Source organism: Heloderma suspectum, chromosome 2, assembly GCF_057233095.1.
Source record: "Heloderma suspectum isolate Gila_16-S chromosome 2, 16-S_ref, whole genome shotgun sequence".
Taxonomy (NCBI): Eukaryota; Metazoa; Chordata; class Lepidosauria; order Squamata; family Helodermatidae; genus Heloderma; species Heloderma suspectum.
Genome location: NC_139459.1, coordinates 232,427,413 through 232,552,979, shown reverse-complemented (window position 1 = coordinate 232,552,979; position 125,567 = coordinate 232,427,413). Strand labels below are relative to the sequence as shown.

Here is a 125,567-nt window from a genome sequence, read left to right as displayed (position 1 = left end):
TTTGAGGGTGTATCATTGGTGCTCTCACAAACTGGCTGCCATGATGCACCTCACCAAATTGAGATTTTCTCTCATTCTCAAGGAAGCAGGAAGCACTCAAGGAAGAGGTATAATAAAATGTGGGAAAATCAGACCAATCCTGTGCTTTTTTTTTCCTTAGAAGAAGCTATTTTACAGTGCTATTATTAAAGCATGTATTGCTACAACATGTGATATTAAATAAGATTAACAGTGCAATTGTATATATGTCAGATGTAAGTCCCATTGAGTGCAAAGGATCTTATTCCAAGACAAGCGTGTATAGAATTGCAGCCTTATGCTGCAATCCTATATGCACAAACCTGTGATTAAGCCCCACTGCGCACAGTTGGACTAACACTGGAGTGAACACACATATGATTTCTCTGCACCAATCACATGTGATGGAAACCACTCTTTAAGGAGCCTGGACTGTTGCACTCGTGGAAACCACTCTTTAAGGGTGCTGTTGCACTTGTGTCCTGCTTGTGGGTTCCTGGCCATCAGCTGGTTGGCCACTGTGTGAACGGAATGCTGGACTAGATGGACCCTTGGTCTGATCCAGCAGGGCTCTTCTGATCTTCTTATGACTGTCAGCCATACATTAAGGAAAGTGGCAGCCAGCCTGGGAGAAGTGATCTTTTGAGTGCAATCCTATACATGTCTGCTCAGAAGTAAATGCCATTGGATTTAATGTGGTGTACCTGCAAGTAAGTGGATATAGGATTGCAGCCTTAATCCAGCAGAGGGCAGGAGAACAAGAAGTAGTAGCTCAGGATTAGAGTCTCTCTGGAACCTTTCCAATGAGTAATCAGATCTCAGGATATGACCAGCAGGATTATGAACCACTGGGATGGGCTTCTCAGTTCAGAGCGGACCCAAGAAGAAACAAACTACACTGAACACATGAGTGAACGTGATCTAGCAATGACTTCAGGGCATTTCTGATCTGAGCTGGAGGGGGGACCAGAGGTTCATGGCCCTTTGTACTTGACAGCAGGGATGTGGCACCTCTTGCAGCCCGAGGGCTGAATTCAGTTTCTGAGAAGTTCCCAGAGGCCACATGCCAGTGGTAGGCGAGGCCAAAAGGAAAAGGGGGTGGGGCAAAAATGCCACCCTATTGTAGCTTAAAGGTCTTGCGGCCAGTAACTAAGTCTTAGAAGAAAGAGGCATTTGGACCCTTTAGAATGGGGGAAACCACACGAAAGTGGGGAAACCACCACATGACCAGCAGTGGAGGGAGAGGGGAAGGGGGTGTGGCCAGCTGGGGAACCCTGGAGGGGCGGACTGGGAGCCCAGGCACGCTGGATTTGGCCCACGGGCCTGAGGTTCAACACCCCTGAGAAGGCTGATTCAGAGTAACAACTGTGGTGAGAATTCTGGGCTCTTAGATCTTCAAAGCACAGTCAGATTTGGTTAGAACCAGGCAATCCATGTAAGGGCTTTCTTCACACGGATTATCCGGCAATTGAGATTGCTCCTTCATGGAAATTTGTGGGCTCTTTACCTGAAGCCACAACCCTCCAGGGCGTCTCCTGCACTAAATGCCCTTTGTTCTGTTTTTAAATAGATCACAGATAATGAGCTATCAACTTACCCCGCTTGAGTTCCCTCATGAAAAGAGAAAAAGTGGCAAGAAGAGGAGCGAGATCAGTGAAAGACAATGGAAGACTCAGATATGGGGAGAAGGAGGGGGAAGGGGAGGGGGGAAAGGAATCAGGCGTAAAGGGAGTCCATTGTGATCCTGCATTTAAAATGGAAGCAGAAAGCCCCGTTTTAAATGCAGGATGTTAGGCTGATGTAGAGATGCCTATGGAGAAAATGGGAATTTTAGAAAGACAACAGGACACAGAGTTTCAAGCATCATAAAGGATCCCATGCCCCAGATCCAAATACCTACGGAGCCAGCTGATAAGAACATAAGAAGAGCCCTGCTGGATCAGGCCAAGGGACCATCTAATCCAGCATTCTGTTCACACAGTGGCCATCCAGCTGCCCATGGGAAACCCACAAACAGGACATGAGTGCAACAGCACCCTCCCACCCATGTCCCCCAGCAATTGGTGGACATAGGCATACTGCCTCTGGCACTGGAGGTAGCATCAAGCCATCAGGTCTAGTGGCCATCAATAGCCCATCCTCAATACATTTGTCCAACCCCCTTTTAAAGCCATCCAAATTGGTGGCCATCACTACTTCCTGTGGTAGTGAGTTCCATAGTTTAACTATGTGCTGTGTGAAGAAGTGCTTCCTTTTATCTATCCTGAATCTCCCATCAATCAGCTTCATGGGATGACCCATGTCATGTATTCAGGTTTCAGGTATTATGAGAGAGGGAGCTACTGTGCAGACTGCAGTTGCCAAAGCAGAGGCTGAACCACAGGTTGACCCTGTGTGTGATGCTGAATGCCAGATTGCTATCATAGACAGCATGTATAGGCTTATGGCATACATGGGCCAGAAGAGGAAGTGACCCTGATGTTCCTCCCAGTGACAGCAGTGACACAATGCCATGAGCTCCACGCTCGTTATTTCCAAAGCATACTCCTCTTTCCTCATGGAAAGATGGAGCAGCAGCTGGCATGTGAAAGAGAACTGCACAGCTTCCTCCAGTGACTGCCACATTTGCAGCATTTACTGAACATGTGGGGCTTTCACGGGCTCATGTAGCAAACTCTGAGTTTTATATACTAACAGGGTTCCAAGGGATTGGGTGATGGGTGGATGAATGGGCACTGAGTATGGTTTTCAGTGTACTGTCATAATGTTGCACTGTCACACTTTATAAGTAAAAGTTTATTAATGGTAATGTAAAAACCATTCTTACAAACAGCTATGTAAGCTCTGTGTGAAGGACGGCAGCTGCACGGTCAGGGCTGCCATTGTCAAAGGTCACCCTCACCCACGTTCAGTATGTATAAACACCACTGTTAGGTCACACCAGCAAAGCAAAGCAAACTGGGGTACTACAGCACAGCACGGAATTGTTCATTAGTACATTGCAGTATGCGCTAGTTCAGTAATGCCTCATCACTGTGGGCTGAATCTTAGCCTGGGTTTCACAGTGACCCTGAATGTGGGAGCAAAAAGGTGGGGTATAAATAAATATAATAATAATAATCGCTTTGTCGGAGCTGCGCGGTACCTGTGCTGCAGATGCCCAACTAGCTTGATATACGGGGCAAGTTACTGCGGAGTTTTGCTGCGAGAAACTCCACATGGCCACGACACATCACAGTTGCTGCGATGCGAACTCTGAGATCCATGCTGGTCCTCCTACTTATGTGGGTCCATTCCATTTATAGATGGACAGACACACAGCTGCGCAGCTAGAGGAGTATGGAATCTTTGCTGTATTGATAGTTTCTGCTCATTATTTCCATATTTCACGTCTAAACACATTTTCCTTCAACATCTCTGGCAGGATGTGGGTAGTCAGCTTTGGCGTCTCCATGACAACTGCTTGCACACAAGCAGACCCACAGTCTGGAAGCCAGGTACTCTCGTGATGCTTTGCACCTGTGAAGTCTCGCCCACATGAGTGCTCGGAGTCTGCTCCTCAATTCAAAATGGATCCCTCCCAGCTTCAGGTGTACCTTTCTATGATCTTGACTGTCTTTGGGAACATTGTAAGTCTTTGCAAAGTATTTCTGGACCTTGAGGCACGAGATGCTAGGTGGAGGAGGGCAAAGGCATTTCTGTGCTGAAGGAGGTAGCGTTCATCTTTTCTGGCCACCATCAGGTACAAGCAGATAGTGTCATGTCTCAGCCCCCAAGCCACAGGATTCTGTCCACGGAAAGCGCAGTGGTGGTGGTGGTGCTTTCCAAAGAGTCGAGATTGGCGGGAGAATTTTGTCCTGAAAGAGTGGGATGATGAACAGTGGATCTTACATTTCCCACTGTCCCGGGGACTTTATTCCAGATTGCGGACCACCTGCAACCAATATTGGAGCGACAAAGCACTAACGTAACGTGCGAGAGCCCATCCCAGTCGTGAAAAGAGCGGTACTCTGCATTTGGCGCCTGGCCAATGTGTCTGCCTATCACTCTGTGGCAAGACAGTTTGGGGTAGGCAGAACACCCACTGCTGTGATTGTGGTGGAAGTCTGCCTTGCCATGGAGCATGTGCTGCTGTTCCGAACAGTGAAACTCGGTGACGTGCCCACAGTAAGTGCCTACTTTTCTCTGTCTGGGACATGCCCTATTTGTTCTTTCCTGTTGCTTTTGGCTAAGAACACCTCTCTCTTCTAAATACTTTCAGTAACTCTTGATGTTCCCTCCCTCCCTCCAGTGCAATATCCATGCCACGGTGTCCATTCCATTCCATCCCCCAAATAAATATTTGGAGAAGGTTGCAAAAGCTTTTTGTCACACAAGGACACCTGAGCTGGCCATACCCTATCCCAACAGTATTTGCTGCCTAAGGCACTATGTGGGGAAAAACTGGAGAGACAGAGGAGCCTTACACCACCCAAATGATTTCTGCCAAGAACACATGGAGCAGTTCTTTCATTTCTTCTCTCCTTGCTCCTTGCTCTCACAAACTACTCCCACAGTCAGAGATTAGCTGTGGTCCACCCAAGTACACGATGAAGAATTCAGTAAGAGCACCCTGGCACAGTGATGTCCTGATTCAGATAATATGTGCTCTTGGCCACTGCTACACAAGTCTCTTCTCACTGAGCACTTGCCACAGAATGATCCCACCGCTCTCCAGTCCTCAAGGTACACATGCACCTCCTACCATATTAACCCTCAACATGTCTTTCAGGCAATGGCAGATTTTGGGAGACTTGGATTTGGGTATTGTGTGGGCGCCATGGACGGCACGCATCTCGCCATTGTTTCTCTGCCCAGGCGGGGGGACGATTTCATCAACAGAAAGAGATACTACTCCATGCTGCTCCAGGGAACCACCGGTCACACCAGCCGATTCATAGACGTTGAGGTTGGCTGGAGTGGAAAAAAACATGACGCATGTGTCTTCCGTAACTTGGCACTGTGCGAGGCCATGGACGCTGGAGCATTTGTGCCTGGAAACTCTACAATAACAGTAAATGGGGTGCAGGTGCTAGTGCTTATAGTTGCTGATGGGGCCCACCCTACACGCAAGTGGTAGATGAAGCCTTATGGGGGACACCTGAACTCTCACAAGGCGCACTTCAACCGCTCCCTCAGCAGGGCACGCAACATTGTGGAGTGCGCCTTTGGCCATCTCAAAAGCTGCTGGCGCTGCTTGACAGCATGGCTTAAGGTTGCGGAGGAGAATGTTATATCACTTATTACCGCCTGTGTAATAGTACACAACATATGTGAAAGCAAGGGCCACGCAGTCTCTGAGGGCATGGAAGCAGTTGCGCCTATAGAACTAGCAACCCTTTGGGCACCCCGAGTGAATGAGGACCAGAATCATAAAGAAGAGGGGGAGAAAGTTCAAAATGCACTCTCAGAGCTGCTGTGGTCTTCCTGTGGGCGTGTCTAGGGTGTGGGTGCACAGATGTGGCACAGATGTATGGTTGCGTATCCACACTCCTGCTGACATAAAGCATCACTCATTGTACCTAGACTTGCCTGGCTTGCATCCTTTCAATTTCAAATTACATTGGATTGTGAGGGCTAAGGCAGCATGAACTTTCCCCCCAATGAAGCAGTCCCAGCACCATGTATGCAGCCAACACCTCAGAGCGCAGCATGCACTTCCTTGGGCAGAGCCAATTCTGCAGTTCTCCGGCAAACAAACTGCTGGGAGAAGAGGGACTATTTCCATCAACAAACACTCCAGCGGGGCCTGTGAAGAGTTCCGTCCAATGTTGACTAGGATGGCCCACTGTCCCAGAGCACCACAGTCATCTCCTACCAAAATGAGGCCGGAACGGCTACAGTGACATTGTCTGTGAGGACACAGCTCCAAGCACAGTGTCCCCCTGGTGGGCCAACCAGTATATTGCTGGTTAGGGAACACAGCTGCTGGGTGTCACACAGCGGCTGGGTCATCCCTACAATGGCACTCAGAACAGCCCTCAAAGTGTCCCACCGCTCTATGTGCAGGGTAGGGAAGAAATCCAAGGGTATCAACAGATCACGCTGATCAAAACTCTTGCCAGGGAAGCGCAAAACCTCTCCCTTCTCCAGAACTTTCTGTTGCTCGATTGCTGGAATGAGCAACGTACCCCCCCTTTTCCAACTGCTGCAGTACAGGATGTGTTGCTAGTGCTGTCAGTGATTGGTTCCACTCTGTCAAAAATAACACATACATTTATTTCCTTTCTTGTGGCTGCCTGCAGTTCAAAAAACATGGAAAAGGGCAGTGAGCAGAGCTTTGGCTGCTGAACATTCGTTTTCTTTGCTGTCCAACAAACACCCCCAAAATCTTATACACACACAAGCCAAAATGCAGCTACCAGTCCTAGCTGCGAACTCTATTCTTAGATCTAGCCTAGCTATCCTAATTTGGTCCCAGTCTGTTTTCCTCTCCAGACAGCCATTTCTACACTCGGTGGAAGAAGCCCTTGCAGACATCTTGTTACAGCAGGAAGAAAAGCTCCAATTCTAACCGTGCACCCAGGGAGCTGCGCAGTTCCGTGGCGGTAACCCCGCTTTTTGCAGGAAACCTTCACGAAGAAGTGGTTGCCACAGAGCTGCGGAGCTCCCACTCCAAAGCACCACCCGATACAAGAAACTGCGCAGATCCAGAGGGCTTCCGTAGCATTGATCCTGCCTGCACATTCAACCACAGCTCTCCCTGTCCCTGAAAGTGGCGCCCCGAGGTGGAGCTTACTGGCAGGACGAGGAGCTGGCAAGGCTCCTGCGACTGCTCCTGGAAAGTGGGTGTGTTGAGTGGCTGGTGCGGAGTTCCAGCCTGCCAACCACCCAGGTTTTCAGGAGGGTTGCCTGGGTGTTTCCTGAGGAGGGGTACCCCAGCGGGCCTGTCCAGCGCAGGACAACATTCAAGGCCATAAAGGCCACATTTTTTAGGGCTCTGGAAGTACACGGTGAGCACCCCCCACAGGCTCATAGGCCACAGTACTCTCCCAAATGAGGCAGCTATGGGAGCGAGCAGGCCGGCCCAGGCCAGGTGAGTGCAGGGCGGCAGGTGAGTGAGTTCTCTCAGCATCACCCACATGTTTCAACCATGCACTCAGTGATCACTGGGTTCCCCCGCCCACTTCAGTGCTGTGCATTATGCCACCTGTTCTCTCAACCCAGACATGCATGAGAGTATTATTATGTACCCCAACCCAGCAACCCACATGTCACAATTACAAGGATAGTTAAGCACCACAAACTGACAGTTATGCTCCATGACATGGGAATGAACATTCCCGTGGTGCTCCACCCCCAGAAAAAGCCCTCTGTCTTGCAAGGCTTCCAAGCCAGCACAAAGAAGCACTTTGCCTGCACATGCACGGCTAACATGCTCAAGAAAGGCCATGCACTAAAGTAGTCTGCGATGAATTAGAATTGACAAGTTTTTCCATCAAGAACCAATCTGTGCAGAGTAACAACTGTGGTGAGAATTCTGGGCTCTTAGATCTTCAAAGCACAGTCAGATTTGGTTAGAACCAGGCAATCCATGTAAGGGCTTTCTTCACACGGATTATCCAGCAATTGAGATTGCTCCTTCATGGAAATTTGTGGGCTCTTTACCTGATGCCACAACCCTCCAGGGCATCTCCTGCACTAAATGCCCTTTGTTCTGTTTTTAAATAGATCACAGATAATGAGCTATCAACTTACCCCGCTTGAGTTCCCTCATGAAAAGAGAAAAAGTGGCAAGAAGAGGAGCGAGATCAGTGAAAGACAATGGAAGACTCAGATATGGGGAGAAGGAGGGGGAAGGGGAGGGGGGAAAGGAATCACGCGTAAAGGGAGTCCATTGTGATCCTGCATTTAAAATGGAAGCAGAAAGCCCCGTTTTAAATGCAGGATGTTAGGCTGATGTAGAGATGCCTATGGAGAAAATGGGAATTTTAGAAAGACAACAGGACACAGAGTTTCAAGCATCATAAAGGATCCCATGCCCCAGATCCAAATACCTACGGAGCCAGCTGATAAGAACATAAGAAGAGCCCTGCTGGATCAGGCCAAGGGACCATCTAATCCAGCATTCTGTTCACACAGTGGCCATCCAGCTGCCCATGGGAAACCCACAAACAGGACATGAGTGCAACAGCACCCTCCCACCCATGTCCCCCAGCAATTGGTGGACATAGGCATACTGCCTCTGGCACTGGAGGTAGCATCAAGCCATCAGGTCTAGTGGCCATCAATAGCCCATCCTCAATACATTTGTCCAACCCCCTTTTAAAGCCATCCAAATTGGTGGCCATCACTACTTCCTGTGGTAGTGAGTTCCATAGTTTAACTATGTGCTGTGTGAAGAAGTGCTTCCTTTTATCTATCCTGAATCTCCCATCAATCAGCTTCATGGGATGACCCATGTCATGTATTCAGGTTTCAGGTATTATGAGAGAGGGAGCTACTGTGCAGACTGCAGTTGCCAAAGCAGAGGCTGAACCACAGGTTGACCCTGTGTGTGATGCTGAATGCCAGATTGCTATCATAGACAGCATGTATAGGCTTATGGCATACATGGGCCAGAAGAGGAAGTGACCCTGATGTTCCTCCCAGTGACAGCAGTGACACAATGCCATGAGCTCCACGCTCGTTATTTCCAAAGCATACTCCTCTTTCCTCATGGAAAGATGGAGCAGCAGCTGGCATGTGAAAGAGAACTGCACAGCTTCCTCCAGTGACTGCCACATTTGTAGCATTTACTGAACATGTGGGGCTTTCACGGGCTCATGTAGCAAACTCTGAGTTTTATATACTAACAGGGTTCCAAGGGATTGGGTGATGGGTGGATGAATGGGCACTGAGTGTTGTTTTCAGTGTACTGTCATAATGTGCTTGCTTATTTTGAGGGCAGGCCTTTTCCTGCCCTCAAAATAAGGGCACATGCTTCCTTTGAGGGCAGGCCTTTTCCTGCACTCAGAAATGGTGTTCAGGGCTGAGCATACACATGATATCAGGGTGGGATAGCTAATACCTCGGAAGACAGAAACAAAATTCAAAGTGATCTTGATAGGCTGGAGCACTGGGCTGAAAACAGCAGAATGAAATTGAATAGGGATAAATGCCAAGTTCTGCCCCTAGGAAAAAGAAACCAAATGCACAGTTACAAGATGGGGGATACGTGGCTCAACAACACTACAAGCGAGAAGGATCTTGGAATTGTTGTAGGTCACAAGCTGAAGATGAGTCAACAATGTGATGTGGCTGCAAAAAAGGCAAATGCTATTTTGGGCTGCGTTAATAGAAGTATAGCTTCCAAATCCCGAGAAGTACTAGTTCCCCTCTACTCAGCACTGGTTAGGCCTCATCTGGAGTACTGTGTCCAGTTCTGGGCACCGCACTTTAAGAAGGATGCAGACAAGCTGGAGGGAGTTCAGAGGAGGACAACAAAGATGGTCAGGGGATTGGAAACAAAGCCCTACAAAGAGAGACTGAAAGAACTGGGCATGTTTAGCCTTGAGAAGTCTGAGGGGAGATATGATAGCGCTCTTCAAGTACTTGAAAGGTTGTCACAGAGAGGAATGCCAGGATCTCTTCTCAATCATCCCAGAATGCAGGACACGGAATAATGGGCTCAAGTGACAGGAAGCCAGATTCTGGCTGAACATCAGGAAAGGAATGAGACAATGGAACCAATTACCTGGGGAGGTGGTGGGCTCTCCCACACTGGAGGCATTCAAGATGAGGCTGGACAGCCATCTGTCAGGGGTGCTCTGACTTGGATTCCTGCACTGAGCAGGAGGTTGGACTCGATGGCCTTGTAGGTCCCTTCCAACCCTACTATTCTATGGTTCTATGATTCTATGAATTCTCCGGAATGACAGAGAATGGGCCACTGTGTACGGATTCCAGATTCGGAAGAGAAAGTTAATAGCACTAGGATGAAAAAATGCTTGCGAGTGTGTGCAACAAGTTAGTATGCAGCCAGTATATATTTTTTTTGAGATGGGCTATGGCACAGGAATGCAGCAGCCATCCTTGCTGTGAATTCTGCAGGAAATTTTCTCAGAAAACCATGTACCAATCCCTCTCTTGCACAGCACTACGGGGATCTCTTCCCGATGATGCCACAGAGGTGTGTGAGAAGGGAGGGAACCCTGGACCTGCAATCAGCAGGTGATCAGCGTTGTTTGGTGTTGACTCTATGCAAGTGCTGCCAATGCAGCAGTTGCTGTGAGAGGCCACAGCAAAGGGAAAGCTGCTGTCCGACTTCTCTGGGAACAAGAGCAGACAGACCTTTGGCCTACAGCAGGTTCGTGAGGGCGCGTTCATCTCACCCACATATAGCAGAAGAGGACTGTGGAGAGCATGCGGGGGAAGGTCGGCCACCTGCTGCTGATCGTGGAAGGGAAGAGGTGCTGCTGGTCCACCCAGGGGTGCCTGAATGGTGGTCTCCACAGACCTGGCAGAGGCCTTCTGCTCCCTTCACGATGCAGTCCATGTATCATGTAAGTGCTCCTGCTGGCGCTGTGTATTATCAGAGTGTGTATTGGAAGCTTTGATTTTACCCACTTGAAATGCCATCAGCAGTGCCAAGTGGGCCCAAACACCCACCCCCGAGAACAGCCACTGACGCACCTTTGAGGACATCCCGTTCTCTGACAACTCAGACAGAGCATAAACATGCTTCGCAGCCCCACTGCATTGTAGCACATAGGTAGCCCATCGCGGTAACTTGGGCAACCTGCACCTGTGTCTGGATTAACATCGCTGTACTTTGGTCACCCTTGTTTCTGAGGATGACTGGAAGCCGCATCAGACCCCCGCCCTCCCACACTACCCCTGCACAGTCCACACCATGCGTTTCTCAGTCTGCGGGATACGCTTACTGTCCCAGCACTTGGGGGGCACTCTGAAGCCATGCACGCCAACATGCGATCTCTGGCTTACCCTGACACTTTCCCTTGCAGTGGCAGCACTCAACCCACGCGTAGGGGGCGAAGAGGACATGCTGCAGTGCCGAAGGAGGGGTGCGGAAGGCAGGAGGAAGCGCCGGCGAGGCAACCGCCACAGCTGTAGCACGGGTGGATCACACTCAGGGGCCTCAAAACTTTTGTTTTTGTAAGTACTGCATTGTATTATTATTGAGTATTAAAGTTTTTCTACTGAACAATTGTTTGCATAGTTCTGCTTTCCTGGCGGCAGTTGCTTGCTCTCAGGGGGGAAATTTCTGAGGCCTGTGTACTGGGCATTGGTGCCTCCTGTGTCCACTACCCGCGTGAGCAGGTGGGGATGTACAGAGAGTCAGGACGTTTTCAGAGCAAGCGTCTGGATCTAGGGGTGGCGTTGTCATCTGGCTAGGAGGTGTGGATGGCCTGGCGGTAGTGTGTTGAGGGTTGTGTAGAGGTCAGGTGTTTTGGGGTTGTGGCTCTTGTGGGGGGCTGTTGGTTGGAGTAATACTATGCTCATCTCCGTGGTGGTGTCCCTCCCCGCCACCCACAACTTTTCCCACAAGTGCCTGCAGCCACAGGCAGTGCCTGTCCAAGGATGCTACCACAGCTTCTCAGTGCCGGCATGCATGAAGGTCGTCCTCCACCATGTGTCTCATGTAGTGGTCAAAGGAGTCGGCATCCCGATCCATCTTATGAAGCAGGCGGCCTGTCTCCATTGATGCAAGGTAGAGTACCCGTTCTGTGGCAGGATTGGCAGGCCTGTTCAGTCTCCTGTAGGGATGTACGAAAGGCTTACCTGGCTCCGTGCCGGGGCATCCAGGGTGGGGGGGAGCTGCCGGGCTGCTGCAGCCGCCGTTTGCATCCTTGCAGGCAGCCGTGATAGGCTACGTAAGGTATTTACATAGCCTATCATGGCAAACAGCAGGGACGCAAATGGCGGCCGCTATGCCATTTGCACCCTGCCCTTTGCCGTGATAGGCTATGTAACTATTTACGTAGCCTATCACAGTAAAGGCAGCCACGCAAATTACGTAGCCTATCACAGTAAAGGCAGCCACGCAAACATCCACTACTGGGGAGTTTGGCAAGGAAGGGCACTGCACCGGGACGGCACACCTGCGCAGTTCGGGTGACGCAGGACAAGGACCTTTGCTGTTGCCTAGTCCACCATGACAGCAAGCCAAATTTTCCCGCTACTGGCTTTCCATACTGCCTTTAGCACGCCTGGGGATGCTGGAAAAATGGCGGCATGCTTAGGAGAGCAATGAGGGCAGGGGGATGGGAAAACACAGAAGAGAATGGTGCCACACACCCATACATCCATGAGCAGCAACGCAATATCAATCTCTCATCGGAGATACAGCCACGCGAGTTTGTATAGCTGAATATGCGCAGCTCTGTGTTTACAGTGGAAGAACAACTAATGTTGGGCTGGCTCCGCTTCCACTGCCTCCCCGTCAGCCACCTCCCGGTCTTCCTCTGTAAAAAGAATTCCTAAGCATCAAATCCCCATCCCCATTTCAGTGAGACAAAAGGGGAGGAAAGCATGTGCAGAAACATACCTACTGGTAGTCCGGTTTGGTTCATGTAGCAATCTACACCTATGTCCTCAGATCATGGGTAAACAGCTCCTCTGATCCCTCTGGTACGGGGCAAACTGGAGTATCCACAGGCACCCTCTGAATTGAGATGCTACGGCTCAACCACTTCGGCTGAATTGTAGCATCCCCTCAGAAATCCCACTTCTGTTTTGGGTGTTGTTCATGGCCACACCTGATTGAAGACGTACTTACCAAAATGGTCCAAATGGTCTTCCTCAATCACTTGGTTTCCTGCAGGTCTCATGTCATCATCACTCCATCTGCAGTAATGAAGAAAAAGAATCAATGAGTTTGGCAATGCATTAATACTGAATCTAGTTCGGGATCTGCCCATCTGTGAGGCCCAGAAGTTGCATCATTTGCAGCCCTGTAGCCAACTTGAGGTATAAGATTAAGACATCAGCTATATGAAGGCAAACAGGGCTTGATCCTCTTCCCAGGCCTCCCCAACAGTTTTGTGCCAGTAGGCACATCAGGAAGTTTGCAAGTATGCCATCGGTGCTCACAAATGATGGCTGGCGTGGGTGGCTGAGAGGGGTTGAAATGAACGATGTATTTATTCCATTATTTTTCTGCAAGGACCACATAGGATCTTTGGTCGCTGCCTTGCACTGAAGAAGGACTTTGGGCCCATCCAAGACAGCGTTTACTGCTCTGACTGGAAGCAGCCCTGCAAAAAAGGAATGGCCAAGCAAAACCCACACCGCACCGCCTGCCCACCCCCAAATCACGCAACGCACACACGCAGCAGAATTACAGCCTACTATGTTCATTCTTATTCTGTGAAAATCTCAGTATAAAGAAACCGTAAAAATCTAAACAAATAAAAACCATAAGGAAGAAGGGAAAGTAGCCTGGCTGGGACAGGCCAAGGCAGGGCACAGTCCCTCTGCAAACCCTTATAACAGGGGTGTGGAACCCCTTTCAGATGAGGACTCAATTTCTTTTCAGAGAAGCTCTCAGGGGCTGCATTCCTGTGGTGGGTGGGGCTGAAGTCAAATGCGGTGGAGCCAAAGGCAAAAGGGGTGGGGCCAAAAATACAAACAGAACCCAGCACATTTCAGTTTCAAAGCTCTTACCGCCAGTAAGTACGCCTGAGGAGAGGCATTTCAACCTTTTAGAATTGGTGGGCGGAGTGCAAAAAAGTTGGGAAACCAACAAACCATCAGCGCTTGGGGGAAAGGAGGCAAAGAAAGGGGAAGGGGACATGGACATCTGGGGCACTCCGGAGGTCTGGATTTGGACCCCAGGAGGGCTGGATTTAGCCCCTGGGCACAAGGTTCCCACACCTGTCTTACAAGGAAGTCCCCGGCTGCTTTCCAAAGATATGAATGTGCTCTCTGCATCCACTCCCTTGTCTGCCATGTTCTCATTGGCACCTGGGTCAGCCACTGCTGGTACTTCTGAAGCTAACAAAGGAAACAGGAAGGTTTCATGGAAAGAAATGGTTTCATGGAAACCGCATATGCTGCATGGAACACAGTAGGTGGAGGAGCACATGGCGCCCCACCAGGGGTGTCGTTAAACGAGGGCTGTCCGAATTGCCTTTTTTCTTTTTCTTTTTTTACATTTTCCCATTGACTTGCACTGGAAAACAGAAACCGCCATAACGTGTTTAGTTTGTATGATACATACATGAAATTTGGTAGCCCCCACGGAGCTGATTGAACTTGCCAGATTTCAGGCAGTTAGGTCCAGTGGCTTTTGTGCTAGTCACAGGTAAAATTTGCTATTTTCAAGCAAAGAGCTATGATTCTTTTGTGCTTCCACATAAGTGCATAGAGTTAGGGGGCCTTGCAGCCCCTATAGAGCTGACAGAATCTGCCAAATTTCAGAAAGTTCGGTCCAGCGGCTTTTGTGCTAGCCATGTGTAAAGCTTCCTTTTCTCAAAGGCTAAAGCAAAAAGTAGGGGTGTACAAAACCCCGCTTACCTGGCTCCGCTGGGGTCCGCAGGTGGGGGGAGGCGATCTGTTCCTCCCCCCCAGAATCCTGCCCAGCCGGCTCAGCTCCGCAGCCAGTCCGTGGAGCCGCCGGCCAGGCCAACCTGCAGTGGGGCCTCCAGCCGCTGCTGGGCTGCTGCAGACGCAAATGGCGTCCTGCTTAGGGGACGCCATTTGCATCCCTATACTGGCCCGTGATAGGCTACGTATATATTTTATTTGCATCCCTGCTTTAGCCGTGATAGGCTACGTATATATATTGGTAGCCTATCACAGGCTGGCGTAGGGATGCAAATGGCGGCCGCCACGACGGCCGCCATTTGCGGCTGCAGCAGCCCAGCAGTGGCTGGAGCCGCCGCCGCTTCATCCACCGCCGGAGCTGCCACCGCCACAGCCAGGTAGGCTCCTTTTCGCGGGGCTTTCGCGGGGTGGTGGGGCGGGTTGCTCCGTTCCGCCACGGATTCCAGGGGGCCAAATTCACTGGAATTCGGCCTCCCTGGGATCCGTGGTGGAATTCTCTAACATCCCTAAGAAAAAGTAAAAACTGTCAAGCCACACAGGGGATTAGAAATCCTAATGAGAAGGTGTTTAAGATTACCATTAGGAGGTCACTATCCCTAATCTCTGGTGTAGGTTTTTAAAACCTCTCTCCCCCTACTTTTCTACTCTTACATGCCCAGCTTCTCAAACTGGGGAGACGTAATGAGTGGGGTACCGCAGGACTCAGTCCTGGGCCCAGTGCTCTTCAACATGTTTATTAATGACTTGGAGGAGGAGGTGCAGGGAATGCTGATCAAATTTGCAGATGACACAAAATTGGGCAGGATGGCTAATACCTTGGAAGACAAAAACAAAATTCAAAGTGACCTTCATAGACTGGAGCGCTGGGCTGAAAACAACAGAATGAAATTGAATAGGGATAAATGCCAAGTTCTGCCCCTAGGAAAAAGAAACTAAATGCACAGTTACAAGACGGGAGATACTTGGATCAATAATACCACAAGCGAGAAGGATCTTGGAATTGTTGTCGATCACAAGCTGAATATGAGCCAACAATGTGATGTGGCTGCAAAAAAGGCAAATGCTATTTTGGGCTGCATTCATAGAAGTATAGCTGCCAAATCCCGGGAAGTACTAGTTCCCCTCTACTCAGCACTGGTTAGGCCTCATCTGGAGTACTGTGTCCAGTTCTGGGCACCACACTTTAAGAAGGATGCAGACAAGCTGGAGAGGGTTCAGAGGAAGCCAATGAAGATGATCAGGGGACTGGAAACAAAGCCCTATGAAGAGAGACTGAAAGAACTGGGCATGTTTAGCCTTGGGAAGAGGAGAGATATGATAGCACTCTTCAAGTACCTGAAAGGCTGTCACAGAGAGGAAGGCCATGATCTCATCTTGATCATCCCAGAGTGCAGGACACGGAATAATGGGCTCAAGTTACAGAAAGCCAGATTCCGGCTGAACATCAGGAAAAACTTCCTGACTGTTAGAGGAATACAACAATGGAACCAATTATCTAGGGATGTAGTGGGCTTTCCCACACTGGAGGCATTCAAGATGAAGCTGGACAGCCATCTGTCAGGGATGCTCTGACTTGGATTCCTGCATTGAGCAGGAGGTTGGACTTGATGGTCTTATAGGCCCCTTCCAGCGCTACTATTCTATGATTCTATGATTCTACTCAGAAGTCCAATTATGTTTAATGAAGCTTACCTTCAGGAAATTGTATAGGATTCCAGCACAAGTTGCTTTCCCAGGGAGGTTTGCACCTTGATGTTTTGCCTGTTTACTCAGAAATAAGTCCTGAGTTGTGAGCATGGTACTGCAGGCTTAATACAGTGCAATTCCATCTAATGAATTTACTACCCTTTCAGCTCAGTCCTATGCATGTTTTTTCATTTGTGTGTGTGTTGGGTGTGTGTGTGCATGAACTCTAGCTTCAATGGTGTGGGAAAAGCACTTAGTACATGCTAAGTTATGGAGTTTCTCCGTAACTTAGCCCTAGTTTTGAAAACAGACTCATTGACTGAATCCTGGTGAAGTCTTGGCATAAATGAAGTTATGAGGAGGAAGATGCAGTGAGAGCTTGTGTATAACAAGGAGGAGGTAGAGGAGAGTTGCAGAAAACAAGACATCTGTTTTTATGAAAAGTTGCTGGAGGATGGTAGGATGAGGAGGGATGGTTGCATGGAAGATAATAGAATTGGTAGGGAGAGAATGTAAGTACTCAGTGGTGAAAGAAGTGCATTCTGCTCATGCTCAGAGGCACTCTCTACTTCAGAACATAAGAAGAGCTGTGCTGCATCAGACCAAGGTCCATGTAGTCCAGCATTCTGTTCACACAGTGGCCAACCAGATGCCCATGGGAAACTCACAAGCAGGTCATGAGTGCAATAGCACCTTCCCACCCATGTTCCCCTGCTGCTATCACTGGTGAAATGTAAATAAATTCAAGTAATTCTAAATGTGCATGCATGTATATCCTTCAGCAACTTTGCAGGTTTCTTGCCCAAGGGACATCTCTAATGACATGTGCATTTTCATACAAACTAACCCAAAAACTATTGGGGAAGGGGTGAAGGGAAGGGAAAGCAAATCACTCCCTCCCCCAAACTGGAGAACTCCCCTTCCACATGAACTGCTGCACATATCCTTCTGAAACTTTGCTGGTTTCTTACTTAGGGACAACTCTAGGCTGTCTGTAATTTTCAGAACAAAGGTCCACAAGGAAAATAGGGAGATAAGTATATCCTCTTTGGAGATCTCAAAATATCAAGGCTACCCTTGCACAAAAACCCTTGTGGCTATCATTCTGAAATTTGGCAGACATGATCTCCTCTGATGGGGCAATGAATCCTGAAATTTTTATCCAATTCTTCCAAGTAATAAAAATGTTATTGGCAGTTCCCTTTAAAAGAAAATCAAAACATAAACACTGCACCTATTTTTCCTGACATTTCTGACCCCCTTCTAGGGGACAACTATGCCTGAAATTATCATCCAGTTCTGACGAAGAGAAAAAAGTTACAGGTTTTTTTTTTCTAATTTCCCATGGTAGTCAGCAGGAAGCATAAAGACCCATGTTTCCAAACCTTGACCCAGGTTTGGTGCTGAGCTGAAGTGGTCTGACTACAAATTGGCCCGAGCAGAAACGGGATGTTTTCCAAAACGGGGTCTGAGTTGAAGTGGGGTGGGGTGGTCAATGCACACTTATGTATGTATGTAAGTAATCTATACACACATGCAAGCACACCACATGCACACACCACACACACACAATATGAGGTGCACTTAGACTCAGATATATATATATATATGCGCAAATTTGTGTTACGGGCCTGTACCCCGGATCTTTTAAGAACCTAGCAATGCCCCTGCACCCCACCATGACAAAGCCATTTTCCTATTAGCTCTGCAGTAGCAAAGGGGGGGTGGGAGACTGGGGGGGTGGAGTATGGTAATGCACCTAATACATGTGTCCATCCAGTTCCAGACTGTACTTGCATAGCTTGGTCATAAACAGAAATAGATATAATCAGAAATGGCAAGAATGCTGTGGGTTCCAGTTTGTCAATAATAAGAACTTTTGAAATACTGCACTTTGAGGTTAATTTAAAGGAAGAGCGCGCACAGATGAGCACAGCTCAGCTATGCACATGCCCAGAAATTCCCCAGAAGCTGTAAACAACTGTGAGTAGGGAATGACGAGCATATGATAGCCATCAGCAAAACGAAAGTAAAGGTACTTCCAACAAAGGGAACAAGGAAACCTGTAACTTTTTTCTCTTCGTCAGAACTGGATGATAATTTCAGGCATAGTTGTCCCCTAGAAGGGGGTCAGAAATGTCAGGAAAAATAGGTGCAGTGTTTATGTTTTGATTTTCTTTTAAAGGGAACTGCCAATAACATTTTTATTACTTGGAAGAATTGGATAAAAATTTCAGGATTCATTGCCCCATCAGAGGAGATCATGTCTGCCAAATTTCAGAATGATAGCCTTTTGTAGAAAAGCCCATTAAGTGTGGCCAGCTCATGAGGAAACAGCTCTTCAGAATATGGATTTGGTGGCAAGTGATGACGATCCAGACTTCTAGAGACGTATTTGGTGGTACGCTAGCATCACCACAAAGAATATGGTGAAGGTATTCTTAGTAAGGGCAGGTATTTCTATCACAGACCAATTAGGAGTCGCAAGACACAACCTGCCTGTACCCCAATCTCATCCCCTATATTTTAGACTGGCACTTCAATGCCATTTGTCAGTACCCATGAGCTGCCATCTCACAAGCTACATTTTCAGACATAACAATGTTCTGTTGGCTTATGCATTGCTGCTCTTGTATCTTCTGCTTGTCCCAAAGGTCCAACAAATCCAGTGTTTCCTTACTCCTCCAGGAACCACCATGGCCATTTCAGGAACTGCTTACTCCTGCCTTGCTGGTTGCAGCCATCAGCAAAACGAAAGTAAAGGTACTTCCAACAAAGGGAACAAGGAAACATAACACGTGTGGTCACCTGAGGAGTAAGGGGTAGTGAAGAGCTGTGATGTCTGGCCACAGCATATGTCACAAAACCTGTCCACCGCATTCATGGGAAGGTAGCGCCACGGAGCATCCACACACAGCATTTGTGGGATTGATGTGGTGTTTTTCTTCTTAACGGATTGTCCACATGCAGACCCCCCCCCCCCCAGAAAACCTTGATTTCATCTGTGCTAGTCAGGAGATGAACACGATGTCATGGGATGATGCAGAATATCAAGGTGAACAAGCCATGCTGATCCTACAATGATTAGCCATCTGGAAACACCCTTAATTTAAATAGATTGGTGGGAAAACATGAGTGGGTTATAAAGGGAAGATGACATCATCTGGACCCAACCAATGAAATTCCATGAATGAGGCAGGGTGATTTAGTCTTTAAACTTTGTTACTCACTTGGAAGCCATTGGCTCCCAGTTAATTAATGAGCAAAGGGCTGGATGCACCTGATACTGTCTGATCTCAGAAGCTAAGCAGTCAGCCCTGGTTAGTACTTGGATGGGAGACTGCCTGGGAATCAGGCTTGAAGCAGGGGGGTAGACTCAATGGACTGGATAGGCCTTCCACCCCTATGATACTTATAGCTGATCAATACACTTCAAACAAAGTGTACACCAAGAATTGTTTTAGGTGGATTCAATTTTGGTTTTGTACTAGCAAGAATTAGTAAAGGGAAATCTTTTTGCTCTACTTGTAGCATCACATTAGAATATACTGTGCATATAAAACCATTTTTGTTGTTAGATAATTGCTAAAGATCCTTAGATCTTAACAGCTTAAAAAGAAGAGATCTCATTTTAAGTACCAACTTCTCTATTCAATACTGAATATGGGGCTGTCTTCACAAGCGATTTCGTGCCAAGTTAGAGCAGTTTGAGTTCCTTTGCAACAGATGGCGTCATCATCAATCCGCTGCCAACCAGCCGCTTCCCTCTTGAAAAGCTGCATTTTCTATAACTCCTTTTACTCCAAGTTTTTTACTGAAGCAGCTCCCTGGCAGCTTTACCACAGTGTGCCATGTCACCCCCTGCATTGAATCCTGGGCGTGCCTCTGTGACCTGGCAGTGGTCAAGGGGGTGAGACGCCCCATGCCCTCTTGTTTCCCCAACAGAATTAGTTTTTCCCATTGAGAAAATCCCTAGGAGTGCAGCAGCAACTCCACACGTTGCAGCAGTAGTGGGGACACTCATTCACCTCAGCTAGCCTGCTTCTAATCTTTTAACATATTCCCAATTCTGTGCACGTTTACTCAGAAGTGAGAAATAAATTTCGCTCCCCTGCCGTGAAAGGGTTAAAGGCTAACTTTAGTAACTTGCCCTAAAGTGCTCTTTCCTTTCTCTATTGCTCTCTTAAATCACTATTGCGGTGTTGTGCTTCTTTGATGTTCTGTAGTTTCTCTTTCTCCATTGTTATGTAAAGTCCCCTCTCTGCTTTATCGCAGTAATGATCTTTTGGGTTTATGGGAGCTTCTCATTGCGAGCAAGGAGGAGAAAGGGTGGGGTTGGAAACAATAGTCAAAAGTGCACACATAGGGAAAAATGGGGTGGAAGCAATAACTCAGTGGCAGATTGCTGGAATGCGGCAAAATTGGGGTGGGGGAAAGTTCTCAGGAGGAGCCTTCAGATGCTGCACTGGAGAACTGGGGATTTTGGCTTCTTCAGGGAAATCTGCACACATGGGAAAAATGAGTTGCTCTCCATTCATAATAATGTAGTAGCAGGGGAGAGTCTGGACAGGGATGGGAAACAAGCCTCTCTCATTGGTTGAGCAGTCCCTGCCAGTTCGATGACATTCAGTTCTACTCCCCTCACCCCACCCAGAAGTATGTTCCTTTCAAGCGTTGTGTGACCCCTGAAAACCGGATTTTTTAAAGGTATGCTATAGTCAGCTTATCTTGCTTCGTGTGTCCCTGATGGATCAAAGCCAATTCCATGAAAATCCAGGTAATACGCCAACGTGCTTCTCATTCCGTTGTCGTGAAGATCCCCCTAGGCTGTTCAACTGACAGGTACACAAGCCTGGAGACTTCTAATAAGATGACTTACTGGATAAAGTAGCAGTTACAGGAACTCTGGGAGAAAGTGACCATGTTATACTTGAGTTCTTGGTTCTAAAAGAAGCAAAAGCCGAGTGTAGCCAAACGCGGATCCTGGGTTTTAGGAAAGCTGATTTTAATAAACTCAGAACAATGTTAAGTAAGGTCCCATGGCAAGCGAATCTAACAAGAAAAGGAGTCTGGAGTTTTTAAAAAAGGAAATTCTAAAGGCACAATTACAAACAATTCCAACAAGAAAAAAAGGTGGAAGTCAACAGAAGAAGCCAATGTGGCTTCACAAAAAGCTTAGAGATGACCTGAAAACAAAAAAGCACACATACAGGAAGTGGAAGGAAGGACAAGCAACAAAGGAAGAGTACAGGTAGCACAGAATTGCAGGGATGGCGTCAGGAAGGCTAAAGCTGAGAACGAGCTGAGGTTAGCGAGGGATGCTAAAAACAACAAAAAGGCTTTCTTCAGCTACGTGCATAGTAAAAGGCAGAGGAAAGAAGTGGTGGTTCAACTATTAAATAAGGATGGCAAAACGATAACAGATGACAAAGAAAAGGCAGAAGTGCTCAGTTCCTACTTTGGTCTTCTCCCAGAAGAGGGTCTATGACCCCCCTGGCAAAGGCCAAGTACAGGGTGAAGGGGCAGGATTGCAGCTTGAGATTGATAGGCATATGGTCAAGGAACACCTCGTTACTTTGAATGAGTTCAAATCTCCAGGGCCAGATGAACTGCATCCTAGAGTAATAAAGGAACTGGCAGAAGAACTCCCAGAACCACTCCGTTATCTTTGAGAAATCATGGAGGACAGGTGAAGTGCCAGATGACTGGAGGAGGGCTAATGCCCCTATCTTCAAAAAGGGTAAAAAGGAAGAACTTGGGAACTACAGAACAGTCAGTCTGACATCAGTCCCTGGGAACATTCTGGAGCAGATGATACAGCAATCTGTCTGTAAGCACCTTGAAAACAATGCAGTGATTACTCGAAGCCAACATGGGTTTGTCAAGAACAAATCCTGCCAGACGAATTTGATCAGGTAAGCTCCCTTGTGGACTGTGGGAATGCTGTGGACATAACCCTGATGAGCAAACTAACTCAAAGTGGGCTAGATGAAACAACTATCAGGTAGATCCACAGCTGGCTACAGAATCCGACTCAAAAAGTGCTTATCAATGGGATCTTCTCAACCTGGGGAGAGGTAACAAGCGGGGTACGGCAAGGCTCAGTCCTGGGCCCAGTGCTCTTCAACATGTTTATTAATGACTTGGAGCAGGAGGTGCGGGGAATGCTGATCAAAACTGCAGATGATACAAAATTGGACAGATAGCTAATACCTTGGAAGACAGAAACAAAATTCAAAGTGATCTTGATAGACTGGAGCGCTGGGCTGAAAACAACAGAATGACATTTAATAGGGATATATGCCAAGTTCTGCCCCTAGGAAAAACAAACCAAATGCACAGTTACAAGATGGGGGATACATGGCTCAACAACACTACAAGTGAGAAGGATCTTGGAACTGTTGTCCATCACAAGCTGAATATGAGCCAACAAGGTGATATGGCTGCAAAAAAGGCAAATGCTATTTTGGGCTGCCTTAATAGAAGCATAGCTTCCAAATCCCAGGAAGTACTAGTTCCCCTCTACTCAGCACTAGTTACGCCTCATCTGGAGTACTGTGTCAAGTTCTGGGCACTACACTTTAAGAAGGATGCAGACAAACTGGAAGGGTTCAGAGGAGGGCAACAAAGATGATCAGGGAACTGGAAACAAAGCTCTATGAAGACAGACGGAAAGAACTGGGCATGTTTAGCCCTGAGAAGAGAAGACTGAGGGGAGATATGATAGCGCTCTTCAAGTACTTGAAAGGTGGTCACAGAGAGGAAGGCCGGGATCTCTTCTTGATCATCCCAGAACGCAGGACATGGAATAATGGGCTCAAGTGACAGGAAGCCAGATTCTGGCTGAACATCAGGAAAGCAATACGACAATGGAACCAATTCCCTAGGGAGGTGGTGGGCCCTGCCACACTGGAGGCATTCAAGATGAGGCTGGACAGCCATCAGTCAGGGATGCTCTGACTTGGATTCCTGCATTGAGCAGGGGGGTGGACTTGATGGTCTTATAGGCCCCTTCCAACCCTACTATTCTATGATTCTAAGCCCCTACATTCTAGAATCAGCATTTATTAATACTTTTTTGTGCAGAAGTTACTTCATAGCTAATATTATCTACTGTCCCATAAACTAGGGCTCACAGTCTTAATTATTTCATTGTTATTAAACATTCCTAACAAATTGGAAAATACAAAAAAGGCTTATCCATATACCTTTCAGGCTCAATAAGATCAATTTTGAATTATACCTTTGAGAAGATAACTCCTTACTCAAAATTTACCAATTAAACTTAAGTCTATAAATTTTTCTAGACATCTGTATATCAAGCCTTTCGATGTGTATACCTTACACAATATTTTTTTGCTCATTAATTGTTAAGCAAAAACTTTAAGTGCACTTTTGACATGGAATAATATTACTCAAATAACTTTTTGGCCCAAGTCATGGGGCTTTAACTCAATATTTTCTCTTCGGATACCATCCAGGTCAACTTGACCATTATTTCTTATGCCAGTTGCCCAGAATTCATTTGAACTTGCTTGCAAATCTATATTACCTATTTAATACAATTACTACTTTTTATTTATTTACATTTTCAAATTCATCATTATTCATCATTAATAGTCAGCATTTACATTTTATAATAAGACACCTTATATTCTTATAAGACAGGTGAATTAGCATTTTTAATTTTAATTTTCCCAGCAAGTCTAATAAAGCAAAATCAACTATTTCCTAAAATCCAGGACCTACCTACGTATTTATCTATCTATTGGGGGGAGTAATCCTGTGGCTGCTAGTCAGCGGCTAGACGGCCATAGGATATCTGGTTTTCTAGGAACTGACCTCAGAGCCTGCGTTCCAAGGTCAGTTCCCGGAGAACCAACCTTACCCCCTTTCTGTGCAGCCTCCCAGGCAGCGCGGAACAGCCCCACGCTCTGCAGAGGAGTGCGGAGCGGCCAAAACGGGGCGTTCCAGGGGGCATTCTGGGGCGAGGAAGGCAGAAATGCCAGTACGACACATCCTATGTCATCCGGCAGCCTCCTCCCCCACTCCGCCTTCCTGCGGCTAGACAGCCAAAATCGGCTGTCTAGCCACAAATGCAGGGCAGGAGAAGTGTGGAGGGAACAATCCCCTCTGTGTTTCTCCTGTCCTGCCTTGGATAGGCAGTCGCCTCCGAGTTCGGAGGTGGCCGCCTATCCCCATAGGGTTGCGCCCTAAAAGGAGAGATATAGCATGTATTTGGTGTGATCTATTTCTGGCTGTCCCAACCAGTGTTGCCAGCCACTTCATTTAATGGCTTCCATTACTACTTTCATCCCATGCCTCCAAGCCCAGCACCGAAATTGCTCATTTAACTTTGTAGCTTGCTTTGCATTCTGCTGTGTGTGTGTGTGTGCGCGCGCGCAAGCGCAAGCAATTCTGCTGAAACAGAACTGTGCAAGAACTGTTTAAAAAAATTAAAGATTTGTCAGAGACAGCTTAGCAGTCGTTGGGGTGGGGCAGTGCGGAGTTTTCTATTTGGTTGTTTTTTAAAAAAACAAATACAGGGAATCCCCCTCTCCTGAGCTTTCTCAAACACTTGTAGCTGCAAAGCAGTATGAGAGAGTGTTGCTTGCTGATTGGGAGGGGATCTGCTCAATGTACTTTTTAAATTTTAAAAAGATGTATTGCCTGAGGCTCAAGGGGGAGCTGCTCCACCTTTCCTTGAGGAGGAAAATAGAAAATACTGTTGGGGAAGGCAAAGTACGTGAGAGTCTCCTTGTAGTTGCAGGAAGCCTGCATGCTTGGTTTAAAACAAGAAAAAAAAACATGGCCATTTTAAGCTGCAGTTGCCAGAGCTGGGCAGAGAGAAATCAGCAGTTCAAAGCACTGAGCAAAGCAAGAAAAGGTGGGAGAAAGAGGCAACATAAAATGTAGGACATCCCCCCCGCCCCATCCCCACTCTAAAGGCTTTTTAAATTCTTTTTTAAGTAGTGGAATGTCTCTGAAGAGCCTACAGCTCAATAGACAAAACAGGCTGCAGAAGGAGGAAGAATGGTCCTTTCCCCACCCACACAGCCATATCCAGTCCGATTGGTGTGGAAGAAACATATCAAATGCAACACAGAAGTGCTAAGGCGTGGCAAGTCCATTGCAATTCCGATTGTAGCTCCTCTTACATCAGAAATGCAATGATTTGGTAGTGCTAGGAGCCTTCCATCTGGAAGCACCCTAGGATTGAATAGCAAGGAACAAGAGTCAACATTTCCTGGACCTGGACATGTTGTAGGAACATAGGATGCTGTCTTATACCAGGCCATACCGTTTGTCCATCTACCGCACTGTTGGCTACTCTGTCTACTGTGCTCCAGGATCTCAGGCAAACCTCCTTCCTATCACCTGCTACCTGATCCTTTTAACTGGAGATACCTGGGACTGAACCTGGGACCTTCTACACGGAAAGCACCTGCTCTGCTACCAAGCTGTGGACCCTTCTCATTACTATAGATGTGACCTACCTTCCTACTGACTCTCCTTATGTTCCTTGCTAGGAGCGGCATTATGAAAGTCTAACTGCCATGGAGACTGGGGATGGGGGGAGGAAGCAATCCTAGGCAGAGTTTACACTAAAGCCCTTTTAGTTTCCAGTACACTGTTGTGCTTTTATCTTTTAAACACACAATTGCTCCTCTGTGACATGGTTACATGTTAATGAGTATAGTGCAGTATCCAATCATTTTATAAGATAATCAAGTGTCACACACCAGTGCATAATGTTCTAATTGCACGAGCTATCAGAGGAATTTGAAAGGTTAATGTGTGCTTTATCATTTGTGTTTACAGCATGCCACAAGCCACCATATAGTGCTACAACTGCATAAGTGGGAGATCATGCTGCCATTTTAGGTTCCTTTTTTTTTTTTAAGCACAGTAAATGCATCCGCACCAGCACAGCCATGCAGGAATGCAGCTGCACAATAAAAAGATTTTGTGGTTATTCACAGCTGCACAGTTCTGTAGGTGTGCACTGAAAATTAGCCTCCAAAAATCATAATGGCTGACCAACTACCCTTGCCATTGAAGGAGAGGAATGGAGGACAACCATGGATTTCCTGCCCACAAATCCCTTCCTCCTGCCTGAGGTTAAAGGTGAAGGTGGGGGAAATTGTTGCAAACCAGGTTCTACAGTTTAGAAGCTACTCTCACAAGTAGTCAGGGGGACCCAGAATATTAAGGGAGAAAAAGCACCAGGCCAATAGGTTAGGGAGCATGTTGTGTACCATGTGAGTGACCCAGAGTGTTTATTGCAGTACTAATAACCTCCTCCCATATGTGCCTGCCCAGACCTTAAGATCATTGTCAGCGGCCCTTCTCCGTGAGCCCCTGCCAAAGGAAGTGAGGCGGGTGGCTACTAGGAGGAGGGCTTTTTCTGCTGTGGCACCCCGACTCTGGAATGAGCTCCCTAGTGAGGTTTGCTTGGCATCTACATTGTATTCCTTTCGGCGCCAGGTGAAGATCTTTTTATTTTCCCAGGCATTTTAGGATTTTAGCTTTCTAAATTTTTATCTTTGCTGTTTTAAATCTGTATTTTAAACTCCTGCACTGCTGCTAGATTTTATTGTGGTTGTATTGTTACATTGTGGTTTTAATGTTCTATATATTTTAAATTGTTTTATTGTGTGTTGTTTGGTTTTAATTTTTGTGAACCGTCCAGAGAGCTTCGGCTATTGGGCGGTATAGAAATGAAATGAAATAAATAAATAAGTAATAAACACAACTAGTGTAATTTGGATCCCATTTAGCGAAACCCGTCCCTGACAAACCATTGCCCCAGATCTATTTTGTACATTCTGAGGGTGTCTCCTTTCCCACAGTCTAGCCCAAGCCTGTTGGCTCACCCCAGGTATGAGAACCAAGACAGGGAGTTCATTTTTCTTGGTCAGGTGTAAGGGATTTTAAAATAATTTTAAAATTCTGTATGTTTGCATCAGGGAGAGGCAGCCTAATTAGGAGACAGGGACAGTCATTTCCTTCAGATCTCTTTTGTTACATCTCCAAGTGTTCCCTCATGAGCACAGAGACACAGGTGAAACAGCTGGAGATTTTTTTGAACAGCATCAGTGGTAAAGCAAGTTCAGCACTGCAAAGGAATGGAGTTGCCAGTATTTATAGTCCTGCAGGGCATCTGTGCTGGAGAAAGCTGCATGACAAAAGAACAGTGAGCGGTGCAGCCCTCCCCATCGCTGCATCTTCATGTTGGGTGCAGCACTATGGGGTAGCAATCCCATAGGAATGGCTGGCTTCCCGCAAAGCTGCCGCAAACCTCACATGGTCTGCCAAGCACTGGGGCTGCGGTACATCCTTGCCTCTGTGCATGTTGAATGAAGGATAAGACTATCAATGGCTACTAGTCAGAGTCAATATGCCTCTCAGACCCAAACAACATGTTACAGGATCCTAACATGATGGGGGGCTGTAACCCTTTCTCCCCTGCTGTAGTCCCAATCCACGCCTGCAATTTACAGCACAAAAGTGATCCGTTAATCAAATGGGCCACTATTTGGTAATATAAATTGCAGTTGTGGGGACCTCCAATCTGGACTGGGCCCACAGTGGGACAAAATGGTTAAAGCTCCCTTCCCCCAGTGTTAGGATACTGATCAGGCTCCCTGCACTTACTTTAGAGTAAAAAAAGAAAAGAGAGAAGTCTTCCCATCACCTGCTACCTGCTCCTTTTAACCAGAAATGTCACCGACTCTACCTGAGACCTTCTGCATACAAACCAAGTGCTCTACCACTGAGCTGTGGTCTGTCCCCAAGGTCCCACATTCATTCTGTTCCATTCTATGTGCCCTGACTCTTTTCCTGCAAAGAAAAATGATTCCTGTGTGTTTGTCCAGCATGAATGCTTGGCCTGTCTTTCGGGCAACACGAAGAAGAGTATTAGGTATACGCCAGCAACGGTGGCTGTGTTCCTTATTTCACAGAATCATAGAATCACAGAATGGTAGGGTTGGAAGGGGCCTACAAGGCCATTGAGTCCAACCCCCTGTCAGAGCATCCCTGACAGATGGCTGTCCTTGTTTTCATTAGATCAGATGCACATTGGAATGAGAATCCAAGCTGAAATGCCGTCAAGTCACTCCACTGGCTTCAGTGGCATAAGCATTTGGATCAGCATCCCAATACCCATCCATGGCTGTTTATTTTTATGTATTTATTGATAATATTTATATACCACTAATATACCAATAAAGTCTCTAAACGGCCTCATTGTCTTCACCAATGCACAACGGGAGCCTACTTGAGTTAGAGGGGTTATGGCCAACGCCCCCCTCTCTGCAGGGTATACTGCTACACCATCTGCATCCCAATTCTCTGAGTAGTGAGAACTTCAGGAGTGCGAGCACAACTCAGGGTTCCGTTTCCTTGGAATAAGGTCACTGGAGACTGATGATATTTTGTTTTGCATGGTTTATTTACACATAAATACAGGTTGAGCATGAGACTCACAGCTTAGACCTCCTCCAACAGATAGTGCTCCTCCATTAGGTTTCAGGGTGGGGTTGTGTGCCAGGGCAGTAAGATTCTTGCAGAAAGCAACCCAGCTCTCTGTGTGTCTCCTCCAGAACTGCAACTGCTGATTCAAGCTGCTTGTTTTGTTCACACACATCGCTTGAATTCTCACGTACCTTAGGGGAGGGGAGAGAATGCATCCCTTCAGATGTCTACTGGCTATTGAGAGCCATTGAACACATAGTGGGGATCTGCCAGGCTAAACTTGTTCAATCAGTTTTGGCCTCCCACTAATCCAGAATCTTTAAAAGTCAGTCAGCATGCTGGCTGGGAATTATCAGAGTTACGGTCCAACATATCTGGATGCCACCAAGTCAGGGAAAGCTGCGCTAGGCTGTATGGGATCTCTGAACAGTCATTTAGACCAACTCCAAATTTCATGACAATATTTAACCTGTGTGGGAGACAGACCCTGCTGCAACATGCTGAATCATGGAAGACTGTTAAGCCAGCACACAGTTTCCCCTCACTGTGGGAACTGGGGAGGGAGAGATGCTCCGTCGCCAGGGGTGACTCAGCACAACCAGCTCTTTTCCTCTGTGATGGAAGTTGTGCAGCAGTCTTGATCTGAGGCTTGGTCTTTCTTTCCAGGCAAGACTATCCGGCCTTACCTGAGTGTGATGCGTGGGTAGTTGCAGCAGCGGCAACAGAGTTGAGATTCCTGGTTTGTATCTGTTTTCAGAGATTGGAGGGAGCATACCTGTAACAGGGTTGGAAAAGACCATTGTTATCAATCTGCCCCATATCGTGTTACTGTTCTCCCTGGTTGTTGGGTATCTGCTGTTTGTGAAGAGTGTTCCACTTGTGCTAGGCACTCCCTTTCACCAGTGTCCTTGTTTGTGTGCTCCTATTCTAAAGGCACGGGTGCGGTGTGATGTAGCCCCATAGGAACATCTTGATAAGGGGTAAAGGACATGGAGATTAGGAAGCCAATAGTTGTCTTGGGCTCTCCATTGACTCCAGCGACTGTGTATTTATTTGTGACAGCTATTTTGCTGTCCTAATTTCTCTTTCTACATAATTGCTCTTTCAATTATTCCATAGGGTGAAGCTCTTCCTCTGCTTTTCCTCTCCCTGTTGGAGATCAGCTATTCCCTCCCTACAAACTGTTCCTGAGCGAACCAATCAAATCCCATGGCTTTCCATACAGCATACATGCTCATGACCCCCAGCTCTTCGTCTCTACCCCAGAACTTTCTCCCTCCCTCCAATCCTGTATCTCCGACTGCCTATCTAATATTTCCACTTGGATGCTCCATTATCATCTCAAACTCAACATATCCAAGACCTCATTCTTTCCTCTCAAGCCTTTTGCTCCCTGTACATGACCCACAGTCATTGTCTACATTACCATCCATCCTCTTGAACAAGTATGAAGCCTTGGCTTTATCTTTTACTTCCCCTAGTCCTTTGCTCCCCATATGCAGCCCATCGCTAAGTCACATCACTTCTCCCTTTACAACCCTGGAAATATATGGCCCTTCCCCTCTGCACAGCCCCCTTAGCAAAAACTCTGGTTCACACAACTCTGGTCATCTCTTGCCTTGACACCTGCAAACTTCTCCTTTCTGGTCTTCCTTTGTCTCATCTCGGTCCCCTCACCTTATCCAGAACTCTGCTGCCAATCACCTCTCTTTTGCTCTGACCATGTGACACTTCTCCTAAAATCGTTACACTGGTTTCCTGTGAGCTTCCAGATCCAGTAAAAGCTCCTCGCCCTTACTTTCAAAGCTGGTGGCTCCAATCTCAGCGGGGCTGTGAATCCATTCTGGGTTTCAGTCAGAACCAGCCAGAACTCTAAAGGAGCTATCCAAGGTGCTGGACACTATCCCCCAAAGGACAGTATTAAAAGGAGGTATTTAAGCAGATGGCCATCCAGCCTCTGCTTAAATACCTCCTGCAAAAGGGGAACCCACCATCTCCCGAGGCCATCTCTTCCACTGCTGAACAGCTCTCACTGTTAGGAAATTTCTCCTAATGTTAAGTCAAAATCTGCTTCCCTGCAATTTCCACCCATTGGTTCTAATCCTGCCTTTGGTTTGGAAGCAAGAGAACAAATCTGCTCCATCTGCTGCATGGCAACCTTTCAGATATTTAAAGACTGCTATCACATCTCCCCTTAATCTTCTCTTCTCCAGGCTAAATATACCTAGCTCTTTCAACTATTCCTCATAGAACCTAGTTTCCAGACCCCTCACCATCCTGGTTGCTCTTCTCTGGATGTGTTCCAGCTTGTCAATGTCCTTCCTAAAATGAGGAGCCCGGAGCTGGACACAATACTCCAAATGTGGCCTGACTGACATAGAATAAAGCAGAACGATTACTTCCCATGATCTGGATGCTATGGTTCTGTTAATGCAGCCCAAGATTGCATTAGCTTTCTTAGCTGCCATATTGCACTGCTAGCTCATATTCAGCTTATGATTTAGCAAGCAATCTTATCTTTGTTCACCAACCTAACTTGCACCATTAAAGCACACCATCAGCTTTAAGCCTCTTGCACTATTTATGTGAACATTGTCTCATTATTGCTAATGCAGAAATAAAAGCAGAGAAGCATGTCATTTAAATGAGCATGCTTGCCAAAATCAATTTTACATTTGCATTACAAATCTACTGAAGCTTCATGTGCAAAAATGCCCTTAGAGAAGGGTTGAACATGGATAATTCCAACAGGCTTTCCCAACAGGTAGTTCCTCGCACTAACAGGCACACGCATGGAGATAGGCAGTTTATTCCATCATGGTGCTATTTTTTTTTAGTGGCATGGTATCTCTGTGTAGAAAAGAAAGGCAACGTGTTGCACACACGTACTTCTATGTATAGAGGGAAGCAGTGCACACAGAAAAACTTCACCGTGTAAAGTATGGTAGGTTCATATGCAAAATTACCCTTCCTTTGCTCCACTTCTGGTTTGAAAGGAGGAGGAAAGGTGAACATCCAGCGCTTTCAGATGCAGCTTTTATCAAGCCATCACCTTGCCTCATTCATGGAATTTTATCAGGGTCCAGACGTTGTCCTCTTCCACTTGTATTGCTCCTGTGTTTTCCCACTTCTTCCATCTTTCTTCTTACCACAAAAAAAATCTGTTAGGGAAGAAAAGACAGAATAGCTGCACCATGTCTTTTGACTGGTAGTGCTAGGAGCCTTCCATCCGGAAGCACCCTCCTTGGTAAGAAGGAAGACGGACAAAGTGGTGGGGAAAAAACGAGAGGGTTAAGAGTGGAAGATGTCATCATCTGGGCCCTGTGTAAAATTCTCTGAGGCAGTGAGACTGCAGGATAAAAGCCTCATCTGGGAGCACCCTTAGAGCATTTCGTATTTTACAGGCAACCCAAATATTCTAATGTTGCACGTGTTTGTGCCTGAAAACTCATCAAGGGCGCAATCCTAAGTGTGTTGAGAGAGAAAAAAAACCTCTGGCTGGGGAATGCTGGGAGTTGTATGCCCTAAAAAAAAAATCTAAACATGCATAAACACACGTTAAGTGTGAAGGGGAAATGTACCTCCATTACCACTACCAGGCACACCACAGAAGTATGGAAGGCAGCCCTTATTGGCCACAGCTCCCCGGCACACATCCACCCCGTGCAATTAGTGATACACATACACGTGTCCCCAGCAGGGGTGTAGTGCCAGGTCCCAGCCAGGTCCCGCCCGCTCCCAGCCTACCGCTGTGGGCCAGGCTCTTCCAGCCGTCTCTCCCCTTCCCTGCCCTCGAGACAGGGTGAAGCTTCCATAGAGTATCATATTTTGAAAACCTAAAATGTTTGTGTTTGAGTGAGGGAAAAAGATTTTAACGCCCCTGCCTTTTTTCTCAGACGTCCAGTTGAAATGCCCCTGCCTTGCTCTCAGCTGCACTGCTTTCGGATCCCAGCTGAAGGCTGTATATCGCGCAAGGTTGTTCAATCTTAGAAGGGGCGTGGCTGTGACTGACACGAGGGGGCCCCGCGCGTCTGGATTTGCCACTACGCCACTGGTCCCCAGCACGTCCCGTGTTTACAATCTGGAGCCGAGGCACAGTGATTCTTTCTCCCGAGACCGCGTGCTCAGCCAGGAGTGCTGCCCCACCCGCTGCATTGTGTTGAAGTTCAGTGGAACTTACTTCCAAGTAGACTTGGGGCCCAAAAGCCTTGAACTCGGCCGGACAGACTTACTGTGCGGAACCAAACAGGCGCGGAGCGGAGCGGCGCCTCGCTAGAGCGCCAGCCCTGGGGAGGCCGGCCGGCGTCTCCTTCTCGGAAGGGGGTGTGTCCCGCGGGCGAGAGGAGAAGGGGCGAGTCCTGAGGTCGGCTCCGCCCGCGTTCAGACGCGGAAGTGGCGGCCTCCGGGGCAGCAGGAGCCGACGCGGGACTCGGGGGGTCATGGCCGGACTGAAGGCGGTGGTGGGCGAGAGTGAGTGTGAACGAACGCGCGGGCGGGCCGGTGGGCAGGAGGGAGGACGCCTTGCTGGGGGCACATCCACGTATGTGGTCCGGGGGGCGGGCGGGGGGAGAAGCGTGGCTTTCGCGGCCGACAGGGGCGATGCGGTGTCGTTGCTTCCATTTCACACGGTCGCAGAGAGCGAATGTGCCCCGTGAGAGAGGAACGTGCCTGTTTTTCATTGTGGAGTCTCTGGTTACCCCAAAAGTTTGGGGTAACCAGAAGTGAATTTTTGTATGGAAGGACTGTGAACTCCATTCAGTTCTGATACTCGAAATAAATTCCTGGGCTCAGAATTCTTGAATTCTATGAGTTTCTACATGAGGCAATTATTGTGCTCTTGTCATTCCTTATTCACGTTGTTTATGAGTTCTTTAGACCAGGGGTCCCCAACCCCTGGGCCACAGACCGGTAGCAGTCCATGGCCTGTTGGGACCCAGGCCGTACAGCAGGAGGTGAGCGTAGGGGTGTGTGAAACCCCCTTACCTTGGGTCCGCGGGCAGGGGGAGGCGATCCGTCAAAATATGCTGGAGCATTCTAGACACTAACTGGGTTATTGTGATATGAGTTTTTAATTGGTAGCAGCAGCCTGTTGTGTCTGATTCATGAAGTGAAGGTGTTAAGTATAGATCAGGGGTGGTAAACTTGTGGCCCTCCCGATATTTTGCCCTACAACTCCCATCATCCCTCACCATTGGCTATGCTGGGTAGGGCTAATTGAAGTTGTAGGCCAAAACATCCAGAGAGCTACAATTTCCCCAGCCCTGGTATAGATATATGCATAGGATGGACTGCCTCTTCCATCTGTGTCTTGAATCCAATCAAGACATCTATGAAGGCTTTGCCATAAGAAACCAGTTAATTTTAAAGAAGCCATGGCATCTTTGGGTCTTATTACTTTGCAGGCAAGCTTCATGGCTCCCCTGGGAAGAAAATCCCAGATGGCCGAAAGGTTGCATGCCTCCCCAGAACATCCCCAGCACGTCTAAGTTCTACATGGGTATCTTGTTCAGATCCCTCAGGAGCAAAACAATATAGAGGGGACTGCAAGAAAAACTAGGCAGCGAAACTGTGCCAGTTCCCAGTGGTAGCAGTCGCAAAAAAGTCTGACTCACTTTAAAAGGCTCTCATGTTAATCTGTGATGCAGTTATTTAATAGGTCGAAATGCATCATCTAATGTATAAATGATTTCAGCCCTATTTCTAGCCATTTCCAGCTGTGGTTCTCTATAAAATGGTTTGTTTTGTTCCCAATTTACCATTTTATTTCTCTGTTCCTTTTCATAGAAAATGGGTAAAAATAGCCTAAAAAATAACTATTTGGGGGTGGTTATCTCCCTCCCACGTACTGCATTTGCCCAAGCTGCTCATCATAATCTCCCCTCCCCCTCCCATCATCATCCTGATGTTACTGCAAAACATCTTTCCAGGTCTGAGCCGAGCAGTGGGAATAAGGTTATGAATGGAACCTTCCTAGAGTTGCATTCATCTGACTTGAGAGCCACTATAGTAACTGCATGCTGGGCACAATCCCTGGCCACCTGTAGGCAATTTTTGCTTGATACAGGGGACCAAATCTGATGTTAAACCAGCTTGTATTTTTAAAGCAGGCTTGTAATTAATTTACCAAAGGAGCATTTTGCTTTCCTGTCCTGATACTATATGCTTTTTAATGTTCACTGTGGGAGTAGGACCTCCTTGTAAAACAATACTACAGCTAGAAAAATGAACAAGCTGTAGCTGGTAGACTATGCTAGCATTTATTAAATAAGGAAGCCTACAACTCTCATGCTACTTTGGTACCAGTGCACTGGATGCAGTCCAAGGAATCTTTGTTTGTTAGTCATGTTTGCTATATTCCTTGAAGTTTCAGTAATTTAGAAAGATTGTTGCTAAGTTTCTGCTCTTATCTAGTTTCTTTTAGAACTGTTGTTTGATTCCAGACCACAGAAGGGAAGCGTGGAACATAAAACACCCACAGTTTGAAGAAAGCTTTCCATTCAAATCCATGATTTGCTTGAAATTAGTTGATTTGTCCTCCGTTGTGATAGAAGACTTGTTTAGGGGTTGTACTCCTTCTTTCCAGATCCAGTTAAGATGCGAACGTTTCAGAGAAGGACAGCTATGAATGGAAAGGCTTTATATTGGATTTCTGTGACTGAAAGCTGTGGAAAAAATGACTGTTTTGGCAGCCACGCTTGTTGACTTTGAGTGCATTGCAATGGGCTATAATGGTCCTGTGCTAGATAACATCACATTTTAGATTCAGCATAGATCAACACTGGGCAACCATTCACAGCTGCTTGAAAGTCTGAGATTATGATCAGATATCCAGTGTCGATCTGTGTGGAGATCAGCATGCGTTATCAGAATGCACTGAACTGGCTCAGCCCATGGCAGCATGGCTGGAAATCAGCACAAGCCAACTGAAAATTGTAGATGTTTTCAGCCCAGGAACTGTATATAGCCTGGAAAAATATAGAGTGGGGAGCAGCATGGCAGCAGCTAGAGAGGAGTGAGCTTGGGTTCATAACATTTTGAAGTAAAGCCAATGTTGTTGTAGGTCAAAACACATCTTCTCAAAGACTCCACATTTCTCAAGAACGTTCCCTCTCGCTGGGATAAAAATCAATGAGAGTTATCCCTCTACTGATGAACAAGCTTTCTATGTGGCCAGGCTGGGAGGCGGATAACAGAAAATGACAAGGAGAAATGGGCTGCATTCAGATGTAAAAATAAACTATGGTTTACTGTTACAGGAACCAGCTGCAGTGAGCCTTATCCACTACTACCCCCATCTCCTCTTCTGCCATGGCTGGAAGGAGGAGAACAGAAGCGTTCACTTCCATTTTTTATTAACCACAGATTGTTATGTACAAACCCAGACAAAATGTGGTTAATCTTAAATATGGTTTACTGAAATGAGCCAGCCTCAAATCTGTTGTTTTGGAGGTGGCTTATTTCAACTAACCATGGTTAAGATTAACAACATTTACAGTGCAGACTGCAATTAATCAAAAATAGATATCACAGTTTCTGGTCTCCTCACTGCCATGCCTGAGGAGGAGATGGGAGGGGGGAGCACATGAACCAGAGGCTCTCTGCACTTCATTCTCTTAACAATAAACCATACCTGTTATATTGGAACATAGGTGTGGACAGCTTGTATTTTTAGACTAATGAAGAAAGATCCTTCTTGATCCACTTGATAACATTCACAGTCACTCAAGACTCTGGTGGAGGACACTTGGGCCTGGTAGGTTCCTGGATAAGAGTTTATTTATAGTGCTGCATTGTGATAACCATAATCCAGCCTCAGGCAGCAGGCTGTCAATATGCTATCCTGATGTTGGGAAGGAGTTACCTTCCTCTCATGACATGCATTCAAGCTATGCTCCCCATGAAATTATCCAAGTTAACATAGAGAAAGAGTAGAGCAGGGGTTCCCAGCACAGTGCCCACTGGCACCTTGATGCCCACGGGTCCCCAAAATGGTGCCTGTGGGCACCCGGAAGATTTTTTAAAATTTTAATCATTTTTTAAAAATAAACATACATGGATTTGTATGAAACGCATACAAATTTCTAGCAGTTATACTCAGGCAAAAGTGGACCAAATATCCAAATATATATTCATTTGAAGGTGACATCTATATGCCACCCTTTCAAATATTGAAACTGTTGTAAGGTTCTCAGTCCATTAAAACATTGAGAATTGTTGTAATTCCAATGTTGTAATATTAGTCTTCTAGCTGTCAAAAGGGTGCAGAGAAGCTGTTTACGCTGACCATTTGTTAATTTCCATGAAGCAGGTAAATAATTTAAAAGAGCGTGTACATCAGTGAATATTAAAGACTGTTGCAATACAATATTTTTCTGTGTAATAACCTCCCTGCAAAAACAAGCAACTACCGGACCCTGCCAAAACGTACGTTTAAAAGAAGCATTAGCTGTATTGCACTGCCAACAATTAATTGAACTTGATAATCCCTTATTAAAGAGATGTTGTGAACCCACTGATTAGGCATTTTGTGGTGGTGCCCACAGCAGTATCTCAAATTCCCAAATGTGCCCATGGGTCCAGCATGTTTGAGGAACCCTGGAGTAGAGGATTGGAGGTCTCTAAAGACAAGGGGTAATAATCCTCAGATTTTATCTAGGAATCGAAGCCTTGCCAGGCCAATGGCTTATTAGTTGTTCTTTGGGGATTGTCTGGTGTCAGGAGCAGAACCCAGATCTTTAGAAATTTCAGAACTTGGACCAGAATAAAAATGGGCAGCACCAAAAAGAGGAGAAAAATGGGGGTGAGGAGGACAGGAGGATCTGTCAACAGCTGCTAGGAAAAGAGTTTATGGCAAGCCCAGTATGTTTCATGTATGAAACTCATCTTCAAGGGCAATTTCTTCTTTATGGGTTGGACTCAGACTTGGCCATACTTAGAGTAGACCAAATGAAATTGATGGATCATAAGTTAACTAACAAGTCCTACCGATTTCAGTGGGTCTACTGTACATATGACTAAATCTGGATCCAGCCCTCTATTTCATAGTGATGCCTGTGATAAGGAATACAATAAAATGTTCTCCTAACATCTGCTGAGTGGTCCTCCCCTCACTAAACTAAGGTGAGGAAGACTGGCTGCAATTTGGCACTTATAACATGTATTAGGTACTCAAAGTAATAGAACTATAATCAGGATTGTGCTCTTTAAACAGTGAGTTCTCTTCCAATAAATGCTGTAGCTTGGATAAAACAGGTAAATTTACCAGTTTTTTTAAAAAAAAATGTATTTTAGATTCTGCTGTTTGTTTATCATGTTTGTTTCTCACCCTTCCTTCAAGGAATTCAATGTGGCTAAGATGAGGTTACATTTTTTATGCTCACAATATGTTGTGTTTTTAATTGTGTTTTAATTTATTTGTTTTTATGTTATATTTCAATTAAAATTGCATTTTTAATCTGGATTTTATTGTTAGCTGTCTCGAGCCACCATTTTTTTGGCAGAAAGGTGATAAATAAAGTAAACAAACAACTCTAGGCAGTTAATTAGGCTAAGAGATGGTGGCTCTCCCAAGACCACCCTGTACCTCAGGAGTAGCCAACTTTGGCCTAATTTCAAAAACTCTCCACACAATCAGATCAGATCTTGACAAGAATGATTTAACCCTCCCCCAGTAGCCTGCTTGGGAGGGGGAGAGAGAGAGAGAGAGGATAGGACAATAAGAGAAAATGGGTGATCCTGGCCACTTTTGGCTCTAGCCTTGCTCACAGTTGGCTTTGGCTCTGCTCACTACCAGCGTGCAGACTCTGTCAGATTATCCTTGAGGGAATGCAGCCCTTGAAAGAAAAGTGGTTTCGCATCCCTGCTGTACAACAATGTTTGAGTGGGGATCACAAACCTGGATCTCCCCAGATCACATCCAGTTTTCAACTCACTACATATGTTGACTCTCAAGTGCTACACCTGGGGAAAGGCATGGAGAGTGCAAGATGCTGAAACATACTCTCTTACTGGAAATTTGTTCTCTCCCCTCCTATCCCCTGGGGTTTCAGAGGCTGTTTTTTTTTTTTTTAACTAGGCATGCATTATCCACATTGTTTCAGGCCTAACTTCACAGAACATGGAACTGGTTTTCTTGTCAGTGTTAGATTGGGACTTCTGCAGGGCAACCCTGGAGACTACAATGCAGAGAGAGCCACGTGTTCAAATACAGTTATATACCCTCATTGGCAATCTACATTGTCTGGCTTGTTAGTTTTTTGAATCTCTCTTGATGAGCGTACAAACCTCCATGATCCGTGAATATACCACGAAGGGAACCTTTCCGGCAGCAGTTCAGTCTAGCGCTTCCCACCCACTTACCCCTGCCAGTTACCGCCAGACGGAAAGTCTTCTGAACACTAATAAAAAATGAAAGTGTTCTTCAAGCTCTCTGTTGCAGCCCCACAATAGTGCCTTTTGTGGTCCATGCTTGCTTGAAAATAAAATGCTCCTGCCAGGCTAATAACTCTCCAGAGAGGATACTAGGTTCAGCATCTGTATTTGTATTTATTTGTTTGTTTTATGAAATGTATTACCCACTTTTCATTATAAAACAGTCCTAAAACAGGTTGCAACCAATGCAACACAATAAAATCATGCAACATCAATGGAACGTCCATGTAAATAGGCTTTTATTTTTAAATCAAAATGGATAAGTACTAGTGGCCTATTCTTGTTAACTCAACAGCAAGAATGGAAAATTCTAGTTAAGGTGCTGAGCATCTAAACTGGGAGGCCATTTACTACTTGGAGTTCTACTGATCAGTGTGGAAGCTTGACCTGATTCACCTTGCCTGCCTGGTAACTAATGCTCAGAGCTGAGTTTAAAATTGCCTCTTCAAAATCCCTTAACTGGACATGTATGAAGATTAAATGCAGTGGCTTCTCTCAATGGTGCTTGGCAAGGAAACTGTTCCAGAGGGGTGGCCTTGAATGGGTAAGGTGGGAATGATTTCTGAGAAGGGCCCTTCTTAAGGACAAAAGCAAAAGATGAGAGCAGTTCAGTTCTGGAATAACTTGCTCTAGCTAGTTATTACTCTGTTCTGACAAGTCTTACTGGAGAACTCCATGGGAGTGGGCTACTCTCAGGCAGAGCTAGGAGAAAGTGTGCTTTCACTATTAGCTTAACTAAGATGAGAACTGATTTTAAATCCCCCAGGAAAATCTAAACGAGTTAGCCGTTTCCCATTTGTTCTGTTTTGATCTTCCCTCAAAAAGTGCACAGTGCAACCATTAAGTCATATTGATTATTATACATAGTTTTATTTGGATTCCTACTGTTTTGCTGGTTTTAACAAATCACTTTAATTGTGTTTTAATATAGATTTGTGTCCCTTTTCTTTCTTTTCTTTTCTTTTCTTTTCTTTTCTTTCTTCTGCTTCCCCTATCCACTTGTATGTTTGTTAATGCCAACATAACAGATTTTAAAAGATGCAGCATGAAAATAGACGGAAATAGAAATGGTTAAATGGAGAGCAATACAAAAAGGGAATACCATGCGTTTAAAAGCTCTGCAGCAAGCAGTGGCCCCTGGTCAAAACGGGCAGCGCTGGTTTACAATGGATTTCCTTTTCACTGTGAGCACTTGCTTTGTGAGGATTAAGCTAATGCTTACTCTTTCATAGCCCAGTCTATATCCAATGAATTCACTGGGGTTACTGATAGTGTATGCCACTGTGCATGATATCTGAAGGGGAAAACCCGCAGGCCCCAGACCTGCAGAAGAAACAAAACTTTAAGTTACATGCTAAATTGTTCTGTGAAATAACTCTACAGTTAATCACTCATATAAGAGCCTCGTGTGGCGCAGAGTGGTAGGCGGCAGTATTGCAACCGAAACTCTCCCCTTGATTCCAGTGGAAGCTGGGTCCCAAGTAGCCAGCTCAGGTTGACTCAGCCTTCCATCCTTCCAAGGCCGGTAAAATGAGTACCCAGCTTGCTGGGGGAAAGGTGGTCACAACTGGGGAAGGCAATGGCAAACCACCCCGCTACAGTCTGCCATGAAAACACCAGCGAAAGCAGTGTCCCTCTAGGAGTCAGCAATGACTCGGTGCTTGCACAGGAGGAACCTTTCCTAATCACTCATATAGCCAGTTAACAATTCCCTCCAGGCAAGTAGCTTACCAAACATGATGCCCAAGTATCCTCCTAATATATTAAGCAGCAGTAGGCAGGCTGGTCATTTGTTTGAAGGGCGGGGGTTAGAAAATCTTAATACATATTTGTGAACCTGCTTCGATGCCACAGATGTGAGGCTGTAAATTAAGCTTTATATAGAAGGCCTAACCATGAATTTTAGCAGTGTTTTCTTCCTCTCCTGTTCTCCTAGGTAGAGCATTCTGTTCAGTGTACACACTGACTGAATGTAGGTTTCTTGGCTGAGTGTGTTTGACTGGCCTCTTTATAATACAAGTATTGTGTGTTAAGGCAGTAAATGGTATAAATAAAGCTGTTAAGAGAGCCTTATTCAGGCATTCTAATCCCTCACACAGTTAGAATCACGTGATGGAGGGGGGTGAGTGTGTCAGCTCCACCCCCTCCGTGGAAGATTAGAATGTCCAAATCAGGGTCAGCATCAGGGTTGGCTTTTCCATGAGGCAAAGTGAGGCAGCCACCTCAGGCAGCTGATGTTGGGGGGCAGGAAGTGGTGGTGAGATGTTGGGAGGGCAGACCTATGTGTGCTACATGGCCTGCCCCACACCCCCTAAGCAAGCCTGCTGCCCTTAGATGCAGTGGAAGATACTCACCAGTCTCAAAGTAAGAGTCACTTGTCAGTTTGGTTAGCTTCTATACATGGAGTGGGAAGGCCCGCCATCTTGTCCACCTCAAGCACCAAAAAGTGTTGGGCTGGCCCTGATCAGCATGATTGTAGTAGAGTTTATCCTGAGGTATGAGGAAAGCAGGTGTAAGGTGTAGCCACTGGGCCACACTAGCCTATTTCTCCACAATGATTCACTTTTAGACATTTTACTGCTGTCATACACCTGGCATGTGAGCTGACCCTGTGTTTCTCAATTCGCTGAGATCATTTATGAGTGTGCCTTGGATATTCTCATGATGGATAATGTTCAGCATTTACCAGGGTGTCACTACATGACTGCAGATGTTATATGGGGTAAAGGGCAATACTGAGTGCTGTATTTGCAGATTGACTCTTGGGATTGGATTGGTCCTTTGTTGTTTGGTAAGACACAGGGCAGACATGCACACTCTTGCTTTGGAAGAGGCTCTGTTTATAGAACCATGAGTTTTGGAAATGGTTTGCAGGATCAACTAGTGATCCCCAAACTTGAGACAACTCTAAAGCCTGCTCACTATTTTGTTACATTTTGGTTGGTCCTAATAGAAGTATTGTCTGACTGAATTTTGCAACTTGAGACAGAGCATCCCATTCCTAAAACATAGTTAACAGATGCCTGCCCAGCCTTTTTTGACAACATCCAAGGAGGTTATATTGCCTCTCTAGGCAACTGTGTTTAGAATTTCCACTGATGTTTAGCTTAGATTGGCTTCCCTCTGGCTGAGAAACAGCTATGTCTTGTCATATCCTCAAATGTATAGGTCAAACAGTTGCCCTATATCAACTATGGAAACCCTTTTGAATTATATTTCAAGTACCATTGAAGGTAAAAGTTGGAAGGAATGAAAATTGCAGCTGCACTGTAATTGATCTCCATTGAAGCGAGCTGTGAATCACAAGGTCTTAAATTTCCTCCTACACCCTAGAGCAAGGTAGATAACTTGGTGTTATCCAGATGTTTTAGACTATAACTCCCATAATGGTTGACCATTGGGTATGCTGACTGGGGCGTGTGGGTGTTGTAATCTAAAACATCTAGAGGGCATCAGGTTGCCTATCCCTAAGCTTGTCAGCCCTGTGTTGAGCTGTGATGCTAATAGCTGCACTTCTAGATTAATAGTTTCAAATCTTTGTCACCAATTGATATGAATAGGTGTGATTGCAGGTTGTTTCCTGGTAGATTACACAGGGCTAGTGGCTGATCCCCTGACATTGCTCTCTGCCAAAGCTGTTACTTCATTATGAACATCTCTGATTAGTCCACAATGCGTGTGCAGTGACACTGGTATGATATGGTGTTGATGCCTGGTGTCTCTCATATGCCAGGCATTTTTACAATGTAATCCTATGCATGCCTACTTAGATGTAAATCCGGTTGAGTTTAGTGGGTCCTACTTCCAGGTAGGTACGTGTAGATTGCAGCCTAAGCCACTTTTTGCATCTTTTTCTTTGGGGTGGCACTTTCTCTCACTAGGCCTAGGTTTTGTTGTTCAGTCGTTCAGTCGTGTCCGACTCTTCGTGACCCCATGGACCAAAGCACACCAGGCCTTCCTGTCCTCCGCTCTCTCCTGGATTGTGCTCAAGTTCATATTCATTGCATCGGTGATGCTATCTAGCCATCTCATCCTCTGCCGTCCCCTTCTCCTTTTGCCTTCAGTCTTTCCCAGCATCAGGGTCTTTTCCAGAGAGTTTTCTCTTCGCATTAGGTGGCCAAAATATTTGAGCTTCAGCTTCAGTATCTGTCCTTCCAATGAGCACTTAGGGTTGATTTCCTTTAGGATGGACTGATTTGACCTCCTTGCAGTCCAGGGGACTCGTAAGAGTCTTCTCCAGCATCACAGTTCGAAAGCATCAATTCTTTGGATACCACCCTAATGGCAGAAAGCAAAGAGGATCTAAAGAGCCTCTTGTTGAGGGTGAAAGTGAAGAGTGCAAAAGCTGGTTTGAAACTCAACATTAAAAAAACGAAGATCATGGCATCTGGCCCCATCACTTCCTGGCATATGGAAGGGAAAGAAATGGAAGCAGTGACAGATTTTATTTTCTTGGGCTCCAAGATCACCGCAGACGGTGACTGCACCCATGAAATTAAAAGACGCTTGCTCCTTGGGAAGAAAGCTATGGCAAACCTAGACAGCATAGTAAGAAGCAGAGACATCACCTTGCTGACAAAGATTCATATAATCAAAGCTATGGTTTTCCCAGTAGCAACATATGGCTGTGAGAGCTGGACTATATGGAAGGCTGAGCGCCGAAGAATCAATGCTTTCGAACTGTGGTGCTGGAGAAGACTCTTACGAGTCCCCTGGACTGCAAGGAGATCAAATCAGTCAATCCTAAAGGAAATCAACCCTGACTGCTCATTGGAAGGACAGATACTGAAGCTGAAGCTCAAAAATATTTTGGCCACCTAATGCAAAGAGAAAACTCCCTGGAAAAGACCCTGATGCTGGGAAAGATTGAAGGCAAAAGGAGAAGGGGCCAGCATATTCATGAATATGAACTTGAGCACCCTCCAGGAGAGAGCAGAGGACAGGAAGGCCTGGTGTGCTATGGTCCATGGGGTCACGAAGAGTCGGACACGACTTAATGACTGAACAACAACAACAACATTTGGGTGCTGCCTCTTTCCCAGAGATGGCTGGTCTTCCAAGATACTAGACGGAATTTCTTTTATCAACAGTTCTTGGGTCTTTCTGGCTAAAAGGCAAGATAAATTAATGTAATCTTTATTGAAAGAAACCTGGGTCCTGTATGTATTCAAGACTTCTTTTTAATTGTGGTAAGGGCCTGAGAGATTGTCTGGAGAAGGTCACTTTCTGTTACAACATTACAAGGTCAGGTCTTGATTGAAGAGGAAGGATCTGTATATGCTGCCTTTACACTGGCTTCAATATATGTTCTTTTTCAAGCACGATTGGCAGTCAGTCCACCACTTTCATCAGGTTGTGATAGCTTTCTTTGTGCTACCTTAAGTCCCCATTCCCTGTTTGGGCATGGGGACAGTTAGTTGGCTTCAGTAGCTACTTCTACTATTATCTAACACTTAGGGTCAAGCATATCAGACACTGAACAGAACAGACTTGCAATTAGGTGGTCACCTGCTGCAAGTTGAAATAATCTCAAAGGGAATAGATGAGTCAAGCTTTCTAATATGCCACACCATAGAGCCATGTGGTTCTTCTTTGTCTGTCTTCTAACCTCAAAGAGCCAGTAACTCTCTTCTTCTCTTTGCAATCTTGCCTCCCCCCCCAAGCCCTGCCCAGTCTGTTGCTGTTTTATTGAGTTGCTGTTTGAGGGACAGATTAGTTTGTTAGATTCTCTTCTGTTTAATAACCATTCTCTGACATCTGATGAACTTGAGCACACTCCGGGAGAGAGCGGAGGACAGGAAGGCCTGGCGTGCGATGGTCCATGGGGTCACGAAGAGTCGGACACGACTTAACGACTGAACAACAACAACTCTGACATCTGGCTTCCTAGAACTCTGTTCCTGTTGGCCTGCTTTCTGATGCTGATGCCTGCTGTGTGTTATTGTGCCACCTGAAAGCATTTGCTCTTCAACAAACATGGAACATCTTCTTAATTAATTCAGAGTAATTGTTGTGGAACATTAGGCTACAGATCTAAGCATACTTCCTAGAGAGTAAGTGCGTCCCACTTAATTTGGAGGAACTTCTGAGTATGGTTGCACTGTAAATGTAATAACTGCACTGAGCAAATAAAATCACAGCTCTACTGGTAGCCCTTTCAGATAAAATCAGTTCAGAGACATTCTGTTCCAGTGCAATGATTTTGGTTTTGCAATATCTGAAAATGTGCTTGGAAGACACTAGTGCAGCTCCATACCTGATTAGCTATATAGACAGTGCCCATTCTGTTGCACTGAACTTGTCCTATGAAAGCTCTGCATTGTAGGAATAGCAAGTTAAGCCAGAGTCTTGAGCTCTGATGGACATAATTCATTTTTATTTTTATTTCCATACATTTCTCTCCTGCCTTTCTTCCATTATGTAACATGGGATTCCCAGGAAGTCTGACCTAGTACTGATCAGATCCAGACCAGCTTAACTTCACCAAGGTGGCTGTGTTACGTGCCCTCAGAACATGCCTTAGTATTAGGCTTGGAGCAGGTGAATAGCTGAAGCTGATTATACAAGAATGGGAGTATCCCAGTCTGCATTCCCAGTCTGTATCCAGTAGGTCCAGTGTACCTGTTGTGTTCCACACATCAAATTTTTGTGTAGCCATCTTTGCATAAGCACCACAATGCTAGTTCTCAAACGTTAGGAAGTGGGTTTAATAGGAACCTTCCCTATTTTCTCACAAAACAGGTGCAGAGTATTACTGCCAAGCAGCATTGCTGAGCAAATTCAGATTAAAGCTGAGGTTCGGCACTTTTAAACCCTTCCCTGGACTCAGTTTGCCTTGATGTCATGGGGACATAAAATATGCTATTTGCAAATACGTTGCAGTTCCTCCTCCGAGATATTTCAGATATTAAACAATCAAATATAGAATCTAAGCAAATTCTGAGAGACCTAATAGGTCTGGGTTTAGATGCTTCTCTTAAGTTACTCTGGGCTTTGGGTTCTGTCCCGCAAAAGTGTGATATTGGTAGGAAAAGTTGTGTTCAAGCCAGCACACAAACTGATCCCCTAGAAGCTCCAACAGGGACCCAAGCAAGGGCTGATATAACGACGGAGCCCACAGTACTGGGAGCTAAAGAAACAATTCCTAGCCCTTCTAGCAATGCCAAGAGAAAAATTGGGAGAAGACCCAAGAGAGAAGCCCTGACTCAGAAAAATTCCCGCAGGGGCGGTAAACCTAACAAGGGGAAAAAGAAGCTAGCATCCTGCTACAGTACTTCTAATAGTCATTTTAATTTTAAGAGATCGTTTAGACTCATGGACAACAAAGTTCAGGGAAAAAATGATAGCCCTAACAAGGTAAAGATGGCTCAGAGCTCTTGGAGGAAGAAAAACTATTTGTTGCATCTTCCTGCTCTACCCCCAGTAGTTGAGGACCCTGACCCTAGGGATGTACGAAAGTGACTTACCTGTTCGCGGATTATTTTGATGGTGGGGGGAGAGGCGTTCCGTCCCTCCCCCCGGAATCCTCGCCGGGGGGGGAGGCACTCCATTCCTCCCCCCAGAATCCTCGAACGGCCGGCTGTGCTCCGCGGCAGCTCTGCGGAGCAACTGGACAGGCCCGGACAGGCCAGAGCCGTCCGCAGCCGGATTTCCGGCCGCGGAGGTCTCTGGGTAAAAAAACAAAAAACCGCTAACACAAATGGCGGTGGCTATGGCCACCGCCATTTGCATTCCTTCTTTTTGGCCATCTTAATCTACGTAAATATTTACATAGACTGTGACGGCGAAAATAAAGGGGGACGCAAATAGCATAGCGGGTGCTATTTGCGTCCCTTTTTCATTCACCGTTTTAGCCTATGTAAATCTTTACGTAGGCTAAAACGGCGAATCAAAAGGGTATGCAAATAGCGCCCGCTACGCTATTTGCGTTCCCCTTTATTTTTGCCGTCGTAGTCTACGTAAATATTTATGTAGATTAAGACGGTAAAAAGAAGGAACACAAATGGCGGCGGCCGTAGCTGCTGCCATTTGCGTACGCGGTTGTTGTTGTTTTTAATCCACCCAACCATGATAGGCTACGTAAAGATTTACATAGCCTATCACGTCATTTTTTTTTTTAAAAACCTAGCCATGATAGGCTACGTAAATCTTTACATAGCCTATCATGCCTTTTTTTTTTTACACAAGCCTGGAAATGGCGGCAGCTGGTCAGAAGACCAGCTGCCGCCGGAGCCAGAGCCACTGCTGCCTGGAAGATCCTCCCCAGGTGAGTCTCGTCCCAGGGGGGATCCGCGGGGGGATGGGGGGTGGCAGGCCGTTCCACCACAGAGCTCGGGGGGCCGAATGCACTGGCATTCGGCCTCACCGAGATCCGTGGCGGAATTCTCTGACATCCCTACCTGACCCACAGGCAGCAATTACCGACCTTTTGTCACTCAACCCAGCTGATGTAAAATTACTACCTAATGATTCTCCCCCACCCGGGGGCCTAGGTATAGATGGAATTATCTGCATGACTAAATTGCCTTTGGCAGCAAACCCATCTATAACACTTCTAAAATACCAGCTGGTCTTCTGTAATTTTCCAAGGCCAAGCAGCGAATTGTCTGAAACTGAAAAGTATTTTTTACAAATCCTTAGTGACATAGGACTACGTTTTCTGTCAATATTTGACATAGAGGATGTTGAAGATCTGTCCTTTGACTACCCTAATTTTGGGATAAAAACAACCTTCACTAAAACCTCCACTGTGCACTCTATCCTCACATATAGGGGGATACAGGTGAAAAGACATTTTTTAAACACCTGGACCCAACCTTTGATTGAAGGATTGTCTGTGAAATTTCAGGATACTGACACCTATAGACAAGAGACCCTCCTGACTCTGACCCCCTTTGTCAAAAAACAGTCAACTCTGATAAACTTTGACTCTAACAATTTAATAAATCTAGATCATAATGATAATGAGATTAGAGTCGAAGAGTTAGATTTTACCAGGCATACGAATAAGAACCCTCTCTGTATGGCCCACTGGACTGAGAGCCACTATGATATAGACTCTGGTGAAGAATTCTCTCCAATTGAATAACCATTTACTTCTGTGATACTTGAAGAAGAAGCTTTAATTGATACATTCTATGACCTGCCAGTAATGGAACAACAGTCCATTACCAGGCTCCATGCACTGTTGAAAAGATAAGCCGAAGGCCACCCTGCTTTGGACCCTTTGCAAAAGCCTCTTCAGGTTCCAGCTCTACAATCAGATGATATCAGCTACACAGGATTACTGAAACCATCTAATTTAAACTCCTTGGAGAAAAAGGCTGCAGATGAGCAAATTGCAATACAGCCGCAGCACTGCCTGACACCATCCTCCTTGCCACTTTCTGCTATGAGCTTCTCAAGTTCACCTCTTTAGGAAAATCAAATTTAACTGAGCTGGAATTCTTTCAAACCAGACTTCAGAAAGTTACAGCAGAAATAAATTTACCACCCCACCTTCCTGCACAGCCTCTGGAAAAAAGGGCCACTGTCCCGCCCCACCTTCAAACACCTTCAAACCATGCAGCACAGAACTGTATAGCTGACGGACACTTCATCGGGCTAGAATTCGCATGCGAACAGTTGTCAACTCCACCCTCTCAGACCCCAGCAATAGACAGGCCATGTGGAGATAGGGATAGAGGAATTATATCTGAAGCAACAGGACTCCACAAACAAGCTGCTGTCAGCATTAAGAGGGCTGGTCCATGCTGACTATCTTCCTCTCCACAGGTTGGCACTGCTATTTCTATTAGATGACTCTCTTGGAATGTTTCAGGATGGGCCTCCAAGCTGGTAGATGAGAATTTAAAAAAAATTTGCACTCAGTTTGAAGTTCTTTTTATTCAAGAAACCGGGGCTACCACTACGACTGTTCCCACTTTTCCAGGATTCCTTGTGTATACCCAACCAGCTAGCAAATCAGATAGTAGAGGCCGTGCCCGGGGTGGTCTAGTGACTATGGTTTCAGTGGATAATAACCCAAATATTTTACAGCTTGATGTAAGCGATAGTAGTAACATCTGAATTCTTCAGGTGGATTGGCCTTCAGGTCTGACCTTTTTTTTAGTAAATGTATATTCTCCCCCGCAGAATTCAAAGTATGAAGATACCTCCATATGGAATGAACTTGATCGGGTCCTCTCCACCCTATTTGAAATACAGGCTGACCCCAAAATCTTGATAGCAGGTGATATGAATGCTAGAATAGGACAAAACTGTAAAATCGGTGAGAAAATGAGACTTACTCCAGACGATCTAGCTTCTCTCCCTAGTAGAAATTCTAAGGATTTGGGGCTTAATAAAGCTGGTCGATTCCTCTTTGCTCTTGTTGTTAATTTTCTCTTAGATATATGTAATGGGACAGATATAGACCCAGATTCGAACTTATATACATATATTGGCCCAAGGGGCAGGAGTGTTTTTATGATCCTCTCACAATCGGCTCTATTCTTTTTCAACAATTTCAAAGTCCTTACTAGACCAGAGAGTGATCACATGCCAATTCAGATGTGTCTTTCATTACCAACTGTAAAAGTTCCCCTCGTTTTCGCTTCTGCAAATAATTTAATAACCCAGGGAGAAAAAAGACTGTGTTGGAATGGGAAGCTGCAAGAAGAAATAAATGTATTTCTAGCAACCCCCAAGATGTTATCTTTGAGAGAGGAATTGTTTACCTCCCTAGATCCCCTGGGAACTTATGGGAAAATAGTGAAAGAACTTAGACCATTTGTGGTCACTACTAAAGCTCCTTTTCCAGGCCTGCACACTAGTCAGGGCTGGTTTGATAAACCGTGTACTGCCCAGAAACGTAGGCTGGCAGGAGCAATCAGGAGATTGAAGCAAGAAGACGCCTTAGAAAATTTTACTGTGTACATCAGCTTGTGCAAAGAGTATAAAAATCTCCTGTGACAGAAAAAGAACGAGTATGTACGACAATCCTGGATGGAGCTAGGGCTGGCAATTCTAGAAAGAGGTTCAACTAGATTCTGGATGTTAGTGACAAAAGGGACAAGGAGGCGTCATGGCTCTATTGATAATCAAATTACTTCCTCACAGTGGCAAGCTCACTTTTCAGCCTTGTTTAGACAATCTTTTGTTGGGACCCCATCTGATCCCCTTCACGGCAGGGATTTTTTGTCTTTCTCTTCCTGCCCTGATTGGGAACCAGTAACTCCGGATGAAGTGCATGATTTGATTGCCTCCCTGCCTCCTAAAAAGGCCCCTGGAGAGGATGTGCTTCCTGGTGAATTGTTTAGATCTAATTCTACTTGGTGGTGCCCAATTCTTGCTAAAATATTTACTTATATAAACCAGCATGGAAAAATCCCCCAGGGCTGGGAAGTGAGCATTGTTGTTCCTATTCACAAGAGAGGCTCTAAAGCAGATCCAAATAATTTTAGACCAATCAGTCTGCTTAATGTTGTTTCAAAATTATATACTAAATATCTTTTACACAAATTAGAGTCATGGGCAGCTGAAAACTTGATCTTAGCTGAAGAACAGGCCGGGTTTGCAAAGGGGAAATCTACAATAGACCAGTGTTTTGTTCTCCATCACCTAATACAGAAATATTCTCAGCAGGATATAAAAAAGTTATTTGTTACTTTTGTGGATTTTGGTTCAGCCTCTGACTTTGTAGATAGAGATCGTTTGTGGCAAAAGCTATCTGCCACAAACATTGATAGAAGGCTGTTTCTTTTAATCCAAATGCTTCACTCTGACACTACTCTTAGAGTTAGGCTGCGGGTGAATGGATTGTTATCAGAAACAATGGATTGTTATCAGAAAGCATCCCAACTGATAAAGGAGTGCATCAGGGATGTTTATTGGCCCCTTTTCTTTTTAATTTTTATATTAATAGCATTGTACAAGAACTGAGTGATTTGGAATGCTTCCCAGCTTCTATTCAGGATGTTAAACTCTCAGTCCTCCTATATGTGGATGATATCGCAATGATTTCCACTACATTAATTGGTATGCGAAGGCTCTTGAGAAAGTTGAGTACATTTTGCACAAGAGAGCATTTGTCAATTAACTATGCTAAGACTAAAACTGTAGTATTTGGGAAGAAAAGGAAAACACATGTGGAAGTTGGACAATGAATCCATTGAACAAATGAACAACTTTAGATATTTGGGCCTTAATTTCAAAGCCCGACTTTCGTGGAGACAGCATCTAGATGTAATTAAGCTGAAATCATCCCAGTCTATTCAATCTCTCCTTCAGTTCTCTCGATCACAAGGGGGAAGTTTGGTTGCCCCTGCAGTTGAGATATTTCAGAAGAAGGTAGTTTCACAACTGACGTATGGGGCTGAGGTATGGGGATACACGAATGCCTCTATTTTTTAGGTGGTTCAGAACTCTTTTATGAGATCTCTCTTAACTGGCCCCCAGAGTACACCTGGGGCCCTTCTAAGGGCAGAAGTAGGATTGATTTCAGTTAAAACATCTATTTACGCTGCTCTCGTTTTGTATTGGCTCAAGCTGACCCATATGAGCGATTCCCGCCTTCCAAAAAAATGTTTTCAAGAGCAACTTCAGACCCCATCCCAAAAATCTTGGGTAAACCTGACCAAACCTATGTTGCAAGCTTATGGAATTGATACCGAGTCCTTTCCTTCTTTCCCTTCTGATAGAGTAAAGCAGAGGCTTAAAGAAAAAAATTATCTTTATTCTAAGTGGATGGATTTGGTTACAATCTCACAAATGCCTTACTCTTGCTGGTACCCATTATATAAGACGTCATTTGGTCTGGAGAGTTATGTTACAACTCTGACTGTGGCTCACTTACGGAAATCATTTACAGCATTGCGTCTACAATGCATGCCTTCTGCCTTCTTGGAGGGAAGATTTGACAATACCCCAGTCCATCAGAGACTCTGTATCTGTGGGTCTGGGGAGGTTGAGGATCTCTCTCATTACTTATAAGATGCCCTCTCTATGGCCATCCTAGGCAAAAATTTCTTGCCGTTATTTCTCAGAGCCTCCTAAATAGAACACCTTTAGAACAGATATGTGTCCTTCTTTCTGGCACTGATGCTTTCACCACTGCCCAGGTAGCCAAATTTGCCTTGGCAGCAAGGAAAATACATGCCAAAGCCCAAACAGCCTACTAGGGATGAGTCTGATGGATGTATGAATTTATGTATATACAAATATGTGACTGTACTGTTCTCTCTCTCTCTCTCTCTCTCTCTCTCTCTCCCTCCCTCCCTCCCTCCCTCCCTCTCCCTCCCTCTCTCTCTCTTTAATGTACATTGTGGTGGCCTATGGCTTTAAGCAATAAAGTATCGTATCATAGCTGAGGTTCAACTTGGTTAATAGGAGAACAGATAACTATTTAGTCATTGCAAGCTAAATGGCATGGATAGTTTTCCATCACCTCAAGTTGTTAAAACAGGTCTGCCGCAAGGACTGAGCTCCGGCTTAGGAGCAAGATACACATTACATGCAAATGCACTCATAACAGGCCCTGTGATTGCTTTTCCTGAAGCGTCTTTGGGAGGAACCCATTTTAAACAGCAAATTGGAGGTTTGGGAGGCAGATGTAATTTTCTATCCAAACTTCCCAGCTGATTCTCTCCCCCCCCACCCTGCCCCCAAAGTTCCAATCATGTCTTTGGATCCCAGATGAGGGGAAACTGCTGGTGATTTACGGGGGCGGGGGGCGGGGAGGATGGTTGGGGGAAAATGGTTAAGCCTCCTACCCATCAGTTCTTTGCCAGGAATGCTTTTCTTTAGAAATGTGTATGTGTGTGTTTAATGTGCAGTTTGTCTCTTAAACAGAAACTACTTGCCGCCTTCTATCAAGCTTTTACAGGGGAGTTTCTCTCTGACCTGTCCAACTTGTTTACCATAAGGGCTTGCTTTGGCCTTGATTGCAGCTAGTATTATCTGTTCAGGGATGGACTCCCAAGTAGTAAGAGAGGCATGTGAAGGAGGTAAAAATTAAGAGCAGAGATGTAAGATAGATTAAGAAGATGATGAAAAAAGTGCTGGAGGGAACCTTCCTCTGTGCTTTCCCAGCCTGTGTCTGATCTGTGCTGTCTTTAATTAGCTCATGTTTTGATAGCGGCAGATTTCTGATGTTCAGAGGGCCATCCGATGTCTGATATTGCAATGTGATAAATGGCACTTCCGTGCCAAGCCCTCCTCATATATGATGCAAAGGGTTGGGGCTCCTGGCCTCATCTGTGAGCACCAGTGCTCCTGAATCTTTTAGAAGCAGAACCCCACATTTAGGAGTTCTGTTCTGTTTGGGGACCTTATTTTGCAGATCATGGAGGAGATATCAGAATCAGTTGCAGGTTTCCTTGGTGTCAAGGCCTGAAAGAGGTTTATCTTGCTGGCCTAGCTTCTCGTGAGGGGAAAGGCAGAGGCAACAGTAGCTTCATGTCAGGGAAGGGATAGCAGTGAACAAATGAGATCAAATTATTATCTAACAAGCCTAAACTGCATAGTACTAAGGGTATTTCTCAACAAATTATAATTAGTAACAAATATCAATTGTATTAAATGACTGCTCCTATAACCTACTACTTAATATTCAGTATAGATGAGATGGATAAACAGATAATTTTATTGCAAGTGAAGTTACCAAGCCATAAAGTTGACCAAGGTCAGTTCTGTATCCTTATTTAAGCCACAGTGGGTTGGAGCGTGTACTGGTGGCCATTACGATTATTTAGGCTGTGGCGAGTGGGCACTGCAGCTTATCATGACTTGTGAATCCAGCGAGAGTGCATTGTTGCCGTGGTTAACAAACCATCCACAACCCATAGGCTTTGAGTTGGGGGTCACTTGTTAACCATGGCAACAACCCATCCTTGAATATTCACAATGGCCACCAGCATGTGCCACAACCTACCATGGCTTAAATAAGCCATGGTGGGTTGTGAGAATCATGCAAACCATCCCCTACCATTCTCCCTCTCTCTCCTAGTCATGTCTGTCTTCCCTGTTGCTCTTACCTTCTGCAGAAGCACCCCCACTCACATCTTTAAATGCCATGGCATTATCCTGCTCAGAACATGCAGCTCAGAACCAGCATTCTAATAGAGCCTTGGCTTTTGCCCAGACCTCAATGTGCTACGGAGCTCCAGTTGCACATGGCCCTGACATAACTCTGCATGGTTATAGGGGCTGAGGAGCTTACCCCTGCTACTCTGGCTGCAGGGTCATATTCCTCAGACCTGTAAGCTGTAGCTCATGCTATCTACTAAAGGCCTCAGCGAGTCCCGACTCTTCAAGTTAAGGACATAGCTTGTACGAGTGCCTGAATGTTATGTGAACCACTTTGAACACTCTAGCTTAGTAAACCTTACTCACCTACCTTACAGGGTTATTGTATTGTTATCCCCATATTGTAGTGGGGGAAAGGGTGAGATTGTAAATTCATAATTAGTGGCTTATTTAAGGCTATCTAATAAGCTCATGACTGAGGTGTTACTTGAAGACTTCCTTGTTCCAGGCTCAGTGGCTTATCCAGTGTACTAAGGGTTTGCTATATAAATTATTTCTGGAGCAGAACTGCCCAGTTTTATTCATCTCTACCTCAGAGCCAGTTGCTTTGCAGTTTCCATGGTAATGTGGCAGGCGGCATACTTATGGCTATCCAGGGTCTGTCTGACTTCAACCTGGAGTCGTTCCCACTGCTGTTCTCTGTCAGAGCTCTGGTGTTGTCAGCTGGATTCCTCCAAAGATTTTCACTTTGTCACAGCTGCTGGTTTTACAGCTTGTTTTACATTCTCTAGTTATAGTCTCAAACAAGTATTACCAGTTCTTTTTAATTCTCCCTGTCCAGTTATCATGTGCCTGTATGTGTGTGTGTGTACTTTTGGGCTGGGTATTTGGGGCATTTAAAGCACTATGGGTCTCTAGTAGTTACAAAGAATTTAGGACTCTTAATTAATGTGTGACGGTAGTTCACATAAAACCAAGAAACAAGTACTGTGGTGTTAGCCTCCTTCAACATGAGCTGTCCTCCATCAAACTGCTTTCTGCTGGTGAGTCAGTTTCCATCTTGGATTCAGAGCCCCAGATGAACTCTTTTCTTAATATCAAGATTATCAATAAGGAAGGACACTTTATCTCATACTCATAAAATAATTCAATATTCCGTGTGGATTTTAAATGAGTCATCAATTATCTGGGCATTATAGCTCAAGAGATTGGTTCGAGCTGGCATGTAGTTACTGCCACAGGAGGGGCTTTCTGTTAATCCATGGGAAACTTCCGCCGCTTGTTCATTATTAGAGAGCAGAGTGAGTTTAGGAAATGGGACTCTTGACTCTTCTCCCCATCCCAGGGAAAGACTAGTGTGCTCCATGGAGCCAAATGGAGTTGGAAACTGGGATTCTTGGTTTCTGATCTTGGCTCTGGTCATTTGGGAGAGTTCTGTATTGGGGTATTGAAGCTTATTTTCTTGTGAAAGAAGCAAAGCTCAAATCTTGTTTTCTGTCATTTTGTGCAAGCTACTTCCCCACTCAGTACCTCACTTTCTTATGCCAGAGAGACATTTACCCCCCAGCCCTGGTTTGTCAGAGGCCTTTGTTGCACAGAGGTTGATAGAGCACTTCAACCATTTTGTTTTAACCTCCCTTTTGTTTTTAATCATCATGTCCCTTCCTCAGCCCTCCCCAACCTGGTGCCCTCCAGATGTGTTGGACTATAACTCCCACCATCCCCAGTCAGCATGGCCATTGGCCATGCTGGCTGGTGCAACAGTAATATATGGATTAGCCTTTGGTGTAGGGCTGGAGTGCAATCAAAGATGTATCAGCACTGCAGTTCTGGGCATTGTTGACTCTCCATTGACTTTGCCAGTCCTCCCTGGAAAGTAATGAGCTTCCTGATTCGTGATCATTGTTGCCAGTAAACAGTATCTGCAGTTTCTCTCCCACCTCCATCCGCAAAGCACTGTTTTTGGAGAAGCAAACAGCACCAGCTGTTCTTGGGTTGTTGCCAAGGATCATTGTGGTTTTAATAGGTTTTTGAGTTACTGACTAAAGTGAATGGAAAGAGTGGAGAACGTATGTCGTGCTCTGATTAAAGAATAGAGTCTATCTCATTCCAGAATAGCTGATGTGCTTAACTTCTGCTCCATCCATAAAATGGTAATGTCATATTAGGGGAATCAGCCTATAAATTTAAACACACTTCCATCCCACCTTTCAATAAAATATTTTCTAGGTAGCTCACAATGTACCCTTAAAAACAAACAGTTTAAAGAAATCAGTTTAAAATAGCATTTTGTAACAGCAGTGATCTCCTCATAATCAGCTGAAAGCCAATCTAAAAACCAGTGCTTAAACCATGTGAAATAGGACATGACTAGATGAGGGAGGAGAGTTCCATATCTGAGGGACCAATACTGAAAAGGCCCTATCCCTGGGCAGCTATCCACTTTCCTCCAAACAGTGCTGGTTGGGGGTGGGGGGGCATCCAGCATCAGGCCTCTGGTTATTTCTTTATTTACATCATTTGTATGTTGCCCATTAATATAAAAGTCCTCTGGGTGGTTCACAGTAAAATTTAAAAACATAAAATATGAAATACTACATCTAAAATCAGAATAAAGCCAAGATAAGACACAGCAGAGGCTATCAAAAGTGCAAGAGTTTGAAAGCACTAAAGCACTTTCACCTAAACATCTAGATTCTAAAGATTAAAAGGCTTGTGAAAATAAAAAGATCTCTACCTGATGCTGAAAAAAACTACAGTGTAGGCACCAGGTGAAGGTCTATGGGGAGGGCATTCCACAACCAGGGTGCCACCACTGGAAAGGCCCTCTTCATAGTAGTCACCTGCCTCACTTCATTTGGCAGAGGCACCTGGAGAGGGACCTCTGAAGAAGATCTTGAAGTCCAGGTAGGCGTATATGGGAGGCAACGATATCCAGTCAGGTCGATATGGGAATAGGTAGTATTTCGAATAACCTGGTCTCAGGCAGTCTGATACTGTAGCAGGGCCTGAACACTCCACATCTTCCTTCTGCACCTCAAAACCTCCAGGACCAATTGCGGCACCAGAATAGCGATTCAGTTCTCCTGCTCCAGTGCCGAAAGGGCAATGGCTATAAAGTATTAGCAGGACAGGGCATGTGAAATACAGCAGACACGTTCACTTTTTGCCTTTTGTGAACGGTAAAGATAGATCTTGCTTATTGGAACCTACTACGGGGGGCGGGGGGGAGCATTGTTTACCTGGCACAGGAATCAACCACTTATTCTAACTGCAGCAGAAGGTGCCTCACTGCTAATGGGAGCTGTCCTTCACCTTTTAGAGATCCTGAATGATGTCATACGCAGCATGAAGAAGGAAGGAGAATGGAAGGTAAGAGGCATGGCTGTGCGTGTGTGTGTGTGTGCACGCGCACAATGAGCTGTATGTAGTCCACAGATTTCATATTGCCCACTAATAAAAGTTATCTGTGTCTTCACTGAACTCTGTTATGCATTCAGATAATCTGTCCACAGCTTATTTGGGATAGAGCAAGTGTGCAGTTGTTATGTAGGGCATGTGTTCGCTAGACCTTTTGCATCGCTCACTGTGGCAGTTAAGGTTCGGAGAGCTTCCCATAATATTTGCTGAAATTAGGAGGGTATGTACAAGGTCAGCCGTGAAATTACTGGCTACAGACAGACCAGAGAGTCTTTGGAATTAGCTTTGCTCCATTGGTTCTACAAGGGCTTACTGTGGCTTATATAAGGTTGACTCCTGTGTCTTTTCTGATTCTTTCCCCCAAAAGTCGAAAATGTCATCTTGGAGCATTCTGTACATTGTTGTTTTTCTCAGATGCACCTGTGAGATGTTGGGGTGTGTGTGTGTGTGTGTGTGAGAGAGAGAGAGAGAGAGAGAGAGAGAGAGATGCTCCTTTGCTATGGCTATATGTGTGGGTAATAGCTGAAAAAGTAGATTAGATTAAGAAGCAGACCTGGGTGTTCCCTTCCCCCCACATCAGGGAGCTGAGTTATGAGAGTCAGTACAGCCTGAATCGATAAGTTCTATAGAGCTCTCTGCAGTGCAAGTGAGAAGGTTTTAAGCTCCTGAAACATCCTCTGTTGAGCTCCCATAACCCTGAAGTTATAAAATATAACACAACGACAAGAATTTACAACATTCCTATATTTGGAATCTTGTACATTCTAACCAATGTATCTTTTTTACAAGCAAAATTTATCTTCCAGCAGTTCATAGTGGTTGGTTTGGGGAAGGAGGTTGGAGCCTAGACCTAAACACCTCCATATTAGCTATTCTTGGGGTTTGAGCCTTGGGACATAAAATAGGTGAGGTAAGAAACGAACATGGAGCAGAGTTCTCTGTGCTCAGTTCTGGAAAGAATGTGGTGTCTCATGGGTTGCAGTTGAACTGGGGAGTAGGACAAGCTATTTAGCTTTATAATTAATAGCTTATTAATTATAATTATAATTCTAACGCACACAAAGAACTGGGATAGGGAAAGAGTAAACATGTTGATTCTTCCATGTTGCCTTTTAGTGATGTGACCATTCTTTTAAACTCCTGCGTTCTCCTGAGTTAAAAATGGTTGCTTCTTGGACCACCAGAACTTCTTTGTGTCCATCCTTATTTCTGTCTCCATTCCTGCAGGTACTCATTATGGATCATCCCAGCACACGCATTCTCTCATCCTGTTTTAAGATGTCAGATCTTTTGGCTGAAGGAATCACAAGTGAGTGGCTTGAGCAAAATCCTCGTGTGCTCTGTTTAATCTTGTGAGCAGAAGCTCTCACCACAATGAGAAATGCTTCCACTGTCTCTCTTGGCAGTAACTCCTCCCTTCTGTCCCCATGAATGATATGTTGATCCAAACTAAGATGGATCTGCAGGTTGCTGTATAGTGACAACCTGACTGATTTGCAAACTGCTTCTCTTCACATCTTCATGTTCTTGGTCTGTATTATGCCCCTGTTTTTTCCCTTCCATCATCCAAATGAAGCCCAGGGCAGCCCCTAGGGATTACCCAGCTCCATTCTTTCCCCAGCCCAAATACAGACATCTGATACACATTTACTTTCTTCAGTTATCGAAGACATTAACAAACGCCGAGAGCCCCTCCCCAGCCTGGAAGCGATCTATTTGATCAGCCCCATTGAGACGGTAGGTTCTTGACTGCTGCATCCTCGGACAGACACTGAATTGCTGAGAACCTCCAAATAGCACTTAATGACAGAGGGAAAATCCAGTGGTTCCTCCCTAATTTCCCATGCCAGTGTGTGGTCCCTTTGAGGCTAGGGCTTATCCCTGGGGTAGCTCTCTGTTAGCTCCTTGGGAAGGAGGAAATTGGTGGCAAGGGCTGTGGGGAGGAGGGGTGAATGCCATTGGCTGCCTGTCACTGTTTCCTGAAGCCCCTGCAGGCTCCATATAATTCCCATAGAGGAGCCTGTTATCATACAGAGGTCTGTATGATGGATTCCTAGTATGACTGGAGTGTGAACTTGCTGTGAAGCCACGGGGAAGGAAACTAGAGGCAGAAGCTCAGGTACTGGCAGAAGTTCTGGAATGGATATTAGCTGCTGCTAACAAACCCTTTTCCCTCTGCAGTCAGTGCACGCTCTGATAAACGACTTCAAAGGCTCTCCCACCTTCACGTACAAGGCTGCCCACGTTTTCTTTACTGACAGTAAGTTCAAGGATGCCTCCCGTGCAAGCAGGACGACAGGGCGTGTGTGGCTCGTGCTACGGCAGGGGTGGGCAGCTTGTGGCCCTTTCGATGATTTGGCCTTTAACTTTCATCATCCCTCATCATTGGCTTTACTGGCTAGTGCTGATGGGAGCTGTAGACCAAAATATCTAGAAGGCAGCAAGTTGTCCACCCCTGCTCTAGGAAGTAAGGGGAGCTGATGCTGAGATACCAGGGCACTCCAGTCCTGCTGAGAGATCTGGCATGGGTACCATGGTGTTTCCTGTCATGGAGGTAGATACTTAGCCAATCTGAAAGCCATCCTGCCATAAATGGCATTCTGTCCCCAGGTCTTGGCCATGGGTCCAAGGACATAATGTGCCTTTATACAGTTGCTCGAGATACTAACTGCAGGGCAATGTGGGTGTTGGCCCCAGTGAGAGATCCTTGGAAGATGCCAGATCTGGCCTGAGCTTCCAGTGTAGCTTGATGAGAAGCTGATGTTCCTGCCTGAAGAGCTGGAGGTTGGATTGCTCAGTCCCTCTCAGTATTCTCTTTGTGAGCTTCCTACAGCTGCTCATCGGTTGTCCAGACAGGATTGGAAAGCAGGAAAGGAAGATCCTGACCAGGAGTGCTTGGTGTGACCTTCAGTTGTGAGACGACATGTCAAGCTGGATTCCTTTGTTTCCCATCTTGGTAGCTGTCAGGGTGGGCCTGTTACCTTAAGGAGCTTACTGTGCAATAGGGTGGGTAAGGGGTGGTGGTAATCACCTGTGAGGGAAAACCAGCATAACACCTGCCTCGTCTCCTTGACTTTCAGCTTGCCCCGAGCACCTCTTTAATGAGCTCGGCAAATCCAGAATCACCAAAGCCATCAAGACACTCAAGGAAGTCAATGTGGCCTTCCTTCCCTATGAGTCGCAGGTAAGGAGAAGGCTGAGCAGAGGGTGGAGGCTGTGAATAGGGGCTTCCTGTGTTTCCTTGCACAGACTCTGCAGGTGGTGGGGGTGAGTGAGTGGGCTGTCTTAGCACAATTTTGCACAAAGGGGTTTCCCATTGCTAGAAACATGCTGAGCCACAGTCCACCACTGCAGAAGTCCTTGTGAGAGAAAAAGAACCAGGGGATTTCAGTAATGACTACAAAATTTGAGCAGGAGGCCTGTGTCCATCTTGTAAACCATTATGGAGTTTGTCATGTCAGAGAGAGAGAGAGAGAGTTGTTGTTGTTCAGTCATTCAGTCGTGTCCGACTCTTCGTGACCCCATGGACCATAGCATGCCAGGCCTTCCTGTCCTGCGCTATCTCCCGGAATGTGCTCAAGTTCATATTCATTGCATCGGTGATGCTATCTAGCCATCTCATCCCCTGCCATTCCCTTCTCCTTTTGCCTTCAGTCTTTCCCAGCATCAGGGTCTTTTCCAGAGAGAGAGTAGTGGGAGGTATATGTCCCACAGCCCTCCCTGGGGTTCTTCTACTTTGGCCATATCCAATAACTTATGACTGAATTCATGCTCTGACTTCCCCTCAACTGAGCCTGCTCTGATAACGTAAGCTTAGCTACCAGGCAATCACCAAGAAAGTATGAGGAAGCTTTGCTCACCTCTCTGACAATTGCTGCTAGTATCCAGGTCAGCTAGAGCAGGGATGGGCAATATGTGGCCTTCTGGGTGTTTTGGGACTCCAGCTCACATCTGCCCCAGCCAGCATGGCTAATGGTCAGTGATGTTCAGTCCAGCAACATCTGGAAGGCCACAGGTTCCTCACCTGTGAGCTAGAGAGCTCAGGTTTGAGTTCCTCTGCTAAAGTATTGACAACATCTTGCTCATATGGTTAGTCAAACATGCCCTTGATAGTCACTTCTGCTGTAAGTGAAGTAACTCATAGTTTATTCTCAAGTACTTAACTGCTTATCTGATACTTGACTGCTTGACTCCATCCCAAAGAAAAAGAAATGCAAGAAAGCCAAGTGGCTGTCTGATGAGGCTTTACAAGTAGCTGAGGAAAGAAGGGAAGCGAAAAGCAAGGGAGAAAGGGGAAGATATATCCAACTGAATGCAGAGTTCCAGAGAATAGCAAGGAGAGACAAGAAGGCCTTCTTAAATGAACAATGCAAAGAAATCGAGGACAACAACAGAATGGGAAAGACTAGAGATCTCTTCAAGAAAATCGGAGATCTCAAGGGAACGTTTTGTGCAAAGACTGGCATGATCAAGGACAAAGAAGGCAGGGACCTAACAGAAGCAGATGAGATTAAGAAGAGGTGGAAAGAATACACAGAAGAACTATACAGGAAAGATCTGAATGTCCCTGATAGCCATGATAGTGCGGTCACTGAACTTGAGCCGGACATCCTAGAAAGTGAAGTCAAGTGGGCCTTAGGAAGCATTACTAACAACAAAGCTAGCGGAGATGACAGTATTCCAGCTGAGCTATTTAAAATCCTAAAAGATGATGCTGTTAAAGTGCTGCATTCAATATGCCAACAAATTTGGAACACTCAACAATGGCCGCAAGACTGGAAAAGGTCAGTTTACATTCCAATTCCAAAGAAGGGCAACGCCAAAGAGTGTTCAAACTACCGCACAATTGCGCTCATTTCACATGCCAGCAAGGTGATGCTCAAAATCCTACAAGCTACGCTTCAGCAGTATGTGAAGCGAGAACTACCGGAAGTACAAGCTGGGTTTCGAAGAGGCAGAGGAACTAGAGATCAAATCGCCAACATTTGCTGCATCATGGAGAAAGCAAGAGAATTCCAGAAAAACGTCTATTTCTGCTTCATTGACTACGCTAAAGCCTTTGATTGTGTGGATCACAACAAACTGTGGCAAATTCTTAAAGTGATGGGAGTACCAGACCACCTTACCTGTCTCCTGAGAAACCTGTACGAGGGTCAAGAAGCAACAGTAAGAACCAGAGATGGAACAACCGATTGGTTCAAAATTGGGAAAGGAGTACGACAAGGCTGCATATTGTCGCCCTGCTTATTTAACTTATATGCAGAGTACATCATGAGAAATGCCGGGTTGGATGAATCAGAGGTCGGAATTAAGATTGCCGGGAGAATTATCAACAACCTCCGATATGCAGACGATACCACCCTAATGGCAGAAAGCGAAGAGGATCTCAAGAGCCTTTTGTTGAGGGTGAAAGAGGAGAGTGCAAAAGCTGGTTTGAAACTCAACATTAAAAAAACTAAGATCATGTCATCTGGCCCTATCACTTCCTGGCATATAGAAGGGGAAGAAATGGAAGCAGTGACAGATTTTACTTTCTTGGGCTCCAAGATCACCGCAGATGGTGACTGTAGCCATGAAATTAAAAGACGCTTGCTCCTTGGGAGGAAAGCTGTGGCCAACCTAGACAGCATAGTAAGAAGCAGAGACATCACCTTGCCGACAAAGGTCCGCCTAATCAAAGCTATGGTTTTCCCAGTAGTAATGTATGGCTGTGAGGGCTGGACTATAAGGAAGGCTGAGCGCCGAAGAATTGATGCTTTCGAACTGTGGTGCTGGAGAAGACTCTTACGAGTCCCCTGGACTGCAAAGAGGTCAAATCAGTCCATCCTAAAGGAAATCAACCCTGAGTGCTCATTGGAAGGACAGATAATGAAGCTGAAGCTCCAATATTTTGGCCACCTAATGCGAAGAGAAAACTCCCTGGAAAAGACCCTGATGCTGGGAAAGTCTGAAGGCAAAAGGAGAAGGGGACGGCAGAGGATGAGATGGCTAGATAGCATCACGGATGCAATGAATATGAACTTGAGCACGCTCCGGGAAAGAGCGCAGGACAGGAAGGCCTGGCATGCTATGGTCCATGGGGTCACGAAGAGTCGGACACGACTGAACGACTGAACAACAACAACATATTCACAGTTCACAAATAATCATTAGCTCTTGCCCCAGTGAAGGTGGTGTGATGCCCTGCAGGAAGAGGCTGTTGTCAGGTTGATTGAATATACAGTACCTAGAGAGTAACCTCTTGGGTTAGCACCCATTGACACCTAGTGGAGCGGTGGGTATTCATTTGGGGAGAGTGGCCTGGAGGAAGCTATCTTGAGAAACATGGTTGTTACGAAAGAGCATTGCTGGAGCTCTGTGTGACTGGCATGCATTCCTCACTTTTTTCCTTTTCTTTCCCTTTGTCTGTCTCTCTCCCTCTGTCTAGGTGTACTCCTTGGACAAGCCACAGAGCTTCCACAATCTCTTTAGCCCATACTGCAGGGAAGATAAGAACAATCACCTAGAGAGGATGGCAGAGCAGATTGCGACATTATGCGACACCCTCAAGGAGTACCCCTCAATTCGCTATAGGAAGTTAGTGCTGTGATCCCACCATACACCAAGGAGAGGGAGGGTTGGATGGGGCTGGCAATGTGCTATGTGGAGAAGATGTGGCATGAACAAGGGCAATGAGCCATAATATTGTGCAGAGAAGTTGTGAGAGATGCATATATTGACGTCACAATGAGAGATTTCTTATCTGTCCAATATGGCACGAGGAGGTGTCCTATTAACACGTATTGTTGGAATAGGACCATCTGCTTAGGATGGGGGGTTCACTGCACCTTAGGGATGAGGATGAGGACCAGGGTGCTTGCCTATGAATGAGGCAGCTGGGCCAGGTTCTTTAGGAGGGGAGCCACCCCTTGCCATGCCAAGCCACCTGTTTAGCCTTCTTCCCATACCCAGCACTGGAAGCGCTGCTCCTAAATAGCCTCCTGTTTCTTTATCATAGTGGCTCTGAAGACTGCTGCTTGATGGCCCACGCAGTGTTGGCGAAGCTGAATGCCTTCAAAGCAGACAACCCCACCATGGGAGAGGTGAGCAGCCCTGGAGCTTCACTAGAGTGCAGTGGGGCAGGCCATTGGGGTCAGCCCTGGTTAGTACTTGGATGGGAGACCGCCTGGGAATCAGGCTTCCTGCACTGAGCGGGGGTTGGACCCGATGGTCTTGTAGGCCCCTTCCAACCCTATGATTCTATGTCTATGTCTATGTCCTTGTAAACCAGCTTATTCCATTTAACTGAATGCCAGGATGTCCTGCCAAACATCACAAGATGTGCTTTTTACAGAGGCCGTCATGGGAGAGGCTCTGCAGAGGCTGTATAGTGATCTCTGAGTCAAGGTCAGACATGCACTAAGGACCAAGCCAGATGGTGCAGGGGGATGATGCATGAATAGTCTCCCAGTGTTGTTTTTAAAATCTGAAATGCCGCCATGGGCACACACAAATGTGTGTGCTTCAGCACTTTCCCTGTGAGCCTTTCTACTCATCAGAATTGCTTTCCCCAAACTGCTTTTTCCTTGTGGGTGGGCAAGAAGCTAGGGAGGCAGATGTTGCTCAGAAAAATGCGCTTCAGGGAATGGCTTAGCCCACATGCATTTGAGCACACACGCCAGTTCTCTGATCACATTCATAGCCTCCCACTGCTACATTTCAGTCTTAAAATTAGAACAAAACAAAATGGGTTGATCATCAGTCTCCCATGCATCATCTCGTTTGCAAGTCAAATATTACAATTTTCTGATCTTTGCTGTCGGAAGACCAAAATATTCTATCTAAGATCACTTCCAGACAAGGCACTTTCCTTTGGCTGTTACTCAAGTTTCTGACAGTGCTTTCTGACAGTAGCTTTTGGAGCAATATTCCAGTCCCCAGGGAATGAAAGGTGGCAGGCCAAGGCTGGCCTTGCTGCTGGAAAAAGGGGCTTCCCCTTCCCCTCCAAAAGGAAGTCAAAGAACATGTGTTAACAGGGGTGAGGGCTAACATGGTAATTTTAAGGGGATTCCAACATTGGGGCAGGAGGAGAGGGACCTGTGCCCAACCTCCAGCTGAGGTCGCAGACACCAGCGTGTTCCCATGATGCTAGCAGAGCCACTTTCTCCACCCAAAGGATGTGCTCTATCAGCCTGCCGCAATCTGGCACCCCCCAGATGCTTTGGACTACAACTCCCATCACAATGACCATCAGCTGGCTGGGACTGATGGGAGTTGCAGTCCAAGACTTCTGGAGGACCCTAGTTGGGGAAGGCTGTTCTCTAGAAATGCTTCTTGCAGGCAAGGTTTTCTTTAAAGCAGCTCTGCTAGTAAACAGGGTTTCCCTCTCACGGGGCAGGGAAAGAGAGTTGGCCTCCATGGCCAGCTATGGTATCCCCTCTCGTGGGAAGACCATGAGACTAGCACTGCTGTTGGAATGTGTATAGCTAGTTTACAGGTAGGAAGAGGAGCCATAGCACCAGCAGCACCATCACCCTCCTCCTCAGTAACACTTTGTTTGACTCAAACCTGCTTAACCAGCCATTTCAGGACACCAGCGCCATGGGACACACCTGTACTTGCAGCCCGTGGGTGTATTTTCCGTGAGCTTATCAAATAGACAGTGTGGCTTCTGAACAGTGCTTTCCGCCTGGCCACCCTGAAGGCATCCCAAGTGCCCCTGTCTCTGCAGCGCTCCTGGATTCACCCAAGAAGAGCAGCCATCATGTCCGCAGGACATGGCTGCATGTTTGCACTCCCACCTGCTGGCTTAAGGATGCACTGCACCATTCACTTGCAGGAATGTCTGAAGGGGCATTTTGGGGCGCATTCTGACCAGCTTTGAGCACTACTAAGAAATGAGGCTTAGTGCTCATTGTTATCACGTGAGCTATAAATTTGGGGGAATAGTCTCTTCCATTCCTGAGCTGCTGCTGTTGCATTCATAGAACAGAAGGTTTCATGCTGACACATGTTGAACGCTGACACCTGCTGGCACTATGCCTCAGTAGTCGAAATTGTGTTCTCCCGATCACAACTGGCATCCCATAGTTTCCCATCGTCAAAGCAGCGTAGGTTTGGTTTGCTCTGGCTACTCTCCCAACTGCCACCTTGGCTTCATCCAGGCTGGCTGCTAGTGGGTCTCTGTAAAAGTTTGCAGGTTGTCCCTCTCGTCCAAGCAAATCCTAAAGGGCTTTTGTCAAACGGCATCGGAGGCAGCATCTCCACTGCAGAGAATAGGTGGCCTGTGACCCATAGCGCCCAGCTCTTTTCCTTTGCACAGCCCAATATGTTTGGGTCAGTGAGTCATCTCTCCTAATGGGATTGTCACTGTCAATTGGGAAGGGATTTTGTACATTTTAATGATTGCATTTCTGGCCATGCCCCATCCGTGAGCATGTTGGAGCGGCTGCATACAGCTGGTAGCTAATGCAGCAGACCAGTTTGCTGGGGGCGGGGAGGAGAGAGGCCCTGGGGAGCTCAAGTATGCTCCTCCCCTTCCACTGTGTTTCTTGGTGCCTACAGCAGTGCTGGCCTTAAATAATTAACAGTGCAGTCCCACGGAGTTCAATGAGGCCCTCTCCCAGATAAGTATGTATAGCAGGGTTGCAGAACCTCAGGCCTGGGGGTCAAATCCGGGGTTCCAATTCTGCTGTCCGGGATTCCCCTGACTCCACCCCCTTTCCCCTGACCACTGATCATTTGGTGCTTTCCAGGCTTTTGTGCAATTTTCTCCCCATTCTAAAAGGTTGAAATGCCTCTTCTAAGGGTTAGTTACTGGAAGTAGGAGCTGCAAGCTAAAATATGCTGGCATTCTGGCCCCGCCCCCTTTGCCTTCAGCCCCACCCACCACTGAAATGCAGCCCCTGAGGGCTTCTTTGAAATGGAATTTGATGCTCGGGCTGAAAGAGATTCAACATGCCCGACATACAGGATTGCAGCCCAGATCAGTTGTGTGATGGATCATGTGGGTTTCTTAAACCTGCAAAGAATATGGTGTGACAAGTTGCAGAGGGGCTACTTAGCCTGGGAGAGCAGCAACAGCACCACCAATGTGCAAGGTTCACAAAACTAAGGAAATGACTAATCTCCCCTCTCCCCTCCTTGTCTCCCCTCTTCCACTACTCTCAGGGCCCTGACAAATCTCGCTCTCAGCTTCTGATTGTAGACCGGAGCTATGACCTGGTGTCCCCACTTCTGCATGAGCTCACCTTCCAGGCCATGGCCTATGACCTGCTCAACATTGAGAATGACACTTACCGGTGAGGGCTGTGGGGGGTGCAGTGGGGGGAGGGCAAAGGCAAAAGTCTGTGCAAGAAGAGGGTGCTGCCTCCTCTAAGTAAGGCCCCAGGCTAGTAAGCAAGCTTAACAGTAGTTGAGAGAGGTTTAGAAATCCATAATGCTCTCTGCTTTGGTTCCTTATTATGTGCAATTTCCTTGCAAGTGGTCTCCTTGGCTTGTAAGATGAGTCAAAGGTCAATATGACTGCCTCAGCACATTCCATGCTAATGAGCTCTGGTACTGTTTATCTTATCAGGGCCTAGGATGAGCCTGAGAAGTGAAGCTCTGTTGATCTTAAAGCTACAGGTGTCTGTGCGGGGAATATTTTGATAGTCTTGCTTCTGCCAGATATGTTGCCAAGCACTGTTAGGCTATGCTGGGAAAGTTGTAGATGCACTCTAATTAACGCTTGCTTCTGTCATGCTGCCTCACTGCTGACATGTATGGTATAAAACCCATCTTGCCCCATGGCTCTGGGTTCAGAGAAGCTGTCTGATCCAACCATTGGGTATGCCTGTGCGCTGTAAGTACTCAATAAAGTCTCCTTGTAAGCAAACCTGGATCTGGCTTATCGTTATCTCAGCACCTCTAAATTCTGGAAGCCCGCTGCAGGGGCACACAGAAGGCAGCGTGTGGGTCTTCACAAACCCTTTTCTCTTGCCTCTTCTCAACTCCTCCAGGTATGAATCCACAGGCATCAGTGACTCAAAGGAAAAAATGGTACTCTTGGATGAGGACGATGACCTGTGGGTGCTGCTGCGCCATATGCACATTGCTGATGTGTCCAAGTGAGAACCTGTCCTTCTTTGTACGTGTGTGTGTGTGTGTGTGTGTTTACGCATGCGCACACACCTACCTCTCCACTCACCAAATGTGACCCATCCATGATTTGTTCGAACCGGTGGCTTCGGTAGCTGTAGCCCCACTTCCTAGGCCCACCTGGGTTGCCGTTTCTGTCCATAGCTCAACCCAGTCAGATGGTAACAGGAAAAACAGCCACCCTCCAGTGGCAACACCCTTTCAGCTGCAGGGAGCCCTGGCCTTTGCAGGCTGCCCAGAGCACTGTTGTTCATTGCAGGGGCTGGGAGTTTCAGGTCTGGGGAGCCGAGTGCCGTCTGTTTGGCTCTGGCCTGTGCAGAGCCGACTCCAGAGCAGACCCTGAATATGACTCCCTTCCACAGGAAAGTGACTGAGCTCCTGCGTACCTTCTGTGAGAGCAAGAGGCTCACCACAGACAAGGTGAGACCACTGGGTCAAGACCTGTTCATTGCACTTCTGTCCATTCTTCCTCTGGGGAGCTCGGGGAGGCTTCCATATGGTTCCCCGGCAGTGTCGCATCCAGCAGCTTACAGAGCCAGACCTGCTTAGCACAAGCAGTACGACTGTACTCTGTCCCTTCCAGCCATTCTTTGGCTCTTCTAGGTGTGGGAATTTGCCTTCTCAGAGTGGCACTTCTTTGGCACGGGGACAAGGATACTGGAGCAGCCTGGCATAGGGGAAACAGTGGGGGGGGGATTAACAAGGAAGGCCTTACCCTGCAAGGGAGGAACAGTTGTGAGGCTAGTGCATCTAAATACATAAAAATGGAGAGCCTCTGGACTACAGCTCCTCCCAGCATCCCTGACCATTGGCCATGCTAGCTTGGGCTGATGGGGTTGGAGTCTGATAACATCTGGAGGGGCACAGGTCTTGCCCCTGCTATAGGCAGTGCAGCAAACATTCTTTTCCACAGAGAAAGCCTTAAGTCAGAGGAGTTGGGCAGGGTAGAGTGGAGTCATCCATGAGAATAGGGGGCAGAGGTTTCCACCTTCAGTTCCATGGAGCATCTTGAGCGTTGCTGGCTGCTCCAGGTATTTTGGACTTCGACTGAGTTGGAATCTGCCAGCCTATAGGTCTTTAGGGTAAGAAAGATTGGAAAGTAGTTGCTTTTGTTCTCCGTCTCTGATGCCGCCTAGTCTTGGCCTTGCATTTTGAATTTCCCTTTCTAGGCCAACATTAAGGACCTCTCTCAGATCCTGAAGAAGATGCCCCAGTACCAGAAAGAACTTCACAAGGTAAAGGAATCCAGGTTCCCATTCAGTTTTGTTTAATATCTGTACCCCCCACACTTCTCACCCCATTTACATGGCCCTCAAGGCAGCTACAACTCATGTAAAATAACAGTAACAACCATCACAGAAATGTAAAATACCAGAGGAATCAGAGCAGTTTTTTCATGGGCACCTAATTCTGTATCCTGAGAATTCAGTCTGTCTTTCAGCAGGCAGGTTTCTAGCCCTTTGGGCTGTGAAGATAGGATTGAGAGCGATGGGGCAATATCTGATGAACTCTCCAAAGCTATAAACTACAAAGGATGCTGGGGGGGGGGGGGGTTTCCAGGGCTGGAACCAATGCCCTGACCAGTAGAAGCAGAATAAATTATGCAAAATAAACGGAGAGGCAGATTTGCTTAATTTCCATAACTACTTCTGATCACAGAATTTCGTTAATTATTGCAGAATACGCATGGCCCTGACTTAGAACTCTGTCTCTTCTGTGGGATCTCCTCAGATTCTACCTTGCCACTGGCTGTTTGCCCAGGGTGATGGCGTTGTTGTACTGTGAGGGAGGGAGAAGGAATAGCCTAAGACTGCCTGATGAGTCTGTTGTCCATTTCCTACCCTCCTCGTTGCAGTATTCCACCCATCTGCACTTGGCGGAAGACTGTATGAATTCCTTCAAGGGCACAGTGGAGAACCTGTGCAGCGTGGAGCAGGTAAGTATGCTGGGGATCGCTGGGAGACAGGAGCCGTAGAGATGGGCTGGGCAGCCATAGGCCCTGGTTCAGGCCACGCATACGCATAGCATTCTACTCTTGGTTGGTTGGTTGGTTGGTTGGTTAAAGCTTGGCTGTCATCTTGGGAGAGCAGCCAGACAGAAGGGACTGTCCGGTTGTCATTGTTTTCCTCCCAGGACCTAGCCACAGGGGCAGATGTTGAAGGGGAGAAAATAAAAAACCCGATGAAGTCTATTGTGCCGATAGTCCTGGATACCAGCGTGGAGGCATTCGATAAGATTCGCATCATCCTGCTTTGCATCCTCCTCCAGAATGGTACTCCTTATCCACTTCCAACACCTGCAGGGGCTGGGGCAAAGGTTCTGCCTGAGGAGGAGAGGAAGGGCAGATTTAATGTGGCCTGATGCCTCCTTTTCCCCTCTACCCAGCCACTTTCCCTCAAGACTCCCACCTCGTTTGAGCCTCCCTGTTATTGTCTTGAGCAGAGCTGAGGCTTGCTTATCTTGGACTCATGGGACTAGTTATTGTCTTGTCTCATTCATTGGAGAGTATGATTCCTTCTCGACACTTGTATGGGTGGTGGATTGATGTGTACAGCTGTTTAGGGGAGACGCTCTGGAGACCTGGGGCCAGGTGTGCAAGCTGTTCACACGTGACAACAGATGGGCTGTCGGGGATGTGCAGCCACGCTGCCTGCAGCACAGCCACCTCTTCTGCTTACCTCCACTCAGCAGTTAACCCAACAACAAGCCGTGGGTTAACTGCTGGGTTGTTTAGCCCCTAAACCACTAGTGGTCTGGGTTTGGACGTAACGCTCAGCAGGAGTTGATTGTGGGTTGCTGAGTAAAAGCAGAAGAGGCGGTCCTGCTCTCTCCCAGTCATGGTTGACAGTCCATCCATTTTTAAACTGGTGGGTTCTCATTACGTGCAAACAAGGTCCTAGAGCCCGGGAGTACTGATTTCTGAGCTGCTGTATTCCTTCTGCGTAGGCATCAATGAGGAGAACCTCACCAAGCTTATCCAGCATGCCAACATACAGCAGAAGCGGGACACCCTCTACAACATGCACTGCCTGGGTGCCACCATCATGCCAGAGGTACTTCATCCCTATGCCTGCCTTGTCACACCCACCAGGCAGGCAGTGTAGGCCTGGGCTGCTACAGCTGGGTCAACTTGTATTGACCATCAACGATGCAGTTTGAGAGCTGGCTCTGTGTGGTGTGGTTAGAGCGTTGGACCAGGACTGGGGAGGCCTGGGTTCAAATCCCCACTCAGCCACAAAGCTCACCGGGTGACTTTGGGCTAGTCACTGTGTGGGTAAAATGGAGACGGGGGAGGATCATGTACGCGCCTTGGGCTCCCTGCAAGAGGAAAAAAGGCAGGATATAAATGGAATGAATGAATGACCCTTCTTGGCAGGGTGTGAGGGAGTAACTTCTGAATTTCCTGTTGATTAAGGTGACTCCCCTGAGGGAGGGATACACCAGCTCTTCTGTCTGTGTCTGTATTTGTGTGTGACTCTCTCTCACATGCACTTTGCTCAACCTGCTGTCTGTTCTTTTCCTCTTGCCTATCTGTTTGGCCAGACCAGCTGGAGCCTATTGGGTAAGCCACTCTATCTCTCCCCAGACTTCTCACATTCCTGAACCTCTTTCCTCTCTTTCCCTCCTTCCCCCACCTCCCCCCACACCTCCTCCAGTGCTCCTGTCTGTTTTATTTACTGATTTCTCTCCTCACAGGACACCGGTGGACATGTGAAACCTGTGAGGAAAGTGCGTTTGGAGCCTACCTACCAGCTCTCCCGATGGATTCCCATTCTTAAGGATGTCATGGAGGTATGCAGAAGGAGTTTAGGGAGGGAGAGGTTAACTCTGTGCCACCTGCCACAGAGAGCATCTCGGTCACTCGTGGTAGTCACTTGAGTTTGACCTCTGCTAGGTGCTTACTCTCTCTACTCATTCCCAGCCTCCAAGCACTGGTCTGAGATTGTGGCTAGTCTGTCACTCTTGGGGCCCCCCTATGTGACTTTTCTAGGTATGATGGTGGGTGGGGTTGTATTCTTTCTTATGGGCCAGGCTGCCCTTGTCAGAGTAACAGGATCCATGCTGGCAGCATGGATCCTGTTACTCTTGATACTGCCCTCCTTGAGGCTTTTGGAATAGGCCATTGACTTTGGAATAGGCCCAGCTTCAGTCCGATAGTTAATCCAGTCAAACGAGCCGTTCACCCACCGCCCCACTCCAGCCAACTCCCCTGTAGCTTTGAGAGCTGGGCTGCACAAAACATTACACTCCCACTGTAAAAAGTCAACAAAGGATTAACCTGAAAGTCCCTATTATGAAGCATTACCATGTTATCATGTAGCCCAGGCCTGTTGTACAGCAAGCCTGCGTGCCACTGAGCTGCTAGTTGTACAGCAGTCTGTCTTGCAGCAGGGGAGGGGGGTACGATTTAGTTGTGAGTAATGCTTGGAGGCTGAGGGGTTCTGATAGGACTTTCACCTCAGGGGAGAGATCTGAGAGTAACAAGTGAGTTTGGCATGTCCCTGCATCTGGAAGCAGAGGGTGAATCAACTATAATGGTTCAGCATGTCTTTTATATGATCTGCCCCATGTCCCTTTCTGTTCTCTTAGGTCAGCCTTTCCATACTGTGGGAACCAGCTGGTAGAATCCAGCCTTACCTTTTCCTCAGGACTGCTGAATTGTTCACCTTTTCTTCCTTGGACTGTTTTTTGTTATGTTTTTAAGAATCAAATTGGACTGTATCATGAGCCAGGCAGCTTATTTATTTCTAGCGGAACAAGAAGGAAGGAAGCTGACCCACCTTTCTCCCTGTGTTCATGTTTACACAGGATGCCATTGAGGACAAGCTGGATAAGAAATTGTGGCCTTATGTGTCTTGCCCAGCCCCAGGCCCCTGCTCACAAGCTGCTGTGAGGTGAGTAAAGGTGGCAGCATTTGGGGTGCCTACTTCCCCACAGCCCCACCCCCATACACGAAGTCCAGGACTTGCATCTACATTCCAGTGTTTTGCCTTCAGTCTCATCTTTTGCGGGGAGGGTGGGATGTGTACAGAATAGAAGAATCTGCATTTTCTAACATACAGGGCAATTTCGAAGCAAGGCCAGAAATATATCTAAATCAATTAAGGAACGGTCATGAGGAAACCTATTTTTGTGTGAAGACACTTGCTTCTCCTCCTGAGCCTTATCGGTGAACACTGTCATATCTGTTCCTGCTTAAAAGCATGTTCACCACAACGTGGTAGCCTCACCTTGAGCTGCTGCAGAGTATAAGGTGGGGACAACCTTTCTCCAGGCACTGGAGAAGGAGGAGTGATGGCACCCAAATACATTTGGGGGAATTGCGTGGAGGAGTAAGAGAGGCAGATAAAATCCATGAACATTAGTGTTTGCAGCGGAATCGGTAATGGTTGCAACTTGAAAGAGCAAACTGCTCTTAAGGCGCTATTTTATGGATTCTGTCAGGTCAAACCTCATAGCTGAATAATGCCCAGATACGACACTGGACTAATACAACATGAAAAAACAATAGAGCTGCACCTGGAACTGTGAGCAATGAACCCCTTTGTGTGTGTTGTATATTCTGGCTTTCATTTTTTCATATTTGTTTTCTTTGTGGATGTCCTTTCTAAGCTTTCCTTTTTTCTCTCCCTCTTCTATACACAAACACAAGCTGGGGCAATGTGTTGCTCAGGGCCAGCCCTGTATTATGCAGAGTGAGGCGGTTTCTTTAGCAGTGGTTGCACTGGGTGCAGAGTGGTGGCAAGGTGTTGGAGGGACAGAGCGGTGCGTGCCACACATCCTGCCCTGTACGCCCCTGAGCTGGCCTACTGCCTTCGGGTGCTGTCCAGGACGCTGAATTTTTCACGAGGGTTGCAGTCGATTCAGTTTCTGTACATGGAAAGGGGAGGGGGGCACCATCTTGCCCTCCACCTCAGGCTCCAAAATGTCTTGGCCCTGGAGTTGCTTGTTCCTGAGGATGAGGTTGCGTGAGAGGGAGCCAGTCTTGCTGGGAGCAACATGCCCAGCATGGAGGGAAATCCTTCTGGATTGCTTGTCCTTGGCCCCCTTCTTGCAGCTGGTCCCCCCCTGCCCACGTCTCTCTCTCTCTCTCCAGCAGTGCCCGTTTTGGCCATTGGCACAAGACCAAGACAGCAGCTGAGTACCGGACAGGACCACGCCTCATCCTGTATGTGCTGGGGGGAGTTACCATGTCAGAGATGCGCTGTGCCTATGAAGTTACAGAGGCCACTGATGGGAAGTGGGAGGTGCTGATTGGTAAGTGTGCTGGTGCAGCCCAGGCAGAGCCAGCTCTTTAGGATGGAAACCATTTAGACGAGTACAGGCGCAATCCAATGCATGTTTAGACAGAAGAAAGTCCTTCTGGGAGTTGTAGGACTTCCTTCTGTCTAAACATGCATAGGATTGCCCCCTAAATGATTTAGGAACCGCACATCAAAGTGGATGTTGCTATACATATCCAAGCAGATGGGCTACTTGATAGCCCATCTTGATGAAAAGGATGACCGCTTGGGTCAGGGACCCAAACTGCATACTGCTACCAGCAGAAAGCAAGTTCAGATGAGTTTTCTAAGAGCAGATGATGCACCCTTCTGGTCATGGGTGCTTAGGGTTGAAAAGTGGTATGCAAATAAGCGATGGTGATGGGTGAGTCTAGACAGAGGGTTTGTAGCACTAGCGATCAGGAGGCACTGTCTAGCTCTTCTGTCGTTTTTCCCTCCTAAATGTATTTTGTGCATTAAGAAAAGGGATGGGAGAAGTGGTGGGAAAACACAGGAGGGCCATGAGTAGAAAACAACGATGACATCTGAATGCCCCTGTACTTTTCCATGAATGAGGCAGGGCAATGGCATCATCAAAGCCCTGTCTGGAAGCACTTGAGGATGTCTGCAGTGGGGATTGTGTGACCCTTCTACAAAATTAAGAGTTGTTCCTGGTTGAAGCAGTGCTTTTGCTGTAGAGGAGAGTGAGGGCTGGCTGGTACTTGCTTCTGGCCCCAAATTTTTGATGCGGACCTATAGTTTATCGACTTTCTGGACAAGCTCTTGGGAGTCAAATCAGCTCCAAACTAAGTTGGGGTTGACCTGAGAAGTGTCCCTCCCAAAGCCTTAGCTGTAGGTACCAGTTGTCCTAGATAGACATTTTGAGAGGTACCAACATTCCTTGCCAGAGGTCCAGTAAGTGGGAGGCAGCCAATGATGATGATGACTTAGATGCTGGGGGTGTGGGGTGCAGTGTCTTACCTGTGGTGCTCTGACTGCCCTGTCTGTGTGACCAGTGTGACCTGCTGCAAAAATTGCAGAGCCGCCAAGGTTTTGCTTGTGACTGCCCATGGATGAACAGTGCTCCCTCGTACATGGGCTGTGATGCGCTCCGACAGTAACGTTGCCAACCTCTGTTCTCCGCTACAGGCTCATCCCACATCCTGACTCCCAAGCAGTTCCTGGAAGATGTGCGCAATCTGACTGAGCAGACTCCACTGAAGACCTAAGACCATCCCTGACCCCCAAGAGACTTGCTGACAGCAGATCTGTTTATCGGCCCCAATTCCCAACAAGATGTTGTCTCTCACATACCTGCCTTTGCTTCTGTCGTTTTAAGACTTGCCCTCGGCCCGGCCCCTTCTTCAGCCAGCTATCATGAAATGAGCCTGACATTGGAGGACCATATCTAATGTCTAGGCCGAAGACAACGGGCCAGCTGTCCTGTTACGGGTCCCTTATCTCTCACTGTGGTGAGGTTTCTGGTTGCACTTTATTTTCTGTTCCCCTCCTCCCTCCCCAGCCCCACCCTCTTAAACGTTGGGGAGGAGTGGCAGCTGCGTACCTGATGAATAAGCATCTCCTGCAATGCCATTAGTTGCTCCTTTAAGGGGGATTTCCAGCAAATGAGCTGTGATGGTGCTTACATGCATGCCCTTGCAGCTGCCTGGGCTCCACCCATTCTTTATTTCTTGCAAAGGTAATTGAACACTGGAAGATGATTTTTGGTTGTTGGTTTGAAAAAAAGTTTTCTGGACCATCCGCCTCCCAATTCTGTGCAGGGAAAATATGAAACATCAGAAGCAGGAGCCATTCCTGGATGCCCAGCGCAGCAACACCTGGTATGAGATGAGGGTAGTTGCTGTTTTTAAAAGATCAATGAAGATGTGTATACAGCAGGTGGTGTGTACTGTTTGCATGGTGCGAATCGTACGGGTCTGCTAAAGAACCCCAGAGTCTTTAAAATAAATGTGAAATTAAAATTGTCTCCATAATCTATTCTGTAAATCAGATTCAAGCTGTGATACTTGGGCAGTACTACTTATTTATTTAAAATATTTCTTGGCCGTCTTTCAGGGCAGAAGCCCTCCCAAGGCAGCTTACAACAATAAAATACATAAAAACAATTAAAATATTAAAAGTGATAAAAATATAAAAACAACAATAAAAGCCAACAATAAACCCAACAACGATGTTAAAAGCAGCAACAGCGATGTTAGCAGCAGCAATATCAATAGAAGGCCAAGGTAAAATAATACGTTTTCAAGGCCTTCTTCAAAGTCTGGAATGACGGAGCATGGCAGACTTCTGATGGCAGCTTGTTCCAAAGGTGTGGGGCCACTGCAGAGAAGGTCTACTACAAACCCAAGATGGTCTCTTGAGGCAACACTTAGCTCTCTCTTTTTCCCCCTCAAGCACATGTGTGTGCACGCGCACACACACACACACACATTAAACATGTCACAGGCTTATGTGGCAGTGTGCTCTTCTCTTTGTCACCCTGCCCCTTCATGTAGCATGACCAGTTCAGATTTACTGCTATCCCGTGGTTTACTGTTACAGACTGTTCCCCTACCCAGATTAATTTAAAAATGGAAGCTTCCAGGTTCCCTGCCATGTCTAAACATGGTGGATTCCAGTAGTTTAAACAATGGTTAGTGAACAAAACAGGATCATAAAACAACAGTTTGATCCTGGGTTATTAGAACAAACCATAGTTTAATGAGATGTGGATGTAAACTAACAAAACATAGTTTAAACTAACCTAGGCTGTAATAGGTAACTCTGGTTCATTTAAAAGTGGGAGTAGATACTTTTGATATCCTTGCATTGTGCTAGAGGAGGAGAGGGGACAAGGTAACATGCTTGTTCATGTAGTGCCAAGCCGTGGATTAGCTTAGGTCTAAAAAGGCCCAATAGAGAGTTAACCAAGTTATCTCATTTTTCATCATTGGAGATGGAGAGGCTCTCTGGAATAAAGTTCCAGAGGTGCTTGAGAGTACCTCCACACTTCATGCAGCAAACACGATATAGGTATGTCATCTACATTCTGCATTGTGTTTGCCCCAACGTAACACTGTTCTGCCTGCAGGCATTGTGTTTGCTGCATAAAGTATAGAGCCAACACAGGAGCAAAATTTTGGAGATTTTTTTAAAGCGTCTGTTTCTCATGTTAGGTTTTGTGTGTATGCTTAAATGTTAGGCATGAATGTTACAAACAGGTGTCTCATATTCATGACAGCACCAATGAGCCAGGATTGAATCACAGACTCATAGGATAGTAGGGTTGGAAGGGGCCTGTAAGACCATCAAGTCCAACCCCCTGCTTAATGCAGGAATCCAAGTCAGAGCATCCCTGACAGATGGCTGTCCAGCCCCATCTTGAATGCCTTCAGTGTGGGAGAGCCTGCTACCTCCCTAGGGAATTGGTTCCATTGTTGTATTGCTCTAACAGTCAGGACGTTTTTCCTGATGTTCACCCGGAATCTGGCTTCCTGTAACTTGAGCCCACTATTCCGTGTCCTGCATTCTGGGATGATCGAAAAGAGATCCTAGCCTTCCTCTCTGTGACAACCTTTCAAAGACTTGAAGAGTGCTATCCTATTTCCCTCAGTCTTCTCTTCTCCAGGCTAAACATGCCCAGTTCTTTCCGTCTCTCTTCATAAGGCTTTGTTTCCAGTCCCCTGATCATCTTTGTTGCCCTCCTCTGAACCCTCTCCAGCTTGTCTGCATCCTTCTTAAAGTGTGGTGCCCAGAACTGGACACAGTACTCCAGGTGAGGCCTAACTAGTGCTGAGTAGAGGGGAACTAGTACTTCCCAGGATTTGGAAGCTATGCATCTATTAATGCAGCCCAAAATAGCATTTGCCTTTTTTGCAGCCACATCACCTTGTTGGCTCATATTCAGCTTGTGATCGACAACAGTTCCAAGATCCTTCTCGCTTGTAGTCTTGTTGAGCCACGTATCTCCCATCTTGTAACTGTGCATTTGGTTTCTCTTTCCTAGGTGCAGAACTTGGCATTTATCCTGGTTAAATTTCATTCTGTTTTCTGCCCAGCACCCCAGTCTATCAAGATCACTTTGAATTTTGTTTCTGTCTTTCAAGGTATTAGCTGTCCTGCCCAATTTTGTGTCATCTGCAAATTTGATCAGCATTCCCTGCATCTCCTCCTCCAAGTCATTAATAAACATGTTGAAGAGCACTGGGCCCAGGACTGAGTCCTGCGGTACCCCGCTCGTTACCTCTCCCCAGTTTGAGAAGATCCCATTGATAAGCACTCTTTAAGTCCGATTCTGTAGCCAACTGTGGATCCACCTGATAGTTGTTTCATCTAGCCCACTTTGACCTAGTTTGCTCATCAGGATATCATGGGGCACTTTGTCGAAAGCTTTGCTGAAGCTGAGGTATATTATGTCGACAGCATTCCCACAGTCCACAAGGGAGGTTACCTGATCAAAAAATGAGATCAGATTAGTCTGGCAGGATTTGTTCTTGACAAATCCATGTTGGCTTCGAGTAATCACAGAATTGTTTTCAAGGTGCTTCCAGATGGATTGCTTTATCATCTGCTCCAGAATTTTCCCAGGGACTGATGTCGGACTGACTGGTCTGTAGTTCCCAGGTTCCTCCTTTTTACCCTTTTTGAAGATAGGGACAATATTAGCGCTCCTCCAGTCATCTGGCACTTCACCCGTCCTCCATGATTTCTCAAAGATAATAGACAGTGGTTCTGGGAGCTCTTCTGCCAGTATCTTCATTACTCTAGGATGCAGGTCATCTGGCCCTGGAGATTTGAACTCATTCAAAGTAATTAGGTGTTCCTTGACCATATATGTATCGATCTCAAGCTGCAGTCCTGCCCCTTCAGCCTGTACTTTGCCTTTGCCAGGGGGGTCATAGACCCTCTTTGGGTAGAAGACTGAGCCGAAGTAGGAATTGAGCACCTCTGCCTTTTCTTTGTCATCTAGCCTTCATGATGCCATCCCTGCAATTCTGTGCTACCTGCCTGTACTCTTTCTTTGTTGCTTATCCTTCCTTCCACTTTCCATATGTGTGCTTTTTTGTTTTCAGGTAATCTCTAAGCTTGTTGTGAAGCCACATTGGCTTCTTCTGTTGTCTTCCACCTTTTTTTCTTGTTGTAATTGTTTGTAATTGTGCCTTGAAAATTTCCTTTTTAAAAAACTCCCACCCATCTAGGACTCCTTTTCTCATTAGAGTCGCTTGCCATGGGACCTTACTTATCATTGTTTTGAGTTTGTTAAAATCGGTTTTCCTAAAACCCAGGGTCCGTGTTTGGCTACAGCCGGCTTTTGCTTCCCTTAGAACCAAGAACTCAAGTATAACATGGTCGTTTTCCCCCAGAGTTCCTGTAACTGCTACTTTATCCACTAAGTCATCTCTGTTGGTTAGAGATCAAGTCAAGGATAGCCGATTCTCTAGTTCCTTCCTCTACTTTCTGTAGGAGGAAGTTATCTGCAACACAAGTCAGGAATTTCTTGGAGGGTCCATGTTTTGCAGAATTTGTCTCCCAACAAATATCGGGGAAATTGAAGTCCCCCATTACTACTACATCATGCTTTCTTGAAACATTGGCTATTTGCTTTTCAAAAGTTTCATCCTCGTCTTCTCCTTGATTGGGTGGCTGGTAGTAGACTCCAACCGCCATGTTCCTTTTATTCTTTGCTCCATTTATTTTAGCATTTAGATGCTGTCTATGGCGCTACCAAGCTCATCCTCCTGTATTTCTGTGCAGAGATATGTATTTTTTACATATAGTGCAACCCCACCTCCCTTTCTGTTCCTCCTGTTCTTTTTGAACAAGTTTTATCCTTCAATTGCTGTATTCCAGTCATGAGAGTCATCCCACCAAGTCTCAGTTACACCTATCAAGTCATAATTTCCCTCCTGTATTAAGAGTTCAAGTTCGTTCTCTTTGTTTCCCATACTCTAGGCTTAGTATATAGACATCGAAGACCATGTGCTTCATAGTCTGGCTTTCTTCCTACATGTTTCTGAAGACTATTATTGGGAGCTATTAGAGCTCTCGTTGTGTCCGCTGTGGTGCATGAGCTTTCATCCATTGTTACCCCCAGCTTTACGTCTCCCTGCCCCAGGAGGGAGGGAGGGAGGATTCAGTTTAAAGCCCTTCTGATTAAATTTTTCATGCTGATTGTAACAGCCTGTGGCGTGGGCACCCACTGTTGAAGGTGGTTTGGCTGCCATGTGAATTGGTCTTTGTTCATGCCTGCTGGATTCCACCTTCCTCCTAGCTCTTGGGGACCAGCTTCCTTCTTAGAAATCTGAGCTAAGTAATGGTTGCTTGCCTGCTGCCTGGCTGCTGTCTACCAGTTGTACGATGAAAGGGGTCGAGACCCCAGTAGCCTAGTAAGGCATGTTTACATTATGTCCTGCTGCATATCTGCCTTGGACACCCCCAGCCTAATCTGCTGTGTATGGAGCTTTTAGTCCTGATCCCTGCTTGGGAATTATCATCTGCAATTAATATCCATTTGGATAATTGCTGTACAGCAGCTGCCATATGGGTGGATTGTGGGGTGATGAAGTAGTACCGATGTTTGCTTGAGAGTCTCTGGATGGGTTTCAGCCTAATCGTGAGGAGGGGGCTGCATAAGCCAATAAAATACTTACTGATTGGAGCTTGCTCTTCTAAACTAACCTTCCCCAACCTGGTGCCCTCCAGATGACTTGGACTACAACTTCCAGTATTCTTGACCATTGCCTATGCTGGCTGGGACTGATGGGAATTTAAGTCTGAAACATCTGGAGGGCACCAGGTCAGGGGAGGCTGTTCTAAACTCATGCAGCAACAGGTCTGCAGAGCAGGAGCTAAGCGAGTTCCTTGCAATCCTCCCCATTGAGACTATAGGGGTTCTGGCTCTTGAGATACGGACAACCTCTGTGCTGGACTAGCTACAGGCACTTGACATGGTGGCTTGAACAACCAAAACCTGGGCTGAGGTTGTTTAGGAGGGCTTGATATGGGTCTACTGACAAGTTGGATGACAAGTTGTCTCCCATATTCTGCTCAAAGCACTTGGAACACATTATCCAAGAAATCCATACAGCAACCTTGTTAGGCAAGGTATGGTTTGCAGTGATGGTTTGTATAAGCCACAAGTTGCATGCAGCTCTGGCAAAGGGCTTCTCTAGGGAAACACAGCAGCAAAGCCATAAGCCCAGAAGTGAATAAATAAGAAAGCCATCTCATTCTGCCTTGGGGAGTGTTTCTTCCTTTCTCTCTTGATATCTTCCAATGAAAATGGAAGTCTTCAGACTGTGTGACTTCTGCCTCCTGCAACATTTTTGTAGGGATCCTCAACGAAGTTGAAACTCAGCACCTCCTGCAACGCAGGTAGCCCATGCCTCCCGAAGGTGGGGATGGGAAGTAGTTTTTGCTGTTTTAACAGTTATGCAATCGGCCCCTAACGCTGTTTAAAGCCTTGCCAGCAACCACTACCCAAAGCTGTTTAAAGAGTGACTTTAGAGTTGTTCCATTGCTTGAATTTAAACCTAATTTCCTAATTACTGGACGGGCTCCAGCAACACCTCCTGGACCCATCTGTTCTGTGCAAGCTTGCCTGTGCTGGGGAAAAGCAGGGACGCCAGTGATTACATGATATGTGCATTCACTTTTTGGAGGTAGTAGCACATGGGGACTGCTTCTTTCAAACCACAGCAGGTCCCTGGATAAATCCAAATCCAGTTCATCAAGGCAGGTATACCTGTCCATAGTTCCAGGACCCTCCGTTTGATCTCTCTTGCCCATTCTCGCTCTTTGAAGAGGAAGCTGTTGGCCATGAAGAGAGAAGGGGTCAGGAAGACCACTCAGTCCTTTAAAGCAGGCCACTGTTTGTCTCTTATATCTAACGCTTATTTTGTAAAATGTCATAAAATCAGTTGTTACTGCTCTCACAGCAATCCTGCAGGGTGAGTCACATTTCCATTTTACAGATGAGGATCCTGATAGCTATTTGAGGAGAGCCGCGCCTCGCGTCTATGGCAGAGCTGGGACTTTTGAAGCCAGACCCAGGATTTAACCCAGCTTGCCATCCACTGGGCCACATGGTGATACTCAGGAAAACAGCGCTCCCTTTCTTTTCAGGGCACATAGTACTTGAATGTGTGAAGCAGCCCTTAGACTTTGAGGCTGTAACCCTTTTCATCTCACAATCACACAGATACCGAATGTGTGAAGAGGGAAGCGTGATTGCGCCTGCTGTCCCTGCTCCCACCCCTGATGTGTAGAGGAACGTAGGAAGCTGCCTTTTGCTGAGGCAGACCGTTGGTCCCTCTAGCCCAGAACTATAGGCAGTGACTGACAGCAGCTCTCCAGGGGTTCAGGCAGGCATTTTTCCAGCCCTCCCTGGAGATGCTGGGGTCTGAACTTCTGCATGCAAAGCACATGCTCCACCACTGAGCTGTGGCCCCTCAGATGAAGGTCTCAGCAGAGCCTGCAGCTGTACGACTTGTACGCATGTTGGTGCTATTCACAGCTTCAGCTGAACATATGGAGGTCAAGATTCCATGTGTTCGCTGAAAACGTAGAAAAGGCTTCTATCTTTGCAGGATGTGGGATTTTTAATCCTTGAATGGCTTAATTGTTATAAGTACATCAGAAGAGCCGTGCGGGATCAGATTATAGATCTATCTAGTCCAGCATCCTGTTTCTCACAGAGGTCAACAAGATGCATCTGGAAAGGCCACAAGCAGCTCATGAGTGCAACAGCACCACCCACCACCCCAGCACCTGCTGCCTGAGGCAGCTGCCTCCCTCTGCCTAATGATCGGGCCAGCCCTGCCCTCCATAAGGGTTGTCTTGCCTGTGCTTTCGGGAGGCAATGCCATTTGCATATCGCTTCTCATTGAGCAGGACTAGGACAGCAGCTACTTGGGGGAGACTGTTATCATGCAGTTCAGTGCCATGCTGGTGAAAGGCAAAGCCAGGGCCAGGTTTCATACTGACAAAACTTGGTACAGCCTGTTGAGAGTACCACAGCCCTGCAAGTTCTTGCTCCAGATCCATGAGGAAGACGGCTGGCCCATGCCCCTTGGAAGACCGCTCGCATGGGAATGAGCACCGGGCCTGCATCTGTGGACTTCCCTACAGCATGCTGCCCTTGGATCATAAGAAACCTTTCTCCTCCTCCTCCTCAGGCAGGACTGCTCTGCCACTTTGCAAGACAACCTGGAGTGGCTCTTCCACATTTCTGTAGGATGTTAAAACTTTTGCGCTGGGCCCTGCACTTTTCTTGGACCTATGCTAGCAGACACAGCTAATTCAGCAACAACTGTTGCCTTGTTAGCTGCTGTTCTAACTAACACTCCCTCATTTCACAGTCACTCTCCCTCAGCTGAACAAAGATGTTTAACTCACTTGAAGGTTGCTGTCATTCTAAAGCAGCCTTCCCCAGCCTGGTGGCCTCCAGACGTGTTGGGCTGCAGCTCCTATCATCCCCAGTCAGCACAGTCTTGCACAAACACATGCATAACACCTGAATGAGCACATTCCCACCCTTTCCTTCTGGCTGATGCTGTCCTCTTTCAGTGTAAACCAAGTATTTTTACACTTTGTTGTTCTGTGTTGCACAGTGCAGAAACAGGGGAGTTCTTTATCCTTCATGCCTCCCTTTTAAAAGCCAAGGAAGAACAGAGAAAGCGACTGAGCTCTTGCCCTTAAGACCAGCTATGCTTTCCATATCTCTCCAGTCCATCTCCCTTTCTTATCACCCCGCCCTAGGGAAGCCAGCTGCCATAGAAACTTGCTTTAGATAGACTGGCTAAATGCAATGATTGCTGATGCTAACAAGGCTCCAGGGGCCACAAAACTCCATAGGCCCTGGGTTTGATAAAGAACTGGAGATCAGACAACATAGCAGAGAGAGAGAGAGAAGAAGGGCCCTCCATAGGCAGGGGTTGAGAGCAGCATCTCAGGTAAGGGAGGAGAACAGGTGGACTGGAGATACTGGTATTGGAGTTTCTATCTCTTTGGTTTAGGAAGAATGTTAGCTCTGATGTGCCTTTTTCCAGTCATAAAGTAATAATTGCAAAGGAACAGAAAGACCAAAGCTTTAGCTATCTGTGGCAAAATGGGCCCTCTTTCTAAGGATGGCATGACCATAGCTCAGTGGTAGAACCCTTGCTTTGCATGAGGAGGGTCCCTGGTTCAGTCCCTGGCATCTCCCATTGTAGGGAGCAGGTGCAGGGAAAGACCCTTCTTTGTTTGAGACCCTGCAGAGCCACTACGTGTCAAAAGTGAACTTACTGGGTTAGACAGACAAATTGTCTGACCTAGAATAAGGCAGCTTCCTATATTCCTAAGGGAGAGATGGGATATTGGTTGAAATGCAATGTTGCATTCACAAGTTTGCTTGGACACCACAATAACTTAGTGCAGCCTTCCCCAACCTGGTCCCCTCTAGATGTTTTGGACTTCAACTCCCATCAGCCCCAGTCAGCATGGGCAATAGTCAGGGATGGTGGAAGTTGCAGTCCAAAACATCTGGAGGGCACCAGGTTGGGGAAGGCTGACTTAGGGAGCAATCCTACGGCCCCTAGACAGAGTCTGGGGGACATAGGATAATGCAGATTTGACCTTGGAGAGGGGGTAAAGGGGGTGTGCCAGTGAGAGGGGAGGGGACTGGTGAAGCTGGGATACAATGTGTCCCAAGGCCTTCCCAGCCTCCTTCCCTCCCGCTCCAATGTGCCCCACCTAGATGGGCAAAAAAGCCTATCTAGCCAAAATGCAGAGCAGGAGGCACACAGAGGTGAGGATCTCCACCACCACTCCTGCTGCTGCGTGGGATGCCCACAAGCATCCAAGTTCAGAGGCTTACAGGCATCACCATAGGTTTGCGCCCTTAGTGTGTTATTACTTGGTGCTCCTAGGTCCAGCGTCTTCATTTCGCATGACCTCCTGTCTTTACCTGTTCTATATCATTTCCACATTCTACCATTCCCATATCCTGGTTATTTTCTGTGTGTTTCCATGCCTCCCTCCCCAACCTTCCCCAGCAGTTATATTTCCAATATAATACCAGAAGTGTGTGCATGTGCGTATTCTCTTAAATGCTCAAAAACCCCTATGGTTGTAACATATTGGATCCATGCTTTCTTACATATACAAAGATCCTTGCACAGCAATGTTATTTCACTTATAAGGTGGTAGGAAATTATCTGCAAAAATATGTTATTTACATGTAGTAAGTGGTCTTATATGTTACAGCTGTTAATGGGGCTTACAGATGGAGGGCTCCTACTGCTACCATTCAGAAGGCATTGTGCAGCAATTCCATCTCTTTTTCTTTAAAGGGTTTTCTGTGGAAGTGGTGGAAAAACATGGGAGGGTTATGGGTGGAAGACAACAATGTCTGAACCCTCCCTAAAATTTTGTGATTGAGGCAGAGCGATGGGGCAATAAAGCCCTCATCTGGAAGCACCCTAAATTTGTATTCCGGGAGATATCTTGCTTAGTGTGATATGCTTTGATTGGGTTCTGTTCAGGCAGATTGTCATAGGGGGTTAAACCTTTAGAAAGCAATCCTATGGTCCCTGGGAGAGTGCCCCAGGGACCATAGGATTGCTTGAACCCCCCCCCCCCGAGGCTGGAGACAGCGCTCCAGCCTCGGAAGGGGGAGTCAGAGATGTGACCCCCTCCCCCTCACAGCTGACGTGGAAAGAACCATGCTGGCTGCCTCTCCAAGGTCATAAAAGCAACCTCAGAGGAGGAGGGGGAAAGCCGGGGGGGGGGGGCTGAAAAGCCCATCTAGCAAAAATCAAGCACGGAGGACGAGGAGATGAAGATCACCTCCACTACTTCTCCCGCCCCATCAGGGCATAGGGATCTCAGAAGCTTCCAAAGATGGAGGCTTCCAAGCAGCAAGGGCATAATCAATAGGATATCAGTTGCCCCCTTACTGTGGAAGGAGGGGATAAAGCAAGGGTGGGCAACTTTGGGGGACCAGGGGCCACTTTCCACCCTCTGGACCACCCCTGCGGGCCACACTCCTGCTGCTGCAGCCACACACACAAATATTGGCGCTGTTTTCCAGTTAGTTCAGCTTGTTTTCAAGCTAAATTTTCCCCTTTTAAGCCTCCATTGCAATTTGCTGCCAAAATTCATTGGCAAACCAGCACGTTTTTTGCCAACACACTGTACTATATTATTATAAAAACTACATTCCACCAAAACGTCCCACTGTTTCGACCTGACCTAACTGACAAAGACACAATCTCAATTCAAGTGGATTAAAAAAAAATGCTGCTGATAGAAGACAATTAAAGCAACCTGCTTTATGAAGTTTCAGCTATAGCTAAAACCTGCAAGTAGTGTCATCAGGACAGTGGCACCTTACCAAATATTCACACTGTCTCCACCAGCAGTCCCATATACATCTTGATCAGGTGTGGAATCCCAGAGGAGAGATCCAACAGGACAACGAGCAATGAATGGTTATCACCCTCGGGACCAGGTGGTCACACAACTGGTGGATCAACTGACAAACACCAGCTTGGTCTTGCAGTCATCACCAAAACTGCATGAAAGCCACCAATAGATCTAAAAGGATCAGCAACAGGCCATTTCTCTCCAGAAGCAAGCCACTGACTAGGATCACCAGGGCCAACGGCTTTGGCACAGTCAGATTGGAAGCCAGGCTGATGGCAGTCCAGGAATTCAGCATTGTTGTCAGGACTGGCATCAAGGTTAGGCATGGTCATGCACTTGTTGAGGGCCCAGCAGGGGCCCACTGTCAAGATCCCCCTGGAGTTGCTTCTCACCTTTGCGATCCTCATGTTCACCTGCCTGTAGCTCTGGTTCAGACAACGATGCTGGTGAGAAAGAGGAGCAGCTGATGCCATGGCCTCCTTGCTCCCTGGTTCTCTGCCTGGTAAGCAAGCAAGTGGCAGCAATGATGAGAAAGAGGAGGAGGAGCAAGAACAGCTGGGGACAATAGCAGTAAGAACATAGCCTCACTGAGGGAAGGGGCACGTTGAGGGTGTCTTGCCCACAGGCCCTCAAAAACCTGGAGCCGACACTGATAGTTGTTCAGATATATTATTTCTAAAATGGTAGGCAGGTGCCTTAAACTATGTTTGTATTTCCAATTACATGTGCTATAATTCTTCATGTTCTCTATTAGCCATTCTCTTTATTAATTATTGTCCAAGTTGTTTGTTTTTGCCTGCTTATCTTGTTACTGATATTGCATTTGGTTTGCACTGTCCTTTCAAGAAATTAATGGTTTGCAGCATTGGTCTATCTTTATTGCTCATGACAAGGCTGTTATGTTATATTCCTTTATTACCTCAACATCTGTCACTAGAGTTTCTAGATCATCACAGAGGTCTCCTTACCTTGTTTTCTCTTGCACTCTGTCTCTGTCTCTCTCTCACATGCATGCACACACACACCCATCACCATCACCCTGAAGTGTTGGACCCAGTGACATCTCTTTTCAAAACCCTGTGCCAAATTTGATGGCTATGGTTCTATATTTTTGCCTGATAGATACATAAGAAAAAGTGTGTTGGAACATATGACATCAATAGCTGGAAAAAAAAGAAAAAAAAAAAGATCAGATGTTACCCCTTGTTTTTTGTTCTTGACATATTTGTGAATGAACATTTTTATAATGTGTAAAGATGTAGTGTCTGGCTTTTATTCATGTTGTGTAGAGGGAACATCTGGACTAGAGTGAGAAGTGTGCATGCTGTTCTCTGAGGCAGAGAACAGGGACTGCCACAAGAAGGGGAGATAGAATGCTGATGGATATACACTGTGCCTAGTAAAACGTCTTTTGGGAAGACTCAAACAATTAGGCTTTTCAATATGGTGCTGTAATTTATATCATTCTCTTACTGAAGATATTAACAGAATTGTGTGCAAAAAATGTAGGCCTGTAAAATCGTAGGGCTGCAGCCTGAAATTCATGCAGTCCAACCTGCTTTCTTTAATTCAATACAACATATTGGGACAATGTATTTTTTCTCTGTACAAAACTCCAGTCAGGGACAGGCAGAATCCAGTCCACTAGTTCCTGTTTTGCAGCAGTCTCTATTTTGTGAGCAGAAATCTTGTATCTTGTGAGCAGGAATCTAGAAATCCTGCTCACAGGATCTAGGAACCCTGTTCACAGGATCAACTCTGGAAAAATTATCTGACTGGCTCTTGCTCAGGGCCAGTTGTACCATGGATACTTGGGGATGGCAAGTTGCAGCAAAATGTCTTGGGGTTTCCCAGCTAATGCAACACTGCACCAAGTATGGATTCACAGGAGTTCAAAAAGTCCTTGTCCCACTCCAGCAATGGAAATCTTTGTGTCCATCTGATGTGGATGCAGATATTAATCCCCATCTTCATCTCAATGCTCACCTGGTTCCTACTGATTTAGCTGGATCTCGGACTACTCAATAAAATGGCAAAAATTAGTATCAAATTGTATTTGGGCAGGGGGGAAAAGGCTAGAGTTAATGCTTGAGTGTTATATCATCCAATAAATTCAAGAAGTTTAGCACTACCTTGCATTAAATGGTACTATATCGCTGCTATACTGGCTATGTTGAAATCATGGTTCATATCAGATCAAGCATCAAGGATAGAACAATATGACTTAACAACTAGTATTAAGAATACACTTTGGTTCTTCAATAAGAAAGATATAGAGATGATAAAGACAAACCCCTGTATTAATAATTTATAGAAAATATGGAAATTATCTAAGAATAAGCTGAGCCTGGAAAAAAATAGGCAAAGAAAGAAAAACACAACCGATCTAAGGTTGCCAGCTCAGTGTTTCAAATATATTAGATGTTAGAGTGGTGGTACCTGTACAGCTGTGGTGTTCTGAAATGTAACATAATTAAGATTGATAGGGCTATATCGATCAGGAATAACTCTTTACATCTCAAAAAATAAAATACAAAAATACATCTGGCTACTTCCAGAGAGTATGACACAGGCTCTTCTGTTTTTTTCCCTGAGATATAACCTGGCAATGGGAGGATGGCGCTGGAAAAGCAGGGGACATTAATATGAAAGCAGTGGTTTTGTGGGGGTTCATCCTGCTACTTACACTATGCATTGATGTTTGCCTCTCAGCAGACCTGATCCCGAGCCATCAGTGCAACACCATATTGTCTCTGGCAAAGTGGAAACATGTCTGCCCAGGTAGGTAGTATAGTAGCAATGTAGAGGGTCAGACTAAGTAGGCATGAGGCTTTTTGGCACTTTAGAAGTTATTCCGGCCATAAAGCCCGCGCGGTAAATAAAGAAAAACTCTTTTTCCTTCACTCCGTGGTCTCTCTGACTCTGATTTCTGCAACAGTAGCTTTTTGAATAAGAGGTTAGCCGAGGGCTACTGGCCCTGGGATATATTCTGAGGAAATGCTTACAACCGGCCTCGGTGCCTTGTCAGGGAGCAGAAAGCAGGAGCTTTGAGAAGCCCAGTCTGGGCCACCTGTGACAGCCACGGAGAGTTACATGGGAGCACTGGGATGGTTGAGGGAGAAAATGGAGAGGGTGAGGAGCACCAGCTGGGGAAGGAGCAGGCAGGCACAGTGCGGGTGCGGAGGGGGGGGAGGTGGGATAAGGAAACTAGAGTATCAGTTCCCCCCCACATCCATTCCCCCCCACATCTATTCCCCAGATGATCCATTGGCTTTTATATTTTCTTAGGTGATGAAGAAGAAGAGTCTTGGAAGTGCTAAGCGTCCACGGAAGTTGTTCCTGTGCTCACTCAGGGCCCTGTCCATGCCTGGCCGCCAGTACCAGGCCCTGCCCAGTGTCTTTCTTGGTGACTGTGACACCAGCACCCGCTACACCAGCACCAGGACCACCAAGATGCCTCTTTCAGTGAGTGAGTGACATGACGCCCCAAGGCTCTCCTGTGCCCCTCCATCATGCCTGTTGGACTGCATTGTAATCTAACCCTGCTCTCCCTCCATTAGGGATTTGCCATTAGGGGCCATTCTTCTCCTCTCCTCCCCTTACTGGGCCCTGCTGCTGATGTTTGCTGGGCACATTGCCTGGTGTAGCATTATGTCTCTGTCTTAATCTAGGGCCAGGGGTTGGTGCCACAGCTGAGCTTGCAATGAGATGGCTAGATAGCATCACCGATGTAATGAATATGAACTTGAGCACGCTCCGGGAGAGAGCGCAGGACAGGAAGGCCTGGCGTGCTATGGTCCATGGGGTCACGAAGAGTCGGACACGACTGAACGACTGAACAACAACTAATCCACTGGCATCCCTGTGCCCCCAGAAGTTTCACTTGGTTGTCACCTGGTGGCTTCCACAGCCAGCCAACTGCACCAGCTGGCCCAGGCCAACATTTGACCCACTTCCTCATACTATGGCACCAAAAGTCTTATGCTCAGTGGTTCGGCCCTGCCTGCCTGTCCTCTCCCCCAGTCCTTATCTGTGAATAGTTCCCTACTAATAACTTCCTTTGCCTTTTCACCATAGACCTTCCCTAACTACCAAAGGCCATCTTTTCCCACAAGCACTTTAGAAGCCACTGAAGTTTGTTGTTGACAATCCCTGCCCCCTATCATCCTTCCAACTTTAACTGAAATGGTTCCCCAGAATTTTTAAAACCCCAGCAACACCTAGAATGTAGATGCCTCATACAGTGAGCGTCCAGCGCACAGGACTCTTGACCCCCACTGATACCTTCCAGCTTTTATCCCTTGGGCCTGAAATCCAGTGGCCTCGGCATGCAGGTAAGCCCACAAACCTCCCCTGCCTGGTTCACTTATCCCCAGATCCCACCACATGAAAGGAAAGTATAGATGAAGGGCAGGATCAAAAGATCCTGCTACTTAAGAGAACATTGGTTGTGTTTGCCATGATGATTATTCCCTTATTTCTGGTATGGGGCTAAATATAAAAGAGAGATGGGGACTCCAGGAAGGAGGAAGTGACCCGCTCATGCTCAGATAACTCAGAAATTAGACCAGTCCATTTGATCGCCACCTTTCCAGTCCCGTTCAATGACTTTCTCCCTGTTGTTATTGTACCAAGCATTTATTAGCATGGAAATTAGCAGTGTCATCTTACGCCCTTAGGAAAGATGGTAATCTTATGTTCACACACAGTACAGGTAGCACGAGCATCCCACGTGCCAGAACAAGCCAAAGGGTTGTGAGTCAGCTTGATAGTCAGAATTCACTGCTACTGGCCAAGCACTGGTGTCCAGAGGAGACTCAGCAACCAGGCCCAAGACTGAATGGTGCAGTATGATGTGAAAGGTGTCATATCTGACCAGAAGTGCAGCCTGGCAATGTTTGGGCCTCACTAGAATTCTGCATGCTGCTGGGTTAGGGCAGGAGAAGCAAGGCCTGTTAGGCTCTGTTAGCAGCCCAGATGACGCCAACTCGAAACAGCCACACAACGGAAGGACGGCTGCTCACTAATGAAGTGTGTGTTGGCTCTTCTGATACAATTATCCAGGATAATCTTTATGCAGATTACGGGGACCTGATGGACAGAGCAGATTGGATGCCTGTGTTTATTAAAATATGGATTTTGATCCCTGTGTGGAGAGTGAGACCATGCGGGGGAGGGGTGGCGCTGAGCCCGGCAGGGGGCGGGGGGGCTTAGTGTGGCAGTTCTGTATAAATCACTAAGAGCAGCATCAGGGTATCAGGGCTGTCATAGTGACCAGAGGGCGGGCAAAGTGCATAGCGCTGAGAGGTCCTGTACAACCCACTCAGGGAGATAGAGTTTTGTTGCTGGGGGAAGGAAGGAACCTGTTTGGAGCAGTGTGCGCAGAAGGGGTGTCTCACAATGACAACAGTGGAAGCCAAGGCAGAAGAGGGGGAGGAAAAGGAGCCAGAGGCAGCTCCAGAGACAGAGACAGAGACTGCACCAGCACCCAACCCATCAAGCGGGGTAAGGTTGACCCAGGCCATGGCAGGATGGACTGCTGGTAGAGGTTTCCAAGTATTGGATCCAATTTTCCCATTGCTGTGGGGCTTGGGGCTGGTCTCTAGCAACCGTGGAGGATAAAAAGTGACATTTATCCTATAACAGAGTTGGTTGGTTGGTTGGATTCACTATGGGGACAGGTGGGATTCAGGATTGTTTGGGTCCTATTGAAAAGAAAGGACATCCCTCACTCTCTGCTGGCAGCACTCTAACTTATCCAGCTTAACTGGCTCTCATTCATTCCTCTAATTTAGTGCTCAGCTGCCATTTTCCTGACCTTTATTAATTCTCTCTGTTTGTTCCACCTTTTCACTCCCTGCCCCATAGCCATTCTTGGTTGGCTCCAGCACTCCTACCATGTCCTGTGGGGCACTTCCTTCTGGTACTGTTTTTCAGTCGTGTGTGTGTGTGTGTGTGTGTGTGTGAGAGAGAGAGAGAGAGAGAGAGAGAACATTGCCAGTGTCTATTAGTTCATAACCCTGGTGTATTAGTCATCAATGCCCATATTTTCTGGTGTGCGTATGATTCACACATGCATATACAGTATTCAAAGTCCCTTTCCTTCAGTGGAATCACTTTGATTGATTTTTGATTGATTGATTGTTGATTGATTTTAAACACATCAAAAATGAATGTGAGAACTAGTGATAAAGTGAACATAATAGGAAGAGACCAGGATATGAATTCTACAGGTATTCATCAGAGATTTGTTATTTCTCCTGCCCACCCAGTGTTCTCACTTTTCATTGTTAAGCTTTATGTAAATGTTAAAGAAAAATTTCGACAAAGTGACATCCAGATTGGTGGGGCAGCAGTTTTGCACACAGAGATCTAGATTCCTCCGTCCTCTGGAGCCTTTCCAGTCACATATGTCTAAAAAACCAAGGACCTACTTTGGGGGAAAGCAGCCCAGGAAGCCCCAACTGAGCAGGAAACTGTTTTGTGGAAAGCAAGGATTTTGAAAAATGTTCAAGGGCTGTAGCAGAAACACCAGTTCTGTTTTGGACCATCCAGGGCAACACTGTAGCAGTGCTGGGCAAATGCAGTCTCTGGGTCGGATCCAAACAATGTTATTTGCACTTCCCACTAAAATCAACAGAACTTGACTTAGTCATGTTTTTACATTGATTTCAGTGGGGTCTAAGTGTGACTTACTTAGTGTGGATCAAACCCTCTGGACCAGCCTTCACCAACTTGGTGCCCTCCAGATGTGTTGGAGTACAACTCCCAGCATGCTCCTGCCAGGGTGCAGGAGTGGGATGGGATGGAGTTAGGGTGGGGAGATCTTTCTCTTAAAGGCAAATGCCAGATCCAGTCCAGCCCCCAGTTCCATAGATGGCTTTACCTGCCATCTGTCCCCTAGGCCTGAAATGCAATATTCATTTTTTGTTATATAGTCTTGGCAGCGATGGGAACTGTCATGATGACATGTCTCCTGCACTTCTAGACCACTGGAGATGCCATTGACTTGGTGAGAAAGGCCATCGGTCAGTGGTAGAGCACATGCTTTGCATGCAGAAGGTCTCAGGTTAAATCCTTTCCAGATAGGACTGGGAAACCCTGGAGATCCACTGCCTGTCAGACCGGACAATATGGAGCTAGATGGGCCAATGGTCTGACTCCGTTTAGGACAGCTTCCTATGATTCCCCATCATGAAGAGAGCTTCAGCTATTGGGCGGTATAGAAATGTAATAAATAACATCATCACTTTAATCCCTATGTATCTATCCCACCCCTTTCATCTCTTCCACAACTGTCTCCCTCCATCTATCTCTATGTTTTGCCTTGACCTTGTTTCGTACTGAGGCCCGCTTTCTCCAAGCAAATCTCCTGCTGCACCAAAACCCTATCCCAGTAGTAGTTCCTCCTTATTTCACCTTTCACTCAGTTCTCTCTAACCTCCACACACCACCACCACCACCCTTTTCCTCAGTCAGTGCTAGAAACTTACTGAGGACATGGAAGACAGGGACTGGAAAGATCCCAGAATACCTGAGCTTCATATTAAGCCTATTTCTTATCCTTTCATATTCATGCATTCAAAACACTTTACTCTGGCTTACATACAAAAAAATAAAACAAGACAGTTCCTGTCCACAGGATTTCAATCTAAAGGATACAACACAAAAGGAAAAAGGGATGGGGAGGGAAGAGGAAAAAAGCAAACTCCGGCATCAATTCTTGAAGTCAAATAGTAATGACCAGCTGGTCCTGTGTTCCATATGCTTCTGCCTATGGTGGTATCTTTTTCTGAAGTTAGGGCTAATAGGTGGGGAAGACCAAATCCCTAAACCAGTCTATATTGTGGAGCCGGGCAAGCCATTACTGCTACTACACAGCCTTACCCCTGTATATGTGATGCCCCATGTAGTAAGAAAAGCAAGAAAAGCTGATAGTTTACAATTATCATCATTTTTATATATTCTGATGGCTGAAATCAGCTGGACATATATGCAAGTCACTTCCCCATTTTGTTTGGTCACCAAAATGAATAACCCTTCATGATGCAGACAAGTCAGACGTATCTTTTGGAGCAGAGCCTGCTAATCTACCACTCAGTGACTCTGAAACTTATCTGTGGGGTTATGTTTGTCTAGAGAATCTCCTGGCACACTTAACTGTGAACTGGGAAATACTTCTGCAGTTTACAGTGCAGAGACTACTTAAATTATTTTGGAGAACCAAGGAAGAATATGGTGATCTCAACTGCTGTTTCTTAAGATCAGGAAGAGTAAAGTTGGATTCACTGTTGTGAGGATAAAAATAGGCTGCAGTGCAATAGAAGAGCAGGTGGGGAGGGGGCACTTTAAAGTGGAGAGGTGAAGAATGTTACACAGCCACCAAGAGGGCTCCAGCGTTTGTGGTAATGATTTATAAAAAGCAATGGAGGTTAACTTCCACAAACGTCTGGAGACAGTTAATTCTTGTCTACCTGCAGTTAATTCCCATCTACCAGCTTCTCTGTATGAGTGTACAATGCGATGGAAAAAATTACAGTTGCTACAATGGGGAGACAGAGGAATATAAATAGGGCACAATGGGAAAGTCAAATGGCAATGAACTTTGAATCAGTGCAACCAAAAGAATTCCTTACAGATACCCATAATTTAGATACAGGTGTGATGCTGCCAGCTCTAGAAATAAAGATGGGATCCAAACTTACCCCTTTCAATATTTATATGTTGCCAGACATTATGCCATGACTTAGAAGAGTGAATGCAATTGCCTGGTTCACTGACTAACAGCAGACTCTGCATATAGGACTCATGATGATAGCTTTATGTTTTTAGTTCTCATTTTTGTTGTTGTTCAGTCGTGTCCGACTCTTCGTGACCCCATGGACCATAGCACGCCAGGCCTTCCTGTCCTGCGCTCTCTCCCGGAGCGTGCTCAAGTCTATATTCATTGCATCGGTGATGCTATCTACCCATCTCATCCTCTGCCGTCCCCTTCTCCTTTTGCCTTCAGTCTTTCCCAGCATCAGGGTCTTTTCCAGGGAGTTTTCTCTTCTCATTAGGTGGCCAAAATATTTGAGCTTCAGCTTCAGTATCTGTCCTTCCAATGAGCGCTCAGGGTTGATTTCCTTTAGGATTGACTGATTTGACCTCCTTGCAGTCCAGGGGACTCGTAAGAGTCTTCTCCTGCACCAGTTCTCATTTTAGGGCAGTGTTTTATTTTTGGGGTGTGTGTGTGTAGCCAACATGGTTTTATTCATGTTTATTTGATGTGCCTAAATCTAGCGTCAAACTCTAACAAATCAGGGTGCCTTAACAAACTATATTGTATTGCACTTGTGGGGGAGACACTTCTGACAACCAATTGGCTGAGCTGGTATGATGACATAGAATATTCATGAACATTCCAGCAAAGCTGTCAAGATATTTGCAGTCCAGCTTCTCTAGGGGAAGCTCCCTCCCTCATTCTCTCTCTCTCTCTCTCTCTCTCTCTCTCACGCACACACCAGGGATAGGAGTAGCTTTGTAGGCCAGACTGAGGAGATGCAGAAGGAAGGGAAACTATGGTGCAGGGTGTCCAGAGGCAAGGTAGCTGAAGGAAGGGAACAAACAACAGAATGAGAAACAGGTTCTGAGAGGAGGGGAGGTAACAAGAAAAGAAGCTTGAGGAAAAAGGAAGAGAATAAAGTGATCTGAACCAATTTCACAGATTGACTTGGACTAATGAGACAATTATTTGGCTGCAGGTTTCTAGTTATTTTTAAATATTATTTGTTTTAATACAGTTATTTTGTAGCCAATGCAACATATATACACACGAACACCCACATCCACATCCAACAAGTATAAATGTGGGATGTTTGCTGGCGCGATCAATATGTATAAGACATCTTTCTGTGGATAGTCACCATTGATGGCAGATTGTGTTCAATGGTGCATGTATAAGAACCACTTCTAACTCTAACTAAAATGGCTCCTGAAAGGCCACTATTGGCCTTTAATTACTTCTGGGTAGTGGAGGCTGGTGGCTCTGATGTCAGTGGGCCAGTGAATCCGCTCCAGGTTTCAGTCAGAACTCTAAAGAAGCTATCCAAGGTACTACACCCTAGCCCCAAAATAGGTTCAGTGCCTTGGATAGCTGCTTTAGAGTTCTGGATGGTTCTGTCAGAAACCTAGAGCAGATTCACTGCCCACTGACATCGGAGCCACCAGCCTCCACTGCTTCTGAGGCAGGAGTAGCAAGATCATTCTAGGCATAAAAGAATACAGCTGACCCTGGTACTGTGGCTATATCTCTGTCCATCTTATGTTGCACTTGTCAGCAACGATTTAAGCTCGCAGTGTAGTGCAAAGCATAGGCGGTTATTCTATGGAATTTGTTCAGGAGTAGAGCAGAGAATCTAAGCAAGGCATGATACATTCAAAACACTGAAGAACTCTTTCCCACTGTAAGCCATAAGTGACACAGAAGAACAAGCACAGCCCATTCATATGGCAAAGCCAGCATTTAGAAAGATAACTAGCTTCTTGGCCTGACTGAAACTAGGCAAGCTGGAGCGATGTGTTGTGAAATTAACCATGGACAACTGGAGTTAAACCACAAAGCAAGCAGGGGGTCTGGTAATGTAACATTATTTTGAGCATTATACAACATGTTAGCAAGCCCACCAAAAGCAATTATTTGGAGTGAGGCGGCTTTGGGGTGTCATGAAAGGGCATCAAAATGTTAGGTATTAAATGTATTATAGTTGTATTTTTAGTGCCAGGGAGAGATGCTTGTGGGATTTTCTGTCTCAGGTACCAAAATAACTTGGCCAGCATTGGATACAATGCATCTTGAATTGGGGCGGGGGTGCCATTTGCTATTCTACCCAAGGCAGCAAAATGTCTTGGCCAGCCCTGAGCACTCCCTCTTTTCAGGAGTGCATCATTTGGAGATTTGGATCATCTGGAGCTGCATTTCAGGCCTCAGTATGAAAATACTTGTAGCAAACATTTTGTTTATTGTCTAGACACCCCTCTGGTCCTTCCATTGATTTTAAGCTTAGAAGATTTTAAGCTTCCAGATAACTACAAAACATCCTAAGGGGGGGCAGGGGACAATGTTTTTTCTCTCTTTCTTATGGTTGTCTCATTAGAAGGAATCTACGTTGCATATTGCATGTGATGGAAACTTCCCACTTTCCCTGAGTTCTGTTGATGAATTCCCCTGTGGCAAAGCCAATCTTAATTTATGATTTCAATAGAGGGCTTAAATGCAACTAGAGGACAGGATTTAGAGGCCTTCTGACTTTGAACGTCATTAAAAGCCAACAGCACCTAAATCCTTTTAGTTCAAGATTTACTGGCTGATTCTGACAGAACCGCAGACCTGAGGTCCTCCCCTTCCATTATTCTTTCTGCATCCGTCCATCCTCTCAAGCCTAATACCTAGCACCATCTCGCCAGCAGATGCAGTCTTACTGTGTGCCTCAGAGCATTTCAAGATTTATGTGAGATTAAATCCCCTTTGTTTAGGAACCTTACAAATCCCTGAAATATCAAAGATAATTGAGGGAGAAGGAGGAATGACAGTCTATGCTCATGGGGGGGTGGGGGTGGCCATGCTGGAAACAGGGTGAAAGTCTGCTTTTGACATGATGATGGGTGCCCCTTGAGTGATGCTGGCTACCTAGTTTAGGTCCTGAACAGCACACTTCCGGTGGAACCTATTTCCTTTGCAAATCCTGGTGCTCCAGACCTTCTTTTGAAATGTTTAAGTGCAGAGAAGGGGGAAAGAGAATATTCTCAAACTCCTGGTGAGCTCTAACTGCATTTTGGCCAGAATTCCATTCATTTATTAGGTTTCTTGGCTCAAGGACTTTCTGTCTTGGATTCCATAACAACCCTGTTTAAAACTATAAAAAAATATGAGGTGGAGACCCATTTATGTGTGCTCCCCCACCACTGCTTGTGTTTTCACCAATGTTTTGTTTGCTATCCTTTTTTCTTTTTCTTCCTTCCTTTCTTTCTTTGGTCAGTCTTTCCCCCCTGTCAAGTCCTGCAAACTGGGAGCATTGGCATGCACCAACTGCTCTTTCCTGCAGGTGGCCTCCTCCGCTGGCTGCCTGCCACCTCTACAGTTTGAAGTGGTACAATCCGGAAAAAGGTGCACCATGCAATTCTAAGGTGAGGCCATCACATTTTCCCTTGGAGCAGGCAGTTGTTTGCCCTTGTGGGAACAGTCAGCGTTCTCTGCATTTTATGGCCATCCAAAGTTAGGACCAAAAACCAGAATCTACTTGCATATAATATAAGTAAGTGGTGTAACGTGGACCTCTGTAACTTTCAACAATTTTTAGATTTTCAGCCTTCGCCCATGCACTTTGGATTGCATTTCATGAGTTATTGGGCCGATCTGCACTTACAGGTTTTTTCGCTTCCAATGAAAAAGCAAAAAATTCCAATTTTTCATCACCCGCCTTTCACACTACGCGGTACCCGCCTCGAATTGGAACTGGAATTTCCCGCTTCCGTGTTCCTGCTTTCAATACCCTGATATCCCAGTATTTCCCCTTAATGTGCTCTGATTTTCCGCCTTTGCTACCGTATCTGGTCATAGTCCCCTCCCCCACTTGTCCATATACAGCGGTGTTTGTATTTCCCTCCTGTCCAATCACAGCTCTCAACGGCCCCATGTCGTCTTCCGGCTACTAATCACATAGCTTCCTCAGCACTCAATATTTCCTCAGCAACGAGCAAAGGGCTGGATGTGCACGCACTTGTCTGCTCTCGGAAGCTAAGCGGGGTCGGCCCCAGTCAGTAGTTGGATGGGCGACCGCCTGGGAATCAGGCTTCCTGCACTGAGCAGGGGGTTGTTCTATCCCTTCAAATGAGAGTAAGTTTTACCCCCCCATCCCCCGCTCTGGATTTTTTTTTTTAAATGAAGGCGTTATCTTCGAAGAATCGAGGCTTCTCCACGATGTTTTTTTTTTTCTAATTCAGGCATGATCTTCAAAGATTCGAAAATTCGAAGATTTGAAGTTAGCAGGGCTCCACTGAGGAATAAGAATACCAGCCAAGCACCACTATTGCCTTGTGGCTGCAGCTGCATTATTGGTCAACTGTGGCCAGCCACATGATCACAACCAGGTACTTGTTTGTCACAAGATAGGATGTTGATCTTGGGGAATTCTCTCTCTACTTCCTTACAGACTTAGCAGCGAACTGTGACAGGTTACCTCCCAAAACAGTTCCAAAAAACACTAAGCAGAGGTTATCAACTTCAGTACCTTTCGCTTCTTAACTGAAATAGAAAAGGAGCCAAACCTGAAGTGCATTTTGGCAGCGTGTCCAGCAGCATATTTTAAACATAAAAACAAAGCATATATTTGCAGGCACTTAATAATATGGGGTGGGAGAATAAACCACAGACCACACTGGACAGCCAATGTGGTGCGGTAGTTAGAGTGTTGGACTGAGACTCAGGAGGCCTGGGTTCTAGTCCCCGCTTGGCCATCAAGCTCACTGGGTGACTTTGGGCCAGTCGCTGACTTCCTGCCTACCCTACCTCACAGGGTGGTTGTGGGAATAAAAAGAGAAGAGGGCCACCACATAAGCCACCATGGGCTCCTCGCAAGAGGAAAAAAGGCAAGATATAAATGTAATAATAAATACATTAAATGTAAAAGAGAAAGCGCATGCATTTTAAAACATTGTTTCGGCTTCGTTACAAGAAACTGCATATTCTGTAATTCAGTTCAGAATGTAGCTCGGACCACCTGGGAGTCTTCAAAACTATTGTTGGAACGATTGTTCCAAGCCCCCAAACCTTCACACTTCACCTCAATTATTCCTCAACATTAAAAAAATAAAACCAGCCCATACTTGGGAGAGGTGGATACTTCCCATCCCAAACACATGGCTTTCCTGAGGTAATGCAGACATGATTCCTCTCCTGGTCAGGTAGATAGTGAAATTAATATTCTGGGAAGCGAAAACTCAAATTAATGTGTAAATCTGAAAACCTAGCTATCTACAAAAGAGTTAAGCTCTAACAGGAAGCCTTTGGCTGCCTCTATATTGAAGAAAACAACCCACAGCCCTCCTGTTGTGGAGCCTTTCCATGTTTACAGCAGGCTCCAAGATGGCAACCACGTGATTGCTGAGATGGGAAGCGTTTAATTTTCAAGGTTCCATTGAGATAAATGAAACAGCACCATCTAGTGGCTGTTTTAATAGCGTAACGATCTGACTTAAATAGTTCATTTTTTCCAGATCTTTTTGAGATGGAATAACTGGGAAATACTTCTGGATGTGCCCTGGAAGTTGATGACATCATGAAAAGGACCTGCAAATTTCCGTGAGTGAGCAATCTCAATAGCAGGATAAAAGCTCCATGTGAAGAATCCCTTAGCTAACCCTGGGTGGGGGGTGGGGACACACACATGAATAGACCATTAAGTGGGGACCGAGGGCTTCTTCACACAGAGCTTTTATCCTGCTACTGAGATTGCTCACTCACGGAAGTTTGTGGGCCCTTTAGATGATGTCATTAAGCTCCAGGGCATCTCCTGCACAAAATGACTTTTATTCCATTTTTAAATAGATCAGAGATAATGAGGTACCAAATTACCCTGCTTGTGTTCTGCTTGAGTTCCCTCCATTTTATTTATTTATTTATTTATTTCATTTCTATACCGCCCAATAGCCGAAGCTCTCTCCATGAAAAGGGAAAAGCTGCAAGAAGAGGAGCAAGATCAATGAAACATATGGAAGGGCTTCTTCACACGGAGCTTTTATACTGCTACTGAGATTGCTCACTCATGGAAGTTTGCGGGCCCTTTAAATGACATCAGCCTCCAGGGCACCTCCTGCACTAAATGATCTTTATTCCATTTTTAAATAGATCAGAGATAATGAGGTTGAGTTCCACTTGAGCTCCCTCCATGAAAAGGGAAAAGCCTCAAGAAGAGGAGCTAGATCAATGAAACATATGGAAGACTCAGATAAGGGGGAGAAGGAGGGGGAAAGGGGAGAGAGGAAAGGGGAAAGGGGAAAGGAAATAGGTGTCAAGAGCGTCCGTTGTGATCCTGCTTTTAAAACGGAATCAGAAAGCCCCATTTAAAATGTGGAATTTTAGGCTGGTATAGAGAAGCTCTGATTGCCCACTGTGAGAAGTTCATTTACATTTGGCCAATACCCTTGGAAGTCCTCAAACAAATGATATCCTGGACAAAAGGAAGGCTGGAAATTAATTCAAATCCACATTCCCCACAGTCTGTCAATAAACAGAGCCAGGTTTTAAATAAATACATACATATATAAATAAGGCTGTTTGATTCAAAAACCAGCAGGACAAACCTTATGCAAACTATAATTATAGTACAAATACAAGTACAAATCTTTATTGTTTAAAGCTAAAGGCCATCACAATTTCAAGTTAAAATAACAATTAAAACACATGAGTAAGAGACCAAAAAAGAAGAAAAAACAGATAAAATACATTACAGTAAGAATACAAAGGAGGAGAATTAAAATATTTATAATAAAACAAGAAAATGACACTTCCCCCTAGGACAAAACCGTAGGCACAAGCCTTCCCCTAAGATTGGCTGGCAAGAGCAGTTAAATGCTTTGCCCTCAGCTTCCTGGCAGCACAAGCAAATTTGGCAACCTGTAGCATAATATAATCATCATTATCTGCCAGCAAAAAGCAAACCTGTTCCATAGGGGATCTGTTTTCCAGAGTATACTGGAGGAATTTGGCTCGTGGGGACTCATAGAGGGGGCAATGAAGGAGATAGTGATCCATATCCTCAACCTCACCAGGCTCGCATATACAAAGCCGTAGATGGAATATAACTTTTTAAAATCTTCCATCCAGGAAAGCAGAGGGCATGCTCTGTACTCTCAGGGATGTAAACAATTTTCTTAGGGGAGCAACAGTGAGCAGAGTGAAGTAGCGCTGCAAGCCATACGTTGTTTTATACAGGGGATACCAGGTCGAGTATGACATATTGGAGATGGAATGTAGATCTCGACGTTGTGCATATAGGGAAATTCTTTCCTTGTAGAGCTGTTTTACTCTGTCAGTGTTAGAAGAGGGTCAAACATCTGTGCTAATCCCTTAGTTATATCAAATGTGTTTTACAGATTTTACCCAAGAATCTTGTGTTGGTGTTTGCAGTCCTAAAAGACACTTTTTAGGTGAGTGGGAGTCATGCCTGCACGACACCTTCAGCCAGTACAGAGCAAGTGCAGCGTGCCCCTGTGCTTCAAGAGAGAGTATCCCTGTCTCTGCCCGCAATATGGGGGCTGGTGTAGCTTGGGGGGCAGCTAGAAGGGATCTCATTAAGGAGTTCTGCACCACCTCTAGGATATAAACATTTGTATATCCCCAGATCTCCGCACCATACAGCAATTGGGGCAATATCTTCCTCAGAAATATCTCAATTGCTGGTGTAACCAGGCTTCCCCCTTGAGATTTAAAGAAATGCATCAGAGAATATATGGAGTGGGAGGTCTTCCACTTAGCAGCCTCCAAGTGGCATTTCCATGAAAGAAGAGCATTAAACCCAAGTCCTAGATATTTAAAACTGTGCTGTTGGTCAATGGGTTTATTATCCAGTTTCCAAGTATGTATTTTTTCTTATTTCCAAAAACTACCACTTTTGTTTTGGAATTATTGATTATTAGATGTTCATTTGTACAGAACTTGTTCAGTGTAGTCAATAATCTCCGCATTCCAATTAGAGTAGTTGAAAAAATGACAGTGTCATCAGCATACAGAAGGATTGAGAGTTTTACATCCAGAATTGTCGCAGGGAAGAATTCCAAGCCTCTCAGTTCTTGAACGATATTGTTTATATAAAAATTGAACAGGAAGGGAGCCAAAAGGCAGCCCTGACGTACACCTCTTTTGGTCAAGATGTTTTCTGAAAGCAGGCCATTGACCCCAGGTCTGACCCTTAGAGAGGTATTAGAGTGGAGCATTTTAATTAAATAGAGCAACCTTCTATCAATATTTATGGTAGATAACTTTTCCCATAGGCGACTTCTATTGATAAAATCAAAAGCTGAGCTGAAGTTCACAAAAGCGGTGGGTAGTTCTTTTCAACCATGTTGAGAGTATTTTTGAATAAGATGGTGAAGAACAAAACGTTGGTCTACTGTAGACTTTCCCTTTCTAAACCCTGCCTGTTGTTCAGCAATGATTGAGTTTTCAGCATCCCAAGACTCTAGTCTGCGTAGTAGATATTTGGTGTATAATTTAGAGATGATACTTAGCAGACTAATTGGTGTAAAGTTCTTTGGATCAGACTTAGAGCCTTTCTTATGAATTGGGACTACAATACTCACCCCCAGCCCTGAGGAGCTCTCCCATGAGAATTTATAAAAGTGAATATGGTGGCGAGGACTGGACACCACCAATCAGAATTTGCTCTGAGCATTTCTCCGGGAAGCATATCCTCACTGGGCACTTTTTTTGTAGGGAGGGAGTTGATTAAGCCTTTTATCTCATCTGGAGTAACTGGATCCCATTCAAGACAATGAGGGGACAACAGGAGTATCATATTATATAGTAAGGTTGTAGCAGTCCAAGGTGAGGAGTGACTGTAGAGTGCAGAAAAATAGGTGTGCCACTGCTTTAGAGGTGACTAATGAAGGTCTAATCATTTGAACCATTTTCTCGAAGATTACCAGGGGATCTCTGGCAGTCAGAAGTTTATCTCTTAGTAACAGCATTCCAGGGGACACCAGGAATTGAGATATCTCTTCCTGGATCTTTCTATTCCACTGTATATGTCTTTTGCCTTGAACAGTCAGATTTTCTGATGGTATTGTAGGTAAGGGAATTGATCCTGTGGTCAAAGAAAGAGAGAGTTGGATTGGCATATGATCACTCTCTGGCCTGATGGCAACCTTGAAGTTCAGAAAATGGGCTGCAACTGCTTGATCATAAAATCCAACACACTCTTGCCCCTCGGTCCGATATATGTATATGATCAGTATCATAATAATCCGTCCTTCCCATTACAAATATGTAGATGGAATTTAAGAACAAGGGCAAATAGTGATTGGCCAGCTTTATTAATCCCATAATCTTTAGAGTTCCTGATGGGGAGATGGGTGAGCTCTTAATCCCATCTTTTCTCCTATCTTGTTATTTTGCCCAAGTCTGGCATTCATGTCTCCTGCTAATATAATTAGAGGGTCAACAATAGTGTCAAATAAAAAAGTAAGAACATGATCTAAATCTGACCAAATCTGGGATCCCTCCTGCTTTAAATTATATGGGGGACAATAAATATTAATCAGGAAAAAATTTAAACCAGATATCCAGGCAATTTGGAAGGTTATGATATTGTTAGTAAAGCCTGTATCAACAGATGATATAACTTGGTTAAAGTCAACTGAGACCAGGGTGGCAAGACCACCTCTTGGATGCCCTTTATTTTCTACTTTAATTGAGGGTGAGGAATAGGAAACATACCCAGGTAGAGAGGGAAACGTTGTTAATGTGACTCAGGCTTCTTGAATATGAATGATTTGCAGTTGGGCACAGAATTCTATAAAGTTCTCATCTGCTAGTTTAGAGGTCCAACCTGCAACGTTCCAGGACAGAATCTTCATCAACACAAGGTGTTTAGAGCAAGGATGGGTGGGTAGTCAACATTGCTGTACCTCTGCAGACATGCTAGGGGTGGACGAAAGGCACTTACCTTTCGTCGAAGCTTGTTCGCGGTGGGGGGGAGGCGCTTCGCATGATAGGCTACGTTAATCGTCACGTAGCCTATCACGGGGGCGTTTTTTTTTTTCTTTTATTGGAATGGCGGCGGCGGCAGCCGGTCGAAAGACCGGCTGCCGCTCCCGCCCCGCTCGAACACCCGCCGAACCGCCGGCCGGACCCGCCGCCGGGAGGGACATTCGGCGAAGGTAAGTCCCGTCCCGGGGGTGTGTGTGGGGGGCGGGGGGGTCCGGAGGATTTCTCCCCGAAACTTGTTCGGGGGGCCGAACACGTTGGCGCTCGGCCCCCCGAAGTTTCGGGGAGAAATTCTCTGCCATCCCTAAGACATGCTAGGGGCAGGTTTATGAGGTATCTCTCTATTATGTTGAACGTCTGTGGCTTCTTTTCTATAGTTTCTGCCCTTTGATGGACTTTTATTAGGTACAGGTTGGTGATATTCACATAGAGGGTCTACTCCTATGGTATGGTCTTCAACTATGCAATTTTGAGCAGCATGTAGTATAGTTGGAGTCAGTAAATGGGTAGTAATTTTATCTCTTATTGCAGGTACAAAATGGGTAGGCAGTGGATTAACTTCTGCCATAACACTTTGGAGTTTGTTTTGAAAATAGCTCTGCTGGACTAAATCTGGACCCTTTGAAGGGGCAGAGTTGGCAATACCTGTATCATGTATACCAGAAATAGTTTGAATAAATCCTGTTGATAAGGTTGTAAATGTTCTGGCTTTTCCTCCCCACATTTGTCCTCCAGGAGATTGGGGGAAGGGGGTCTACATTCTCCCATTATGAACAACCTCCTAGATGGATTAGTCTCTCTCTTGCTTGAGACCACTTCTGCTTGTTGTGGGGGATGGCCAACTTGAAGAGGATTACTCAGAGAAGTCCCCATGCCCTGTTGATGCTTGGATGTTAATAATTTTTGTAAAGAGGATAGTCTCATTAAAATCGCCTGTTGGTCCCACCCTGGAAGGGCATCAAAGCTTTTCAAGAGCTTACACTCTTCAGGGAAGAGTTCCTCTTCAAATTTACATTCTTCATTTAGAGGAAATAGAGATTTATCCTCCTCCCTGCACTGCAGGTCAAGATGGCGCTGACTATGTGTTATCTCTGGTAGCTCGTCCCATACTGGTGGAGCTGTATCTGGGGCTTGGGTGTGAAGAAGGAACACTTCTTCTATGGGGGCATTCTGCTTTCAAAGCGCTAAGTTCTTCTTCTAACATATTTGACGTTATTGGGTAAAGAGAATGGCCCTGGTACCAAAAATCTTCTAAACAGATTAACTTCCCAGTATTACAAGTAGTGAGTAATGATCCTGGATCCTTATGGTATATAGCCATTATGTTATTATTTTCGAAAAATCTAGACACAAACAGTCCTAGTTTTAGATAATCCTCTTTTTTAGCATATATTTTCTTCAAAACTTGCCAAGAACTAAAAGTCACCACAGAGTGGGCATGACGATAATCATAAAACAAATACTCTATATTTAGTATCTCATCAAAATTAATGAGCTTTATCAACCAATTGAAGGAAGTGCATTTTACATTCTATTTGAGAAAGTGCGTCTTTGGGCTTTGGGAAATTTGAAAAAAACAACTTTTGGCGGCTTAGAACTAAACATCATTTTTCATTTATCTTTGGCTTAATTCTTTGATGCGTTCCATTTGGGGTTTTGATCTTTAAGTCTGTCCCAAGGACAAGTACATGCTGCCATGGATCTTGTATTATATCTTGTGCAAAAGGAGAGACACTACGAATCCTGCTCTCAAGGGTCTCAGTTAAAGGTTGTTTCGATAATCCCTTAGCAGCAGCAGATGCTCTTTTAGATAATGATGTCTTAAGCTTCTTTCTTTGCTGCTGCTGATGTTTTGGTGACTTTGGGAGGAGGTCATCTAATAATTTGAAAAGTTTGCGAAAATTCATTTTATTGTAGTGTTGGGATATTTTTTTACCGTTCCTAAAATTTTTAACATTTTTAGACTTTCTTTTATCTATCTTCCAAGTTTGATTATTTTTCTTTACTTTATTAAGCTGTTTGTTAACTGTGCCCTTTTTTTGTCCTATTTTAGAAGGGAGTCCATCATTTATAACTTCGCTTTTTGAGAGGGTGTCCACTGAGGCCTCAAAGTTCTTATATAGTTCAGCCATGGTAGTTAACAAACTGTAGCATTCTGCCAAAAATTTCTTTGTTAAGTCCAGGTCTTCAATGATGAAATCTATCTGGTTCTTAAAGTGAGCGATAGGGTTTAAATCCTCAGTGGGATCCATTCCCACTTTAAGCTCACTCTTCACCCATGGAGGACTTTCCACCATTAGGATAGGGGAAGATTCAAGAGTAAACACAGAGGTCCTATAGTTACCTCCCAGCCACGGAGGAGGGGACTCTTTTGTACTTGCAGCATGTGCGATGTTGGCTTGGGCAATTTCTGTTGCAAGATCAATTTCCCCTTCCCTATCCTGTGTGGTAGAATTGTTACAAGGGAGGTAATTTACAGGCCAATCCAAGATATTAGGGTAGAATGATGAGATGGAATGAGAACCGGAAGACTTATTGCGGTCTTTCTCTTTTAAAGCAAAAAAGGATGGAATTTTTGTTTATTTATTTGTTTTCTTGTTGGGGTGGGGAAGGTCAAGCACTAGGGGAGAGAAGATCCCCAAGGCCTTACACCCTTGTCTCATGAGAACTATACTTGATGATTAAAAAAAATTAAGTAAAATAAGTAAAAATTAAGACAAAGCGGAAAATTCACAATGAAATAAATTAAAATAGCTTGATCTAGGCCAGCAAGCACATTAAAATAAAATACAACCTTAGTTGCCAGCGCTGCGGGGTTCACCAGGTCATTTCATTCAAAAGTTTCAACCCCACAAGCACACAAACACTGACGCATAAGCGCAAACACACTGACTTAAATAGACATGGACAATATTCAAAGAAAACAACTGCAGACGAAATGGAGCAGGTAAAACTTGTCAGCAGCTGTTAATTCAGGACTCAAGGGCCAGATCCTGCCAGAAGCTCTGGTTTGCCACAAGGAGGAGGCCACGGGCAAGGATCCTTAATCCATAGGCGGGCCACAAGCGACTCCCCAATAATTCGCACATAGGGAGGAATGCCAAAACAAGCTGCTACTCCGTCGCCATCTTGGATCGTCGACCAATATTTAACTCCCAGTCCTCAGTAAAGTATCACAGAGTAGCACCCAATTTGCTAGAACAGAACAGTGATGAGACCAGATTCCATGGAATGTTCTTCAGCTGTTTCACGATGGGCCGTCACGCCACAGTATGTTCCAAGGTAATGTAGGGACTACTGGAGTGGGAGAAGCCTCTTGACGTAGATAGCCTCTGTGTAACGTCAAGTGCGACGCCACTTAGCATCGCACTTGGCGTGTTGCTGAGGCGCGCACCGAGGCGCTGCCTCTCGCAGCCCCGCCTTAAATACCTGGTGGGCAGGGACAGAGACAAACACAGGCTCAGGCTCCACAGGTGCAGCAGACTCCTGCCAAGCTCCTTCCCCCTAAAATTATAGCTTGATTTCCTTGTATCCAGAAAAATCAGCTGTCTGATGCTAGAGTAACATGGCACATTGCTCATACCTTGTCCACACCAATCCTGCAGCCCAAACACATCTGTGTCACTCACCCAGCTCCTTAAGGCAAGTTGTTTGTGAGGGCTTATCTTGGATTATCTTGCCAATGGCCCTGAGGCCCTTTCACTCTGTAGATATTCAAACTAGGTAGACATGAATGCGGGGGGGGGGGGGGGATTGCACATGCTGTACTCAGCCCTTACTTCTGTGTATTCACTGGAACTAGGGGCACAGACATTCCAGTGTTCATAGGCTCTAAATGAGAATTACATACTCTGCAAAAATAGAGAGAACAGATCACACCTTCAGAGCTTATGTGCGTTGGGCTGTATGTGCACAGGTCCCCATGTGCACATTCTGATGAAGTTTAGCAGGAAGGATTCTCCCCCATGCATTCATTTGTATCAGTTGAACTCATTTGTATGCCTGCACAGACTTTGTGCGAGTCACAGGTGAGCCGGTAAATAATCAATACAAGATCAATGGTTGCATGACACATCCCCTACCTTTGGTGATGTCCTTTAGATAGATGTTTTTAAACTGCTGAGAGCAGGGCATGATTTGGCTAAAATTAGGAGGCATAAGAGAGTGGGATTTGTGGATTCCATTAAGCCCCCCTTCCCTACCCAATAATTCAAGTACTGTATGAAATGGGCCTTGGCTCAGTGTAATATAATAGTTAAAAGACAAAGCTATCAATTTGGAAGACCCTGTTTCAAACCTCAGATCAGCCTTGAACTCACTAGGTGGACAATCTCAAAGGTAAATGGAAAATTCCACACGCTTTATGTATTATTGTTGTTGTTTTTAATATCCCAAAGCTGAACCCACAATGTCATCCATTCCTGGAGTATGAAGTTCACAGAGCTATGAGAGGACGGTGGGAAAACAAAGCTTTGTAGTGAAAGAGGCCCGGGGTGTGTGTGTATGTGTGTGTGTGTGTGTTCATTTGACTATATTGTATCAAACAGAAGAGCTGAAAGTGAGTTGAGGATGAGTAAGAACTGACAGCGACTTTCAAATCTGGTACAAGGAAGCAAATGATAATCGGGGATTGGGAGTCCCTGGAAATGTCTGTGTTCTCAGTGTTTAGCAGTATTAGGAAAGAACTAATGGGGGAAGGGGTGGGTGAATTCTTTATCATTCAACCTTTCCAAATCAAAGTTTGTTATTTTAGTCAGACACAGAACAGGAGGGGAGGGAGTCACAGTTCTCTTAGGCACAAATGCAGGTTAGGGCTTTATGCCCCTTTCTGGCCTAAGCATCTTTCTGACTGAAGAGGCGCATTGCCTTTAGAGATATTACTTCTATGTGTAGAAAATTAGATGTGCCCCCACATCCACACTATGAAAGATAGTGGGTGCATTTCTTCTGCATGAAACTGTATGAGCTGGGGTCCACGTGGAAGTTATACACATTCACGAAATCGGTCTCCTGTGTGAAGTGGAGCTGAGATTCCTTGGAAAGAAGAGGGGCAAAGTTAAGGACGATGTTCCTGGCAGCAGCATATAAACAAGGCCATGCCAATCCAGATATACGATGCTAAGAGCTGAGCAAAAGCTCAGGTGCCGAGTATATACATATTGCTAAGCAGCCCACCTTAGATGACAGTTTTGGGATTTCCATGGAAAAGCAGAAAATTGACGATAATTTTGCGGCTACAATTTTACCACCATGGAGGCACCACTTGGAATTTCTTCCTTAGGAACCATAAGCTTTCGTGCCTCTCTGAGCATTAAGTCAGCTCTGTTATAATACTTCTGAAATACTATCCTCTCCACAGGAATGTCATGCATACTTTTAATAAGCACAGCCTACCCTCTCCTCCTATTTTAAGACTCCTATTTTGTCACTCTAGCTCTACAAAGGATGCCCACAAGACATTTCTTCTATTGCTCTGTAACTCTTACCTGGAGAGTCTTACCACAGGACTTACCTTTTCTTACTTTCCAGATGAGACCATTCACCCTGGATTCTGCAGCAGCCCAATGAACAAGGCAAACACATCCTCAGATATATATAAACATGCCTAGTCAGAGATCACGCCCCTCTCTTCCTTAGCTGCAGTCCAGCTCAAGGGTGCTTCCAGAGGAGGCTTTTATTGTGCAACTGCTGTGCCTCATTCACAGAATTTTAGGGGGGTTCCAGATGACAATGTCTTCCTCATGTAACCTTTCCAGGTTTTCTCAGTGCTTCTTCTGGCTTTTTCTAACTGTGGAAAATTTGGCACATGAAAAAAGAGCGAATAGCCTCACAATGCCTTCTGACTATTAGCACTAGGATCCCTCTGTCTGGAAATACCCTGTGATAAAAGTGTTGTTCATATCCCAAATATTTTTTTCTTAGCATTTGCCTCCAGTGGTGGGGGACAAAGAACCACAAGTAAACAAAATACCCATACACACAGGAACAAACAAAATAGCCGTGTGTGTGTACTTCCTCTCTGTCTCTACACACACACACACAAACACAAACCTACACACACACAATGTGTGTATGCGTGCGCGTGTGTGTGTATTCCTATGTCTTAAAATCATTTGTGTTTTATCTTTACATATGCTTTCACCTATATTTTCCTATACAATATATTTCACAGGGTCTGGTGTCATAGATTGGCTAAATGTGTAAGCATTGAATCAGGAAATCACCTGTCACTTCAAATCACAGCCACAAAGTCACAAGCTGACCTTAGGCAAACCATTAATTATCAGCCTCAGCAGACACCCACCCCCCACCCCGCTGATCTACAATGTGTGTTTGTGCCTGTGTGTGTGTGGGGGGGTAATAACATTTGCCAACCTTGCCGAGCTGTTGTAAGGATTATTGAGATAATAATGTATGTGCTTTTTACACTCAAAAATGATACTGACCTTCCCCAACCTCGTGCCCTCCAAATGTTCTGGACTATGGCTCCCAGCATTCCTGACCATTGGCCATGTTGGCAGGGGATGATGGGAATTGAAGTCCACATTTGGAGGACATCAGGCTGGCTGCACTATATACACGCCAAGTATAATTAATGGCAATGGCATTCTTATGCCTACCTATGTCTGTACACACAGGGCTCCTTCATTGCATTCTATGGAACCTTGAAAATTAAACGCTTCCCTTCTCAGCAATCATGTGATTGCTGTCTGGGAGCCCAGGATAAATGCAGCAGGAGGACTGCAGGGGTTTTCCTTAGTGTAAAGGCAGCCACAGTGCTGTGGAGGTCATCTTTGTTTGCTGACTGACTAAGTCAGAGAAGGCAGAGGAAACTGCCTTCTCCAAACTTTCCCCAGCAATCCAGCTCTGTCAGATGAAGAAAGAAGCACACGTAACACTCCCTGTCAACCAGTGATGCCACCATGTTTCGTAATTAGTCGGCTTATTGGTCAAAACTTGCCTGTTTGTAAGAGGAGGGGCCATGGCTCAGTCGTAGAGCACCTGCTTTGCATGCAGAAGGTCCTAGGTTCAATCCCCAGCATCTCCAGGTAGGGCTACGAAATTCTGCCTGAAACCCTGGAGAGCTGCTGCCAGTCAGTGGTGACAATACTGGACTAGATGGACCATTGGTCTGACTCAGTACAAGGCAGCTTCCCATGTTCCTAATGATCACCTTTGTAGTGAGGTTGGACTCAGTGGCTTTGTAGGCCCCTTCTAACCCTACTATTCTATGATACTATTCTATTCTATGAGCCTGGATTGGTGTATTATGAATTCACTATTAAGTTCGGAATAGATTGCACGCTTCAGAGTGTGCACAGTCTGCATCGTGCATCGTAACGTCATTTCTCATCTGCTGAGTTGGTTGAATTAAACCTTTTCTTAGCTTTCTTAACCAGCAAGGAGGAGGACTTGGCAGCACCATTCCTCTCTCCGTCTCCTCCAAGATTGGTGATACACAGAGAGCAAACATTACATAGAAAGGCCACACAAAAGCAACAGATCAGGAAGGGGATACATAGCATGGTGACACATGACGTCATGCCACACTACGCATTCCCAAATGACAGGTTCCAAGATGCACTTCGATACTGCGCATGTGCAAAAACCTGTATACATGGAACGAGAGTTCATATTAAAGGAGAACTCTGGTCTGAGCTTACATGGGTGAATGTGTTACTTTCCAAAGAAATAACGAATTCACCTAGGGTAAGTTTACCCATCACTACTGTGAAGCAGTAGTGAACAAAAACCAGCATTTGTAATTCAGTACCATGAAAAAGTGCAGAGCTCACCTGAGGCATGAGAGTGTTCCTCGCATCTATCAGTTCTTTGTTGAGTCTATGGCCAGAACTTAGAGAACTTCATAGCTTTCTTCCTGATGTCGCTGACAAAGACTGGCCAGAGGGGAAGACCCTTGAGGACACAGGATGGGAAGTGTCAGGCCCTGCTTATTCATTGTTTTTGTGTTGCAGTCGGGCTCCCCAGAACAGGAAGGATTCTTCAATCTGCTGAGCCATGTACAGGGAGCACGCATAGATGAGCAACGTTGCAACATTCAGATTGTGCACAGCAAGAGTGGCTCAGATCCTGAGAAGAGTGAGTTAACTAAGGCTTGGGTGAGAGGGATGGGATGAGTAAGGGGGAAAGGTCCAGGAGCTACTTGTTTGGTGGGTGCATATTTGCAAGAGCTAGCAAAGCTCTTGATACCTCCCTACCCACAGACTACATGAGGTTCACATCTCCTTGGAGGCCCACTTCCTCACAAAGCTGTTGACTTCAGTCCTAGGATACGGGAAGTCCTATTTGCCTGCCATTAAGTCTTCCAAGGGCTTTATAGCAGAGATAGGCAACTTGTGGCCCTCTGGATACTTTGGCCTACAATTCTCACCATCTCTCACCATTGGCTATGTTCTCTAGGGCTCATGGGAGTTGTGGGCCAAAACATCTGGAGGGCCACAAGTTGCTGCCCCCTGCTTTATAGGATCATATATACAAAGCCAGTAGCTTGGGAGTCTGTCTGTGCTATAGACCTGTGTTCCTCTAGTGACTAGTCTAGTCTATTTTCCTTGAACACTTTTCTGTAGTGCAATCAAGATCCACTAGCTAATGGCTTGGATTGTTAACACAGGTTGTTTCCAACACTGGCCGGGCAATCATGAAAAGATGCCAACATGGGTGAGGAATGTCACAACCAAGAGCTGGATCCAGATGCCGCCATGATGACCACCAAGGATATGGCCATGGTGGTACTTCAGTAGGCGGAATCAACAGGCTGTCATAAGAAATTCTTTCCAGAGAGGTAGCCATGCTTGTCTGTTGCAGCAGGAACAACAGAACATCTTGTGGCACCTTAAAAACTAATACACTTATTGTGGACTACATGCCAACACTGGAAGTCTAGTTAGAAGAAACCAGACCCAGATGAGCACAGATGCCCTGCTTTCATCCAGAAGCGGCTAGGTATAAATGTAAAATCCAAGATGTGGGGAAACTATTGTGATATCTGCTCACAAAGCCTAGAACTTGATCTGTTGTAAGCGGTGCTCCTTTTGAATATGGAGCTGGGATATGCACTGAACCAGGAAGTTACTTCTCCAAAGTTTTCAGAGGGGTTGGGGGAGACTGAAAAACCTGCGTAAATCCCCACACTCCCCTCACAAGGGGACAGGACAACCACTCAGGAACCCTCCTGTTAGAAGGGTGATGGGGGAAGCAGACCCATTGGTCCACTGAAGGAGATAATTTTGGGCAGTGATACTCTTGGTAGCTTTAATGACTACACAAGATCAGATGAGTAGCCTACTGTGTCAGTGGAACCACTAAATCTTTTAAGCTTTTACACAGAGGATGAATACAGAGATCACAATGAAAAAACAGCAATGGGACAGTGTAACTAGATGTTTTTGCAGCTCTGAATGTGGCATGTGAGGTTCTGTTCTAGACTGAAACACCAAGGCTCAGATGCTGCCTCCTCAGTAAGTCTTTCCTGTAGTTCTGTCAGGTTGGGCTTCAACAAATCCCATGCCCTGTATCAGGAAACCTGTCTCTACAGGGCAGGTTATGGAAATAACTGGGTGCACTGTGCATTGAGCTCTTATACTGAAAGCACTAAATACTGACTGCTCAGTTTGGAGGAGCAATGGTGCCAAATGGACTGACAGGAAGGTCTGAGCCTAGCATAGCCTTACCAAGCCTGGCACCCTCCAGATGTGTTGGACTACAACTTCCATTAGCCCAGCCAACCATGGTTTCTGGGGATGATGGGAGTTGTAGTCCAACACATCTGGAGGGTGCCAGGTTGGGGGGAACTGGCCTATCATATAGAAAGTCCACGATACTGAAGGAAGGAGGGCTAGGTCTCACTGCTGTGCTCCCTCTGTATGCCAGCACCTAATGGCCATGTCTGTTTCTTGGGCAGAGGACAAACCCAGCCCACCACCAGAAATGGACAACTTTTTGGAAATGGTGGCACACACACAGAGCCGACGGATGGATGATCAACGTGTCAGCTTCAACTACCTCCCAGGCTTCCAGAACACTGACCGTAATGCTAGCAACAAACCGGCCTCTGGGGCCACCAAGGTGAGGGCAGGTGGGAAAGCATGCGGGGGGCGGGGGGCATGCAGGGTGACATCAGAATAGCTGTGCAAAGCTGATAAGCTGTACAGCCTGTTTCCACATCCTCACAGGCCTCTTATTAAAGCTGGAAACAGACAGTAGGACTGAGAATAAAACAGACAGGTGTTGTCCTGACCCATTCTGTTGTATTCTCTTTTAAATGTATGCCTTAGCTTTCCGCAATGAAGCCCTCAAAGTGGCTTACATAAATAACTAAAACACATAAAATATCAAACCATGATAAATGAAATGTAAATACACCTGTAAAAAAAACACACCTGCAAAACTAAATGTAAGCACTCATTTCTCCCCTCCCCGCCCCTCCATGATCATCAAACATGTTTTCCAGGCATTACAAACTCCCTGCAAAACATGGTTACCAGAGACAAGAGCGGGATGGGTAAGAATCCCAAGAGCTGTGAGGCCTTCAGTGCCCTGAAAAAGGGTATTATCTGCCTCCTAAGAAGCAGTAATTAATTTCATCTGTGCAGCCAGCATGAATATTGCATAAAAGAATCCCTGGCTTTGGCCACTGGAGCGCAGTGCTGCTTGCCTCCTCTGGACACTACCCAAAGCAGAAATCTAAACTTTTTTTTACTAGAATTCTTTGTCTCAGCAGGTCTTCTTCAAGCACAATCACTGCTGCTACTGGTTCCTATTCTCTGACAAGAACTTCAGCTTGTTCCCAGATTCACCAGCAGCTGCAAGTGGGGTTATTTATGACCATATCTAGAAAGAGCACATAGGCTGCAGAGATGGCAAAGACTAGGCCCAAAGTTGTTGTCATCTTTTATTTAGCATTTCTGAGTGCAAAAAGGGTACCAATCTTTTGTCGGAGTGGTTTGTTTTGTTGTTCTTCTCAGCAATCCTATGAGGTTGGTCACTACTATTCCCATGTTCAAAGTGGGGAACTGAAATTTAATTAAGACAATTTGATACATGACTGGGCTAGATCTGAACCTCCAGGCCTCCCAGGTCAAAGTCCTATTCAGTGCAACTACCACTTTTACTTTTAACACAGACAGACATCTATCTTACATGGAATACTTTTTAAAAGACGAAAGCAATGCCAGCTAAAACCAATACAATGGGATGGGGTTTGGGGATCCCAATCCTAATTCACATGTCAGCAACTATTGCCTGTCAAGGCCCCATGAACACTTCCTTCTTTTCCTGTTCTGTTACATCTTTTAGCAGGTAGGACAGATTATAATTTAACCTAGCATGGATGCCGCCACCACCTCAAGTGCTGCAACGATCCTTATCTTCCACCACTCAGTCATGAGTTGTTTTCGCATGTGAGGCTTGCATCATATTTTGTTTAAATAAACTTCCAACATTAATGTAAAACCTGCCTTGACTGGGACATACTTTGGAATTCTCTTCCATGTTGACAGTATCCATGTAAGACACAAATAACTCAAGAAACATGCCCAAAGGTGCTTTTTAATGTATGAAAAACCACCTCTCTATACACACACACACACCTCTTTCTCAGGACCACATCAATTTTATTTTTATCTATAAAATTGTAGCGAACGTGCTTCCACCTGCATGTATCATACAAGTATACTGCAGACATCAGGGAGTTGGGATTTGCCGTACATAACCATCCCTGCCGGGGAGATGGGACTAAGGGCTACTTTGCACAGTAGCTTCTCCTTTTCTCAGTGCCTGTTTGGTTCTATTCACCTTCCAGAGCTGTATTAAAAAAACCACACTAGGTTCTTGACCACTCATTCTGTCTTAATCAGTCATATTGTGCTTCTGTTCTTTAAATGTTTTAGGTACTCTCCTCCACCATCACTGTGTCTATATTTTCCAATCCTTTCTTTTTTTGGCAGTGTATTGAATCTACAACTTTCATTCAATGTGGAAGCAAGAAATGGGCCCTTAGTCACAGACACACATCCTGCAGAGCACGACTGCCTCAGAGGTCCCCAGGGGTTCTCAGATAAAACACACGTCTTGTTTCCTGTTAACTCCCCTGGTGCAAGAATTAACCTCATTTGTTGGGTCTGTTTGTTGGGTCTCTTTGACAGACTGTCACTAACCTCCCTCACTACGGGTGGCCTTGTAATAGTCTCCTCATGATTCAACCAATTAACTCTTTATTTCTGTTTCTCTCCTGCGTTTTCTGGCCAGATCAACATGAGACCTTGTATGTGCTGTGTTGTGTCATGTCCACAAGAGACTTCTTCTCCAGGCTGGCTCTTTCTATAAAGCTTTTCACACGCTGGGGCTAGTGAAGGCCAGAGCATGCCCTTGCTGCAAACCTAGGGACAAGAAAAGGGAAAAGAAAAATGGGATTTTCTACACAGAACAGGGAGATTAGCAGCTGAATCTGGCCAAGAAAAACAGGGCACAATGTGGCAGGTCAAGCCTTCTCCCTGCCCTGCTGTCCCAACACCATGAAACAGAAGAGCTAGCTCAGGAGGCAACATTTTCAACCCAGCCTCTATAAAATACTGAAAATGTCATCATTTGCCTAGATCAGGGTAAGGAATCACAAATGCCCAGAGGGATGTGGAGGGGTTGTCAGCGGCTCAGGTTGGACACCACCCCTTACTTGCATGTCTGCCCAATCATTCAGGGTTGCTGGTCACATGTGAGCTAAGTACCCTCTTATCAATCCACCCCATGTGCTCCAAGGGATGGGGAGTTGCACTCAGTTGTGCCTACGGTTGCAGGGATTCCCCACCTCTCCCCCCTCCACATACACACACAATTATGGAAGACAGTGCATCCCATCTGCAGAGATGCTAAAACAAACACAGAGATAGCACACATACCCCTACTGTTAATATGATCACATGACAGTGCCCCTCCCCATCTCTGCAGCTATGCTACAGAGGATGGAGGTGGCACTGCTGTTTCAACGTAGGGCTGAGCTGACAGAATCTGGTGCCTCACTGACAGCCATTACTGTCTGTTGCAAGGGAGGTAGCGTGCAGTCAGCTTGTGCTGCTTAGTAATATTTTTCCCCCCAGCATTGCAGTGATATTGCTTCCCGCTTATGCTTCCAGGAGGTCTGATGACAGCTCAGCATGTTGGACTGGCATGACCCATGGGTGGATTGATACAGCTTTATTTAAATGACCATGCAGTTATGCATCATTCCCCTAGACCACTGCTTCTGAAACTGTGGGGCGAGATCCCTTGGGGCAACATGGCACACCAGCCAAGGCTCAAAGTCCCAGGGAGCGATAAGATGCTGAGGCAAAAGGAGTCTTCCTCCCACCATCAGCCGTTGGTGGACTGAATGATCTTTAACAGAGGGTCCCTGCTGATTGCCCATTGAATGTGTGGGAGCGATTCTTGCCCTGCTTTCTTCATTATCCTGATTTGGGAGGAGCTGCTGCTTTGATATCATTTCCCATTTGTGGACTTTAGGAGGGGCCAGAGAGATCCTGTAATATTCCTCTTCTAATGCCCCAACTCTCTGATTAGGGCCTCAACCCAGGCATCCCCAGCGGCTGGCTGTATATGTACAACTGTGTGTAAAAATCTCTACTTGCTCACCTGTGGAACAGATGATCGGTGCTGAGTTCAGGGCCTCAGAAAGTAAAGGAAGTTTGAGGGGTGCTGAACTTAAAACATTTGAGAAACCCAGCCCTACAGTGTAATTATTACAAATAATTCACTAATGCATTATGAGTGACTGGGTTTTCTAGAAGTGGGCATCAGACACTCTGGCATAGGTAAGTCAAGCAATTGGGAAGCATGGGGCATTGTCAGGGGTGCCTTGCATAAGGGCCAAAAAAGATAGGTAAGTTCCTTTGGTAAGATGTTTGGAACAAAGGACAAGCCATTACTAGCATGGAGTTACAACAGAAAAGTCTCTGCTCTTTGCAGCAGGCAAATAGGCGGTGCCAGCCCAGGCTGGGAAATGCCAATCAGCAATGAATAAGAGCAACAGGACACACTGCACCCACCCACAGTTTCATGGAATCTTGATCAGAGTCTGCTCAACATCTATCTGTCTGTATTTGTTTCTGTATATGTCCAGTAGGGCAGCTCCATTGGGAGGAAAACACACCCACTTTTCCTGCACTACCACCATTGTTATGTTTTTTTGTTTTGTTTTTTTACAGAAGTGAGTACTTCCCCAACCCTGGTCAGGAAAAGCAGCAGTCAGCAGCCCGATGCCACCAAGCACAGCGCTCCGCTGCTCACCCAATAGCATCCCCTTACTGCAGCACCTGTCCAGCTCATTCTCAGATGGTCTCCTCCTCGTTGGTTTACTTAGCAAATTACCCTTCGTCCAGCCAGGGGGGAACGGGAGCTTCTGCTGCCAGCAAAAGGAACAGTCCCTGCTAGTTGGATAGTATCATCTTGCACTGGGGAAGAACGTAGCAGTTTCTGGCCACACACACACAGGGAAAGGATGGCAGAAAAATTGCACCGGCTAAGTCATTCCCAGCAGCTCGTGGAGTGGCTAAGAATACAGAAGAATGCTCTTGGAATCCTGGCTCCCCCCCCCCCCCTTGAGAGACTGAGCAGTCTTGCTGGACCAGTAAGTTGCATTCATACTGTACAGAAAAGATGTCTTTGGATATAATTCACAGGTGCCCTTCATGTCACATCCTCTTCAATAAATTTAAACATACACACACTACGCACAGCACTTCCCTTCTGAATTAAGCAATGAAGCATACCAATGAGAGGATCGGAACTATTGCACGTCACAGCTAATGCTTCACTGTGACCGATAGGGAGGCTGCTCACCTGTCTCTTTGTTAGTGTCCCAAACCCTCCGCAAAAGAGGAAGCAATTATGCCTATTCACACCAGTTGGAAATGAGTGGGGAAATCACTGGTACAGAAAGAAGAGCACATAGAGGACACACTAATAACCCTGTCTGCAAAATGGTGTCTGCATGCATCATACGCCACAAACCTTAAAATGAGCAGCATAAAGCACTGTCAGGAATGGCCCACAGATCAGGGGATAGGTGCGAGATGAGGTGAATGGATGAGCAGTGAAGGATGACTTCAGATTCCTGGAAGAGCAGAAGCGGACTACCCAGTGGATGTAACTATGGCAGTGTCATGCTTGCATATTTCACAAGCGTTATCTCATTTTAGAAAAAGAAATGTGATGTGGGAAGCGACCCTCAGCATTAAATTGTAGCAAACACACAAAGGTTGGAATACGTGGCGGAGATATTGGGCAAATACATGTGTTAGCACAGGCATACTGTACCTCTGCAGTACACAGTAGCTTTAGGAGCGCTCCTTTTCTCTCTACCAGCTGGATCAAGGAAGGGCTGTAACTCAGCAGCAGAGCATCTGCTTTGCATGCAAAAGGTTCCAGGTTCGATCCCTGACATCTCCAGGTAGGGCTGGGGAAGGCCTTTGTCCGAGTCCCTGGAGAGCCACCACCCATCAGTGTAGACAACTCTGAGGTAGATGGACCAATGGTTTGACTCGGTCTAAGGCAGCTTCTGATGTTCATCCATCCTTTAGAAAGATACGAGAGGCAGGACACACCCAGGGCTTTGTAGCTTTGTATGCAGCTTTGTAGAATTGAAAACTCAGCTTTGCGCTTGTGAAGAAGCACACAAATAAAAGTGTTCTGGGGAAAGGGGATGATACTTTCAGCACCAACACATTCTTATCTTTGGGGCTGGCCCAAGATATTTTGCTGCCTGAGGCAGAGTAGCAAATGGCAGCTCCACACACCTAACCAGGAAACATAGTACCCAAGGCCGGTCAAGTTATTTTGGCACCTGAGGCAGGAAATCTCACAAGCACCTCTCCCCCTCCGTGGCAGTAAAAATACAACATTTATAAATTAAATAACTAAACATTTGCTGCCTTTTCATGACACCCCAAATCATCTGCCTGAGGCAGCCAGCTCACTCTGCCTCATAGTTGGGCCAGCCCCGACTATTTTTACTTACTGTGGGAAGCCAACCACATAGAACACACCACCCTACCAATCCATTGTTGGTCTATATCAGCAGAAAACCAGCATGGGCTGAAGCAGCTCACATGCCTGAGCTCTGGGGATGTGAAATACTGAAACAGTTTGCACCTAACCCCTGAAATATGGCCAACTTAGTTGTATTCTCAACTCTACAGCTATCGCCCCTGTACCTATGAAATTTTATTTGGGCACAGACAGTTGGGTTTGATTTATGTTCTCTGCCTCTCAAGTAAATTGTCTCCTTTTGACTAAAATCTTGCTCTCTTAAGAGGGAATTTCAGAATATTAGGTAACCCACCTGTACCACAGCCACCTCTGCTGACAACCAAGTTTATGTAGCTAGGTCACTAATCCAAGCACTGACAAGAATGAGCTCACCTTGCACCTGCAATAGCAATAGATGCGTGATTCAGCATTTTTTCTTCTCTAAGCACTAGACTATCGATATTTGTGTTCTCACATAGATAGAATAAGAGGTGCCACATTTAAGTACCTGAGTTGTTGCTGTGATATCCAGCTCATGGCAACAAGGCTTCCACAGAACTGGGGGGTGGGGGGAGCGAGAGAGAATACAAATAACTTAAAGGAGAAGTTGGATAGGAGGAAGAAAACACTGGTTACAAAGGAAGTATAAAAAGTAACCTTAAGGTTGTATCCTATTGAAATGAATAGGGCTTAAGTTAGACTAACATTGGATCCAACCCTTAGTCTGCCACAGTTGTAACAAAGGCAGCACATTTGGTTTTGAGTATTTATCACCCTTCATCAACTGAGGCAGATGTTCACAGCTTGACTGTGAGTTCAGGTAAATTCAGTTGTTTAACAGAAGGATTTTATATATAGCCACAAGACAGAAACTGCTGTGGCACCTGGGGACTTGTTAGTTTATCATGACATGAACTTTTGGAGGCACAATCCTATCTCAATAGCTGAATGTTTTTCAGGCCATTGCCTCGTCTGCCCCTTTCCTTCACACCCCTTGCTTCTGAGCCCTTGGCTTCCCCTACCTCCCAAGACCTCCTGAGGCCCAACCTTCACTTGTATTAATTTGTATCCCACCGTTCTCTAAGCTGGCCTTCCTCAACCTGGTGCAACTCCCAGTCTAAAACCATTGGAGGGCCTTGCTGGCCGGGGCTGACAACATCGTGTTCCACTTGCAATCCTTGTGTTTTCCCACTGCTTCTTCCTTCTTTTTTTGACCAGAAGAAAAAAATGCCTTTAGGGAGGAAAGGATAGAATAGGTGCAGAATGCCTTTTGACTGGTAGCGCTAGGAGCCCTCCATCTGGAAGCAGCCTGTGTCTTCCCAAAAACGACTCACCCGGCTTCATAGCTGAGAGAGGATTTGAGCTTTGTGCTTTGAAACATTCAAAGCCCGCACATCAGCCACAGCTGTTGCCCTCTATTCCCTTTCCAGCCTCTCCCAGCTGCCAGGCATGTTTTGCAATGGCAAAGGGACAAGCTCTCTGGTGCTGGCTGAACCACGTGCTGTCTGCAGGTTTTTCTTTGTGTGGAGAAGCAGCCCCCACATAGATCAGGCACAATTTTAGACAGCCTTCAGGAACACATTCCTGATTCCAGTGTAACTTTAAGGAACGCCTGCAGAAAAATACCTCGGGAAAATGCTCCATCAGAATGCACATATGTTTTCCAGGAATGATTTCTGTGCAGCAATCTATTCCTGTGTTTGTGGATCTATTCCATAAAATCCATATTTTGAATTATAATGTATTTCACAAGTATTCCTCTATTATTACTACTACTACTGTGATGATGATACCAAACTACATACAGGTAGGAGTAAGAGTAGAGGGAATTGCATTCATATGGAAAATGCAGAAAGTCCAAATATGAAGATTTAAGTTAATAGTGAATATGCACACATTTGGGTGAAAATGCAAGGAATTGCCATATGTAGATAAGTGCAGAGGAGGGTAGCTAAAACAGCTTTCCCTGATAAAGAATGTACACTCACAAATGCTCTATTCTATACGCATATAAGAGTTTTAAAAGCCAGCATGTTGCTATGGTTACCAAATGAAATTTGAATAGAATGAAACCTGCAGGGCACAGAGAAACATGCAGAGAGCAACAAGCAACTTTTGTCACAAGATAGCTGACTGTGCAATAAAAGGCACAGCGAACAAGCCTGACAGAAAGTCAAGATAAACTGTTCACAGAAGAAGTAATGCTGGGTTCGTGGAGAGTTGCTTCAGTCCATAAAGAAAAAAGCCATGTGCTGCTCTAAAAATGGTAAGCGCATGTCGATGGAGCACACTGCAAAGGACACAGGGACAACACACAGATGGAACCTCCATTCTCTACAGGAGCTGCTCCTTTCATTTCAAGGTAGGGTCAGTAGCACATGCAAAAAGAAATGCATGCACAGTAGTGTCCTGTCCACTGAAGTAATGAGGCCCGTTGAATGTACAAAGTCACTTTGTCCCTATTAGACCATCATGGAGCTTTGGATTGAGGCAAAATTTGACGAAGTCTCCATCTGAAACTCATTATTCAAACTTGTCATTGTAACCCGATGTGACCAGTACTTGCGTTCATTTGAGCTTCTGATAGCTCCAGTGTTTTTCAAATCCATCCTGTTCATTTAGGATCGAAATGACGGATAATTCAAAATTTAGCTCTTCTGCCATGGCAACCATCAGTTTCAAAGACACATGTCTCACTTGGCAAATATCACAATCATCATCATCAGCAGCAGCAGCAGCATCAAATGCCCAAAGATGGCATCAAGGGAGCTAAATGCCATGAGCAGCACTTTTTAGGTTCAGATGGCTCTTTATGGAAGATACTAGGATGACTATATCCTTTATGGGGGGATAATTTGATGAAAGATATGGACTAAACTTTAGATATGCTGCTATGGATGACTGGAGAAGCCCTATAAATTATATATTATTTGTAATCAGCCACTGTACTCACTAATGGCTGGCACTTGCACCTAAAACCACTGGGATGTTAAAGATCAGGCACATTCTTTGTATAATATTATAAATCAGATATATTTGATATTTTAGCAGTTCCATGGAGCTGAGTCATTGCCTCCTATATAATTTAATCCAGCCCTTCAGAAAGACTGCTGAATACCTTCTTCTTGCTTTGCACCTGACCTGCTTTATTTCTGTCTCTGGGTTGGATCCAAGATCTGCCTTCTACTTGCAGAAGGTCCCGCTGCCCAATATTTGGTGATTCCACCCCCCTCCCGCAACAGAGCTCACCCCATTCTGCAGGGTCTCCTGTAGCATTTTCAGGGAGCTGGAGGGGCAAGGAAGTCCACTTCCACCAGCACAGTTATTCACACTTAAATTTGGATCCAACCTGCTGTGTTGACAGGAAACCCGCTTGGTGGCAGTGCCAATCACTAATGTACTTTCAAAGGCAAAAACTGACCAGGTGAGTT

At 45.9% G+C, this 125,567-nt stretch overlaps 2 protein-coding genes and 1 long non-coding RNA gene across 6 annotated transcripts; 2 read left to right on the top strand and 1 right to left on the bottom strand.

Moving 5' to 3' along the window:
- Positions 1–28,680: 28,680 nt before the first annotated feature.
- On the bottom strand, positions 28,681–33,045 carry LOC146354231 (uncharacterized). Its single transcript, XR_014788336.1, has 4 exons — positions 32,894–33,045; positions 31,680–31,874; positions 29,400–29,488; positions 28,681–28,904 (listed from the first exon to the last, which is right to left on the bottom strand). It is a non-coding gene; the product is annotated as an uncharacterized LOC146354231 (long non-coding RNA).
- Positions 33,046–33,095: 50 nt separating this feature from the next.
- On the top strand, positions 33,096–77,095 carry STXBP2 (syntaxin binding protein 2). 3 transcript variants are annotated; one of them, XR_014788335.1, is made up of 19 exons: positions 33,096–33,183; positions 57,473–57,522; positions 58,798–58,879; positions 59,231–59,307; positions 59,752–59,830; positions 60,651–60,754; positions 63,998–64,146; positions 64,568–64,652; positions 67,720–67,850; positions 68,550–68,657; positions 69,051–69,108; positions 69,858–69,923; positions 70,544–70,624; positions 70,822–70,960; positions 71,635–71,741; positions 72,385–72,480; positions 73,498–73,583; positions 74,134–74,946; positions 76,101–76,929. XR_014788335.1 is itself a non-coding variant. In XM_084838447.1 (19 exons), exons 1-19 carry the CDS (start codon positions 33,153–33,155, stop codon positions 76,178–76,180), a joined length of 1,770 nt encoding a protein of 589 aa, XP_084694573.1. In that variant the 5' UTR covers positions 33,096–33,152; the 3' UTR covers positions 76,181–77,095. The 3 variants fall into 3 exon arrangements, 2 of the variants coding, with proteins under 2 accessions (XP_084694573.1, XP_084694574.1); XM_084838447.1 differs by having other exon boundaries at positions 74,786–74,946; positions 76,101–77,095; XM_084838448.1 differs by having other exon boundaries at positions 74,789–74,946; positions 76,101–77,054.
- Positions 77,096–90,045: 12,950 nt separating this feature from the next.
- PCP2 (Purkinje cell protein 2) lies at positions 90,046–120,837 on the top strand. Of its 2 annotated transcripts, XM_084838442.1 has the most exons (5): positions 90,046–90,137; positions 90,645–90,821; positions 114,075–114,198; positions 116,021–116,184; positions 120,315–120,837. In XM_084838442.1, the coding sequence occupies exons 1-5, from the start codon at positions 90,126–90,128 to the stop codon at positions 120,318–120,320; spliced, it is 483 nt and encodes a 160-aa protein (XP_084694568.1). In that variant the 5' UTR covers positions 90,046–90,125; the 3' UTR covers positions 120,321–120,837. The 2 variants fall into 2 exon arrangements, with proteins under 2 accessions (XP_084694568.1, XP_084694569.1); XM_084838443.1 differs by lacking the exons at positions 90,046–90,137; positions 90,645–90,821 and adding an exon at positions 92,675–92,861.
- Positions 120,838–125,567: the final 4,730 nt, after the last annotated feature.

Bases quoted from the DNA above. Each gene is read 5' to 3' on its own strand.
- PCP2 (XM_084838442.1), top strand. The intron at 90,822-114,074 runs GTGAGTGAGTGA...TTTGTGTTGCAG, and splicing joins CCACCAAGATGCCTCTTTCA to TCGGGCTCCCCAGAACAGGA. The intron at 114,199-116,020 runs GTGAGTTAACTA...TTTCTTGGGCAG, and splicing joins TGGCTCAGATCCTGAGAAGA to AGGACAAACCCAGCCCACCA.
- STXBP2 (XM_084838447.1), top strand. From the start codon at position 33,153: ATGGCCGGACTGAAGGCGGTGGTGGGCGAGA. The intron at 64,653-67,719 runs GTGAGCAGCCCT...CACTACTCTCAG, and splicing joins ACAACCCCACCATGGGAGAG to GGCCCTGACAAATCTCGCTC. The intron at 72,481-73,497 runs GTATGCAGAAGG...ATGTTTACACAG, and splicing joins TTCTTAAGGATGTCATGGAG to GATGCCATTGAGGACAAGCT.